This window comes from Lissotriton helveticus, chromosome 12, assembly GCF_964261635.1.
Source record: "Lissotriton helveticus chromosome 12, aLisHel1.1, whole genome shotgun sequence".
Classification (NCBI taxonomy): domain Eukaryota; kingdom Metazoa; phylum Chordata; class Amphibia; order Caudata; family Salamandridae; genus Lissotriton; species Lissotriton helveticus.
Window position 1 is genome coordinate 769,719,632 of NC_136073.1, and position 144,179 is coordinate 769,863,810.

Sequence of the window (144,179 nt, forward strand, 5' to 3'; positions counted from 1 at the left end):
TTAATAGACTCAAAGCCAGGAGGGTTGATGAGTTCAAGTCTCCACATGTCCTGGATGCAAATATCATCAAATCTAGATAGGTAGTCCAAATAAATCCACATAGTAGTTATGCAGTTTTCCAGCCCCTCCTTTTCCATGAGCAGTCCCTCAATGTGGTGATTTTTTGTAATTCGTTTGGTTGCATTACATTTAGGCATGTTGTTTAGTTAGGCTGGTAAGTTTCAAGTTTGAGTCCTTAAGCTGACCTCTCTATTCTTGTGGAGAGTTGTGGAGGGACAAGACCAGAAATTCATCTGACTGAGATAAGGTCTATTGGCAATGGTGGAGTCAGTCAGTCAGTCAGTCAAAAATACTTTATTCGACAGCAAGAGTCATAAAAGCATACAATATAATATAAAATACACATTCCATCAAAATACATTATGTAATAAAATCATCCTGCATTACTATTACAGTACTTGTGTTAAAAAAAACTTTAAAAGCTATATCATGAAGTGCAACTGTGCTAGAATAGTAAACCAAGTCTGTAGGTAATATCACATTTAAAATTGCAAGGTATTATTTAAGAAAACATATTTGAACCAACTAGTAACACAAGATTGCTATTGCAATGATAGTCTAGTCCTATGTCTAATGGCCCGACTAAAAAGCTTGCGATCCCAAAACAAACCAAAGGTGAGGCTAGCATTTGTAGATAGAGCAGGGCCAGCCTCACTTAGACAAGCTGACAATCTATATGTAAAGGAAGAATGTGATGCCTGCGCAAAGAATTATAATAAGCACAGAAAAACATTAGGTGCAGGTTATCATGTTCCGAGAAGTTATCACAGGGGCAGGGTTTTAGTGATTCCGGTTTTGAGTATCCACTCGGAAATGCCAGCAACCAAGGAACCATATTCAGATGAAATCTTGTCAAGACAAAATAATGGTATGGTTTGTTGACATAAGATAAATATGGTTGCAGCTACAGACCTAAGCTCAATGTAACAAACCTTCTAACCGAGGGTTTAGCTAACTCAACTTCCTTACTGAGGCATTTCCGCCTATCCATAAACTGCTAAATCTCTAATGGCTGTCTTGCCCAAGGGCCTCGGGGTCAAAAACAATTCTGGACAACCAAGACATCTTGTCTCTTCCTTTACGTATTTCAGCCAAGGGAAATGTATGGCCCCCTCTAGCGCAATTGAATCCAATGGTGGAGTTCTTTAGATGTGATTATTGATAGATCTTCATTGGCAACAAAGATAAATGGCACAGGACCTGTGGTTGCTCTCAATGGCTCTCAATGCTGCCATGTGGTCCACCAGATTTGCTAATGTCAATGCATGCGGTGGTCTTAAATAAACAGGGTTCAGGTCGGGTTCCAGTTTTGCTATTAATATGCCCCATTCTGATAATTGGTGCTTGTAGTCCCCAAAAAAAATGTGCCTCCTTTTTGGTTGCTGAGATTAATTTTGTGCGGTACTTTTTAGGTCTCGACCTACGCAGCGCGCATGCGCTACTTAGGAAAAAGACCTATAGCCATGGCTTTGGTTTTTGCCCTACAAACGTGCACGCATTGCATTGCCTTCAATGGCAAAGCAAGCACGTTTGGCTATTCCCTTGCGGGAGCGAGCGCCACCATATGTTTAACTTACAAACATATGGTGCCCCTGGCTCGCTTCCGCAAGGGAATCGCGCCGCCCCCCTCCTCTCTCCCCTTCTCCTGCTGGCAGCGCGATGCGCGCGCTTGTTTCATGCTGCGTTGAGATCACTTCTTGGTGCCGCATATCACAGTATCCTCACGAGGGGCTCAAGCGGCAGAGCAAAGGCTGCGTTCGAGCTCTGCTGAGGTGATCCTCTTTTGAACATATGTTGTGCCAGTACGTGGGCTTTTGTTAGCCCGTTTTGCTATACTCTACTGCCTTGATTCACATGTTTGCGGGGACTTCCTGGCCTGTTTCGGTACTGATACAAAAGATGAGGAATCCGTCTATAGCTGTGTCAATAAATACCTTTGGTATCGCTCAGTATTCCGGATAACCAACCCCCACTGCTCTCCCCACCCCCTTCGATGTAGTGGACTCTCTTACATCAATGTTATAGGTACTTAGTATCGCGCGCGACTCACTCCCGAAGGAGTTTCTGGGCGCTGCTCTGTACAGGCGTAAGAAGGACTGTCTCTACAACAGCCATGTTTTCCCAGTATCGATAATAACGTCCCAAGTTAGACTTAGCTCATTTCCAGTTGTCACTTCAGTTAGGTCAGTTATGCTTCGGAGGTCGTGGGAAAAAGGAGGAGAAATTACTCATATTCTGCTTGATTTCGTCATGTGCGTGGCAAAAATGAGTCACAGTAATGCCAATGGCGACGCCTAGTGTTGCTTAGCGGCTATGGAAATTATTTTCAGATGCAGTCAGGTTCCGGAGAGAATTTAAAAGGTGAGAAATCCATAGGTAGGTACAGTATGCATCTCAAAAAATGTTACCAAAAGAAAGAAAACAATTGCTTAATCCGTACATATATTTTTTGTGTGGAAAATGCTATGTTAAACTGCAACTTGTAAAACGTAACATTTGGATATGGTGGCATATTTTATTGTCCACTTAGTGTCGTTCTTTTATTCATGGTTTCTGTTTAGGCGTTGTTCATTACAAACTCTGCACGGAAGACTTTTACTGTCGGTGAGATTGTGAAGTGGATGCTCAGAGATTAATGGATTTAGCCACATACATAAATATGATTTGGTCTGCACCATTTCAAGGTATTTTGGAATTGTACTTACTTTGGCAAGTAAGAGTGTTAAAATGTTCCTGTTTTTGTATTTAAGAAAAACCATATGTTTTTCAATAATGTATGTGAAAACTATATTTTGAACTTCCTCCTCAGCAGATCAGCTGTTGCCATTGATGCAACTTTAACAAAGAGGTCTGTTGCAAGCGGATGCGCCAGACATACATTTACTGGCCTGGACTTTATTTACAGCAATAACGAGATTGAAGTTTGCTGAACTGGCATTTATTGGGACAGTATTTAACTTTTCCACCAATAATAACCATTTTAGATATAGCTTATTTGATGCAGGGATTCATATATGTAAACAATTGTTGTACTAGTAGCAGCAATTTTCTCTGACAAGGACAATTAATATTGAGTTAGTCCATTTTGAAAAAGAAGGGGAAAATTGCAGACTTTTTCTCGGTGGATGGTCCAAAGTAGCTATTGACTGCATTAACTCGCTTTTCTAGTCTGTTACAGCTATCTTTTCTGTAAGTTCCCTGAAATTTTTTCATGGGAATGTGATAGATATATGCACTCACTAGGATTGTGTTGGGGACTTTGGGGGGGACGTTTGATTCCTCTGATTGATTTTAAGGGTTTGTTCCATTTTTCTACTTCATCGTTTGATATTTGTTTCCTTGTTTGACTATCTCTTAAGGCATAAATATGTATTTAACGATTTATTAAAAACATCCAACCTGTAATAACATTTGTATTTAATGTGTATTAAAATTAGTAAACGTTATTTATAAAATGAATTGCGAATAAGAAGTTACATATATTTTTAAATTATACAAAGTTTAAATAAATATATAGTGATATTGTTTACATTTGTTTACATATATGTATATTTACTTTTAATATTACATAAAATCTAATAAGTTAATGTATTTTAATATTATTTTCTATGGAGTTTTAAGTCCCTTTCTCCATTATGTTCAAAGCAAGGGTGTTGCTATTCCAGTGGGTGATCAGATTTGTAAATATCAATGGGTATACTCTTTTGTTGGTGGGTTTCTGTCCCTCCCTAAAAACTCCTTAGCCCCCCTGAGAACCCGTTTAGTCCTCCCTATGCCCCCCCCATTTAGTAGTAGGTATTCCCCATTTTCCTGCAGCTCCCCTATGCTCCTTCCATATGTAGTACTAAAATGTAGGCTCTCCTGTGGGAGATTTCCACAGCCTGAGGGGAGATCTCCTCATGGAAATGATAGGAGAGGTGGAGGCAGAGATCCCTGTATGTAGGTTGATGAATAGCATTTTGTAGAACGCGAGTCGTTCTATTGTCGTACTACTAAATGGACTACAAAGTGCAGTTTGTTAATAGGCCCCATATGTGTTACTATGCTCTGGTCAAAGCCCTATGAAGGGACAATACTCTCTTGTGCCAAACAGAATAGGCCACAGTTGAACAATATTAAAAGACAAATCTATATTAACATTGCACCAACACACCCTCAACACTATCAACAGCAGAAAAGGAATTAAATGTGTCACATTGGATTTCATGTTAACATTTTTTGCTTCTGTAGCCTGCTATTAGAATCTCAAGATGGCTTACAAACCAATGGCTATTTTTAAATAGGCGGAACAATTACTGCCTATGTTTGTTTTCAGGCCCCTGGTATTTGTAATTGCAACTCTGTCTTTTGTTGACATTCAACAAGGTTTTTACAAGTAAATTCTAAACGCTGTGTAGTTCACATATAGCTTTATAAATGAACAAATGTGTGATAAAGCCACCATTGTAAGTGTACCATTTAGAGCTATTTAACAATAACACACTAAGCATTTGTCTTTCTTTTTATTACTTCCTTAAGATGGGAAACAGACGGTGAAAGCATTTTGGGACCTTTCTTCAAAAGATTCACAGTTTACATCACAGTGAAAGAAATAAAAACATTTACAATGGTATAGAGCAGCAGAGCAATGAAAGCTAATTTGTACTTTATTGTTATCTCTAGAACTTGCTTTTAAGCTCAGGATGAGTAGTAATCTGGTCATGGTCAAACACTTTATTTCCGTTTCTGTATAATGCCTTAGCAATAAAGTAAAAAAAAATTAATGTTTTAAAGAAAATATATATATATATTTACTTTAAGAAAATAAAGGTTAAAGGGACATTAAGGTTATGAAATAGAATTTCCTGTTACCTCCAGTAAATCCGACACAGCAGGATTCCTGAGAGCTGGTCGGAGACCCTGCCCCTTTTCTCCATAACTCTGCAAACGTGAGTACTAGTTAAAAAAACATAGAAATCCACTTAAAAAAGCAAAGGTTATAGGGACGTTATAGTTAGGAAATAGAATTTGAAAAACCTTTGAAATTCACTTGAAAAAACCAAAGGTCACACAGGTGTCATAGTTAGGAAATAGAATAAAAAAAACCTTAGAAATTAACTGAAAAAAACAAAGGTTACATAGACGTTATAGTTAGGCTCTGATTTCCCTCGTACAAAACCAGTGAAATCCAGCAGTTATAGGTACCTGAGCTAACTATAACTTAACAACCCCGCCAATGCACTACTTATTACCTCACAGCCAATGAGCTATCAATTAATCTCTTAGCGCTTCAGCTCATCCAGAAAGGATTGACATCTACGCACATCAAAGGTCATCTTCTCGACCCTTTTTTCAGTAACCTGCAAGATCTTGTGGTAGGCACTCCAAATCCACTCCCTCGGACGGATCATTTCACGATCCCTCTAACTTGGGAAATCCGTGGACCTACCTTCTCTTCCAACACAATGCCAGTGTTGGCACAGAATTGGTCCAAGCTCCCTACTGACCAATGGACCTCAGTTCTTGAGGTTACTAGATCAGCCAGTGACTAACCCAAATCTGCCCAATGATAACTTTAAACACTGGATCATAAGCTCTCTTGACTCAGTCCTCCCTAAGAGATCCACCGACAAGCAATGTAGATTAAAGAGGGCTCCCTGGTTCTCCCCTAAACTAAGAGAATTAAAACAAGCATGCAGAAGTTTAGAGATAAGGTGGAGGCAGAATTATTCAGAACCAAGGAAATCACATTATAGAAAAGCAATCAGGCTATATAAGTCAGGAATTAAAACTGCCCAGGTTGCCTTTTATGAGGAGAAAATTAATCTAGCCGCTAATTCACCTAAAGAGATCTTTAAAATTGCTAAACTCTTTCCTCCTTGCCCCAGAAACCACCACTCTTAGATGGGGCACATATTAGCTGTAACAACCTAGCAGAGTTTTTCCATCAAAAAATTGAAAATATCTATTTGTTCTTCCCAGCTTTTCGGAATGAGCCCTGTGCTTTCCATACGGCAGGATTGCAACCTGAATCCCAGTTCTCATTAGGGCAATTCCATCTCTTGGACTCAGATTCACTTGACCTGATTATGCCCAAGGTAATCTTGGGCTCTCCTACTGATCCTGCTCCCCCACAGCCTCTTACTATGGTTGCCAACACCATTCGCCCCGTAATTCTGAAAATCTTAAATGTGTCTATCTCTTCAGGTATGGCCCCTCTTGCCTGGTAATGTGCTCTGGTGAAGGCCCTTTTAAAGAAACCCAACCTTGACCAGTCCAACTTAACCAATTACCGTCCCATCGCTCTCCTTCCCTGGCTGAGTAAGCTGTTTGAGAAACATGTCCATACCACGCTGGTTGAGTATCTGGAGTCTAACAATCTTCTCCACCGCTCCCAAACAGGCTTTTGCCCTCAGCTAGGGACTGAGACTGCCCTTCTGGCAGTAACTGAGGAGGCGAGGAAGATACTGGACTAGGGAGGTATGGCAGCAATCATCCTCCTGGATCTCAGTGCTGCATTCAACACTGTCAATCACAACATCTTGATCTGTCGACTTAAGAATCTTGGAGTGACCGGCACGGCTTTAGCCTGGTTCCAGTCCTTTCTCAGCGACCGTTTTTTCCAGGTGTCTGAAGGAGATGTTGTGTCCAACCGGTTGCCGCTTAGATGTGGGGTTCCCCAGGGTTCTTCCCCGAGCCCCACGCTATTCAATATCTATATGAGACCCTTGGTGGAAATTGTCCATCCTTTTGGCATAAAGATCATCACCTATGCAGATGGCACGCAGCTCGTGGTGGCATTAAACCACCCCGAGAGGTCATCTAGCTACCTAGGTCCTTGCCTAGAGGCGGTGGCCGAGTGGATGGAACTCTCATGCCTCAAGCCCAATGGGGACAAGACCAAGCTTATGCTCCTCTGCAACTCACCCTCCTTCAACCCTGCCCTCCTCTGGCTGGACTGTCTTGGCCCTGCCCCAGACCCAAAAGTCCAGATCAAGAGCCCTGGTATGAGGCTTGATTGTTCTCTTAGCTTCAACTATCAGGCCACCAAGCTCTCAGCTACCTGCTACGGCCTGATGAGGATATTGCATAAGATCTTATCCCTCCTTCCCTTCCAGGCGAGAAGGATCATGGTCGAAGCTCTTATTCTTTCTCACCTGGATTATGGGAAGGCCCTCTATTTGGGATCCCCTCCATTCACTATTCATAAGCTTCAGATGATCCAGAACTGTGCTGCTCACTTGCTCCTTCAGATTCCTCGCAGGCAATCAGCGAAACCAGCATTGAGGAGCCTTCACTGGCTCCCAATCACAACAAGGATGCAATTTAAGGCCATGTCCTTGGCTCACAAGGCCTTCTGGAAGAATGGCCCGGTCATTACCTATTCCTTCATTACCCCCTACCATCCTCCCAGAAAACTTCGCTCCAGCTCCTCTGATCTTGCCGTCTCAGAAAAAATACGAAGAACAAGATGGGGCGGGTGCTCTTTTTCTTTCAACGCCTCTAACCTCTGGAACACCCTTCCTTTAAATCTGCGGAAGGAGCCAAACCTGTTAGCGTTTCAAAAACTCCTGAAACCTGCCTCTTCAAGGACCTGCTCTAAACTATCTGCCTTGTGTCCATCTGTGTTTGTCCTCAGCACTGGGAGGCCTCAGGGTAGCCATGCGCTATACAAATATAAATTATTTCATTCATTCATTCATATTACATCACTCATGACATGGTCAGTTCTATCACTGATGTCATCACTGATGACATCTCAAATGACATCATTGATGACATCATAAAATGAGTGTAAGTGTTTTTAAGAATTTAAGGGTGTTAAACATATATACTAGCATATACAAAAGTAAAATGTGTATACTAGGTGCACTGCTACTGAGTGATACTACCCACATATATTATGTGAGTGGCTGTGTGACTGTATGTATCCTTGTGTGTATGGGTGCGTGAGTGGCTGCATGGGTGTATTAGTGGGTGTGTAAATAGCTGTGTGCATTAGTGAGATGCTGTAGGATGGCTGTATTAGTGAGTGAGTGGGTGTGTCAGTGGCTGTATGAGTGAGTGAGTGGTGATATGAGTGGCTCTATGGGTGGGTAGGTGAGGGTGAGTGAGTGGGTGTCTGAATGGCTGTATGAGTGAGTGACTGGGTGTGTAAGAGGCTGTATGGGTAAGTGAATGGCTGTCTCAGTTGCTGTATTGGAGAGTGTCTGTGTGAGGGGCTGTATGGGTAAGTGAGTGGATGTGTGAGTTCTTGTATGGATGTGTGAATGGCTATGTAAGTGATTGTGTGGGTGTGCAAGTGAGTATGCGAGTGCTTGTATGAGTGAGTGAGTTGGTGTGTTGAGAGGTGGAATGGGCGAGTGAGTGGGTGTGTGAGTGACTGTGTAGGTGAATAAGTGGGTGTGTGAGTAGCTGTATGGCTGAGTGTGTAGCTGTGTGAGTGGTTGTATGGGTGAGTGACTGGTTATATGAGTACCTGTATGCTTGAGTGAATGTTTCTGTGTGTGGCTGAATGAATGAGTGAGTGAGTATGGGTCTGTGAATGGATATATGCATGGTTGTTTAGTTGAGTGAGTAGGCATACAAGAGGTTATATGGGAGGGTGAGTGAGTATGTGAGTGGTTCTGTGGATGATGTCATCAGTGATGTAATTTGAGATGTCATCAGTAATGGCATCAGTGATGTCACTGACCATGTCATGAGTGATGTAATATGTGAGGTCATAAGCAGTGCATTGCGGAGGCATACGTTATAGTTAGGTCAGGTATCTATAACTGATGAATTTCACTGGTTTTGTATGAGTGAAATCTGAGCCTAACTATAATGTCCCTATAACCTTTGTTTTTTGGGGTGAATTTCTAAGGTTTTTTAAAATTCTATTTCCTAACTTTGACGACCCTGTAACCTTTGGGTTTTTAAGTAAATTGCTGAGGTTTTTCAAATTCTATTTCTGAACTAACTGTAGCATCCCTGTAATCTTTGGTTTTTAAGTGTGTTTCTATGGTTTTTGAACCTGTAGTCCCGCTTGCAGAGTGGTGGAGAAAAGGGGCAGGGCTTCCGACCAGTTCTCAGGAATCCTGCTGTGTCAGACTTAATGGAGATAACAGGAGGGCTATGTTCCGAAAGTGGAACCTTCCTGTACATAAACAATCATTGGCCTTTTGCTGTTTTCATGTCGGCTGCACAACACAGCACACATGAAAACAGCAAAAATAAGGAGAAATGAAACATTTCTCCTCATTGCGCCAGGGTAAGACCAGGTTTTCCATGGTCTTAATTTTGGCGCTGCCTCCTGTTTACGCCTCCCTTGTAAATAGGAAGCAGCCTCAGAATCAATAAGTGTTGCGGTGGAATGCCCACAGCAACACCCATTGCCCTTCCCTTTCACACTAAGCATAGAGTGAAAGGGTGTGTTATTTACAATGCAGCATTAAACCACATTAAGTGGTTTAACGCTGCCTTGTAAATTAGGCAAGACCCCTATCGCCATCACAAAGTCACTGAAAGTGACGTTATGATGGCGATAGGGGCTTGTAAATATGCCCCTTAAAGAGCAAATCACCCAAGCCTCATATGAAAGAAACATTGAAAGGTTTTAACACAAGCCTCTCCTCTTTTTATAGCTCTGGATGCTTCTTACATTGAGGAGAAAGCTCCACCGTACTTCAAATATCCCCTTTGTTGTCAATCTTGTGATAAAATCATGTACATGAGGCTGCTAGCCCTTCCAATCTTCAATTTCAATCCTCTATAGGCACGCAGGGATGGCCAATCACATTGCAGGCTGTGTGACTATCACCGTGAGTCTTGGCTACACTTGCTGTGTTGCTGTCCCCACTTTGCCAATGATCATTGCAGTCTTCTAACTCCTCTTTGCTGAAGTAATGATCTCAGAAGCGGCAGGGAAGTATCCGGCTTGTGCTTTCCCAATAACACTGCACAAACTCTTGCAAGGTTAGGGAAATTCACCAACATCTTTTAAGCCGCACTGCACACAGCCCATCCCTCCGAGTAGAAAATGGACTGGGATGGTGACATCCTTGGAAATATGATCCACGTTTTTACCAACCGACCCTGAGAGAGGGCCACTGCAGAGTCAATCCACTAATTCAACTAGCAAAAGTACTGGGATGCACACAGCTCAGATCAGCGAGCAGAAAACGAACAGGAAGCTGACATCTTAGGTGAAGAACACCCAAGCACTAAGAAAGGAAATCTTCACTGAATGAGACTCATGTGAACTCCCGCCAGCCTCATGCAATATGGCTTCATAACAAGATTGCTTCAAAATACCTTTCACCCTTATTCATCTTTTCAGCTGTGGCAAGTCACCGGGTCACTCGAGATCCATATCTTGATGTATTTTTTCTGGTAAACTTCCCAAGACTCATTATTAAAAAGGGGCTGCCCAGTCTGCCCTTTACACTTTCCATCTTTTCCCTCTATTGATCTTAGTTGTTTTTATATCACAAAAATGTAAAAGTTTTATGTTTTTAATTTTTTTATACTATCTTACAAAATTTACTTTTAGCCAAGGGGCGTCGCACTTCCTTAAAAAAAAGACATAAATGATTGTTTGTTATATTTTTAAAGGAAGTTTTTATCATATACATTGGCAATTTGTACCAATGGGTAACCGTCTAACCCGGCCGCCCACATGTAATGATTTTAATTAATTGAACATGAATAAACAACTGCAACTAATCCTGCAGAGTCCCCATTGTTCCGAGCTACCTGTGCGCTGTTACTGAACTGTGCAAGACAGTAGTCTCATATGCACAGCCAGCACACGTGTTCATGTGTAACCAGTCAAGTGCCCCTTCCCTTGCTATCTTAAAAGGCAGACACTTGTGGTAAACACATGCAGTCTGTTTGCCATGAGATTACAATGCGTGAGACACCAGTGGTGTGCCTCACCCTCAGTAAAAGTTTTTAAAAACGGGTTATCAGAAAGGCAAGAAATCTGGGCATACTGAGGAGGCAGAACTCTTTCAAACATCTAAGAACTAAGTTATAGAATTATAGACTGACGCCGATTGCTATACCAGTTATTAAAGACTCTGAATCTGAGTTATATGTCCAAGCCGCAGCAATCACAAGATGCGAACCGGAGACTGTAGGATTTTCTGCTCAAACAAGTATCCTGACGGTATCTTACAAAAGTTTTCCAAGTTTACCAAGTGTGTGCTCCAATAAAGGAGTAAACGAAGTGAAAGGCCGGCACATTTTATTACAAAAGCATCGTTTTTTGCAAATCTTCATGGATTTTCAGCAAATTTCGCAAGAATAAATTAGACAAGTTCACCCAGCCACAGTAATAATTGGGCACAGAGGTGTCCCAACCAGGGATACTGCTCCCCCAAACTTGAAATTGGGGTCTCAGGGCTAAACTTCAGGATCCCAGCCACGGAAAGCCAGGATCTGGCGCCCAAAACAAAAATTATGTAATTAGACAAATGAACTATCCAGAGTGATTCTCTCAGGTCAAAGAGCAGTCACGTCATGTCAGCAGTGTGGATGCATGTTCTGTCCCAAAAATAAATAAAACATGCAGTGGGGGCTTCTATGTTTGCGTTGAGAAAAGCTAATTGATTTCCTTAATGATCCTTATGTGATTGAACATAAGGTAGAAGTTGTAGAAACCAGGGCCCATTGATTCTTTGTATTGAGTAGAGTTGTAACCTTTGCTAAAGTTACATTATGCATGTGACTAGTGACTGTTTCCTACAAGAATGTCAAATGGATCACGGTCTTACCCCGAAACCGTTCCCAGGATGCTTGTTTCCATTCCAGAGAGGACCTGGCCTGACAGTTCTGGCTGGACTGTTCCCATAGAGAGCAGTGTCAAGACTAATTTGCATATGGCTAAGTTTAAAACTGGAATGGCACGGGGAGTAAAAAAACGATACATTTTTGGCCCGAATCTCTGTACTGGGGTGAATTTATGATATTGTTCTGCATTCTGTCCATAAATCGTTCTTTTTGCATTTCTCTTTTTTATTTTTAGAAAGTTGGCATTTTCTTGTTTCACCATTCTGTGTGCCTTTGCCTGCTTGTTGGTTGACAGTCTAGTTTTTGAGTGACAGGGGCTGGGGATGTCCATTCACTGTAGACCACAACTGGGAAAGGGTTAAGGTGTGCATGGCCCTTCCTTGATGAATCAGAGCTGAGCTGAATAGACCTTGGCTGCATTTAGAGTAGTGGGAGGAGTTTTCCCTTCACCGGCATAGGGCCTGTCTACCGTGCACAATGCTGTCTCCACTCCCTGCTGTTGTCATACTGCACAAGTGAGGACAGAACTGGTTTGCACTGGGCTCAGAGACCCTTGCACAAAGAAGAACAAAGACAAAATGGGTTATAAGTAGTGGACCTTAACCCCAGAACTTTAGATTACTTCTGGAATTAAGAGGAATCTTTGCCAAGGAGAAAAGATGGAGAGCTGTGAGGAGCACTGCCCCTTGACTGTGTGCAGTTGGCTTGCAGTTGCTGCTTCTGCCAAGGAAAGGACAAAGGACTGGACTTTGCTGTGTATCCTGCTTGTGAAGTTTTCCAATGGCTTGTGTGTGCTTGCCTCCTGTTAAGAAGTCCCTAGGACACAAAAGACTTCCTGCTAATCTGCTGGTGCTGCTGGACTCTGCCATCTGTGAGTCCTACCCTTGCCTGAGGGGCCTCCTTCCAGTTAAAGGGCTTCAGAGGTAGGTTTTGCAAATTATCCCTGCAAGAACCAGCGAGAAGCTTCGCAAAACCATGCAAAGTCTCTCTGAACCAACGCTGGATGTCGCAAAACTACGCTGATTCCCGACGGACTGCTGCCAGCCTCTCCGAACTGACACCGGACGACGCAAAGCCTCGCCAAGTGCCCCAAACAGCTGCCAACCTCTTGGAACTGACGCCAGTCGAAGCAAAGCCGCACCAAGTCCTGCTGTGCAACGCAAATCTGCGCAGCTCCCAGCACTGACGCCCGACAACGCAAAGCCTCGCAAAGTGACACATCACCTCTGGTGTGTCATGCATCACACCTGTGCGCCAAGTTTCCCTATGTATCACAGCAGACCAGAATCGTCTTGGATTTTGAAGCCTTACTTTCCCCTACAGTCTGGATTTGACGCATCACTTCTCCTGCTGCAGCAGAACTGTCGCCTCGTCTCCCTAAAGACTCAGGAACTGACACATCACTATGTTTTGCAATGCTTCCTTTCTCTGCAGATGTTTTGCCTTGATAACTTAAAGCATCTACCAGTACTTTGGTGTAAGATCACGCATCCATAGTTTTCAATGGAACAAGTAGCTTAAAACCTTTTGAAAGTCAATTTTTACATTATGTATGTTGGATTTTTGTTGTTTTAGTCTTGTTTGGTTTAGATGAAGATACTTTATTTTTCTAAACTGGTATGGTGTTATTTTGTGGTGTTTTCACTGTGTTACTGTGTATTTGGGTACAAATACTTTACACATTGCTTCGGGATAAACCTGTCTGCTTGGGCCAAGCTCCCAAGGGGGTGAGCAAGCGTATCTAAAGTGTAATCTCCTCACCCTGACTAGAGGCAAAGTTCCCGACGTGGACAAAGGTACCTCCCTCTGACAATTAGAGACATCCCAGTTGTAACAGGGCCTATTTCCATTGTTAATTGAGTTGCTAAAAGCAAAGTGAGTATGAGTTTGCAAGACTTTGTTGACAATAGATATACAGAGTTGTCCCCCAGGACCGCTAACAAAAGAATAAGGAGATCCCTTGGGAGTTTCACCTTCTTGATCACCTCTATCTCTTGTATTATCTACTCTAAAAAATTATGGGCCCTGATACACGACCACCATATGTGTATCAGTCCCCTCTTTCCCCGCATCTACTCTACCAGATTTCCGATCCGCCTACAATTACTTTTCATCTAACATGCATGAACTACCACCTAACTAAAAGTTGGTAGGCGCTGTCCCTACATTACACCCACATATAGATGATTTCACTGCCCTGGTCTATACCTTTTCCCATGGTTCTTCAGATATTTCATAATCTAAGTCTCTATTCCACGTGACAGTGTAGGTGGGGAGTTTTGTCACAGAAAGTTGGTTCAATGCCATATGTAGGTCCTTTTTTCTTTTCTTTTTTTATTGTGAAACAACTGTTTGAGCTGGGTCTTCTCTCTAGGAGCTATGTTTTAGACTTACCCAGACCAGCTCCAGTGCAGCACTTGAGTTCATCTATATTCATCATGGGGTTGGAGTTGACATTTTTCCATACACCTGGGCCTATCCATTAATGTCCTATCTATATAAATGTCTTCTAGTCCTGCTGAGTTCCCATTGTTCCATTATAAAAAGCTAGGATCCAGTTGTTGTTGTGGGAAACTTAGGTTTGTGGGTTAATTGAGTCATGGGAGATTGGAAGTAGGTCACCCCTTGACTCCCAATGGTTTAGAAGGATCGTTGTAGAGCAGATGATTGTGCCCTGACTCCCTCTATGTTTACGTGGTAGCCACAGGATGGTGTGTGGGGAACTCAATGAAAGTCCAAAGCTGGGCGCATTTGTGCTGACCACAATCAAGCAGCTATTTGTGTAACCCCAGGCTTCCATAAGCCTTTTTTTTTCTTAAACATATTTTTCAATGGAATTAAGAAGTAAGTTTATGACAACTTTTAGTCCTAAAGCTTGCCCTTTAGTAAATATTTTGCTGTTGTTTGTTCAAAATTATAGAAGCTATTGCTCCTACACCCATTATCTGGAGACGAAAAAACAGAGTTCTGGAAAGAAAGGCAGGGCCTCAGGAAGCCAGTGGAGAGGCAGGTGCATAAATTACAAAAAGAGGGAAAAAGAACAAATTCAGATCATGCGTTAACCTGTTTAATGTGACTTTGCAACAGGTCATACTGCAGCTCATTCAAAAAATACTGCAACGATGCAACAAAAGCCACAGAGCTGAGCTCCAACTTTACAAACTTTGATCATTTTTGCATTTTTGTGTAACATATTCTTCAGTGGTGGCTGCTATTTACCGGGGGTGGCCGGCGGGGGATGGGGAGGGTTCTGAATGAAAACAACAACAACAACAAAACACTTACCTTCAGGCCGGCCACCCAGCACACCACCGCCTCTCGGTCTGCTCACAGCCGCCTCTCTCTACTGGAAGCAGGAACAAGAATCACCCAGGCTCCTGATTTCCCTAGCCAATCACAGAATCTATGACATAATATCAAAAGACACAATATCATAGTACAAAATTATCGACACAAATATATCGACATCAAAAATATCGACATCCTATACTTAATTAAAAACATACACAAATATCGGAAAATAAATATCGCACTACATAAACATTGATATCAATAATATCGACAACATATATCGCATTATTTATTTATCGATTACTAAAAAATATAAACAGTACGTTAAAAATATCGAGAGTAAAAATATCGGCAACAATTATATCGTATTTTGAGAAATATCGAACATATTTATTAATATTCTATGACACTTTTTAACATTAAAAAATACTATAAACACTAACATAAACATTTCACAACAAACTATAAATATAATTATTTCACACTTAAAATGAAATGATTTAGAAATTTATAAAATAATTATTAAACATATTATATAAAATTATATATGCAAAACATTAATTAGCGTAAACCTTATATGGTAAATAATTACACAAACTGTTTTTCAAAAATACAAACGAACCAATAAAAACACTACTAACATAAATTAACCAATAGCTAACTAATTACTAACTCCAAAACACTATATCAACAATTAAATCCGACAAACAAACTACCTGACAAAAATAGAAGACAGGAGAGAATACTGTGGATACATTAGACAACACCTACAAGAAAATCAAGATTCAACCTACAAATCAGAGGATTAAAAGTAAGTAACTAAAATTAACTTAAGTAAAGTAACTGCTAAAATAAAAAAATAACTAAAAAGGACAAATAACTCATACATATGTATTGTATATTATCTCCTCCCACTACAGAAAACTTCACTACTAAAGAACAGAAAAAACAACTAAGAAAACTAAGAAACAGCTAACAAAGTAAGCATGTTCATATATTTCTCGAACTACATTAAATAAGTTAAGCATAAAACCGAAAGCATAAAACATAACTGCAACCTAAAATATTTACATAAATATTTTTATTTTTTTACAGAGAAAGAAACCAAAGAAAATACAGGCCACAACTGAAAATTGGATAGATTGGACTACACCTACAAGAACATTAAAACTCAACATAAAAAGCAACTAATAAAAAGTAAGTCAATAAAATGCTGTGACTAAAACTAACTGCTACAAAAATAAAAATTACAAACATAATTTAATAATTAATGCATATGTCCTTTTTATTTTGTAGCACCACTACAACATACTCTACCAACAAATATCAAAGAACTGAATTCAACAAACGAAGATACAACTAACAAAGTAAGTATATCCAAAGACTTTTCAAAAAGCTAAAATAAGTAAAAGCTAAAACCTATAGCAAAACCTGTAAAAGCAACCCCAAAAAATATAACTGAACAATTAACACAAATAAATGTTTTTTTTTCCAGATAAAGAAAAAACAGAAAATACAGACCACAACTAAAAGAATAAAGAACATCAAAATCACAGACTAAACTTCAACCAAAGGTAAGCATGCACAATATAAATGTTTTTAATTCCAACGTAAAATACATATAACTATAATTAAAATAACTATAACATATATTTCTTATAGATTAAAAAAGAACAAAATGCCAGAAGGAGCAGAATTTGTTACCAGCCAAAAAGGGAAACTATTACTCTGCTACATGGGTTACACTTATACCCAAGAGAAACAATTTGGGATGAAAGTAAATTGGAAATGTTGCAAATATTACTCCAACAAATGTTATGGAAGACCAACAACTAGAGAAGCAACTGTCCTTTACACCAGGGAACACAACCACCCACCAAATGTAACAGAAATAGAAGTCAGAACAGCATTAGAAAACATTAAAGAAGCAAGTACAGGTTCCCAAAAACCAACAAGCCTAATCTTAAAAGAACAAATTCCACAAATCCCTAAAAACAACCACTACCCAAATGCCTAATATAATTTCTCTCAAAAGAACAATATCACGTACCAAAAAAACAACTACTACTACCACTCCATCTCCTAAAACATATAGCGATATAAATGTAACTCCTGACCAAACTATAACTTTAAACAAAATACCTTTTATAATTTACGACAATGAAAACAACGAGAAAGGAATAATAATCTTTGGTACAGCCATAAATCTAATAAAACTCCAACAATGCCAATATTGGATGATGGACGGTACTTTTAACATCTGTCCCAGACCTTTCTACCAACTTTACACAATACATGGTTTATTTCAAAACTGTAATATACCTCTACTGTATGCACTGCTTCCAAATAAAACTAATTCAACATATATGGAATTATTCAACATTATCAAACAAAAAACAAATGACTATTCCCCTGGAAAAATAATACTGGATTTTGAACAAGCAATGCTCTCAGCTATTTTAAAAATACACCCCCATACCTGTATCCAAGGCTGCTATTATCATTTTAATCAGTGTCTTTGGAGGCATTTACAAAAAACAACCCTAAGCATAGAATATGCAACAAGCTCATCTTTTGCGTATCAAATAAAAAAACTGATAGCACTAGTTTACGTTCCTGAAACAGATGTGGCCGAACACTACAACCTTTTAATAGACAGCCCATTTTACAAACAAAATGAAGCAAAATTAAGTCCTCTCTTAGACTACTTTGAGGATACTTGGATAGGTAGACTCTATAGATCTGGCCACAGGAGAAATCCAAAAATCTTAATACCCTGGTGGTATGTTTACAGAAGCACCTTAAATGGAGAATCTAAAACCAACAACGCGGTTGAAGGTTAGCACAATGCCTTCCTCCAATCAACAGGCAGAACTAAACCAACATTGGAAAAATTTATTAAATGCCTCCAGAAAGAGCAAATTTATCAGGAATTCAGAATGGATCAATCCATTACTGAACTAACTCCAAAAACATCCAAACAAACAAAGCAAATGCACAAATACCTAGAGCAACAAGTAAAGCTGTACCCTAGCACAACAGGCATAGAATACCTCAATATAATAGCCAAAACACTACTCTAAACTACTCTAAGCCACAAACAATTACTTTAGAAAAATGTAAAAATACAATATAATGACAATCATACATTTTATCTCGAAAATAATTAATGTATGCAATATATATTATATTATAAAATATATATACACACATTAATAATCTTTGAAATAAATAAAACAAAACAATATTCATTCAAACATTACCCACCCACAATTAGTGACATTTAAAACACTTACCAAAGATATTCCAAATGCTGTAGAATCCATTTCCACCAAAACAATCCAGTTTCGAAAAACAGTTACTCAAAAAAAATGAAAAAATACAACTGTCCCAAAACACATAAATCCATTCCACGAAGGTCGTTCGAAATACCATACAAAACCCGAAAAATGTAAAAATATAGAAAAAACGCTCCAAGAAAACCGGAAAATTTGAAGAAGTGTCTAAAAACCATTAGCTAATAAAACTAACATACACTTCTCAACAAAAAAAAAACGCTTCCTTCCGCCATCACGAACTCCTGCAAGAGAAATACATAAAACAAATATTCCCACCCACATAAAATAACACATAAAGTCCTACTAAAAGTAATACTAACATAATATTTGTATTATTAAACTTTAAACATCGAAACACTAACTCTACACACAAGCCAATCCAACACTAAAAAGTAGGTAAAATCAACATCCGCAAATACAACATATCATAATGGCTAATACAACAAAGTTACTTCTAACAACACTAAATACTACCAAACTACTCTCAAAATTAATTTAAAACACACTTAAAACATATAAAATAAACCTTACCTTCAGAGACGTGAAGTGTTTCCCAACCGCGAGCTGAACTTCTTCCAAATGACACAAAACGACCTAAAGCGGTTACAAAATCAACGACCCAAAACTAAATAAAAAGATAAAAATGACAAACATTATTTAATGTAAACAAATTATTAGTTAAGTAAATAAACCAAGGAATACTATTAAAAAATATTAGATTTTTTGTTATTTGAATTGAATTACTTACCCAAATGTACACAATTTGTAAGATTATACAAATAAATATTATAAAATACATAATATTTATTATTATAATTGTAAAAATCTTGAAATGGTGTTTAAAAATGTTTCAAAAATGTTTTAGAAAATGTATATAAATAAAGCTATAATACAATATTTTCTTCATTTAAAATGTTTGTTTAAAATATTAATATTAATATTTTTATATTAATATTAATAGAACACTATTGTGTACAAACAACATGTATTTCAATATATACATTGTATATTTATTTTTCGAACAGTATTTTTTATTTACTTCTAACAATACTTATGTCTATTAAATACGTTTTCTTTGAAAAAAACAATATGTCAAAACTAATTTGAAATGTAAAATGAAAAATAAAATAGTTATACAAATATATAAATAAATATATTTGTAAAAAATAAAAATTTCATACTAATGTTTAATGTTATTATTTGTGATGTTCATAAAAAAATAAACATTTTCAACAACACACAAACTGTATGGAATGTTTTAATTGACATAAATAATTTTATAATGACATTTCAATCTACATTAATTTACTATTCACACTCAAATCTACATTAATTTGTGGTAGGTGCTGTACACTAATTAAATATAATTTCTTATTCCCACTCCAGTCTACATTATTTTGGGGTAGGTGCTGGACACTAATTAAATATAATTTACTATTCCCACTCCAGTCTACATCATTTTGGGGTATGTGCTGGACAATAATTACATATAAATTACTATTCCCACTCCAGTCTACATTAATTTGGGGTAGTTGCTGGACACTAATTACATATAATTTACTATTCCCACTCCAATCTACATTAATTTGGGGTAGGTGCTGGACACTAATTACATATAAATTACTATTCCCACTCCAATCTACATTATTTGGAGTTGGTGCTGGACACTAATTACATATAATTTACTATTCCCACTCCAGTCAACATTAATTTGGGATAGGTGCTGGACACTAATTAAATGTAATTTAATATTCCCACTCCAATCTACATTAATTAGACTTAGGTGCTGGACACTAATTCCATCTAATTTATTATTCCCACTCCAGTCTATAACATTTTGGGGTAGATGCTGGACACTAATTACATATAAATTACTATTCCCACTCCAATCTACATTAATTTGAGGTAGGTGCTGGACACTAATTACATATTATTTAACATTCCCACTCAAGTCTACATTATTTTGGGGTAGGTGCTGAACACTAATTACATATAAATTACTATTCCCACTCCAGTCTACATTAATTTGGGGTAGGTGCTGGACACTAATTAAATATAATGTACTATTCCCACTCCAGTCTACAATAATTTGTGATAGGTGCTGGACAATCATTACATATAAATTACTATTCCCACTCCAGTCTACATTAATTTGGAGTAGTTGCTGGACACTAATTACATATAATTTACTATTCCCACTCCAGTCTACATTAATTTGGGGTAGGTGCTGGACACTAATCACATATAATTTACTATTCCCACTCCAGTCTACATCAATGTGTGGTAGGTGCTGTACACTAATTACATATAAATTACTATTCCCACTCCAATCTACATTAATTTGGAGTAGGTGCTGGACACTAATTACATATAATTTACTATTCCCACTCCAGTCTACATTATTTTGGGATAGGTGCTGGACACTAATTAAATGTAATTTAATATTCCCACTCCAATCTACATTAATTAGACTTAGGTGCTGGACACTTATTCCATCTAATTTATTATTCCCACTCCAGTCTACATTATTTTGGGGTAGATGCTGGACACGAATTACATATAAATTACTATTCCCACTCCAATCTACATTAATTTGAGGTAGGTGCTGGACACTAATGACATATTATTTAACATTCCCACTCAAGTCTACATCATTTTGGGGTAGGTGCTGGACACTAATTACATATAAATTACTATTCCTAATCCAGTCTACATTAATTTGGGGTAGTTGCTGGACACTAATTACATATAAATTACTATTCCCACTCCAATCTACATTAATTTGAGGTAGGTGCTGGACACTAATTACATATTATTTAACATTCCCACTCAAGTCTACATCATTTCGGGGTAGGTGCTGGACACTAATTACATATAAATTACTATTCCCACTCCGGTCTACATTAATTTGGGGTAGGTTCCTGGACACTAATTAAATATAATGTACTATTCCCACTCCAGTCTACAATAATTTGTGATAGGTGCTGGACACTAATTACATATAAATTACTATTCCCAATCCAGTCTACATTAATTTGGAGTAGTTGCTGGACACTAATTACATATAATTTACTGTTCCCACTCCAGTCTACATTAATTTGGGGTAGGTGCTGGACACTAATTACATATAATTTACTATTCCCACTCCAGTCTACATCAATTTGTGGTAGGTGCTGTACACTAATTACATATAAATTACTATTCCCACTCCAATCTACATTAATTTGGGGTAGGTGCTGAACACTAATTAAATATAATTTACTATTCCCACTCCAGTCTACATTAATTTGGAGTAGTTGCTGGACCATAATTACATATAATTTACTATTCCCACTCCAGTCTACATTAATTTGGGGTAGGTGCTGGACACTAATTACATATAATTTACTATTCCCACTCCAGTCTACATCAATTTGTGGTAGGTGCTTGACACTAATTACATATAAATTACTATTCCCAATCCAATCTACATTAATTTGGAGTAGGTGCTGGACACTAATTACATATAATTTACTATTCCCACTCCAGTCTACATTAATTTGGGATAGGTGCTGGACACTAATTAAATCTAATTTCATATTCCCACTCCAATCTACATTAATTAGACTTAGGTGCTGGATACTATTTACATATAATTTACTATTCCCACTCCAGTCTACATTAATTATAGGTAGGTGCTGGACACTAATTACATATAATTTACTATTCCCACTCCAGTCTACATTAATTATGGGTAGGTGCTGGACACTAATTAAATATAGTTTACTAATCCCACTCCAATCTACATTATTTTGGGGTAGGTGCTGGACACTAATTCCATCTAATTTAATATTCCCACTCCAGTCTACATCATTTTGGGGTAGATGCTGGACACTAATTACATATAAATTACTATTCCCACTCCAATCTACATTAATTTGGGGTCGGTTCTGGACACTAATTACATATTATTTAACATTCCCACTCAAGTCTACATCATTTTGGGGTAGGTGCTGGACACTAATTACATATAAATTAATATTCCCACTCCACTCTACATTAATTTGGGATAGGTGCTGGACACTAATTAAATATAATTTACTATTCCCACTCCCGTCTACATTAATTTGTGATAGGTGCCGGACACTAATTACATATAATTTACTATTCCCACTCCAGTCTACATTAATTATGGGTAGGTGATGGACACTAATTACATATAATTTACTATTCCCACTCCAGTCTACATTAATTATGGGTAGGTGCTGGACACTAATAAAATATAATTTACTACTCCCACTCCAGTCTACATTAATTATGGGTAGGTGCTGGACACTAATTACATATAATTTTCTAATCCCACTCCAATGTACATTAATTTGATATAGGTGCCTATAATATATGTTTTGATAACACAAAAACAACCCTTAAACACTATATACAATACTACTGTATCCAATTGTTATTTTTTAAATTATTACATTTTTATTTTACATTTTAAATTGAGTATAATGTTCAAAATTTACATCATTATAGATTTTTTACAAAATAACTCACTCTTTACACTCTATAAACAATTCAACTTAATCATAATATTTTTTCAATATCGAATACATGTTATAAATATTATTTTAAATCTTTTACAATTTTATAAATTTCTCAACATAATTATAATTTTTACATTATTTTGAATAATTTTTGTAAATTATTTGAAATAAATAGCAATTTTTTTTAAATTTTAATTTTTTTAAAACTTTTTTATTTAAATTTCGAAAATAAAAATATTATTAAATATTCGAATATTTTTTTACAAAATTGTAAAATATTTTCAAATTTATATTACATTTTAAAAAAAAGTAACATTTATTTTTAAAATTTTTGAAAATCAAAATATAATTAAAAATTGGAAATAATTTTATATTTAAATTTATTTTTCAAAAATCAAATCTAAAATTTGAATATTTAAATTTATTTAAAATTAAATATAATTTTTAAAACACTCCCCACCCTTATTCCCTATAAACCCAACATCCTGCTCCAAAAATTTAATATATTCGAATTTTACATTATTTTAAAATAATTTCAAATTTTATTTAAAATGTTCAATTTTTTTAAGTTTTATTTTTAAATTTTGAAATTCTGTATATAATTTAAAATTGGAAACAATTTTACATTTTTATTTAATTTTAAATATTTAAATCTAAATTTTGAATTTTAAAATGTAATCTAAATTAAATATAATTTTTAAAACACTCCCCACCCTTATCCCCTATAAACCCAACATCCCGCTCCTAAAATTATATATGAATTTTTTAAATAATATTTATAAATGTAATAATATAAATTAAATTTTTATAAAAATAATATTGTTTATTATTTTTCCAATATTTTATAATTATAATATATACATTTTTAAAACACTCCCCAACCTTATCCCCTATAAACCCAACATCCCGCTCCTAAAATTATATACGATTTATTTAAAAAATATAAATAAATGTTATTATTGATACACATTAATATTTCTAAATTATAAAAAATATATAAACAATAATACAAAAATAACACATATTACAAAAATTAATTTATCGATATTTTAACACATTATCGATATTTAACCACAACGATATTTTGACTTCGATATTTTTAATTCCGATATTTAAACACACATACTAAATACGATATTTTTTATGTCGATATTTATACTTCCGATATTTTTTACCATCGATATTTAAACATCGATATTATGTCACATCGATATTAAAATTTCGATATTATGTCTACGTACCCCAATCACATCGGGACAATGTAGCTGTGATTGGCCTGACCACCGTGAATTGGCGCTCAGGCAGGGAATGGGAGCCTTGGGCATGTTCTGCACCCAGGCTGTAATGCAGCCTATGTGCATAACATGCAAAGTTGCATGGCAGTTTGGTCAACCCGAGAAGACCGGTCAAAGCGTCATTGCGCACTTCGAAGTTGGCAAACCACTCCTCCCCTGCCCTGCCCTGGCAGCCCAGCCCCACCCCGCACCAGGAAAGGAAAACTGAAATGATAATAAAGCTAGTTATTATCATTTTTAGTTTCCTTTGACTACCGCAATAAATCCGCCGAAATTGTACCAGAGTACTGATTTTACTCATGTCGGTCTCCTCTCCGCAATTGCAAGGGAGTGGATTGTCAGTCACGGAAGAATTATTGACCTGGTCATTGATTTTGCAAATGGTTTGCAATTTTGAGCTCATCATTAAACATTTCTGTGTTAACGCCTTAACCGCGGCGGTTTTTCCGTCCGCGGTGCGGGCGTTCTACTGCGTGGGCGGGGCTCCGTCGGCTGTTGGCCGACGGCAGCACCCGCGAGGTAGTGCTCCCGTCGGCCAATGGGAGAACGGAACGGGTTAATTAACTTGGATCTGTGCATGATGACTTGGTAATGCAAGGTAGCACGATAAGAATAAAGCAGTGTGAGTGCATCTAGATGTTGGCTAAGTGTCATTAAGAAACCCTGCCATGTTATGCTACATGTTATTGCGAAGGAACAGAGAAGAGGCACCCTGACCCTGACATCATTTTTTTACACGCTCCCACCTTTCTCCATTATTTCACGATGGACAAGGAAGTGGTGGTTGCATGCCTTTGGGTAGAGCGTGGATCGCTCCTTTTCATCCCAGTCAGGCTGCATTGATTTAAGTAGTGTTTTTTTTATCTTAGTGACTATGTGAAGAGCTGTATAAATTCAGCTCCAACATGCTTTTGTGTTTTTTTTAATACAATTGGGAAATGATCTGTACATCGAGCGATCTTATATGTCAACAATGTATGCGCTATTACATACCCGACAGGCCATTCAGCGTGGCAGCATCAAATAGTTCGCTTAAATGAAACCAAAGAATTTTCCCAGTACTCATGCTCGTCAATTATAGAAAGGAAATAAATGAATCCATTAGCTGAACCATTACTGTTCCGTGGTTTATTCATGCTTTCAAAAATCACTTTTTTACAGTCAGGTTAAATGGTGACTATTGGTTGCACAATTCCATGTGACAGTCCATCTGTAATGGCTGCCCTTCTGCTTTGGTTCTTCTGTTGTCCACCTCTCCTTTGCCTGATATCTCTTCTTCAACCACTTCCTTCATCAAACTCACCATGCTCAGGAAGGGAGGAGTCATCTATGAAACAGACCAATTGTAATAACTGGCACATGAACATTGCCTTACAATAGACCACATATTTTGTTTACATCAGGACCACACACTAACATTTCACATCTCCTGCAGTGTTACATTTTGGAGGGCGTTAACTGACTATATCCATGGAAGCCAGCATCTTCTCCTGGAAAACCATAAATCCTAAATCAAGAGGGGGTCCCATCAGCAGCAGGGCTTTGTTTATTGCCTTCAACTTTTCTTCTTTAACATTTCTTTAAGGAAAGAGGAACAGAAAATGGTCAGCAAGAAACAGTACAGGGCATGAATCAGTCCTATCAACCGAAAGAGCAGATCGTTTACCAACACTTTAGATATGAAAGCATTGCATAAAATTGGGATGGGAGCTGCACATGAAGGCCCAGTGTAAATAAAATCAGAAAGAAGAAAGCCCTCTTCAATCTTGTAATTGTGATATCAGTTAACACGCCGGTCCTCATTACGGGCCCGATTCACAGTACTAACTTAAGACAAAATCCTAAACTTACTACCATTTTGGTATTCACAGAAGGCACTTACTCATTTTGGTATTCACAGAAGGAACTTACTCATTTCGGTATTCACAGAATTTAGGAGTCCTAACTTTAAGAAATCCTAACTTTAAGATTTTCGGTATTCAGAGAAGGCATTTAGGAGTCCTAACGTTAGGAGCCCTAACTTTACCATGCCTAAACTGAGAAAACCCCTAACTTTAAGACTTTCGGCATTCACAGAAGGCATTTAGGAGTCCTAAAGTTAGTACTCCTAACTTCTGTGAATACCGAAATGAGTGAGTGCCTTCTGTGAATACCGAAATGAGTGAGTGCCTTCTGTGAATACCAAAATGAGTAAGTGCCTTCTGTGAATACCAAAATGGTAGTAGGTTTAGTATTTTGTCTTAAGTTAGTTCTGTGAATCGGGCCCTACATCCTTTAATACTCACTTCGGCATTGGGTTTTACGAAGATCCTGGATCAGATATGATTTTTAACAGGCAAAAAGCAATTTTTGATCTTCTGATTCAAAGAGTGGTGGCATGTTTGGTCTGATTTCATTATTATTTCTATTAAGAAACTTGTAGTGCACGCAGCTAACCCATTGGGGTTTCCTGGCGCAGAGCGGGAGTGGGGGGAAATCAGAAAGGAGATCTGAATAGCAAGTTAGAAGAGCCAGCTCTTTACACCCCTACGGAACCCCAGAAGGGATGTCGAGTCTCTTAAAGAGGCTGGAAGGGAATTCCAAAGTTGGGGTCCTAAATAGAAGAAAGAGCAGCCTTTCATGAGGGACAGCAGGAATTATGGTAAAATGAACCTAGTCTGCAGAGAAGACATTATTATTATTATTAAGAAACTATTTCATTGAGACATATCTCACGCCATGACACAAGAACTTTGACTTCCACTTCTGCCCAGCCAATGTGCAGAGCCAGCATTGGGCAATACCTCAAAAACCACAAGAACCGCTTGCATTCTGGTTGCACGCGTTGCTCCCATGCACTCTTGCTACTTTTATGCTATGATAAGCACATAATTACTCAATGTGGTGTAATTGTGAAATTTGTGGAATTCCACAAAACAAGCGTTATACAAAATTATGCAAGATTATGCTGAAGTAAGAAAAATTTAATTCAGGCCAAGGACAAAAAAGAAATACCCTGAAACATGCTGAGCCACCCCAAGTAAATGAACATCATCACTCTACACATTCTCATTCATGCCAAATCTTTACACTCTGTTTAATGTCTTATGGCTCAAAGATGAAACACAATCGTTTGCCCAACATATATTTGAATTGATAACTCACTTATCTACTTCAACACCAACGTTATATGCTCATGTTATCCTAATTTTTGTAGCATTGCCCACCTATTTTTTCTAAAAACTTCCCAAATAGGTAAGAACAATGTAGCCCATCCTCACACAATTCCTCCAATAAAAGTCCTGTTGTTTATTGTTCCCAATCCTTCATCTAATCACAATAAAACGACAATATTTTTCTTTCCTTTTTCCCCTTCTGTCTGTATCCCTCTTTGGCTGCTTTAATTAGTGAAGGTCAGAATCTCTGTCATAAATATAGTGGGCTATATCAGTGGTGTGTGACATTTGCATAATTTCCTTTTGCGCGCTTGCACAAAATGTTGGCAAAAATGTGCAAAATAATTATGTGGATACGAAATCCAGCATTTACACCTTATGTTACCACAAAATGCCCCCATGCATCTATTTTGGGTGCAACAATGCATTTCCTAGTAAAATAAAAGTTTGGAAAACAAAATTGTCATGAACAACTGCTACTCATGTTATGGTCGTTCGATGTTCCCACACTCCCATGCTAGAATTTTGTACAAACTCAGAGGCTTATTTACAAGCCCCTTGCGCCGCGGGTACGGCACTTCTTCCCATTTTAAAAGTGAGCCAGCAACGGCGCAAGGAGCTTGCACATAAGCACCTCAATGTAATTACATAACCCAGCGTAATGGCCTCATTTTGGGAACTTAACGTAACAAGTGTGGAGGCGAAATTCCGAAATTGATGTGCAATACAGAAATATATACTGTTACTTCGCATGCGTTACATCGCATGCTTTTACAAGCATGCGACATTACATCGCAAGTCATTACAACGACTTGCTGCAGGGGGGCGTGCTGGATTTAGGAATAGGATAATTTACTACTCCTACTCCAGTTTCTATTATTAACGCGTACAATATTTTTCGCAACAATGTTTAGGGCACAATCTTTCTGTCACAGGATACTTAGGCCTTGATATTCTGGTAATTTACCCCATAATTGGCAGTTCCCTGCCGGCCTACTTTGCTCCCCTTTTATTACTCGTGTGCCCTTGTTCCTGGAGTCCTCTTTAACTCTTTGTTTATTTCCTTATCATGTGTTTGCGACTACCACTCTGCTTACTAGTGCCCTTCATGTAACCTCCATAAAATCTTTGCATCCATTACCTTTCACAAAACAAACTCCTGAGCCTCATCATCTTTTCTTGTTATAATGTCTGCATGCCCCCCCTCTTTATTTGCATTCTTTTATTTGCTTCACACATCTCGTCCAGCCTCAGCACACTAACTTGACTACACAGTTATGACTGTGCTTGAGACATTCTGATGTCTTTTATTGCTGTCGTTATAAATTTGGATTTGCACGTTCAATAATCTTAAATAATAGAAAAAAATACATTCTAATGCGCTTTTAAAACTTTGGGGCATATTTAACAAGCCCCTTGCACTGCTGGTGCGGCACTTTTTTTGACGCACTGTTGGTGCAGTGTTGTGGCCCATATTTACAAGGCCGTGCAAAGCGTGGCTTTTTATGGCCTTGTACATGGGGCCTTTTTTTACCCATCACTTTGTGTGAAATTTGCCATGGGAGTTGCTGTGAGTGTTCCCACCAACACCAATTAATTACGCTGCATTCCCAGACTTACAACGTTTGGTAAGCCTGTGAATGCGATAGAATTCTACGCCTCCCCAGGGGAGGCACAAGGAGGCGCAACGAGGAGAAATACTTTTATTTTTCTGAATTTCTTCCACTTCCTATGCATGCTGCATTCTGCAGGACACATATATAGAGAAAAACACCTTCAATGATTGTTTTTGTGCAGGAAGGTGTCCCTTCCTGCACAATAACAATAATCCCTGCAACGCAAGGGAGCCTGTGTTGGTGCATGGCAGTCAATTTTGCGGCAGCACATGGGAAAGCACAGGGAGGCATCATATTGTTGTAAATATGACACATTACGTGCTTTTAAAATGACGCCTCTCACTGCAGCAAAATGTCTGGCGGCGCCGCACTGCGTCATTTTATTGTAAATGAGGCCCTTTGTTTCCTATAGATTTTTCAGTTCAGTTCAAAAACCTTTATTTGATTTTAAATAAAAACCTGCAAAATACATCATCCATAGAGGTATAAAATAGCATTCCAGGGAAGGTAATAAAGTGCATTCATAATGTGCAGCTCAAAAGTGCGGAATACATTGGCATAGACAGCAGCAACACAAAAAAACAGCAGAAACCGCCAACAGCAAACAATTCTGATATCAAACCCGGTAAGGGTCCGCTGTGAACAGAATAAAAAAATAACTTTGGGTAGGAAGTTATCTGACGGGACATAAATAAAACATTAGATAAAAAAAATAATAGCTACTTATCCTTCCATAGATTTACGTGCTTTAACTACTGCTCTCAGAAGGGAACTAACTTTTATAGCACGCCTAACTGCTTTAAAAAAGGTTTTAGAAATTGATCAAAAGACAGCCTAAAAAACGTATTGAAAAAAAAAATTAAATGCAATAAGGACTGGGGAGACGCACGGCCGTGGGGCAATAGTGCTTTTTAAATTTGTCTTCCTGTTTATTTTTTTTTTAAATGCAAATTATGGTTTTACAAGAGATAGACGGTCGGATCTCCATATCTAAGTAAAAAAAATACTTCAGGGAAAAAATACCCAAGACATAGGTTTGCTAAATATCACCATGAAGGCAAATCTGCGAACCAGGGCACTATCTAATACAAACTTCTGCAAACCTCTGTTCTACTCTGACAGGGGGTGGAGCCAGAAAGGATTTTATGCAGGTCAAGCTCCATTTCAGCATGGATGCCACAGTGTGCACTTATCTACACAATGCAGCAACACAAGAACATCTGCCTTCAGGGTGACATGTGTCGTCTAAACAGTTAACATAATAACAGGGTCACATTTCTTTGAGCAGTGTGGAATGGAACTGATGCGGTGGGAGGCGTTGTAGACCGGTAGATTCAGAAATATAACCTGAAGGAAAGAGAAGTGTCTGCTTAGAAGAGTAACATCAACTGCTGACCTATTAGTAAGCTAATGCAAGATCAACAGAGCTTTGAAGAAGAATGCAGGTAGGCAGAGAAGGAAGCCATAGGCAGCTCCCCTAAGCAATGTTTGGAGAGCTAAATTGTCAGATGATTGTTGAATGGAAGTAGACCAAAGTCCAATGAAACAGGTAAGACTTGTCCCTTTTGTGGAAACATGCCACACCCCCTGCCTGCAGTGCCAATGAAAACAGCCTTGTCTTGATCTAGGGTGACAGAATCTGTGCTTTTGGGACTGAAGCTCGATGCTATGAAAAAAACACCTAAACTTGATTCATTACTAGGGATTGGAAGACGGTGGGCATAGTTCACTATTAATTTGAAGGCAACTGATGAATGATAGTACTTACTTAATAATATTAGCATTTTAATTTTGGTTTATACATGTAGCATTAAGACAATATTGTTCACAATGTTTTGTACTTAGCCAATGTAGAGCCCAAAAAAAATACAAAATTAGTCAACCACTGCAACTTATCTAAGATGCAATATAACTTTGTTTAAGAACAATAAAATTAACACTGAAAGAAAAAGGCGTAATTTTGTAATAAGTAGGCCTGTTATAAATATAAAAGATATTAAAGTTTAGTCCAATACAGTAAATATTTTCAACATAACAGCCAAAAACAATGATTTGGGGCCAGATGTAGGTAGGCAAATACCGGTCTGTAACGGCCGAAATCTGGTAATTTCGGTCGTTACTGACCGGTATTTGGAAAATGAGATGTAGGTGGGCATTTTACTGATTCGGTAATTTACCAAATCGGTATTTTAAGGAATCGGTAAATTACCGATTCCTTAAAATACCGAATCGGTAAATTACCGGTTTTCCTATGTAGGGAGCACTCAAATGAGTGCGTTTCCCCTTTTAGGATTCGTTATTTACCACCAACTAAAAGTTGGTGGTAAATAATGAAAACCTTGGAAAAAACATTTTTTTTGCTTTTCCAACAGTGCCATGTTGCAGACATACATGCCCTTTGGGCATGTATGTCTACAACATGTGCACCCATACACAATTGAGGGGTGCAACAGGGTGTCAAAGTGACACCCTGCCACCCTTCAATGTTTCCCCCTTTTACCGAATCGGTAAATACCGATTTGGTAATTGGCATTCATTCCTATGGACCTCCAGGCAGGCATTCGGTAATTACCGAAACTTACCGATTCGGTAATTTTTTCGGTAAAATTACCTACATCCCATTTGCCTGTTCTTAAATACCGAATCGGTATGATTCGGTATTTAAGAATCGGTAATCTGGGATTTCCTACATCGGGCCCTAAATATTTAATATGTACATTACTGAATATTAAGATAGAAAAAATCCCACTGTAATCAACTGGCGATAGTAGCTTGGCACCAGTTGTCAGAGAAGGGTGGAAAACCCCTCAATATTGATCTTTGTATGGACTTATTAAAGCCATAGACCAAGCATTGGGTCAGCAGTTTCAATAACGCGCTCTACTCATGGTCCTTGCATCTTTAAATTGCAGATGTTTTATATATTGATCGGTTCCATATTCAGTTTTTTTGAGTAACTCACTCAACAGACTTGTAGAGGTGTAGTCACCACAGATCCCCCAAATGTGGGTCCAGTTAAGGGTTGTGGATGTCACTGGGACTGTCGGAATCATGAGCCGAGAAGGGCGGTAAACTAGTGTGTCCAGACACTTTTCCCCCAGGACTTCAGCTGCTTAAGCAGTCAAAATCTCAAACTAACAATGTGGCCAAGAATGCGGACTTACTGGAAAACCAAATGGGCTAATTTAGGAGAGGGTTGCATCACATTTCCACTATGCAACATGATACATGGTTGAGGCAAACTTCTAAATCAGATTTTTGAAGCCACACAAAGCCATTTTGTGTGGCTCTGAGTGGATTTAAAGTCTGGAGTAACACAATGCAGTGTAAATCACTTTGTTGCATTACTTTGATCTGGGGAGGCATTCCCAAGCAACTCCTATGGGTTTTGACACATCACCAGATTCACAAGAACTTGTAGACCTGGACATGCACCAAAACCTTACACCTTTCCAGGGAAGGTGTAAGGAGAAGAAATATCTCTATTCCTCCTTATTTCTTCCTCGTTGTATGTGTGCTGCGTTCTGCTAGTCCCATTTCTACTGGTCCCATCAGCGGGACAATCATAACGTGCTCTTGTCTGGTCCATCTGTCTTGTGCTAGAAGTGAGTGACTGTCTGTGCCACCTGTAAGAACAACATAATCAATGCAAACGATGTAAGCAATGTTAGCTTTATATTAGTTCTATATGCAGATTAGAAAATGAGCATTAGTGTGCAATAAAGTTTGTGCAAAACCATCTCATATGTTATCACCCCTTTCAAATGAGGATCAAAATGGTGCAATTTAATTACTACGAACATCTAAGTAATTGTTACCACTTATGTAAGTCCCAGAGATGGACCCTCAAAGAAATCCGGGATGAAGGATCCCAGGGCCGACAAGGGCTACTTAAGAGCGGGTGACCCATGCCCCCCCCTTGCCCCTAATAAATGGATTCTGGTATGTGTAGTAGGGTGCAGAGGCATATAATTGGGCTAGCAGAGTCTGTGGTTGGATTTTCACTAGGATCTGCAGCCCTTATAGCATGTACACGTCTCCATGAAACTTTGCAGTGTTTGCATTCACCTCTTCCCTCTCACACAAATTAGGCTGAGAATAAACAAAGGACTGGATAGCTCTTATGCGGTGCAGAGAAGCCTTTTAAATCTATTACTATTTTCATCTATTTTGCCTTCACAATGGCAGTGATGGTTGATAAATCTCCATTGCACACATCCTAGTCTAACTGACTAAGCTACTACTCTGGGGGCACTGGTCCACAGTTGGAACAACTGTAGGTTTTTCATTACTGGTGTCTTGGGTCTCCCACACTGCAGATACCAAAACTAGGAACTAAGTACTCCTTTTTAGTACTCGATCTTTGGGTAATTAGGTGGAGTAATAAAAGGCTTAATCCAGGGAGGGTCTGTGAGCTAGAGATGCAGAACTCAGCAATGCACCAATCAACATTTAATAAATCACTACTGAGTCAGTGCTTTTTCTTTTCTTGTAAAAAAGAAAAATATTTTATTACACACATTAATAAAAACTACAAAGAAATTCATCTATTTATTTTGGAGTGCGGAGCCAGCCAAAAAGCAATATAGCTGTCCTGTGATGAGCTACGGGATCTTGGAGTGCACATCCTCTTTCAGGGAGGCTGTCTCATTGCAACATGACTCAGGAGGTGCTTACGGTGGTTCCCACCCACCTGAGACAGAAATGGGAGCATTCACCTCCCTCCCCTCATACGGACAGTAATTTGAAGGACCCCCCGGCCAGCATACCAGGTGGTGGGTCGTGACAATTCACAGGGCAAAGTGCCAAAGGACTAACACCTCTCGGAACCGCCTCACGGCAGCTCTCATTGGACTGGCACAGTGCCCAATGCATTCCTGTATAAAATGTGGCAAATTGAAGGTACCGATAACAGCAATACCACCAGCAGGGAGTGCGGTATGAAGGGGAGACCCTTGAAATCCACCAGCACCAGCCAACATTGTACCCCAGATGATAAATAGCCCCGATGGCAAGTCCACTGTGCACCTTCTCCCTGTGAGGGGGTGGCCATGCCTTGATGTATATGAAGTGCTGAAGCAACAAACGATGGACGGAATGTTGAAGAAATCAAACATTCACCCTAAGGTCTAAAGATCTGGGTAAATCCATTGTTCTTTTGCTAACAACATCATCCCAGTTTGAACCTAGCCATAAGCAAATCAGTATTGACCCTGCTTCTAATGAGAACAGTCCAGTCCAAAATGCCAAGCCAGTTCCTCCCTGAACCAGAAACAAGCATCGTGGGATCATTTTTGGGTATCACCCCTCATCAGCCAGGCTAGCTTGAAACCAGTGGCACAGTGAGAAAGGGACCCACGTCTTGGCATACCAATCCCACTTAGGGTGAAAGTTGTTGCTGCAACAAATGATGGATGGGATACTAAAAAAATGCAACATTAACCCCCAGTCAAGAGATCTGGGTTAAATCCATTGTTCATTTGCTCACTACAACACCTCAGTGTGGACCCAGTCATATGCAAATCAGGCTTGACCTTGCTCCTCATGGGAACAGTCCAGCCCGACTGCCAAGCCGGGTCCTCCCTGGGACCACTTTCAGGGTTTTAACCCTCATCAGCCAGGCTAGCTTGAATTTAGTGGCACAGCAAGCAAGGGACCCACATCTGGGCATACCCATACCACTCAGGGTGTAAAGTGCTGTGGCAACAAATGATGGACGGAATGCTGAATAAATCAAACATTCCCCCCCCCCAGTCAAGAGTTCTGAGTTAAATCCATTGTTCTTTTGCTCACTATGCCACCCCAGTTTGCAGCAGCACTTGATATATATGGAAGCATACCACTGGGTGAATGCACATGCCGACTACCACCAACAAACCCCAAGCTCAAAGTAAACCAGATGACTATAGGCTGGAGACCTATGCTACAAGTGCCCTATAGCAAGGAGTCTAGGCCTCCCCGGGAAGAAACCTATTGACTGCATTACTTTTGAAGGCCTATAATAATCCTGTAAGACTTACTGCATCTTGTTTGGCCACCTGGTGGAGACCAGTTACAGTTCATGCTAGTTCACTGGAAATACGTTGTCAACCTCCTTAGGGAAGTTTCCACTCTGCCGTCTCTAGGCCTGCAGAGTCTAGGGGACCTGGAATGCCCCCGTCTCACTTCTCCACCGCACAGCTTTCCAGCAGGGTAGATTCCCTACTGTTGAAGGGCGGGGAAGTAGGCCGCACAAAGCAAGTGGACCCTGATTAGCCTTAACCACAGCACTCAATGCAGTTTAGATCCAGTCATGACAACTGGGTGCATCTCCATCAGCACAGCGTCTTGACTGGAAGGGGCCACAGAACAGTTGAGCTCCAAACCTCCTGATCCTATCAGATAATCTACAACTGGTATATAGGTAGGAGCCACACCAAAGCAAAATGTTGTGTCAGAGATGGTGCTAGACACTATCCTCAAAGAGATCTCTACTCCAAGATGGTGGGCTTCAACTTCACTCTCCCTGGCCTTGCAACAGACATAAAACGTATATGCTCTGACTTTCCATCAATGCACGATTGACTAGACACAGTGGCCTTCAGGATGGAGGATATTAAAAGGCAAGTGACTTATCAACCAGTCTGGGGGCTGAAATCTTGAGCCTAATGTAGAAGGTCAGAGACCTAGAAGACTAGAAGATCAGTGTAAGGGTGGCAGAAGTAAACTAAAACTGTGAGATTCCACGGAATTCCGCCAACAGGAAGAAATATGCACATCGTGCTGCAATTTAGCGCTGGTAGTGCGTTCGGCACTGATAAATAAGTGTGCTGTGTGCAAAAGCGTTCAGTCATTCAAGATGATAAGGCTGTCACTCCAGTAGAAAATCTACTCAAGAAGCAGTCCTCTGACTGCTACCACATGCATTTGAAAATCATGCCAGGAGTCCTCCTAGCTACTGAAAATCGAGCTAGGGGACACCAAATCTTGCTTGCGCTCACCAGCTTGTATTTCTGGAGTGTAGCGAAAGAAACAATTCCATTATGTTGCATTTTGCGGAATTTGGCCAGAACTCTGCATTGCAAGAGCAACACACAGTCGCCAAAATCCGCCGATTCTGCGAGCGGAATAAAAATTTCGACCCATGCCTAATTAATATCTGTATTTGTGGGGTCCTGGAAAATTTAGAGTAAGACAAGCTGACAGTCTTCCTTGAGTCTATGCAGAAAAAACTTCTGGTCATACACTTTTCTGACCCTCTGCAAATACAAAGGGCACATAAGAATATGTCCAAACCACCGGCCACCCTAGGGTGATCAAAGCGTGCTTGCCAAAACACGCACAATTGCGTACGATCCTACAGTCAGCCAGGAAGCTCAATGGGCTGCTCCTACTAGAAGGCCAACAAAAACACATTGTGGCAGACCTCTCAATAGACGCAGCTCTTAAAAGGAAATACAGTCTGGCTTTAAGGTAACAGCACCTACGAAAAAGATTAAATATGGCCTGGGTTGAACCAGTGATCACGATCATCACAATCAATGACCAGGTCACAACTTTCAGGGTTCGGAAGACCTCTCAGATTTCTTGGGCTCAGAAGGCATATCACCTATGGAGATTGAACACCAAAACTCATGGCTGACTTCTGCACTGGTAGCTGATCAATGCAGTGATTGCTTTCCCATAGAATAGAGCCCTGCAGGAGACCTTATCCATCCCACGGCAGGGTATTTGATAGAAAGAGCCTCAATATGGTGGTAGAGGCCTTATCACAGAACAGCGACAAATATCAAGTTCTTCTCTCTCTGAATGACAGAAAGGTGATACCATTGGTGCTACACCTGAAGGCTCCTGAACTCTAACTCTGTGCACTGAGATGTCTTACCAGCACCTTGACAGATTGCTACATCAGCAGCCCAGAATGTTCGCTTCCTAAGTTCCTTGCACAACCTTCTCACCAGCCCCTCTAGAGTAGGATGGCCCTTGCTGCATCCCCATGGGCACTAAACATTGCACCGCAGAATGTTAGTTGTTTGACTAGCTATAGTAAGTGACAAACAATACTGAACCACTTACACCACAAATACACAGACATGCCCTGACTCAGGAAACTCATTTGTACCTTGGTGAGGCAGACAAGCTAAAGAGATGATTGGTTGGGAGGGTAATTCACAGCAGCGCATTGACCCAAAAGGAAATCCCTAATCATAATCCATCAACACCACCAAAAAATGAGGAGTGGAAATTGTCATCAATAAATCTGTCCCTCATAAGATACTATGCACATGAACTGATGGGGAAGGATGGTAAGCATCTGGGGAGATGCGTCACGTTGTAAAGCCCTGCGCCACATTATACCTGTGTCAGGTATAATGTATGCAGGGTGGGCGTTCCTACGCAGGAAAGCCTCGTAAAAGTGACACTGTGAAGTCTACAAGATTTCACTGTGTCACTTCTAGGACGCTACTGCTTCAAAACCGTACACCTGCTTGAAGCAGATGTATGGAGTGACGCAGTGTAGTGGGAATAGCTCTCAAAATGCATTGCTGGAGTTGCGTCATGCTTGCCACACGACACCAGCAATGCTTGACTTTTGCCCCAACAGATGCGTCAGAATTTCTGACGCATCTGTCAATCCATGCGCCATTGTGTGCCGTATTGTAAATACGATGCATCCTTGGTGGCGCAAGGGTTTCTCAGGGTGGCGCAGGGCAAGTGACGCTTCTCTACAGATGTGTCACTTTCTTGTAAATCTGCCCCTCAGTCATTAAATCCTTCACATGAGTGACCAACCATCCACAGTTGAAAATTAACAAACTCTATGCACACACTAAATTGGAGGGGTTCAGACAGCCATATATGGCTTTTTACTATGCAGCACATCACCTGTCACAGTTGGTACACTGGCTTCACACTTACTTCAACCCTGTCGCTTGGGTCACCATGGACAGTGATCTACTTCTATGCAACAGGAATCTTGAAGCCCTCTACAGACCCCATCCTCCAACCAACGAGAGGCAGATAATCCAGAAATTAAAGCCATGCAGACATTGTAAAACCATGCACACAGCCTCCTGGGTTTTAACTCTTGGCTTCATACCAACACTTCTATCTGAGGCAAACAGATAGGACACAAGCCTGTGTCCTTACCAGAATGGCATGCCTGTGGCATTACTCACATAGATCAGCTGGTCACAGCAGACACACTCAAAACCTTTCACTATCTTCAAACTGAGTTTCCTCGGTCCCAATCACAGCAATGGCCATATCACCAACTGTGGCGCTGCGTCTCGATTCGTCTGAGGGGGGATACCTATAACCTCCCACCTACCATACCCGTTATTCTTTAGAGATCTGGGGTGTCTACAAAGTGATGATATCCATCTTATATTACCTACTGGCTGATAATCTCTGTTCAGCCCCCATAAATGAACAAGTAATAGTACACTGGCAGCCTAGGCTTCAATGGGAGCACACACCGGAGGCCTGGGTTGAACTCTTCATAATTGAGATTGCCCCCCCTAGAAAATGTATGGGGCTGCAAAACATCAGTTGGAGAGGCAGGGAGTGGGGTTGCCATCTAACACATGTCCTCTGGCATTACACGCCACTTATTCCTTATTGGACCATAGAGTGGCCTGTATTAGGGCACACACCTGGAACGCAGGTCATCCCCTCAATGCACCTTGCCTTCCTTCATGAAACGGCGGACTATACACTTCACAATGAGCCCTCTCAAAAATGTCTAGTGACAGCCCTGGAGCGGCCAAGTTCTGCATATTACGCCATGAGAAAAAAACAACTCTCCCTGCCCTGTCAGAGTGTCTAAAAAACTTGCTAGGGTTGCTGAGTGTGAGAGTATCATTTACAGAGTTAATTACCATATTACACACTCTGAAGCAATATGGTAACCCATACCAAACCATCAACTTGAGCAGGATGACTACCGCATGTAAGATATCCCTAAGGCCGAGAGGTAAACACCTTCCCGCCCATTGAATGGAATGCCTTCCCATACCTACTTCACACCCCCACTATTCGTCTTCCTCTTGTACCCTGAGGTGTCACAGTAAATACCCGCTAAAACACATTAGAAATGAGAGAAATCACTAGCTCGTATTAAGGATCAATGATTGGCATAGGCAGGATCCTTTTCCCTAGATCCCCTTATCCCCTTGAGATGGCAAACTTACTGTTAACACCTCCTCTTTGACTGGAGCGAAATATACTACTCGCTAGAAGTACCCCTTTTGTGCTTGCCATAGTTAATTGTATCATCCTGGGTGGGGTTGGTTTACATGTTTACATGCTTGTCTGTTCATATGTTTCATTTCTACTGCAGTTGGCATTGCAAATTGGACTGTGAAGATTTGTTAACTGTATCATATCCGAAAATCTTAATAAAGAATTGTATACTAATACAAAATATTTATACTGAACAGCAGGTGGAAATTAGTGGTGGACAAACTATTCTGTTCCATTGGCAGAACTTTGGCCACTCCGCGCTATTCTTATAACTCGGAATTTCAGCCAAAGTCTGCCAATCTCAGGGAGGCAGACTTTGTTCTGTCATTCGTGCCAAAAAGGTAAGTTGGTGAGTGAGATGTGGCATCCCCTAGCACGATATTTGGTCGCTAGGATGACATTTGGTGAGATTTTTCTTATCCATGCTGTTGCAACTGTTTGCGGTCAGAAGGGTGCCGCTCGAGTAGAAAATCTACTCGAGCAGCAGCAAAATCAACTCCAGCAGGTGCGCCGTCTGGCGCACCGAATTCTGTCGTTTGCGCTGATTTTTCAGTGCAGAATGTGTTGAAAGACAAATCATAACATGAGCAACCCGACGTTCCTAATTCTTCTCATTGGCGGAACTCCGCAAAATCTCATTGAGTTTTTTGTAACACTGTGGATTTCTGCTCAGTAAAATTCCGCGAATTCCACCCACCCCTAGTGGAATTGCCTATGGTGACACCCTCTAAAGGGTTCTAACAACAACAGGAGACACACACTAATGACATGTCCCATCTTGTCAGATAACCCCTTAATTGTACCGTGGACTGCCTATGCTGAAGAAATATTTAAGTTTATACCAGTGAGCCTCCCCTAACCTCTGTAGAAGAAAAGTACCACGATGGGCCTATCACAAAATGAGAGACACATTCAATAAAAGTCAGACCTATTGGCTTTGTCATGTTGTGATCGAAATAACTAAAAGCAAAATACTGAGTTAAGCACAGCACAACTCAATGATGAAACACTTCAGGATGAAACCACATTTGTAAGGCACAAGATACTAAACACAGTGATTCCCTAGCAACTATGCATATCTAAATAATGTTGTCAATGTTCAACATAATGTGAGATTATTTAATCTACCTACAAAACAACCACAAAACCTATTCACAACTGTGTATCCACCACAGAACATACAGATGGGCGTAACAGACACAGAAATACTGCAAAACAGAACAAAACTGCTGTAGGTTCACGCTATAAGTGCTACAGGAGACTTAGGAGGATGTCACAACTGGAAAACTGAAAGTGTGCTTCTGTGTGGGCTGCCACTCTCCTAGCAGCCCCCAGAATCTGGGCACCATGCTTTATTTGGCCCCTGCTCGTCTGAGAACCTTGTGATGAAATAATCAAATGGGTACCTCAATGCACTATGGGGCACTCATTTACCTGGTGCTTTTCTATTATTTCCTAGTCGGACTTGCCGGTAAATAGTTCCTTAATGTCCATTTTATTTACTTCTCATAACTGCTCCCATTTTTTTTTTTTTTGCGGAAACAGGCTGTTAGAGATGAAAGCAGATTTTCAGAAGCTTACAGTGAGTAAGAATCAGTGGGACACACTGTAGAACTCCCAAAATCAAGTAGTACAAAATCATAAGATCTAAAGGTTTCATAGGATCAGAACCCACTTGCTCACAGAAAGTCAAAGTCCATTTCCAGGATTCAGATACCTAATTTCACCCACTTTTTCCCAGCCTGTGGGGGACATTTTTCAATGAGTATTGTCCATGACTACAGTAGTTTTAATATGAACATTAGACAAAAAGAATAGTATTACATATAGCACTAGATCCAGCAGAACTGTTGTTAGACTGGGCATCTACGGCGTGGTTTCCCAATAGTTTTGCCTCTACCTCCTGTATTTTTGATGCTGTGCTGGATTTTGTTTTTGCTGGCTTAGATGCTTTGGGCACTTTGCCACTGCTAATCAGTGTCAAAGTGCAAGTCCTCCCCGTGTAAATTGTTATTACAATCGGTTCTCCCTGATTAGAATATTTGACTTACCAGTAAGTCCCTAGTACAGTGAGTGTGCCAGGGCCTATAAATCAAATAATACTAGTGAGCCTGCAGCACATGAGCAGCCCTGAAAAGAGATCTAAGACCTGCCACTGCAGTGTCTGCGTGCAACTTAAACTGCCATGTCGACCTGGCAAGTGCACCACTTGCCAGGCCCAAACCTTCCATTTTCTTACATGTAAGGCACCTCTCTGGTAGGCCCATGGTACCCCCATGGGCATGGTGCGGTCTATGTGAAAGGTAGGGCATGTACTGGTGTGTCTGACATGTCCTAATAATGAAATACTGCCAATTTGTTTTTCAGGCTATCTGTCCCATAGGATAGTATGGGAATTGCTTTGTAACATCTCTGAACTCAGAATTTAATAACACATTGTTAGAAAGGCGATCCCAGGGGAGGCAGAAGGTGTCTGACTGACCACCCGAGACCCACCTCTCCTTCTGGAGTTGGCCGAGCGCCGTCGAGAGGCCTCCTTGGGGAGGCTCCTCTCCTAGAATCATACAGCCGAGCAATCCCACCACTACAAATGGACACCACACCAGATGATGGATACTTAAAGACTTTATCAGCAATCAAGGCAGGTTCTCTCAGCAATATATATACAAACCGATCGAGGGATCCTTAATGTCTTGGTGATTGGGGGAATCGGGTAGCTGGACAGTCTTAGGGTCAGCCGGGCACCGGAATACCCTACGCTCAGCTCTCAATCCTCGAGCTGGGGGGTTCCGCAAGGTCGAGCCGCGACGTCGTCAGCAGGGCTTCGAAGATGGTTTCAGCGAGGTCGGGCCGTGGCAGCGCCAGTAGGGCTCCGAAGATGGTTCCAGCGAGGTCGGGCCGCGGCAGCGCCAGCAGGCCTCCGAAGATGGTTTCAGCGAGGTCGGGCCACGGCAACGCCAGCAGGGCTCCGAAGATGGTTTCAGCGAGGTCGGGCCGCGGCAGCGCCAGCAGGCCTCCGAAGATGGTTTCAGCGAGGTCGGGCCACGGCAACGCCAGCAGGGCTCCGAAGATGGTTTCAGCGAGGTCGGGCCGCGGCAGCGCCAGCAGGACTCCGAAGATGGTTTCAGCGCTCAGAGTAACGAGGTCTTCTCAGGGTCAGCTGCGATTCGATCAGCATGGTGCTCGACTCCAGGATACAACTGCTGACCCATTCCAGAGCTGCCCCAGATATAGGTCTGGAGTCCTCGCGCCTGGGGGTTGGAGGGGCCGGGATGAGAGTGTGCAGACACCCCGCAGGGGGGTGGAGCCAGCGCCCAGGGAGGCCGGAGGGCGATCGAAACCAGGCGTCCAGGGACGGCTGGAGGGCCATCGAAACTCCCCTCCTCCTTGATCCGTCAAGTGGCCGCTTTACCACCTGATCGGATCTTGGTGCCTCGATGTCGGGGCTTCGCTAGGGCCGCGGCCGAGGTCGGGCCGAGGCCACGTGGTCCGGACGTGGAGGGCCCAAGATGGAGTCGTGGCCTGAGATGGCGGCCCGGGGCAGGGCCGGACCAGCAGAGTGGGGCGAGTAGGAGTCGCCGTGTTCCTAAGGGGGAGAGCCGGCGGTCGCCAGGAGTGGCGGCTCTCGTTGAAGGCTGGAGAGGGTAGCTTCAGGGGGGAGGACAGGGGTCGATGTTGTCCAGGGCCCGCCATGCGGGAGGAGGGGGACCACGCCACTAGGCCGGGTCCAACACACATCTTTTAGTAAAGATGGTTTTAAATTGTGTGTTTGAAAATGTCACTCGCAGAAAGTAGGCATTTTCTTGTTTAACCATTCTGTGTGCCTCTGCCTGTTTGTTGACTGACTGTCTGGTTTTGGAGTGACAGTGGCTGGGGATGTGCATTCACTTTAGACAGCCACTGGGGGTTGAGGTGTGCCTGGCCCTTCTGAATGACTCAGAGCTGAGCTCAATGGGGCTTGTCCGCATTTAAAGTTGTTGGAGTCTTCCATGCACCTGAACAGGGCCTGTCTCCCTACACGATGCTGTCTCCACCCCCTGTGGGCATACTGCACTAGTGAGGACAGAACGGGTTTGGACTAGGCTCAGAGACACTTACACGAAGAGAACAAAGACAAAATGGGGTATAAGTAGTGGACCTAAACCCCCCAAACTTAAGATCACTTAATTATTCAAGAGGAACTTTTGCCAAGGAGGAGAGCTGGAGAGCTGTGAGGAGGAGTATTGCCCCTTTGCTGTGTGCTTTGCTGGGTTGGCCTGCAGTTGCTGCTTCTGCAAAGAAAAGGACAAAGACTTGAACTTTGTTGTGAACCTGCTTGAGTAAGAATCTCCAAGGGCTTGTGTGTGCTGGCCTTCTGTTCTGAAGTCTCAGGGACACAAATACTTCACCCCCAGCTCCCCTGAACTTCATCACTGAGAGTTCTGTCCTGCCAGGAGGTGCCTATCCCAGTTTTGGGCCTCTGGAGGTTGTTCCTGGTGTAATGAGCTGTAAGCAACTTAAAAGAAGTAAGAAAACCTGTCTCCAATAGCATCAGCAATGCGCTGTGATGCCCCAATCTGCACCGAGGCCAGGGGCACAGCTCGTGAAGTGCACGCTTTGCTCGATCTGAACCACAGCACCGATGCCCTTCAACGCCTGCAGTGATCGCCATTCCCGATGCCAGCGCTCGCACCGAATTCATCATCACCAGCTTCTGCATCCTGTTATTGCGACGCCGATAACGGCCGAGGGTGCCTTCATGAACTCGCCGACTTTGCACCGACGCCTCACTGCTGAGGCAACCGTCTTCCCCTGTACAGGACTCAGCAAGTCACCTCCTCACGGACATGACGCTTCGCCTCCCCCATGGTAGCCAGCAAGCTGGCCTTGACCTCTGCACCGATGCCTCAGCTCCTCGACTCCAATAATCGTCATGGATTTCATTTCCAAGGTACTGCTTGTTTGGGACCATGTGACTCTGTGCCCCATGCCACACTCTTCGCGGTCGGTGGCGTAATTGGATTTATTGCTGTCACGACATCACAATAGCTCCAGGTGGAGCTATTTGTTTTGTACAAGCTTTATTTTGGAAGTAACTGTTTTTAAGTGCTATTTTACTACCTGTATGTTGGATTTTTGTCGTTTTGGTCTTGTTGAGTGTTGATAAAGATACTTTATTTTTCTAAATTGATGTGGTGTCCATTTGTGGTATTATCACTGTATCACTGTGTGTTTAGAGTAAAAAAACTTTACACATTGCCTTTGGGATAAGCCTGTCTGCTCATTCCACACTACCAAGGGGGTTAGCAGGACTTATCTTATGTGTGTATCCCCTTTACCATGACTAGAAGCAAGGGTCCCTACTTGGATAAAGGTACCTACCTCTGCCAATTAGAGACTCCCATTTTTAACAACTGTGTTTCTGACGATGGAGCTTGCACCATCATCACAAACACCATTAACCACAACCCTAAAAAATTGAGCTTGGTGGGTAGCTCAACTGAGAATGTCTGGTGGATTTCCTGTTACCACCCACTTCAAAATATGTACCCACATGAGTTCCAGCGCCGCTCATTAGCCCACAGCACCAGCGCTAGAGGGAGGCGGAGGAGCGCTAAGGGCATCACAGGCACAGCTGGACACCGAGGACGGGGCCGGGACTGCGAGGCCCAGCATTCCAAGCGGCCAGGCAAGCGCCGCAGCTGGAGCCTCTTCCCCGCCCCGCCTCTTCCTACTTAATACGGCCAATCGCCGCGAACGCGGGACGCGCGCGGGACGAAGACTGGGGCGAAGCCCGGGCAAAGGGCGGGCCGTTTGAGGCCGTTGGAGGACGGAAGAGACCGGACCGGGCCACCCCCCCTAACATTCTCTATCCAGGACATTATACCTCTTCTCTCCTGATTGGTTATCCAGAGGTTCTGTTCGGACAGGATGGCATCGAGGGAAACAAGAAGCAAGGCAACCACCATGGTCTCAGGTACCTTGGACAATTTCCTTGCAAAGGCAAATACCGTGGTAAACAAGGGGCTCACAGTATTAGAAAAACAAATAGCAGAAGGAATTGAAAGCTCGTATATGGGTTCACCGGGGTCATCATCTAATCCCAGATCGTCCCTACTGCTAGATGCCACACATTTATCACTCATGGACAGCATTGATCAGACCATAGTATCCGTGCTTCAGCAGTTAAGGACACCATCTAACTCACACAGGGAAAGAGACCTAGTACACATTACTGATGAGGTGGCATCCTCCCCTGCTATAGAGTTAGCCTTACCCAGGGATTTGGGGAAAGGTCCTACTGTAACGGATGTTATGAGTCACAGAGAGGACGCTGTCTCGAAAAGGAAAAGATCGAGGAAGTCCAAAGGTGCTAAAAGGGCCAGAGTAGACCCTATAACAACCACTGCTGAAGCCAGCACGGACGCCCCCAGTACCTTCTCCATAGAAACGGCGAGTCCTCTACCCCTCGCCCCTAACCCTATACCCACGCACACTGGCCCATTCATTTTTGGAGGGGGGCCTGTTAACACCTCTGAGCATATTATTTGCTCGCTCACTGGTATTATTAAAAGTCTTTTGGACCCTCTCTCCCTTAAATTAGAAAGCATCGAGGCTAGATTACTAGCCTTAGAAAGACTGGGTGGTAGCGGTGGCGATCAGCAAGGGTTACGACCAAGTACAATTGGAGCTAAGGGGGTCATTGCTGGGATCGCTCTCTCCCCTTGCGCTTCTGTTACCGTGGCTTCTACTATGCCAACAGCTCTTTCACGGGAGAACGCCACCACAATCTCCCCACCACAACCTGCCCCTGTACCCCTCCCTAGGCAACTGCCTCCGGTGCCAACTGTCAGGAGGTCGAAGCCACCTGCCCCGGCCAGTTCATCCGGACAGGAGAGACCACCTAATGAAATAGCTAACTGCCCAACCGAAATAGCTAACTGCCCTAACCGGCGAAAAGCAGTTAACCTGCCCCCTGAGGCGGAGGCCTACACTGTGATTCTGATGGGGGTACCGGAGCTATCGACAAACGCGGTGGAATCCTACGATTCCCTTCGTAACAAAGTTATTAGTTGGCTAAATGTCCAAAGGCCCCTACCACCAAACCTAAGAGGAGATGTTCTCATGGTCAGAAGGGTCCCATGGGTTGGGTACACTGTCAAGCAAAATGTGGGAGATTGTATAATCGTAAGCTTTAAGAGTCCACAGGTTGCTACGTATATTTCTAATTGGTTAGGGAGTCCAGGAAACACTTCCATAGAATTGGTCCCACTGTCGTTCTTCTATCCTAATGTACGAGATGTGACTATGAGGAGGGACGACGGCTGGACTAGGGTGGGTTTTGCTGTGGACGGGTCAAGGTATAGGCCAACTCGCTATGATATCCCTGTTCATGGCAATTATGTACACCCCAACAGATTCAGTTGGCTCGATCAGGTTGATTGACTCCAGAAGGGCGCATCTTCTCGGTACACCCAAGGTATTGTTGGCGAAACCGCTGGGCAGGGGACAGGGAGAGACGCAATTGATACCACCCCACGAGACCCTGACCCACCACCCCGGGAGAGCCTATTTGCTAGTATCATGTATGGTCAAACAGATAACTTACTTCTGAGTCCATCTGGCCCTAATTTAGCATCCGAAGCCCCACCTGCCCCGGGAACATTACTGTACAGGCCCGAACTGCCACCATTAGGTGCCGCTCCTGAGATGACCAGGGGGTTGGTAGCAAAGACTCCCGCAGGAACTATGAAGGTGCTTTCCTGGAATGTGGCAGGTATTGCCAACAAACTAGATACTAATGACTGGGCCTCCTAAGTACGCAATAGTGATATTTGTCTCTTCCAGGAGACCTGGGCCAGGGAACCAATACATAGAGTAGGCTATGCAATCTTCTGCATCAATGCCAAGTGGAATGGTAAAGGGAGGCCGTCAGGTGGTCTGGCGGTCTGGGTGGCCACTCATATTGGGTGTGATGCGGAGATTGTACCCACTTTTTCGGAGGACATACAATGTGTTCTACTTAAATGGCCCAATGCCCTCAATCTGGCAATCATTAATGTGTACTCCCGTCCAGTTAGTGCGTCCATGGAATCACCTACCTTGGACGATCTTTCATCGTTCCTGGGACAACTTCCCATGGACTGTAAGATAGTGATGGGTGGAGACTTTAACTGTCACTTCGAACCCCTTGAAGGTTTGAAGGAGGGTGCCCTAACTACTGAAGATGATTATTGGGGATCCCACCTTGCCAATCCCCCCATCCTAAATCATGGTCCCCTCTTGCAGTGCAAATTATGTCTCTGACGCTGAATTTTGCGCTAAGGGCTTGTAATGGGCGCACTCCATCCGACATCCCCTCATCGTGTACCTTTAATAGGAAGGACCAGGAATCGCGTCTGGACTATATTTTTGTAGACACAGGCCTGTGGTCTAAGGTCCAAGATTTTAAGGTCATTGTAAGAACAGACAGTGACCACAATGCCCTATGCTTAGACATGGTTCACCCCGCCCCTGCTGTTGGGTTGCTATCCACCGATCCCAGTGAAGATCTAGGGAACCTGGTCCTTAGCTCCAACAGACGTAGGGTAAGATGGGGGAAATTGGTAAACTCCAAAGAGTTCCAGCGCACTTGGTTTTCAATCCTTGGATAATAGTAGCAGTCCATAGCTGAGGACACGGCCAGCCAAATGATTTTTCTTCTCAATATCTTGTGGTGTTACTATAAAGATAAGAATTTTTAAATGGGTTTAGCTGTCTTATGAGTTGGATTTAGAGATGATTGATGAGAATTTTGTGATTGGGGACTTCTCTAAATGGTTTGAGGTAGGAGGGATGGAAGCCGGTGAGTGTGATGTATGGTTAATGGGAGATTGGCTGTTGATAAGTAGGGAATGAGTAAGTGTTTTAAGTAATCAAAATCAGATGAAGTAAATTACCTTGTAAGTGTGTTATAGAGAATCTGTGAAACTAAGAGAGTGGCCAGAGAGAAACTGAGTGAATGGGTGTCTGTTGATTGTTCGATTGAATGCAAGCTCTCCGAGAACGCAGAGTGGCACAGAGGATGGGATTCGTGAATTAAAACGTCAAGGCCATCAACAGATCCGATGCTTCCTGGTGGGTGGTATGGAACAAGTCAGAGTAGAAGCTGACTCAAGGGAAGAAATCTAGTATTGCGATGGGTGCAGTTGTGAGTGACTATCTCCTGCTATCCTTCTGAATCCAAATAACTGACTAACCTATCCACCACTCAAATTACTTTCATATTTCACTGTACTAATTCAACACTAATTGTTTATGGGTTGCGGAGTAGCGTGCTACTCGCCAAAAAAGCGATTTGATGCCTCGTCAGGGATAGTAAGTGCTATACAAATGCAATTACAATACAATACAATACAAAACTTATAAAGTAGGAGACTAACCCTTCCACTTTCATCATTTATCTGTGGCATGTGAGAGAATGTAGCAATTTTGGTAAATGGCTTTTCCCTGCTTAGATACAGATTTTCCAAATTGCACTTTGGTACTCAAATCTCGTTGTCGGAATATCATCTGGTATGAATTTTGTGTACAACATCTACACTTATTTGGATTATATTTTTGTAAACCATATTTAGGTCACTATGTTTATGTCAAGGGATTTCTGTATGCATATTCTGACAAACAACCCAAATTGTGGACGAGGTAAAACAACAAAGCGGGTAATGGGCACGACCTGCGCAGAACTTTGCTTCTACACATATTAACCATTTGCACAGCACTCTAAACCAGTGCCTAGGTCTCCTGGCAGTTATAAGTCTGGTGCTGTCCAGGAAGTATATGCCCCCACCAGGGTTGTCACTGCTTATCTTTGGACTTCTACAGAATCCATGCAGAATGGACCTGGTCCCAGGGCCTGGGCAGGATCACTCGGCGTGGGGCAGAATTGGGTGGGTTCAGATTTGTTTGGGGCCATCTGTAATTGCCCAGAGGTTTATTTAATGCAGTGATGGACTGAGGCCTTGTACGTGGATTCCCTGGAAGGTTAAATGCATACCATCAAGAATTTTCGTGAACATTTTCGTTTTTTATGCCAAATCATGCCAGTCTCCACTGAAGTGGCCACACATCCTCCAGTAGTTTTTTTTTCGGATGAGAACCCAGACCTCTACGATTTGGAAAATGCTGTAAAGCAGGCAAAAATCCCAACCTCTGCAAAAAAAAATATTACCAAAACTGGGAAAGGTGTGCACACCCTGACCTTTCACCAGGCCCACCGATTAATTTTCAAACCAGATTTTCGACAGACAATTTGAAAGTATAACAATCCTTTTCGAAATGCGCTCATAATCTACAGAAGCATGGTAGACATTTTTGAGCTAGTCCCAGCCCCAACTAGAACGAACCAGAATGGGCCAGCACGACGACTAATCCCATTTGCATACATTCAGTTGTTTGCACTCTCCGCCACACCCGTGCATGCCTTCTACAATTGCAGCAAAACGAGTGTGGTTAATTTCCAGTCAGGTTACATGTTTGCCCTGCGGTTTTCCTTATTTGTGTTACAACCCACAATCTTTACAAACAGCCTAAGGGGGCGCTGATAAGAGGAATCCTATAAAAGGGAGAGCTCTCGTCTGCAGCCCTGCAGTCTCTTTGACGGCTTCCAAGACAGGCTACCGAGTCAGAGGTTGTCTCAGGCTCGAGCAACGTTTCTCGTGAAAGGAGAAGCAGGTAACTGGGAGCTGTCACTTTTTTGCAGGGGCGTAGTTATCAGTGGTGCAGCTGGTGCAGTGGCACCGGGGTCCAGAGGTGAGAGGGGGAGGGCGGCACCTGCCCTCTACAAGCTGCAGATTACAGGGCATCCGCTCTGAATGCTTTGAACACAGAGCCTGGCACCGGGGACCGGCGGGTTGGGTGGATTGGGAGAGGAGAAAAGGGAAAACGGAGAAAAGATTACATTAATAACGGAACTTTGAAAAATGGGAGAAATGGGTAAAGGAAAGTGATTGAAGTGATTGAGAGAAAAGATAAGAGAACGATGCTGAAATGGAGAAAGATGTAGACGCGCAAAAGGTGATGGGGAAGCGGGAGAGAAAGTGGCTTGAAAGGGGACGTTCGTGAAAGAACAGGAGAAAAAAGAGTGAAAAGAGTGAAGCTAAGGCAAGATGTAGGTGTGAGAGGGCAGAAGGAAGGGGATAGAGAGACTGTAGATTAAGGAATGGAAGGGAGGAAGAAGGGTAGAGCACTGCTAAAAGAGAGCCGACAAGGAACAATGATGGAGAAACAAAAGCGGAAGCGAGAGAAGAGGAGAGGAGATGGTTTAAGGGGAGCCGGAGGGAAAAAGTGAGAGAAAGACCTGAAAGTTATGAGTGAGAAGCACGCCTCAGTGGTGCGGGCTATTGAAGCGCGTCACAGGGTTCCAGGTTACTGAAGCACGTCTCAGTGTTCTGAGTTATTGAAGCGCGTCTCAGTGGTCTAGGTTATTGAACCGCGCCTCAATATTTTGGGTTTTTGAAGCTCGCCTCAGTGGTGCGGGCTTTTGAAGCGTGTCTCAGAGGTCCAGATTATTGACTAGGTCATTGAAGCATGCCTCAGTGCTCCCAGTTATGGAAGCACACCTCAGTGGTACAGGTTATTGAAGCACATTTTAGTGTCCTAGGTCATTGAAGCATGTCTCGGTGTTCCAGGTCAATGAAGCACATTTTAGTGTCCTAGGTCATTGAAGCATGCCTCAGTGGTACAGGTTATTGAAGTACATTTTAGGGTCCTAGGTCATTGAAGCATGCCTCAGTGCTCCCAGTTATGGAAGCACACCTCAGTGTTCCAGGTCAATGAAGCACATTTTAGTGTCCTAGGTCATTGAAGCACGCCTCAGTGCTCCCAGTTATTGAAGCACTCCTCAGTGGTGCATTTTCTTGACGCATGTCTCAGCGTGCCAGGTTATTCAAGCACATTTTACTGTCCTAGGTCATTGAAGCATGCCTCTGTGCTCCCAGTTATTGAAGCACGCAGCCTCAGGGATGCAGGTTATTCAAGCACATTTTAGTGTCTTAGGTCATTGAAGCATGCCTCAGTTCTCCAGGTCATTGAAGCATGTCTCAGCGTGCCAGGTTATTGAAGCACATTTTAGGGTCCTAGGTCATTGAAGCATGTCTCAGCGTCCAGGTTATTGAAGCACATTTTAGTGTCCTAGTTCATTGAAGCACGCCTCAGTGGTACAGGTTATTGAAGCACATTTTAGTGTCCTAGGGCATTGAAGCACGCCTCAGTGGTACAGGTTACTGAAGCACATTTTAGTGTCCTAGTTCATTGAAGCACGCCTCAGTGGTACAGGTTATTGAAGCACATTTTAGTGTCCTAGGGCATTGAAGCACGCCTCAGTGGTACAGGTTACTGAAGCACATTTTAGTGTCCTAGTTCATTGAAGCACGCCTCAGTGGTACAGGTTATTGAAGCACATTGTAGTGTCCTAGGTCATTGAAGCATGCCTCAGTGGTACAGGTTATTGAAGCACATTTTAGTGTCCTAGGTCATTGAAGCATGCCTCAGTGCTCCCAGTTATTGAAGCACGCCTCAGTGGTACAGATTATTGAAGCACATTTTAGTGTCCTAGGTCATTGAAGCATGCCTCAGTGGTACACGTTATTGAAGCACATTTTAGTGTCCTAGGTCATTGAAGCATGCCTCAGTGTTCCCAGTTATTGAAGCACGCCTCAGTGGTGCAGTTTATTGAAGCATGCCTCAGTGGTACACGTTATTGAAGCACATTTTAGTGTCCTAGGTCATTGAAGCATGCCTCAGTGCTCCCAGTTATTGAAGCACGCCTCAGTGGTACAGGTTACTGAAGCACATTTTAGTGAACTAGGTCATTGAAGCACGCCTCAGTGGTACAGGTTACTGAAGCACATTTTAGAGAACTAGGTCATTGAAGCACGCCTCAGTGGTACAGGTTACTGAAGCACATTTTAGTGAACTAGGCCATTGAAGCACGCCTCAGTGGTACAGGTTACTGAAGCACATTTTAGTGAACTAGGTCATTGAAGCACGCCTCAGTTCTCCAGGTCATTGAAGCACGCCTCAGTTCTCCAGGTCATTGAAGCACGCCTCAGTTCTCCAGGTCATTGAAGCATGTCTCAGCGTGCCAGGTTATTGAAGCACATTTTAGTGTCCTAGGTCATTGAAGCACGCCTCAGTGTTCCAGGTCAATGAAGCACATTTTAGTGTCCTAGGTCATTGAAGCATGTCTCAGTGGTACAGGTTACTGAAGCACATTTTAGTGAACTAGGTCATTGAAGCACGCCTCAGTTCTCCAGGTCATTGAAGCACGCCTCAGTTCTCCAGATCATTGAAGCACGCCTCAGTTCTCCAGGTCATTGAAGCACGCCTCAGTTCTCCAGATCATTGAAGCACGCCTCAGTTCTCCAGGTCATTGAAGCATGGCTCAGTTCTCCAGGTCATTGAAGCATGTCTCAGCGTGCCAGGTTATTGAAGCACATTTTAGTGTCCTAGGTCATTGAAGCATGCCTCAGTGGTACAGGTTATTGAAGCACATTTTAGTGTCCTAGGTCATTGAAGCATGCCTCAGTGGTACAGGTTATTGAAGCACATTTTAGTGTCCTAGGTCATTGAAGCATGCCTCAGTGGTACAGGTTATTGAAGCACATTTTAGGGTCCTAGGTCATTGAAGCATGCCTCAGTGCTCCCAGTTATTGAAGCATGCCTCAGTGGTACAGGTTATTGAAGCACATTTTAGTGTCCTAGGTCATTGAAGCACGCCTCAGTGGTACAGGTTATTGAAGCACATTTTAGTGTCCTAGGTCATTGAAGCATGTCTCAGTGTTCCAGGTCAATGAAGCTCATTTTAGGGTCCTAGGTCATTGAAGCACGCCTCAGTGGTACAGGTTATTGAAGCACATTTTAGTGTCCTAGGTCATTGAAGCATGCCTCAGTGTTCCCAGTTATTGAAGCACGCCTCAGTGGTGCAGTTTATTGAAGCATGTCTCAGTGGTCCAGGTATTGAAGCGTGTCTCGGTGTTCTGGGTTAATGAAGCATGTCTCAGTGTTCTAGGTAACATAAAATGAAAGTTATAATCCATCCTTAAATAGTGTCATATTTCATAATCAGATTTTGCCTGGAGCAACAGAGAAAAAGACAGAAAAATCAGGGAACCGGAAAAAGATAGGAAAACTGTTAGAAATTGAGACAACAGGGATGAAAGAACAGCAAGAGTGAGATAAAGACAAGAAGCGTGGTCGGTGGAAGATAGAGGAATGGTGTGGAACCAAGACTGCAGAGCTCTGGTATTCACCAATACTGGCATCCATGAACACTGATGAGGGGCTTCTAGGAAAATCATTGAGACCCTGTAATTACGGTTTGTCTTTTACAAAGTCAGCACTCAACATAGTAATCAATTATGCTTATTTTCCTTGATTAAAATACATGGATCCAGAATGGCGGACAGTGAGAGAGACCTAAGAGGACCCCTCGCGATATGTCACATGGCAATACCAGAAGGACAGCTGGAGACCTGTGCCTGGTGCATCTTTCTAGGCATACTTCTCCAAATGTTTGTAACTGGAAAAACACTGGTAGAAGTGCATGCAGGCAGACATGTAATCCCTGCCTATATATTTGCGTGTTATTTGATGAATACGGTTTTTCTCTTCATGCACGATTAGAAATTCCAATGGCAATCTATGCTTCCTCAACAATATCCTTTTTTCTCCCTCACCCCCTCAGGGAGAGCTGTAAAATGAAGATCCTCTGCCTGGTGCTTGTCCTGGTCTCCGTGTCCTGGAGCTCAGCTGCAGGTAGGTGTTTTCAAACAAGGCACATGGGTTTTGTGTGTGGGGGGCAGGCAGGGAAAGGGTCGATGTCCTGAGGTCAAGTTCCATGAGAGGTCTGGGATGGGATGGGTGGGCTCAACTTGAGATCTTCAGAGCTGTATATCACTGGACTGGTTCCATATGAGGGGTCACCCCGGAGAGATGGTGCGGTTCTTTCGACATTGTTGACTCTCTGAGCCATTGTGTTCACTATAAAAGCTTCAGTTCCTTTTTAATGCTGCACCCAATCTTGTGAGATATCTGCAGTCCTCTACTGAGGTCCTCATTCCAAGTGCTCCAGTAACCCTGGTGCCGGTAATGGATCTTATTGGCCCTCTCAGGATTATCATTTTTAGGAAGCAAAATCTCTGTGTGATAAACAGGACTGAAACTTGAGGGAATAAGTGTGGAAATCCAGTACCCTCTAACTAATAGTCCACTCATGCACATGCATCTGCTTCACTACTTTGTATTATGAAAGCTGAGAATATTGCATTTGTTGAGTGATTGCGTCACTATATCATATGCAACATATTGTATGTTGATGATATTGCATCTACTACATCAATTTACAATACAGTTGCAAGATAAGTACATAATATATTTTCTTAACCTCACTTATGTTCAGTAGCGGCTCGCACAGGTAAGAGCGGTGAGGCGAGGCGGGGGCAGGGTGGGGCTCGGTGGAAGTCGACAGATGACGGGATAAGTAATATTAAATAAATAAATAAAACCACTTACCTTGCTCAATGTCGCACCAGCGATGTCACGAGCACAAAGTATGGGTTTTCTTTATTTTTGTAATATTACTTATCCTGCTGTTTGTCGACCTCTACCACCCCCGCCCCACCCTGCCACACCACTCTTACCTTTCCAAGCCGTTACTGCTTATGTTTACCTCCCAAAGTAGGTACAGGTGAATTTAAGAATAGTAATTATGTAGTTACCATGTGATTTATTGGAAGACAGTCTAGCAGATGCAGTATTACTGTAGAATAACATTAACATATACAGTCATACAAGCAATTAGTTGAAAAGGACATATTTATGTGGTTGCAGACTCACAGCACTGCTAGTAGGATGGTGCAAAATTTTCATCCGGATAAAACTTTTGTTTTTTTTATATTTATTTATTTATTTATAAAGTTTGCCAGTCACATATCGCTCAGATTAAAGACTCTTCAATTCATAATATTGAGTGATGAATGTATCAAAATAGGTTGTATGCCAGAATATTGAGGACAAAAATATTATGATTAAAATTATTTTGGCCTAACTATTGACAGACAAAGTATTGTGAAAGCAGGTAAATGTAGGTAAGCATAGTTTCACTTTTTCTACATATTTGAGTACTTGATGATAAATACATCCTATGGATACATATATGCAGAGTTCAGGATAGTAAACATATACTTCTTCATATAGACTTATCTTCACAATATTTAAACTCAATATTTAAGCCACTTTTTTTATATCTCAGTATTTTACCTGGAACATTCTGGTCAAATACCATCATCTACTTTTGTCACACAATGGGTTAACATTTCTTTGGGAATGGTATCAAGAAGTAGAACATTTTCTGAACTTTATCTGTTTCTTTCAGATGAATGTGATGCCAATGATCTTCCTTGTAAGAAGCTGGCCATCCTGGACCTAGTGGCCAAGTGGAACGCAGATGAGTGCGAGCAGAAGTATGACGGCTACCATCCCATGGAGGCAATGAAGCTTATGCGCAGCTGCCAAGAGATCAAGTCGAGCGATAAGACATCCCAGGGTAGGTAGAAAGAAGTGCCCATCACTTTAGAGGGAGGGTTCCCGGTGCTCCCTTTCCATCACACAATGTTCTTTTCAAGACGAGAATGTCTTTTCCATCACCCGAGCTCACAGGTGTGTCGGGTGCATGTGTGAGTAGGTTATACTGCCCAAGTTTTCCATTGTATTCTGGGATTCCTTAGGCTGCAAATCTCAGAATGTAGACAAAAAGGCATCGCTAGATGATCTACTCACACATGGGCCAAGGAAACTTAAGAACTCTGTGTGTCAATCAGATATCCAGGGTATACGCTTCCTGACAACATCACCCCCCCTAATATTTATATGTTTATGCTAAAAGGCACCAAAAGGCACAATAACATCTCCCCTCTCTGAGAGTTCTTAAGTGGCTCCCAAATGAAGCCCGCTGCCACTTCAAAACTGCTTGTCTCACCCACAAAGTCCTTCACACTGGTAAACCAACATACCTGGCAGCCAAAGTCACCAAGGCAGGCCAGGCAAGAAACCTGAGAAGCACCAACTACCTACTTCGCATACCCCCAAAGAAATATAAACAAAAAGCCCCGGCTCTCTCCTTCTCGGGCAAGGCCCCCAAAGTCTGGAACTCCCTACCAGCAGATCTCAGAACCAACGCCTTCTTCATGATGTTTAAGAGAAAACAAAGGCATCTCCTCCTCGCTCTGCACCTTAACCCTCTGGATAGTAAATCATGGCACTTTTTAGCAGCATACAATCCAGAAACTCTTGATTCTGTTATTCACCTTTACTTGTGGCTTTCTGTTGGTTTTGTATTGCCTCTGTAAATGTTGTAAAGGGCTCTGATACCCACAGGTCTTGCCAGCGCTATATAAAACTCTTTAAATATGCCATGGAAGAGAAAATAAATGTGGCTTGACAACACATGTTATTTGGACCATCTTTCCTAATAAATGTACATTCACACTTCTAATACTGGAGTTCAAAGGTCAAATTAGAGTTTATTACCACAGTACAGCAAAAGTCACATTAGAAAAAAATGGATTATTGGCTCACAGATTGCCTGCAACCATTGATTTACATTGGGAAACAACTCTCCAAATAGTCAGGAGGACTCTGCAATGTGACTTTAGCATGTTGCATAAACGTAATGCCTTCCACCCTGGACAGTCAGCCCCCATCTTTTTCAAATCGTGGATTTTATCTCAAAATCTGCTGAGGTGCATGATGTCCGCAATTTCGGTGGCTGCCGCAAAAAACAAACAAAGTGTTGCTTCTTTGATTTATTTATTGTTTTCGTTCAGGCAGCCTGGAGGCTCAGAACCCAGCACGCTTTGCCTGATAGAAAGGCAGCAGAACAACACGTCTTTTTGGCGATTGCCCACCATCCAAGGCGTCCCCTAAATGATGCTACATGGTCTTCCTCTGCTCTTCCTCATCCCCTTTCTCCTTAGTACTGGAGTTGCTTGTCGAGGGGGGAGAGCGGAAACCAGGCCTGCGTCAGTATTTTCTTTCGGTCAGTGCTTTAAATGGGCCGGTACTGTCCGGTGCGGAGTACCGGCACTTTTTTATTTTGAGAGGGGGAGTACTGGCACTTCTCAAGAAAAATGCAATACTTTTAATTAGAGATTACCAGCACTTCTCAGTGACAAGCAGGTGCTCTAGTACAGAGTACCTGCACTTCTATGTTTCCATTTCAAGCACTGCTTTCGTTGATTCCAGAAGGTGAGCAAGGGCTTTTCACCTGGAATGAGCTCTGCTATATTTGAACTTGTCTTTACTAGTCCCGCTTCTCCCATCCCTCTGTCCATTCCTTGACCTGCTTAATTAAGGATTAAGGAAGGAGAACTAGCCAGTGTAGCTAGCGTAGCAAGGGGGGCTCCCCCCGCTCTTACTTGTGGCCGTTGTGGGGTGACAGGAATCGCAAGCACCCTCCCGCTCTGGCCTAGCTGCGCCACTGAAACTAGCCCGGGAGCCTAAGCTCCCGGGCTAGTTCCTCGTTGAGCCAAGTGTCTGCTCTGGCTCAACGAGCCCGTGCATGAACCGATTGCTGAAAATATTTGACATGTAAGTCATGCAACAAAGATATTGTTACAATATGATCAAGTGTCTTCAAATGCAAAAATGTTTCACCAGATTATATCTCTCCTTTGAGAATTATTGATTAAAATTGAGAGTTTTAACTTGCACTGAGAAACACTCCTACCCACGCCATGAGGACAAAGATAACAGTGAACTGGGAGGCAAGTGTCTTGTCCTGCGTCTGCCCCGACCCCAAGGAATACACCAGGACACAAGTAGGGATCGTCGTCTACTTTATTTGGTATCTTTGTCGCGTGCTCGCAGGCACGCCCTGGTCCTTCCATTGTCTCCCCAATACTGCCTGGCCCCCTTCCCTGACCGGAAGTGGTGTCCGGTGACTGGCCCCACCCTACCCCCTGTGCAGGGTCCTAGTGCCATCTACATCTCGGTCCGACAGCAAATTAGTTGTCCTGTGTTCCCTATATGTGGCCTGGATTCTTATATATAGGGCAGCATCATTTGGTCAGTAAGGGAATCTGAAATTGATCCTCCATTTTCAAACCTTACGCTGTGCGAACCAGACAGTAGATGGGTATCTTTCTGACATCAAAGTTTAATGCTTTGACATTAAGTCTTGGAGGATGAGATTAGAGTGTGGGTGGCATCTGGAATTCATATTGTATTCCGGAGGTTTACATTGTGTGACCATTGCCCAAGGACAAAAAGCTCTTCACAACAGACAAAAACATCCTTACACATATCTCTTTTTGGTGCAAGGATAATTGACAGGATTCACATGATGCTGATACAGAGAAAGACCTCTAATCTGACCTATTTCATTTCAGCATTGGCAAAAGGCTCAAACCTGAGACATTTCCACATAAACACAGTCTTATCACATATAATTTCTATTATTAACTTATTATATATCAATTGTATTTTTTCTTTTTATATATATATATATTCTCTTTCTTTTGTGCTCATATGATCATAATTTTTAGTAATGTTATACATAAAAGAACCAAATCTCAAAAATGTGATTACCCCCACACAATAACCATCATACTTACATTCTCACCTTTCGTCTTCTTCAATCATACTAGCAAAGATACAACAAAAAAGTGACAATAAAATACAAAGCATATGAGGGATCCTACAAAGTTTTGAATTCTGACATAAACATTCAAGAGTTGGCTTATTCTTCTTGGCTTATTCTTCACTTGTCTGTATCTTAAGTAAGATTCCTAGGATGTCTGAGCCAAGTCCAGGATGTAAACCTGGTTCTCCATGTTAATGTAAGGTAGCTGTAACCTCTAGGCCGCATCCCCTTCTGCTAAAGCTTGGCTCGTTTTGGGTTTGAGGTTACAGGAGGATATCGAGCAGCCAGGCTTCTGGCTCAAACTTTCAGTGGCTCGCCCACCTCAGTCAGGTGTCCCGTCAACTGCAGCGGCTGTGGGAGCAGGCAGCAAGCATTAGGTGCTGCACAGTTTGGAAGTATTGTCTTTTTTTCTTGTCCATGAATGTATTGACTTTATCTGAAAATTTGCTATCATTGGCAGGTGGTTCTCAGCTGTTTTGTAAAAATGTTATTGGTCTTCCTCAGTTATTGGCCCTGCTGTCTCTTGGACAAGGAGATGCTTTGATGTTTTCTCTCATTTCTCATGGGAAATCAAAAAAACTGAAGGCCTGAAGCAGGGATGCGTTTAGGCCCCATCTTTATTTAATCTGTTTCTCTCTGATCTTACTCCTTTACTAAATAAAGTAAACTCTCACTCTCCCAATTTGGGGGGTTTCCAGCTATTAAACCTATTGTATCCGGATGACGTAGTTCTCTTAAGCAGAACCAAAGTTGGTTTACAGCATCTATTTGAGGAAAATCTCCCCTACTCAGCAAGAAATGGGCTGACCATTAACAGGAAAAAAGCAAAAATAGGAGTAGTGCAAGGAAAAAGGGCACAGAAGCACACCTGGTCTCTTGGACGCGAAAAAAGTGAATTAGTAAAAAGCTTCAAGTACCTTGGAGTTTGCTTGGAGAATAGAGGATGTAGTGATCTACTGGAGTAAATAAGTAAGACAGGTAATGCGTTGGCTTTTGGCCTGAGTTCTCTATACAACAAACTAAATGATCCTACCCTCACGCCAATGCTCCTACGCTCACGCCAATTTTGCAGGTGGCACAACCTAAGATCCTCCCCACCCGGACCTATGGGAGCGAGGTGCTCAGGAGTTGGGATAGTGCCACCTCGGATAAAATGATACTCAAACTATACAGGTCAATGTTCCAACTACCACCAAAGACATTGCCTGCCTTAATTATGCTGGAGGTTGTCATTGCCAAACAGTCTTTGGCTTGCAAGAAGGCCTTCGCGATTTGTTGTCATAGACTAAGAATTTCACTGGCAGGTTCCTTCGGTTGTTACTTTTGGCACGAATTGGAATTTAGGCCAAGGTATCTGGCTGGGGCTACTTAAATCAGGCCTTGTGCTCTCTTGGCCTATCTGGTACCTGGGACTCATTTTTAGTACCAGCTGGCGTTGAAAAAACTAGCCAAATTCAGCACACATTTGCTATCAATGCTTGAGGACGAAGACAGACTGTCCAAGCGCAATCATGGGTGGATGACACTTCAAAATTACATCAGTCTAAAACCACAGGGCTACCTAAGCGAAACATACAGCAACCATGCCAAGGCACACTTCCTGAAATATAGGCAGGGACTATTACCCCCTATTAAGACATCTTCCCCCATGGAGAAGGAGGCCAGAGCAAAACACCAGTCAGCTATGCAAACAAGAGCCAGAGAACATTGTTCACGTCTTATGCCTGTGACGCTCTGTCATGGGCGATCGACGTGAGGTCATGTGCAGGAAGTGGAGAGATCAGGGCATAAGGTCATGTAGGGAGGTGATATTTGCCTATCTTGAACTGACAGACACTGGTCTGAGCTTCGAGGTGGTTACATTGCGACAGAGATTTGCTAAGACGACTGCGATCAAGGATCTAGCTGAAGGCGGGGAGGCGAGAATTTGTTTTGAGAAGATAGCATTGTTCCTGATTTTCTTATGTACATCAGCACCACAAATCTTCTCAAACCTCCTCAATTGCCAGCACTCATGTCTAAATTCCATAATGTCCATTGCGCAGATTCCTAATGAGTAAGCACACTTTAAACTTTAAAAATGCACTGCCTTAGACCTCTTAACTAACACTTTGGACTTCTATAATGGTCGTTGTTCCCAAGCCCAGCGCTCACCCTTGATTTTACAAAAAGCATCTGCACACTAAAATTGATAAAACTAGATTTTATAAATGAACACTTGCACCTTAATGTTTCATAATGCATTGTCCTAGAGTACTCAAATGAGCATTTGCACTTTCACCTCAAAATGGATTCTGATTTTATGGTCCCACTGCTTTCTTAGATTCTATCTTTCTTTTATTTTAAAATAGGAACTTACATTTTTAAACTAAGCAGCGTACTGATTCCTTAAAGCTTACTCTATTTGTCCCCGCACCTGGCCTGGTCTCTAAAATGAGCATCCATAGTTTAACCCCTACTACGCCACAGCATCTTTTGACGCAATAGTACGTGCATAGGGAAAGGAGTTCCCGGGGCCGGAGGAAACGGTTTTAATTGATTTTATTGCCATGAATTTATGATGACGGATCAATGGAGTGTGTTACTGTATAGGTGTTTATTATGTATCAAATTACAATGATTTTTATTAATCAAGCAATAAAGAATTGCTTATTTGATTAATTACTCCTCTCACTTTGATCCAGTAATCTCTGTGTATGGAAGTCAAGGGCTTTTCTCTCCTGTCCACTTTTAAGAGTAGATGTGCCAAACCTGGCTTCATGGGATAAGGTCCTGATCTGCAGCCCTCTGGGAGCTGGACTACTCTACTTGTGCACAGAGTGGTGGGGTGGGGAAGGGCTCTATTGTATATCCTGATCCTCTTCCCGGGGAGAGGCCTGAACAGCTGATAGGCCCTAAGCTTCTTCCTATGTGCTAATCTGAGCTGAGAAGGCAGTTCAGGGTGTAATGCACCTGCCAGTGAGATGAGCATGAAACCTACCTACGGGTCATACATTCCAACCCTACTAAAAGATAACACCAGACTAATGCACATGCTGCATGCACAGAACATGTAATCAAATGGTCCCACTTCCAGTGAGATAGCTTGTTAGTTGTGTGATGGGTCCAGTAGTCATGGTTACCCATAGAGGATCAAACTGTAATTAGTGCATGGATGATTTTCTTTAGAGTACAAGACTATTCCCAAAAACCAACAACCACTGGAATAACGACTAAGATTGGGATCCTGAGTAGTGTGCTACTCATCTTAAAGCACTTCAATTTCTTGTGAGCTGTAGTAAGAAATATATACATGCAATTGTGATACAATACAATTTCAATGGAATCAATTGGATCAGCACTGCTGAAAACAGTGATTTCTAGAAGGTAAGCCCAGCACTGGAGTACAGTGTCCCCAACAGCATGGCATCATTAGGTAAATGTATGTTGGTGCAGATACAAGTAAATCACTTAGGGACTGCTGAAACACTAAGGGGCTTATTTTGATGACAGGCAAAATTCCTTCCGCCCGACACATACTTGGTCCTGGGACCGACCGACACCCGGTCGGCAGTCTCGACCAGCTCATTAGGATGTGACCAAACACTGTTAAGTCGCATTCCTATATTTCAATATGGGAGCATGCCGTACGGACGTAAAACGACCGTAATGCATGCTCCCATAGTGAAATGGGAGTTGCGGTTCATCCCTGCTCACCATGGCAGGCACCTGAAGATGTATGCCACAAGGTGCAGGGATCAACAGGGGGGTACCATAGGTGTCCCCTCGTCCTTAAACCGGAGGCCGTGCACCAAAGGGGTCCCTGCTGGGGCCCCCAAACACGGTTTTCAACATGGTTTCCATGTTGAACAAGCCAGGATGGAACCCATGTCAAAAGCATACATTCTAATCCCCAGGGCAGAAAGACCCGCCCTTGAGATTACTAGCCAGTAAATCGGTAAAGTAAACCGACCGGCCCATTACGATGCGGCCCTGAAGGCTCCGACTGTCATTCAGAGCCTTTACAGGCCGCATCGTAATCAGACCCTAAGTGTTTTGATACAAAATGCATTAATCTATGATATATTGGTTGGTTAAATTTCTGCATTATGCTTAGAGATTTTCATTATTTCCAAAAGTTCGCACTTGGTAATGAGTTTTGCTGAAGGACAGTTGTAGCACTAGCATCTCCACAGCTAACCATCATTTATAAAAATGTAACCACCAACAGTCGCATCTTCCCAGTCCACCAATAAAATGCAAACACCACATGCATCATCTCAAAGGTTCACCATCAAGCCCAAGCTAAAAGTTTGCTCAGCTAGTTAATCGAATTACAAAGAATAATTAAAGTTATCTGCTTCAAACCGAAATGTTAGTCGCAAATGTATGGACCTAATCTGCTTTAAGGACAAAAGTACTCTCCCACCCAAGGGTTGTATGCTTCATCACAGTGCTCTTCTTCACACCAACACTGACTGTGGACACAAGAAAGGTTTGGGATTCATCTAGAGGTAATTTCCGCAGTTGTACACTATTCCTTTACCCTTTTCCTATTCCACTAAATTAGACATTGATACCCACACCACTCTTTTTATAGGATACTCTTCTAAACATTTTACACCTCAAGAGCTCCTCTCCACCAAGGTTGTGACCCATACTGGTACTCCAACATAGTGTCAGTGAAGACGAATCATATGTTGTTGTGATTAGGGGAATTAACACTATGTTCTTTTCCTCCAGATTCTATTTTTATTAGGACATAACTAATAGAAGTAAAATAAGGTGCCACAAAATGCTGCAGATAACACAAAAGTGTTCCACAAAATTTCAATTTTTGTGCTGAAAAATTTAAATTTATATGGTGCAAAATTCCAGTAAGCATTACACATAAGTGGGTATACTGGAGATATTATATTTGATATCGCTAGTGTCCAATAACCACTTTCTCCCCCTATATTGTATTATTCCATTGGTGTACTCGGAAGGGCTTTAGGTATCAATGTAACTTGGTTCACCGTATTTACAAAACAAACCAGTGTATTTATTGCCGACGTTGTATTGTGAAAATTTTTTATATTGACTATGAATTTTTGTGGTAATGTAATTACCTTTTATCTTATGAATTTAATTGTTTATTTTAGAGTTGTTTACATCTATGCACCTGGTACTTTAAACAAGGTATACTGTGCACACTTCCCGAATAATGGCATTTTGCTAATTTTATTGTTAATTGTTAATTAAGTATTTTGAAATTTTAGTGTATCATGTTGATTTTCTTTTAAATTGTTATGGTTTTAATTAACTATACAATAAACATATTACTTACTTAAACAAAACGAAAGTACAGGACACAAAGAATAAAACCGAGACCGAATGAGCCGTTCATATCCGTCATGCAAGAGCTCAGAAGGTCTGGAGCCTACTGTTGCGTGCATTATTTCATTCAGGCTCTGGGCAAATAATACAAGCAGCTGTGGGCTGGTACTGTAGAAGTCATTAGGGCAATTCATGTGCAACATTTGTTTTTAGCCCCCCTTTATGTGATCCTGATATTTTTCACTGGCAAGGACAGGAACAGAGCTGGAAACATCACAATTCCTGAGTTATTAAGTATAATACACCCAACATTCATCTAGTCCTATTTTAACAAGTGGAGCGCAAACAACTTGTGGACATGTAAAGTTAAGAGGGAAGCTCTACTGCCTCATCAACATGCACTAAGCTGCCAGAAAGCCTCTCAGTAGGTTTCACCCCTTTGGTCTCTGAGTATTAGTTATATTGGCAACACATGCACATAGCTGGTTGTTAATTTGATCGCCCACAAGATACATTCAGTTCCTTGATGTTCTTACTCCACCCACATTGCTAGCATACATTACATTGAGCGTGCTGGAAACAAGTACATAAGTAGTAGATGTAAAAATGTAGGGCAAAGTTGGGCTGAGAAACAGGTTGGGGCATATGCTGGAATCCTGGGTAAAGGGCGTGGGGGGCTTACACAAGGGGATCTTGCCAGAGGTAAATTCAGTGTGAGAAGTTACAAGAGTTGTGGGTGGGACAGAGGATGTCATGTTTCTCTGACAGGTGATGCTGGCCAAGCCGTGCCAGTCCACCCACCATCCTGGGCGCTTGCAGCATTGACAATAGTGGCACATCTTTAGCTCTTGAGAACCAAAGCTTAAAACCTCTGGAATAAATGATTCCCTGTATTGTTGAATGTGTTTTAGGACAGACTAATAAAGGAAGCAATTTTTTAAACTAGCGATAGAATAGATTGGTAGCATCAGAACAGGTATGGACAACTCCTTGCTGAGATGACTGCTGTTGTCACTGGGCACTCTATCAGCTTTGCTTTTTTTCTTGATTCATTCAGGTGATCAAGAAGAAAACCCAGCAGGATAGACTTTGGGGGCGGTGCCACATGGTCTTCAGTGACAACAGCTGATCATCTTCCTCATCCCCGTAAATCATGTGACATTGAGTACAAAGCATGACCTTCAGACCAGAGCCAGATGAAGACACTCATCTGCAACTCAGCTATTTTCCTGTTTCTAAAAAGGAAGTCTGCGGCTTCATGATGAACCCGGATATCCGAAATGACTTCATCTGGAAATGAACTTTACTGTCCGCATTCACGCAAGCCTCCAACGCCAGCTCCTGGTCAGATTACCTCTCCATATACCCATAAAGACTTGTACAAATATCAGAGATAGTCTTTTTGTAAAAATACTATGACCATGATCACTAAATTCTTTCAAGTGGCTCATTCTTGAATAGGAGTTGAGGCTGCCCCGCTTCTAGATAAGATTGATTGGTGCATCCAGTATTTTGACTTCAATATTGCAGTGATGAAGCGAGTACATGTAGATATTGAATTCAACAGTAGATAGAGTAGCAAGTCCACCAGCCACCCCATTCCTACTTATTGCTTGTGGTGTACCATCTGTTCATTTAATTAACCTGCTTTACTGCCTACCGTATGTTCCAGACCTTTAATATGTTAACACATTGTTTTTACTCTAGCAACTCTGATCCTGTAATGTTGATCTTTTCGTAACAATACTTTGAATAAAGAAATGAGCCTAACACTGGAGTGCCCATAAGTGGACCTTTAGATCTGACAGTACTACTGCTGTAAAAAGAACCAGTTATTTTGCTATTTTGTTAGGCCTTCTTCTCCATTTAGAAATTTGATGGTATGATGTCACAATATGGAATACAGAATATCATGAAGCCAAATTATTGAGGCAAAAATATATAGGGCCAAATATTGTGAAGGTAAGTATATCTAGGTAAGTATAGGTTTACTTTTCTTAACTTCGCTTATAAGCACTTTGACAATATACAAATCTTTAAGGTATGTAGATGTGGAGTTAAGAATAGTAAATCCATACTTGCATGCATTTAATTTCACAATATTTAAAGTCTTCAATATAAAGGTATTGAGATTTTGGCCTGATTATATTTTATGTCTGTTATATTTCCCTTTTTATTTCCTTCCATTATAAATGTGATTCAATAGTTTAACCTTTTCTTCAAGGACATGCCATGCACTATATTGGTAGTTCTCTCTAATTTCTGTCCAATCTCTCTTAGTTTTTCCTCTTCTGAGAATCTGTATTCTGGGGTTGAGTATACTCCACATGAGTCACTGCTATTTGTAAGTACAGCAGTAACACAAACCTCTCTGATTCTCAGAGATCCCCTAAAGCATGCCAACATACTGCAAGATGATTTGTGCACAGTCTCCCTTTGAGGAGTGAACTTGACTTTCTTCTTCTACCTGCCACCTCCTTGCAAATGATTCTCGCATTTTATTCTCCTTGCCATAGCCTTTTCACTCACTCACTGCTCATGTAACTGGCTGCCTTACTGCTGTCTGATACTACGCATGTAGTTTCCCCCACTACGCCAAATGTCACCTACCAGATTTATGCCGCAGGCTAGTTTCACTCCTTACTGTTTTTCTTTAATTTCAAATCCATTTTATTTTATTACTCCTTTGTTTTTTATTGATTTTTCAATAGTGAAAATAAAAAAGCAGTGTAAAAAAATATCACCTCTAGTAAGAAACACATTTCCAACATATATCTGGTAGTACCCTTTATATGGTTTCTGGATCAGCATTGTCATCTTTAAAATCAAACAATTTATGATTTGTTCAAGGTGTGAATAAATTCATTGCTGAGTCAAAAAATGCCTGTGTCTGTGCCACATTGACTAATACAATAGATTGACTTTGTATGTCACAAACAATTAGGCGTAACTTGAAAAGACCATCACTAAACTCCCCGACTTTAACCCCTCAGATCAGCAATTGTTAAAATGTCGACTTCTGAGGACCCCAAGTTCATCATTTCTAGAATTCAGGGAGTCATTACTGGAAGCTGGAGACCTGTGTCTAATCAATTTCTATCAGTTGAACCCCAAAACAATGTAAAACATACAGAAACAAGTACACATGAAACAAATTTAGAAATCAAAAAATATTTTATTTATTCACAAACAAGTATTGTAAAATAGAAACTTTAACTTTAATGGGAAATTTGGACCTTTTTTAAATTTGAATTTGAATTATGAAAGGATGCTTAAATGTTAGACTCAAGCATATCACTTTGTCTTTTTTGCTTCTAATGCATGATTTCTTTTTGTTGCCTCTTCATTGCCACCAACCATCGTCCTTACCATAATCTGTTTGGTGTACTTGTGCTGCTACCTTGAATCAAGCAAGGGAGTCCAGCTTAGAGCTTGACTTAGAGTTTGTCAGATGTGCTACTCTGTCACAGACATGATGGATAGCTTGTCCACCTTCTTACAAGTGCAATAGGATAAAATGAAATTGTAATATGGTGGATGGTATTTCCATGACATTTGTGACGGAGTAAACCGTCCTCCAAACTCTTAATCGAGCTCTTAGTTTTTAGTCTTCAATTTCAAATCTAATGTTTTAACTGTTACATTTTACCTTTTGCTTCCTAATGTTTATACACTTTGTTAATCTGCTAATGTTATTTAAATTTCAAAACAATTGCCGACCTCCTGGCAGTTCTTGACTTGAGTCGGTGATTTCCGGTGCTTGCACCGGCACTTAATTGCCGGAACCTGCACTTATGACAGCTGCAACATGGTGGCACTGTTTGTGTAACTTAAAGATAAGCAGAGAAACTGTCGTTTGTTTATTCAATAGACATTAAAAACAACTAAGCATGAGCGCAAAATCCGCTCCGATCGCGGATTTTGCGGATTTTCGGTAAATCCGCGATCCGCGAACTCTCGCGAATTTACCGAGAATCCGCAATCCGCGATCGGAGCGGATTTTGCGGTCAAAAGTTCAAGCCTAACATAATTTACGATGGCGCCGGCAAGCTGCCAGCGCCATCCTCAAATGGTTACTTAATTAGCTTCGACAGGAAGCTCTAACAGATAAGATAAAGCAGGGGCTCGAGCGCCTGCTTTATTTTATCAGTTGGAGCTTCCTGTTGAAGCTAATTAAGTAACTTTTGCAGGATGGCGCTGGCAGCTTGCCGGCGCCATCGTAAATTATTTAAATGGTGGTGTCTTCTTGAATAAATATGAAGGGCAGGGTTCATTCGGGCACGACGGTCCTGGGACAAAAAATAAACCTCAACAGGAAACACTTGCAGATATCAATAAGGCATGTGCCCTAGTTGAAGCGCAAATGCAGTGACTCATTCATCAGCCCAAAAATAAATAATCGTGAGCGTTGTGGAGGCTGGGCAGGTGTGCCTTGTTCCCAAATATACCATCAAAAATCCGCTGTGATGCTGGCCAGAGGCATTTGCATCTTTGATTTTGACGAGCGGAATCCCCCTGCTGTTCCTGTGACCAGGGGCTTCTGTCTCTTAATCTGCTGCTCTGATCGGTCTCTGACCTTTTATACACACAAGCGGCATGTGCGCTCGCATGGAAGTCCCGTCCGTTTGGCCCCGCCCGAGCTTCTGTCTCTTAATCTGCTGCTCTGATCGGTCTCTGACCTGTTATACACACAAGCGGCATGTGCGCTCGCATGGAAGCCCCGTCCGTTTGGCCCCGCCCACACACTCGAGGAAGCCCCGCCCCCAAATCCGCCGATCCGCATAATCCGCGGATTTTGCGGATCCACGATCCGTGAATCCGCAAATCCGTGAATCGTGGATCCGCAAAATCCGCCCATGCTTAAAAACAACCAATACCTGCCACCCAAGCCATTCCTAAAGCTTTGGTGGCATTGAAAAGTCTGAATTGTCTCACTTTAGTGTGGTGGTTAGTAGTTGTGTAAGTACAGTGGCAATGTGTGGTGCAAACTGTGGTGGCCCCCTTATGAGGGCCCGGCACTTCTTTTTTTTTACAAATTAAGCACTGTCCCCTGGATAATCATCGCGGATGGACAGTGGTCAACAAATCATATGTTAGAGGCCAAACACTTGATGAGGGACATGGGGAGTAAACAAGTCTCCACACTTTATCATTCTGTGGTGATTCGCACTACATGCTATTGAAGCTCAGGAGAGGGACACTGGTTGATCTACAGGAGAAGGTGTGGGAATAGTCACTCAGTAAAGGGGCATCCACTTCAAATATCATCACTGCGCATATATCACATGCTATCAACTCTGGTGATTCGACAGGGCAGATTCTTCCAGCTGCCTGAGACACCTACGATGACCCGGGGACTTTATGCATACTACATGGGAATGCCCTTAGATCAGACTGTTCTGGTAGGGGTGGATGGGAATATCTGGAGAAGTGACAGAATGGCAGTAGGAAAAGGACCCCCAACCGCGCCTTGCGTCACTTACTCGCTGACCAAGATACAAATAGATACAAATTGGCGGTGCTACATCTGGGCCTGGTGGTCGCAAAGTTCAACATAGCCAAAGCATGGAGAAATGAAAACCTGCCAGATCTAAAGAACAGGGATATGCTTAACAGTTTGATTCTAGAAGTACCAATATAGAAAGTAGGGCCTATGCAAACATTTTATTACATCTGGGGAAGTGGGTGTATTTTAGGGATATAGAGAAAGATTTATAAGAGGAAACTGCAGTAGTCTAATTATAAAAAGGGATGATAAATGCACTTTGTAATCTTATGATATGGTTGGTGAGTAATCAGGTCAGCTTGCAGAGTTAATCATTGTGATGTCATGTCATTAAGAGCATGCTATGTCACATTGCGTTTATGTTTACGAAAAGTTAACACACTATTTTAATGGTTTTAAAATCAAGTATGATTTTATGTATTTGCTTTTAGGATCATATTTAATATTCGAATAAAGGTATCCTATTGATTGATTGATTGATTGATTGATTGGGTTTACTAAAAGCCAATAAACGAATTCAATGAAAAAGCTATCATTACAGATTAAAAAAACTGTCAGTCTGTTACTTTCAGGTTGGTTCTAAGGGCCAGATTCATCAAACCAAAATCCGCTCGCAAAGGGCCAGATTCTGAGAATCTGGCCCTTTGCGAGCGGTATTTTTGCATTTGGGATGCATCATCCCAAATGCAAAAATCGCAATTATAGAATTCGCAAAATTGCGATTAATTGCATTTAAGGAATCTCAATTTGAGATTCCTTAAATGCAATGCATGAAAGTTTATAAAATAGCGAATTCGGTAATAGGGCACGCAAATTACCACGAAGTACAACTTCGTGGTAATTTGCAAAAACTGAAAAATGCACTAAAGTGCATTTTTCAAAGTTCCATGTTGCGCACACACATGCCCTAATGGCATGTGTGTGCGCAACATATGTGCACATATCAATTCCAGGGGTGCAACAGGGTGTCCTTTGGACACCCCTGCACCCTTAAAATCGCAATCTTAATTTGCGAATCGCTAATTGCGATTAGCAAATTGAGATTGTCTTCCCATTCATTCCTATGGGCCTCTAGGTCCATAGGAATGAAGGGGAAGATATTCCTTAATTGCGAGTCGCAATTTGCGAGTCGTAATTAAGGAATTATTAGAAATCGCTATTTTATTAGTGATTTCTTGATGAATAGCATTTTGCTATTCCTTAATAGCGAATCGGTATTTTTCGCTATTAAGGAATAGCAAAATGTGTTCTTGGTGAATCTGGGGGCTAGCCCGGCCAAAATGTTTTTCATGTAGATGCAATCTCGTGAAATGTGGATACTTCACAGTTTTGGTTTTCATTTCGCATCCTGCTATTTGACAATTGTTTTTGCCCGTGCGATACTTTGTGAGCACACAATATCTCACAGCAATGGAAACACAGATATCTGCCAGGGTTGAGAAACATTTTCTTCTCAACCACTTTCCACTTGTGATTGAAATTTGCCTTCATTAGAAATTAATCTTGATTAGGACATATTTAGCGACTTATGCCTCAAGAAAGAGACATGTAACATTGGGGAACACATGTTGGCCTGTTGACAACGAGCACTTACAGTGACAGTTCCTTTGTTGTGCTTCTCTGTTTATGTTGGAAGTAAATGCAGCAGTACAGTTAGTTTGCATTTCAGCTCTGTACAAATACAACCGGTTACCCATTCGGTCAAATTGAAGGCTCTCTTTTCACGCTGCTCCCACTATCCTGGAAAAACAATATGTCCCACTCTCCTGCGATTTATACCGAGTATAACCAATGCCACATTATACTCTTACACCATTTACATCAAGCATAGAAGATGCCACAATATCCTCTCACACCATTGACCTCAATTACAACATATGCCGCATTATATAACATTTTGTCTTGTCTGGTACAGTTCAGATTTTTACATTTTGTTTCTAGCAAGCATTGGCAAAGAACACAGGTCTGGGTTTAATTTGTTAATATATGCCAACAGCATTAGTTTTTACCTTTCTTTTCATCCATTAACATATTAAAGCCAGAACAACTGGTCAAATTTAGACCTTGATTCAGAATTATCACAAATCTTTTTATAAAAGTTTCTTCCTTTAACTGCATTTTTTGTAAGCCAACTATGAGAAATTAAGCAATATATTTTTCTTTCCTAAATCACTTCTTTTTTCATCATCTCTGTTGATAGACTTTTACTAGGCCGCCAAACACCTACCCTCTGCCTCCCTCTCCCTCTCAAACGCACACACTCCCCACATCCGCAAAAAAAAATAGCAGGCGATCACTTTTTCTTCGACATCGCACCCAAAACATGGAACAACCTCCCTCAGCACATCAGAGCCTCGTCATCACTTCTTGAGGTCTGCAAGAAGCTGAAGACCTATCTTTCCGATTAAACACAGAAGGAACCACACACCTACACACCTTCCCAAGCGCCCGGACACTCTCACAGGTGATTAGTGCAGTATACATATCAACTTAACATTTTTTTTTTTTTTTTTTTTTCCGTAAGACCTTTATTAGCAAAAAGATATTTACACAGCATGAGCCTACAACCCTGGGGCCGGCTCGCTACGTTGATGGTATCCTCAGTTATACTTTGCTTGTGCACAGCAGAATAGTACAGTATTACAAAGTCGAGCCCCCCCACACATCCTCCGTAGGTCCATAAGCCAACGCATTACTTGAGTCTCACCATTTAACATTTTCATAGAAAGGAAAACAGAAGTCAACATACCCCAACTAAGACCTCACAGCTCCATCGTACACATTCTAAACATCAATTATGATAATAGTTCTCATGCCCACCAAGAGTTGCCATCCACAGACACGGGTCTGCGCTTCATACATCCTCCCAGTTAGATTGAAAGTAACGGAGAGTTAGTCCTCCTCACTGTCCTGCAGAGAGGTGAGGTAATCTGTTAGAAAACACCAAATGTCCTTTGGTCTGGACTTAGCCGGCAATTGCTCCTCATATGTTTGCAGTTTGTCACGGCATGTGGTCATATCATAGAGCCACGTTTTCTTCGTTGGCACTTTGCGGCTGTTCCAACATTGCGCCACTTGTCTCTTCGCCATTAGCAAAGCAATTGCACAGAATTTACGCTTTAAGGCCCTGAATTGTGGCACAATACCCAGCAGACAGATCTTGGGTGTGCACTGCACCACTTCTCCCAGTATCAACGCTAGTGTGTCTGTAACCTCCCCCCAGTATGTCGCCACTCCTGCGCAGTCCCAGGCCAGATGCCCAAAGTCCGCCCCCTCCCTGCCACACCTTTTGCATTTGTCTTCCTCGTACAACCCAAACCTGAGCAATTTCGACGGTGTATAATATATTTGATGAAGAAATTTAAAATGAATAATCCTCAAATTGCCGTTAGGTGTCAGTATCTGTGTTAAAGCGCAGGTGCTACTCCATTCCTCATCTGTCAATGGTGTGTCCATCAAGGCATCCCACCGCCCTTTAGCCTTTTGAGTATTACCCGCTATCTCGGATTGCGCTGCCGTATATAATCTGGACACCAAATGTGAAAGATCATTAGAGGTAATCATCAGTTGTAATGGTGCAAGGCATTCTGGTTCCTGTGGGAACGTCGGGTAGTGTTCCCTCAATGCTCTGGTCAATCTGTAGTATGTGAAACTAAACATAGGAGTCTGATTTTGAATATAGTGCAGTTGTTCTAGACCTACGAACGTGCCTTCCTTAAACACATCACCCAGTCTGTCAATCCCAGCTTTACTCAGCAAAGACATCCCAACCTTTTCCCCAGTTACAGACAGGGCCTGATGATGTTGCAGCGGCATGGCAGGTGCATAGAGCGGGGTCTTATGAGCCAATTGTCCCAGCCTGTGCCATGCTCTAACCGTCGTATCCACAGTATTGATATCGTTTGCATGTAGTGGCGGTCTCTTGTGCGTGACTATTGCAGAGAGAGGAACCGGATACGCATCATCCCTCTCTATAGCTGTGTGTGTTAGATACGGGACCGCATGGTACCAATACGCTGCATACTGTGCCTGTGCACATAGGTAATAGAGAAGGAAGTCCGGCACCCCGAACCCACCTTGCGCGAATGGTAATGTAAGCGTTTGCAAGTCAATACGAGCCTGTTTGCCCGCCCATATTAGCGTCCTCACCAAGGAATACACTCGGCGGAATATTGCCTGTGGTGGCGTGATCGGTATGTTGTTGAACATATAGAGCAACTTGGGTAGCACGTTCATCTTGACTATAGCTATTCTATCAGCTAGCGATAGCGGCAGATGAATCCAGCGTTGAATTTTGTCTTCCAGTTTGGAGAGCACCACCCCATAGTTCGCTCGTAGAACCTCATCCGGATCCCTGTGATACATAACTCCTAGGTATCTAATCGGCTCTCTCTGCCATTCCAACGGAAAGTCTACTGCAAAGGACAACGTAGTGTCGGTGAGGGGTATTATTGAGGACTTAGCCCAGTTGATCGCTAACCCTGAATGCCCGCCAAACCTAATGTATTCCCTAAGCAGCGGGTTCAGGTGTGTCTCCGGGTCACGGACGTATAGTAACATGTCGTCCGCATATAATGAAATGTGGAGAGGCCTGTCAACAAATCTCAGCGCTGACTCCTTGTAGTTCTGTCGCACTATGCACGCCAGTGGCTCCAGAGCCAGCGCAAATAGCAGTGGCGACAGCGGACAGCCCTGCCTGGTACCACGCCCTACATCAAACTGTTCCGAGACATAACCATTTATTCTGACCCTGGCGCGCGGTTGTGTGTACAGCAAAGAGACCCATTGCACAAACCTCTTAGGAAACCCCATTCTATGCAGGACCGTAATCATGTAACGCCATTCAATTGAATCGAATGCCTTGGCGGCGTCTAGCATGACAGCCACCGCCTTAACCGTGGGCTGCAGGTAGTGTGAGAGTGCAAATAAGGACCTAGTATTGTGGGCAGTCGATCTGGTGGGTACAAACCCAGACTGGTCCGGCAGCACCAGTCGGGTCATCAAGGGGGATAGTCGGCCTGCCAAGAGTTTGGCGAGAATTTTCGAATCTACATTGATCAGGGAGAGAGGTCTATAGGAGTCACACTCCTCCGGGTCCTTGGACGGCTTTAACAGGGCGATAATCATCGCTTCTCGCAGTGATGGGGGAAGGAGCGATCTCTCCAGGGAGGCACCATACATCGCCACCAAGTGTGGAGCTATCTTGTCCGCGAAGTGTTTGTAGAATTCCGCGGTGTACCCGTCGGGGCCCGGTGCCTTTCCATTTGGCAAGGAGCATATCACTTCAGTGACCTCCTCCACTGTTATGGGTCTGGCCAGGAGCTCCCGTTGTCCGTCCGACAGCCATCCAATCGCTACGTCATGTAAGTAGTCGTTTGTTTCCTCCTCCGGTGCCGTGGGTTGTGACCTATACAGTGAGCCGAACGAGTCCACAAAACAACGCAGTATGTCCGCTGAGTGTGTTTGCAATACACCCTCCCCGGTTTTAATTCTAAGTATTGCTGATTGCCCCTTTCCCTCACAGATTTTCCGAGCCAGCAGCGCCCCTGGCCTTCCCCCTTCTCCAAAGGTTCTAGCCACATGTGGGCGGTCTAAGTACTTCATTTCAGATTCCAGGAATTCTGCATGCTCAGTATGCATCTCGCGTAGCCTAGGCAGCAATGAAACGTCTCTAGTCGTCTCATATTGCACTTCTAGATCTCTCATCTGCTGTTCGCAACGGCGGATCTGATTCCTGACGTCTTTTAGCACCCCTATGGTGGTGCCAATGCATACACCCCTAAGAGTGGCTTTGAACGCTTCCCAAAGCAGGCACGGGTCGTCCGTCGACTGTGCGTTAAATTCAAAATAGTCATTTATTGCTGTCATAATGGTGTCTACATATACCGTGTCTATAAGAGCCCGGGAATTGAATCGCCACTGGAAGGGGGGAGGGGTGTACTGCGGGACGTCCACTTGCAACATGACCGGATTGTGGTCCGATAGTGTACGTGGCAATACCTGTATCTGTCGTACCCACAAGGCCCAGTCTCTCGATCCCAACCAGTAATCCAATCTAGACCAACTATTGTGATATGTTGTGACGTGTGTGGCGCCCGGCGTGTCAGTGTGCTGCAGTCTCCAGAGATCCGCTAACCTTAAATCCTGCATCATGTGGTCTACCATTTGTCTCGATTGCTTATGTGGCTCCAATGAATTAGAGGAACGGTCTATCCCGTCCTGCAGTGTCACATTCCAGTCCCCCCCGCATAGTATGTGCGTGTCAGTATGTTTTTGCAAGTGATCCCATACTTCCCTAAAAAAGTCCGGTGCCTCAGTGTTAGGTCCATACACGTTAAGCAGCGTAACACGCTGGCCCCGCAAAGTACCCGTTACTATCACGTATCTGCCATATGGATCCTGTGTGACCTGTTGCGCTTCAAATTCCACCCCTTTCCTTATCAATACTATCACTCCACGAGAGTAGGAAGAATAGGAAGCCCTGTACACAGACCCAGCCCACCTCGCTCCCAGATGTGCGTGAGTGTTGGGTGCTAGGTGTGATTCCTGCAGAAATGCCACATCCACTTTCCATCTAGTAAGACTGGCAAAGATCTGTCTGATTTTCTGCGGCCTTGAAAATCCCCGGATGTTCCAGGTGAGCACGTTTAAATTACCCCCGCCCGTACTTCCAGAACCCTTGAATAGCATCCAATGCAAAATATGACATTTTCATACAGTTACATGACGCACACAATATGATTTTTTCCTTCGCATGATATCCCTCCATATCTACGGTAGGCAGTCCCGGCGGAGAACCAAAGAACACTTTCAGAGACAGTGCTGTCGGTCTATGCAAACATACAAATAACCCCCCCACCCGTATCCCACCCACTCCAGCATCCCCAACCTGCCGAAGCCATATCCCTTCTGGGCACCCTCCCCAAACATAGAGAACTTTCAACTCAATGCCCATATTCAGAACTTGTGTTGGGTATTACCCTCTGGGAGGACCGCCAGGTGCACACTACATCACCCAGAATATGGGTGCGGCAACACTATATAAACTGTGTATATGCGTGAGTATTGTGATCCTCCGCCGCCCTCCCCTCCCCCCTCCAAGCAGCGCCTAGTCTTTTCCAAGCAGCGGCAATGGCACAGGGTAACATAACAATTCTACAACTCCTGCCGATGGCGGTTCCCGCACTATTCTCCTCATGTACAACGTTCAGTGTGCGCCCTGAGCCAGTCTCTACCTTGTCCATAGGCTGCACATTCGAGTCTTCCAGGAGTGAGTACGCAATTGTCGGGTGACACACCCCTAAGTCGAGCTGCGCATGGTGCATCTCATTCCTTCACCGGTGACTCTCCTGTACTCACTATCACATGCGCCTTCAAATCACCATCACATTGCTGTTTTTCCAGCGTACACGCGCTGCCATGCGCGCCTATTGGTAACGTGGTCTGACAAAAACACAAATAGAAACAGCCAGCGAGAAAACATTATGAGTTGTAGCAAATCTTCATACTACAAGAAGTGTCAGTCCCTGAAATATATAAGCAGTGCATCACCATCTAACTGATCCGCCCTTCGGATCCGGCAGCCATCTTTGCATAGTTCAGTCGTAGGTGAACACGTGGCATAACACATCCGTCAACAGTATATTATAACTCACCGCCTTCAGATGTGAGACATTACCAGCGGCCTCAGTCTGAGTCTCTCTGTTGCTCATTTTGCGATTCCGCCCTCGCTTCCCGCTGTGCCTTTTTAACAAACTCCAGGGCCGCTTTAGGTGTGGGTAGCACCAGTGCCTTCTCCTTCCACACCACTCTCAGCCGCGCTGGGTACAACATGGAGTACGCAATGTTCAAATCCCGCAGCTTAGCCTTCACTGAAGCATACTCCCTTCGGGCCTGTTGTACTGCAACAGTGTGGTCCGGGTAGAACTCCAGGGAGTTTCCTTGATGTTGTATTTTACCCTTCTCTCGTGCGAGCCGTAGGATGGTATCTCTATCCCGATAGTTTAGGATCCTCGCCACTATCGGTCTAGGTGCGGCACCAGGTGGCGGCTTGGGGGCCAGTGATCGATGCGCCCGCTCCACTATGAAGATCGGTGAGAGGGCCTCCGCCCCAAAAAGATCCTTGCACAGGCCTTCGATGTAGTTTTCCATCTTCCCCGTGTTCGTCGTCTCCGGCAGGCCCGTGATGCGCACATTGTTGCGCCTCGAGCGCGCTTCCAAATCCTCCTCCTTCGCTCTTATCACTTCCAGTATTTTTTCCATACCCGTGCATTTGGAGGTGGAGGCACGTGCTTCGTCCTCAACGGCTGAAATCCTAGTTTCGGCTTCATCCAACCTCTCTCCATGTTTTTCTTGCCTTGCGGCCATGCCATCCATCCTGCAAGTCAGGTTGTCTAGCTTACCGTTGATATCCTGCAGATTAGATTGTATCGCCAACAGGATCTTCTCCATGTTGCTGTTAGACCCATGCTCAGCCGCGCCACCATTATCTGACACATCCTCCGTGGATTTGGTCGTTTTCCTGTTGTCGAAGGAGATCCTGGGCTGCTGCTTATCCGGTTTCCCCATGTTCGTGGATGGGGATGTCACTTTCCTGCAAACGGGCCGAGACGCCCTCGTGGTTCTTACCGCAGTCGCCGTGATGTACCTCCCTGGGCACTCCACTGCTACAAGCACCACTGTCTCCGCTAGTAAGGGTCAGCGTTGGGTAAACCGCCCCTCAGATTCTGCAGGTGAAGGGGCTCGAGGCCAGGATCCCACTGTAACAACACAGCGCAATAAAGCAGGGTAGTGCTCTTCTGTACACGCTGCACGAAGGACGGGTAGTACCTGTCCTGGGCTCTTCACCCCACCATATAGCGCAGAGCACCGAGGCGCATACGTCCTGCCAAGCTCCCCGCCTTCTGTGCTGTGTAAGCTTCCGGTGCCGACTTTACCGGTCTGTGGCAATTGAAAGTTGCAGGAAGTGGCAGTGCGCTCTCCGGGAGTTGGGAGCAAGCGCTAGCACCCAGTAGCGATGGTCTTCATTCGACAGCCAGCCAGGGAGAGCCGACCCGCGCAGTCCGTGCCCCAAGGCGCGAAGGCAGCAATGTCCGCACATCGCGCGGCCATCTTGTCAGGCACTTGTCCGGCGATCTTGGTGCGACAACCGGCCGTGTAAGGTAGGCTGAGGCTGCTGGGTCCAGCGATTCTGGTGGCTACGGCTACAGCTTACCCTGTGTGGCAATCCGCTGTTGTAACGCGCTGGGCTCCCGCCGCTAACCCTTCATCAGTCCGATGGTCGTTCAGTGCCGCCGGCCATTTTGTCAGGCATTCAACCAAACGCCGCAGTCCCTCCGGCTTTAAACATCTTCTGCCGCAGAAAGTGGGAACATCACCTCACCGAACGGAGCAGCCCTCGTTCCCCCACATTTACAGCCGCTTGGAGGGTGGGTTCGAAGGGGCTAGAGCGGTAGATTCTCACATTGCCTGCGGTCGCCCGGCGGAGCTGCGGTTCAGGCAGCCATCCCGCTGTGCGCCCCCTAGCGCCTCCCACATATCAACTTAACATAACATACCATAACTAGGGCTCCCGGTCTTATGGTATTTCTTTTTTTGCCATTTCCGTCTGCATTTATCCCTATTTATTTTTTGCTAATTTTTCCTGTATTTATCCATATTTAATTGGGGTTTTGTGGAAAAATTAAGCTAAAATTGGTGTTTCCAAATCTATTTAACCGATAAATATGCACTCTTGCTTGCATGTCTGCCAGGTTTCAGTGCTGTGAAGATAAATCAGTGCACTTATATGAAAATATGCAAATTTCAGTATCAACTGTGTGCATATCTAATGCTGTTAACGCCTCTTTCCTAAAATTCATTCTTTTAACCCCCTAATCTATCAATCCACACATCTATTGGCCTAGCAGTCATGGCAAACAGTATTTAGAATTACTCAAAACGCAACTCAATTTCCGTTTTTATCCATATTTAGAAATAAATAAAGACAAGAAAATGAATGTTTTCTGTCTGTATTTTTCTGTAAAAACGGAAAACCGGGAGCCTTAAACATAACCTTCAGTAGACATGTTCTAAGATCCAATATATTCTTGAAAGATAGTATGTGAAAGACCTATTGATTGGGGTAGTAACATGTCTCCCGCTTCCTCCTTTGGAGTGCCCTGGTAGCCTTTAGCTTTATCTGTGGAGTTATCAATACCTGTGGTGCCGGTTATTATGTGGAGAGAGTCACAGTTAATGGGTATTGTAAGTGGGACCCTGAAGAAACTCTTAGAAATGAGGAATTGACATGAATCATAAAATTCTGTTAATCTGAATCATGCAAAGGATACCAGCTTACAGCCTGATTTAGAGTTTGGCAGATGGGTTACTCTATCACAAACGTGATGGATATCTTGTCCACCCTATTACAAGTGCCATAGGATATAATGCTCTTGTAGTAAGTGCAGTAAGGTGAATGGGATTTCCATGTCATTTGTGGTGGAATAACCTACCCGCCAAACTCTAAATCATGAGTTCAATAGGTATTCCTCCCAGCATGCCAGCTATTTCACCTGGAATTTTGTCTGCTTTCAGCAACCACAATCTGTTGACGAAAGTCACCAGGTCTGTGTTGTTCCTGCAAATCCTGTAATTTCACTGCGACCAGTACCTCATGTTACCGACCATATTCCAATTTCCACCGCACTGATAAACAAAACCTGAGTGGATTAACAACTCTTGCTAACTTGTCTCTTCATTTGTTGATTCGGTGTCTAATTAAATCAATATTCTTATCAAAGTGTCAATATACTTTACACTTGAATCAATACATTTGTGTGTTCCATATTTCTGTAATATGAGAAGAAAAGTGTTAAGACTATTTCACATTATTTCCTGTGTTCCCTACAGATGGACTTTACACTCTTGAAACTGAGGATGGTGTTCCATATCAGACCTACTGTGACATGACCACCAATGGAGGTGGCTGGACTTTGGTAGCAAGTGTCCATGAAAATAATATGTATGGGAAGTGCACTACAGGAGACCGCTGGTCCAGCCAGCAAGGAAGCAACCCAAATCTACCTGACGGAGATGATAACTGGGCAAACTACAACACATTTGGGAGTGCAAGTGGAGCTACAAGTGATGACTATAAGGTACAATATGTTCTTGAATTTCATACAGTGTGCATTGGACACTGATTTGGTCAGTCACGTATGTTTCTTAAAATGCATTGGTGCTTTTTCATTAAGGTCAGCTCTGGTGTACGATACATGCCTTCACTTCTGCATGGCATACTAAAGTGCTAAGGGGGCAGATCCTTTATTCAGTCTTATGTACATTTATGGCCAAGCTTTCTCAGAGCAATCAATTCGTAGAATGGGTTCAGCAACAATGAATGCCAAGAGCTGCATGGAAACAAATCTGCCTTGAATACAAGAAGATTTAATGTATTCTGTTGTTGAAAAATGGTACTTAGTCCTACATTCAACTTTTTAGGAGAGTCAGCTATAAAATTCTAATAGTGAAATGTTGGAAATTATTTCAGTTTTTTAGAGAGTAAGCCATAAGATTCTACAATTAAAATATTGGAAGCTATTCAACTTTTGGAAGTGCAAATATTTTCATGTCTATAATTTCAAAAGTTAATAATGCCCACAATTAGAATACTTTCAATCCCTAATACTCAGTTGTCAGAGCAAAATGGAAGGCAGACAAAATGATTTGTGGGAGACCCATTATTTTGCCACAGAGAACAGATAGAGGAGCTCAGGGAGGCCTTGAAGGGAACTAGTTCTGCATATCCACCAACATAAGAATTCTTCCAAGATTCCAAATCAGGAAGGTATAGTTTAAGCAAAATACAATAAATGGAAGATTGCCTACTTCATATTATTGTTGATCTTTTGATTTCTTATGGACTCGAAAACATGCAAAAAAAGAAATAAATGAAGCAGTGAAGGTGCTTCTTTAGAAAATTACCAAGATTATTGTGGTTTAAAGAAAGGGCATATAATGAGTCTAGTTTCGATCTAAGCAAGTCATGAAGGGCAATAACTGAACATCAATGATGGTTATATATTGTTCTACAGAAATTCTATTTGTTTCCCCAAAATGTCTTAAGCGATATAAGCGATTGATTAGGAGCAGTTTGGTCACAAGTGAAACTTTATTGTATGTAATTTGATAAATGTGCAAATGTATTTTTGTTGACAGAATCCTGGCTACTATGATATCAAAGCAAAGGACCTGGCTGTGTGGCACGTGCCAAATGTCACACCGATGAAAGACTGGAGAAACGACGCTTTACTGAGATACCACACAGAGACTGGCTTTCTTCCAGCTGAAGGAGGGAACCTGTTCCATCTTTATGAGGTAAAGTCAGAGGGGAATGTTCTGTGTGGATTTTCTGGTGCCTTCATTTACAATAAAGTTGTAGCTTCTACCAAGATACAGAAATGCACTTTACTTTATTGTTTAAAAAAAAAAATCTTTTTATTGAATTTGCAGATGTATTACATACATTATTAATCAACTGTGGCAGTTATAAATTGTATAAATTAAAAATGAATTATCTTACCTTCATCCCCTGAGTTCTCATGGTTCGGTAGCTAACTCGCCTGGCTCTTAGTATGTAGTGCATCGAGATATCCTTTTTGACCCTTCGAGTAGTGACCCATTCAGTATTCTGGCCCCTCCCTGCCCGCAAACACCCAATCATTAAGGGTTACAAGTTGTGCAGCCCAGTAGTATTTACGGGTGTCCGGGACTGCCAGCTCCCCTTCATAGATCCCTCTCTGTAGCTTATGCAGCACGATTCTAGAATTTCCCCCATTTCATAGCAGTAGTCTCACTTGTGTGTCTATTTTACGAAAAAACTCTGCATGGATTTTGTACGGGGTATTTTGTAGGATATAGAGAAGGCGAGGCAGCGCCATCATTTTAAAGAGGGCTACTCTGTCCATAAGTAAGAGCGGCAGCATTCTCCAGTGTGCCACATCCTTCCAAAATGTATGCATCCTTCCACAATCCATGCAGTTGGGGGAAGAGGTTGTCCTCCAGAAAGTCTGCTTGTGTGCAGGAGATCACAATGCCCAAGTATTTAAAAGTATCCCTCACCTCTATTACAATCCCACTGGGGGGCATTGTCGGTATTTCCCTTGTCATCGTGAAAGCTAGGGATTTATCCTAAATAATCTGGTAGCCCGAGTAGCTCTCAACCAACTAAAATATATAAGGGGTACGGTGAATAGTTGATCTAGGTTCGGTGGTGTATAATAATATATCGTCTGCATACAGTGAGATGTTTTCCTCCCACTCTCTCCCCATCGGTATTCCTCTCACCATCGGGTTCCTTCTTATCTATTCCACAAGGGGTATTTGCGAGAGTGGGCATCCCTGCTTCGTAATCTTTTTCAGCGCAATCTGCCCAGAAACCACTCCATTCACCTTCACTCTGGCCAATGGTCTTGTGTATAGTAACTTGACCCAGGCGCAAAATCCGGGACCAAAGCCAAACCACTCCAACGTCGCAAAAACGTAGTTCCACGTTATGCTATCGAACAACCATACGGGTGTCCAGAGATAGCAACTGGGCATTGAGGTTTGGTTCATCCCTGGACGCCTGCAGGGCTCCGTAGAGTCGCTGCAAGTTCAGTCGCGTACATCGATGTTGCATAAAGCCAGATTGGTTGTGGTTGACCAAGTTAGTTATTACTCTGGTGAGTCTGGTTGCCAGGACCTTGGCCAGGACCCTTTGCCCCCACATTGGCCTATAGGAGGAACAATCCTTGAGCGGTTTGACTTGTTTCAGGATCACCACTATCGTGGCCTGTCTTTGGTCTTCTGAGAGTTCTCCCTGATCCAGTGAATCCCTAAACATATCTACACTATAGGGGGCCACCAGGGTTGTGATCCCTCAATAGAGTTCGGCCAGTGTGCCATTGGGGCCAGACGCCTTGCCCAACTACAGGGCTCTAATTGCACTACTTATTTCTTCTGCAGTGAGCTCGTCATCTAGGTCGTTTCTATCTTCCTGTGACAGCACTGGGAGGTTGGAGTCTCTAAGGAATTTGGAGCAAACCAGCTTAGTTCTTACCGAGGAGGGCTCATATAACTGCTCGTAATACCGTGCAAAAGCTGCAGCTATGTTATCACCTGTTTGGCGACTCCATTCGGGTCATTTATCTTTTGCACCCAATTTATTTCTTTGTCCCTTTTTTCCAGCCATTCCAAAGGCTTGATGGCCTTATCCCCTATTTCACATAGTCTCCTTGCTATGGCATAATCCCTAGTCTTTCCTTCTGCTATATTGCGCAGCTCCTGTTGCTTTAGTCGGAGTAAGTCACTGGTGTGTGGATGCACCTCCCCAGTGTCCCAATCGCTGCTTCTAGGTTGGCAAGCTTTCTTCCGAGCGCTTCATATTGAAGTTGCCGCTCTTTCCTCTGTCCCCCTGCAAGTGCCTGCACGTGTCCCCTTATAACAGTTTTATACGCTTCCCATAGTACACTGGGTGATTCTACGGTCCCCTGGTTTTCACGGAAGTAATGTTCTGCCATTCTCTTATGTTATCCATGATCTTTTTGTCCCTAAGCAACCCGGGGTCTATACGTGGCAGTAGGACATTAGTTTTAAGTGATCCTATCATTCGCACCTTAACTGGTGAGTGGTCCAATATACCTCTCGCCCTGTGTATTTGCTCCCTAAATTTGTTGGTCGTACCAGAGTGTGTTAGAATTTAATCCAGCCATGAATACCCTCCATGTGAGGCAGAGAAAATAGTGTATTGTTGGGCTAGGGGGTTATGTTCTCGCCACAAGTCTACCAGCCCTAGGGATGTTATGAATGATTTAAGGACATCATTCCCTGAGTCCTTTCCCCGTATTTGACAATCTATCTCTAGAGGGATCTATACTGCGTTGAAATCGCCACCCAGTACCAACACTGCATAGGGAAGTTCCAGGAGTGGTGCGTTTAAGTCGGGTAATGTATTTGAGTGCAGCTTGCGTGGCACATATACTGAGCACAGATTGACAGCCTGGCCCTCCCAAGTCCCCGTAATGGCCATATATCTTCCCAGACAGTCCTGCCAAGTTTTCTGGGGTGTGAATGGTAGCGTGGTTCTAATAAGTATACCCACTCCCCGAGAGCCAGTGGTAAATCCAGCATGCACTGATAACTTGTACGCAAATCTGTCTAGTGCTTTACGTGTATTTTCCAGCAGGTGTGTTCCTTGGAGTAGGACTATGTCTGGGGATTGCCTTCATATATATTGCATTACCATTGTGCGTTTAACTGTATTTCCCAGGCCATTAACATTCCATGTCATGATCGCAAGGGTATTCCGCATTCTGCGGGGTCTAATGGGTGACCCCAGCGAGGCCATATCGATGGTCCAAGTGTATATAGGTTTCCTGTAGTGCGATTCTTGGATACTCTACTGGTGCTGCCCAGTTAGCGGTGCGAGGAGTGGTATTCTTTCCCCTTCCCCCGACTTCCTTTCTCAACTTGTCTTAATGTGGTACATCTGCTATGTGTGAAATTAAACTTAACAATTTCTAACCCTCTAATTTGTAACTTTCCCCTCCCTGCTACCCTGCATAGTGAATCCGGCGCTTCCCAGCCCCCCAACTTGCAGTGCGCCTGTCGACCCTAAACTGAACTAACAAGCATTGGTTGGGCTTAAGCCATAAATGTACCCGCCCTTGAGCCCCTAGTCCCCCATGATATTGCTTGTGAGGCTCAGTCTGTATCACCCTGGAAAATAGTCACATGTCTGTATTTTAGGTCTACAATAGGTGTACTGGTGACAAATACAAATGTTATGCTTATCAGTGTCTCTAGAGTCCATCTTCTGTGCCGGATTCCTGAATTAGCGGTGCTCATCAGTATCACAGAATCCAAGGAGTTGCTCTGTGTCTCCCAAATGCTGGTCTCAGTCCTCCCATAATCATTGGTTGTCTAGGCTTGCCTGAGAGGCTCCGGGCAGCGGCCACCACCATCCAGGTTCAGCCTGTGTTCCCCACCCCTCCATTCCTCTATCGCCTCAGTTCATACTTCGTTGTCGTACCCAGTTCGCCATCCATCAAGCCACTCCCAGGCCTCCTCTGAGGTGGGGAACCTCCATACTTTACCCTCTGCCGATACTCAAAGGGTTGAAGGAAACAGCATGGAGTACTTGATCTCTTTGGCTCTCAATGCTTTCCTAACATTGAGAAATGTTTGTTGCGCCTGCTGCACTTTTATTGTAAAATCCTGGAATAGAGTGATAGTTGCATTATCTATTTTGATTGGTGGTGCCCCGCGGGCCATCTGCAGGATTGCGTCTCTGTCCCGGTAGTTGAGAATCCGGACAATGATGGGGCACGACATTGCCCCCAGTCTTGGCTATGTGCCCGGGACTTTGTGGGTTCTCCCCATGGAGAAGTATTTGGACAACCCTTGGGTTTCAGTGTCTTTAATATGAGATGCTCTACAAAAAGGACCCCCGCCGGTCCCTCCGCCCTCTCTGGGACACCAATATTATGAACATTATTGCAATGGGAGTGGCCCTCCTGATCCTCCAGCATCGCTTCCAGGGCTTTGGTTGTGGCGATGAGATCCTGTACTTTCCCTTGAAGTATTTTCGTGTCAGTCACTAATACAGTTCTGACTTCCTCTACCTCTGTCACTCTGGCACTCATGTTTCTCAGGTCTGCACTAATGTGCTTTACTTCAGAGGTGACACTTGTCAATTTTCCCAGCCAGGTCCGACCGCATTCCCTGCAGCGCAGTCATGATATCGGATAGAGTAGGCTCTGTTGCGGGTGGTGACGAAGAGAGGGCACTGTCCTCCTCCTCCACCGCCAGTCACCCATTAACTCCTTGGGCAATGTGTTTATATCCAATTTTATCTACTGGCCACTGCGGAGTCCCTTTCCTCCTGTCATTGTTCTTCCTCTTGCCGCGCAAGCACCTTCTGTCTGTATTCACAGGGGTGGGGGGCCCAGGCCTCCGGCAGTACTCTCTGCCACCTGCCCAGACCACTCCACATGTCTGACGGCCTGTCCGGATTCTTGCTGTGGCCTCCCTGGAAGCCCCCTCCACAATTGGCACATCGGGTGTGTCTATCAGGCTTTGGTCCTTGTCTCTCAGCATTCTCAGTGCTGAGTTCTCTGTTCCACACTTACTGTGGGTCGATACATTTATTCAGGGCCCTATGCCTCCAATAGGCCTGGACTAGGCGGTTCTCTCAGGGTCTATCAGTCCCAGGGTTGGGCCAGAAAACAGGCCACCAACCTCAGCCCCCCTTCCGGGGCGTGCTAGCTCACTCCCTGTCCATCGTGCACTCAACGTGCCTCCTCAGGGGGCAATTCTCTCTGTCCGCTCACCACCAAAAGCCTCCGAGCCGTTTAGTGCTTAGTGGTGCCTGATAGGTGCTGCTCCCTCTGTGCAGGCCTCAGTCTACGACCAGTGTCTGATCCAGCAAGACTGAGGGAGAATGGATGCCCCCGATCAGTCTCTCCATGGGCAGTCTTTGATGCACAGAGTTAAGTGCAAGCACGCCCCCAGCGGGCCAGACACACCCGGGCCTACTGCGCCACTCCTCCCGGCTGCATTCCACTCACAGAGACCGCTCTCCAGCATCCGGGTATTTTGGTGCCAATCATGCCCCACGTTCTGAGCGTCACCCTCTCGCCTGGTTGAGACCTTCGGACCCAGCCCCTGGGTATTCGCCGCCGTGTAGACGTGTAGGTCACAGTGTTGTGGCAGCGTCTCCTCAATTTAGCCCGCGGCTTTGGGCCTGCACGTAGCTCCGCTTGCCAGTCCAATCTTTTTGGACAACCAGGATCTTTTACCCGGACTCTCCAAACACCGCAGGCTCCCCAGTCTTCCTGTGCGTAGATCAAGGCCTTGTGACGGATGATTTACGGATTTACGGGCAGAAACTCAGGATCGGCTTGGTGGAGCTGACTAAGTTGTGCCCATCTTACTCCGTGGCTAGCCACGCCCCCCCCTTTGGTTTATTGTTAAGTTGTCCTGTTAATGTTATACATAGGCTTTCATTTCATCTGTCTCTTTACAAATAGGAAGTGAAATCTGAAAGAGACACAAATCACCAAAATAGCCGGATTCAGGAAGAAGGTGGGCTGGGATGTTAGCTCCCAAATCCACCAAATATTTACATACTTTATTGGTTTTACTTTACCGAACACTCCAAAGCAAGGTAGTTATTCAGGTAAATTGATTAAGACAAGAGTAAATAGGAACACCTTTGAATGTGATCTTATGGATAGGGTTGGACTCCACGGAATTTGACGTAGTTACATAATTACTCTGCGAGATTCTGCGGAGTTCTGCCAATGGATGGAAATATGCACATCACACTGGTTGTACTACGATTCAGTGCTGGTAGCGGCACTACGCGGTTTGCAAGAGTCTGCGGCCATTCTACTTGTTTTTGCTGCCACTTGAGTAGAAAATCTACTCAGGAAGCCGTGCTCTGATTGCAAACACACGCGATCGCCCAAGTTTAAAATCGTGCTTGAAGTCTTCCTAGTGACCGGAAACCACTCTAGGGGAGGCCAAATCTTGCCTACGCTCAACAGCTGGCATTTCTGGAGCCTTACGTTAGTAAAAGTTCAGCTATGTGCCGATTGGCGGCATTTAGCCAGAATTCCGCATTACAAGAATAACGCAGGGTTGCCAAGTTCTACCAATTCTGCAATTGGAATGACATTTTGCACTTGGGAGAATTAATGGACAGCAAAGTTTCTCTGACTGACTTTTGGCGCCAAAAAGAGGTGTGTGATAGGGAATCCCCCTGACCCTCACTCCCTTTTCAGTGTTTATCTGTGATATATTTGTATGGATTAGGTAGCTCAAGTAATTCTACAAGAAACACTGCACAATCATCAACAAGCTGTTCACAAAAGTCTGAAACAGATCGACTGTAATGGAGTTGCAGGGTGCAGTGATACATGATTAAAGGTAAAATACACCATTGCTTATTTACAAAGAAAATATACATAAATAATTTCAGTGTGATCAAAAACTTGAATGAGTTTATCTGGAGTTAAATTGGTTATCAGGATGCTCAAGAGCCCTTGAGTGCAGATTTATGGACTGCTTTGCTGGGGACTGTGCTCCACTTTCTCCTGAGGAGCCAGTACTGTGATGAGTTCTCACACTGTCAAACAGGATGAGATGAGTTCAAGTCAGAATCCTCTTGGAGAAAGAGGTGGTTTTTGGGAATGACTCTGAATGTAAGCCAGGAGGTGATAATGCCTTAAATCCAAGGGAGGGTGTCCTAGTGTAAGAACTTTATGAGAGTAAAGTTTTGAAATCTGGAGAAAAATAAGGAGCCTCATACACTAAGGCTTTGTGAATGGAAGGGCACTGGGAGTGCAGACAGATTTTCAGACTGAGATAGAACATGCAAGCTAAAATGTGATTTGAACTCTTTGTAATTTAATTGAAAGACAGGTTGTCTGGAGGTGAAAACAGGAGTTGGTGGTTGCATGTGATCAATTAAACAGAGTAAAGGTGAAATAGTTAAGGTCAATCTCAACTTGTAAGAATTTAGTGTGTGAGAGGTCATTGCCGAGACTCTTCCAATCATCCAGGATTTAGTCACAGTCGCGTTCAGATAGATACATGGTGGGTAGGACCATGCAGATTGTGAGGAGGTGAAAGATGAGAGACAAGACTACTGTGTTCCAAGAAAGAAAGGAGTTAAAATACTTTTGTAGGTGAAGTAAAGGAAAATAAATGAAGCTTCTTGTTTAATAGGATGGGCTGGAAGAATGATACATTCACCAATCAATAATGAGTAACAGTGAGCTGAGTGTGCTTAACCCATTTGCTGCATGCATCGGCCAACGGCCGTCGTGAGCACTACCTCCGTAGTGCTGCGCACGTCCGTTGGTGGACACAGCCCCGCCTGCGCAAGGAAACGCCCGCACCGCAGCGGATTGTACACCGCGGTTAACGGGTTAAGAATCAGAATTAAAATGATTCAGATGCCAACACCAAGCAGAAGGTAGACCAATTCAAATGAGGATGTAAAATCACACAGGAAGGCAGTATACAGATGAAGAGGCCAGAGTCATCAGGACCAAACCTTTGAGAAGGCCCATATGATGAGGAGTAGATATAGAGTTTAAGGCTCACCAAGGCACAAAGGATTTATTTTAGTTATTGTTCTTTTTGTATAGCACTGTTTGCCAATGATTTTGCCACTTCATAGTTCTTTAAGGGTATGAGCGAAATGTGAGTAGATGATGAAGCATTAGAATATGTTGGCCTCAGTGGTGGCTCCTCTGCAATGGCGGAGGAGCGTCGCCCAACTGCCTGCTGCAGAGCCAGCAAACGAAAAATAAAAAGATGCTCTAGCATCATTTTATTTTTCGTTTGCTGGCTCTTCACCAGCTTGTGCATGGAGGGGCATGGCATGGGAGGGTGGAGGAGAAGTGCTTGTGCACTCCCTAAGTGCTCATGTATATTTGGCTTGCCGTCTCAGGCCGACCAAAACACACATGTGCACTTGAGTTTCTCCAGCCCGGCAGCATTCGGCAGCCGGGCTGGAGAAGCTCCACAACTCCATGACCTGAGTAGGTTGTCTTTCTTGCCCTCTCAGGCCAATCCCTGTGCTGCTCTGCAGCACAGGGATTAGCTAGGAGTCTGTCCGAGGGGATGCTGGGTCCCTGGAAGAGGCCAGCAGGAACGAAGTGATGCGGGAGGCGGCCAACAGCATCAGGTAAATATTTTATATATTATTATTAACATGCCCCCACACACTCTCCTTCCCTCCTATGCTCCCCTCACCCTCCCCACTTATCTTTGTTAATGGCGACACCCGCGGGTTGACCTGCTCTCTATCCCTAGACATCTTTTCCATACCAGAGGTCAAGACAGGCCAAATGTGCATGGCCAGGCGAGCGTCTTGTAGACAAGAAATGTAGATCCTCTCACAATCATAAGCACAATGGAAGAGGTAGACCTATACTGTTCTCTGGAATTGATAAAGCTGACACTTGGTGCTCATGTGTGCAGGCACAGAATTTCAGAAATTAATCACTTAGACATGCAGGGATCTCTATTAGATAACCTACATCTATTTGGCTAAGGGAAACATTTTGTGATCCAAAGTGAGGTTCTTTGTCATCGCAACATAACATGTCTTCCCATTATGGCACATTAGTCAATGGCGCAGATATGAAATAAGTGTGGTAGGAATATTTGGAACATGGCAAACATATTATACCTTGGAGCTTTTGCACAAAGATCAAATGTTTGATGCTGCTCTATGGTGCATGTCTTGATTTCCAAAGCCTGTGACTCTTTTGGAATTACTTTTCAGGAGCCCTTCTCACCCTGGTTCCAAGAAGCATTTCCCCATTGGTCAGGGATTTGAGTTGATCCATACTGGACTGAGAACATTCAAGGACAATTGTTTGCACACTAAGGTTCCTTCACAAAGAACTATCATCAATTGCTCAGAATTACGCCAGAGAAACACTGGAAAGCCTACCCAAAGTTCGATTTGCAAAATGCTTTCTGTCCAATATATGTTAAGAAGGCTGTCGCAAGTACAACTCCACTATCTACTACAAGAGCACGAATCCTTAAAACCTGATTCCACTCAGTAGCAAAATCATGACCTATGAAACAGGCCTTGCAAACCTGCCAGTCATGTCTTACCAAAGGCACTGGTGCATGCTGGTTTGCCCAGTAAGATGTCTGGCTATCAGGATGCTTCCCAAGATGCCACTGTGTGTAAGAAAGCATCAAATTGAGCTTGATGATGTCATTGGTGGCTGGCTATGGGGTGATGCAATCCATGTCATCAACGAAAGACCTTCGACCATGCAGATCCTTTGAAATCTCCCACCTGCGCTCTCCTAACTTGCCCCTCTACAATTGAGACTGAAAGACTTGCAATAGGCAAATCAAATGAAGCTCTGGAATCTACACCTGGAGTCAAGAAATGCAAATCATCCTAAACCAGGAGAACCACAAAATCTCCATAGTCATCAATTTTCATTCTGAGAGCCTTCGGGGCAATAGAGATGCATCCTGCACGTGACATACTAGTACCCCTCTTTAATATTACTTTGTCCCCCGTGCCCCAACACAAGTGATCTTAAGTGTGAGAACAGATTTGATTTTTGATGATTTTGGAAAGAAGTAGTGTCACAGGACCATTGACTGACAAATTCACCAGAAATTACATCACTGAAACTAAAAAAATGCTCAAAAGAAATACAAGATTAATAAAGTAACCCTAAACCCTGCCTGAAGTGGCCGCACATAAAGAAAAACATACTGAATGGAAAATATGAACTGGTGGCCTGGTTAAATGTGGGGAATGTAGTAGAGAAGTGTGGCTCAGTGGTTAGAGCGGCAGACCCTGATGCAGTAGTCTGGCTGGGACCAGGGTTCAATTCCTGCCTCGGCGGGTCTTGGGCTCAATTTCATCGGACCTGATAATTCTCGCCTCGGTGCCTATTCTAATCATGAGTTCCACTCTGCACCTCTGGGCAATAGCTTGCTTAATCTCTACAACGGCCCCAACAATGCTGAGGATGCCTGAATTTACCATGGGGGTGCCCAGGAGTGGGCTCCTCACAGGGAAAGGCCAGGAAGGGTTCCTCGTTGGTATTCGTACAAGCGCCGAGATGCCTGCGGGTAGTCGTGCGCTATACAAGTGCGTAATCATTTCATCATTTCATTATCCCCAAAATGTGGAGCATAGGTTTGCAATGTGTAGACAAACTGTTTTAGGTTGGTTCACACTATATTGGGGGTGATTATTGATTCGTCTTAAGTTGTCAGCAGCTGCCCTGCACACAACAGAGGGCTGAGAAAAGCTACATTTGGAGTTCTGCTTCCGGTTCTCCTCAGCAGGTGTCTCCTCAGTGAAATAGTATCCCAGCGGCTAAACACTCGATCAGGCCCTGCATATTCAATTGAGCGACTCATAGTCATAGTCATAGTCAAAACCTTTACTCGAACAAATACAAACTGTTCATAAAGGTACCACATAAAAAACCTATTTTCAATAGTCATTATCAATTAAAGTAATAACATAGTTAATTTCATCCGTAATTAAAATTTTTAAACAATCAAGCTTTTTTTCATATATTATAAAACCAGTCATTACCCTATCAGGTCCCAGATGGTCTAAAACAATTATCAAGTTGCAAACCCATTGATTATTGATCATTGACTCATATATGGCAGGAAGGCATTTCTGAAAATGCTCAAATTTAAGAGTAGCCGCACTTTTGTAATTGGCTTTGAAAATAGGAGCATTATATGTTGAACCTTTAAAGTGCAGGTTACAAGCGCTGGTTCTCACTCATTACCTCACATCTCAAATGTTGCAGCATTTCAGGGGCAAAATATTATTTGCAAATGTTCATAGAGAAAGAATTGTCCTGTGATGGCTATGTTTATTTTTCTCATTTTACTCCTGTCTTGGTTTCCAGAAATACCCGGTAAGATATGGCATTGCAAGCTGCCCAACTGGCAATGGCCCAGCTGTGCCAATTGTTTTCGACAAAGGCAATGCCCAGAAGGTCACAGATTTGTACTCACCAAATGGGCGAGGTATGATACATCTTTATTCCTTTTTATGTTCTGTGGCATGGTCTGTAATGCAATAAAACGGGGGTGGTTATTGTAATAAAGGCAAGTCGGTTGCTAAAGTTACAGTCTCAGACACTTAATGCCCTCTTTCTCAAGTTTCCCTTCCTGAACTAGGGCTGTCCTTAGAAATCCGAAGAGAGAGACAAAATTAACAAGCATTTGCAATGCAGTCGATCTCGCGTTTGTGAAAGTTAGAGCTATTGGCGTTGTAAATGACAATTTTTTTACTCATGTTTTTAGGTTTCGCCTATTATCATTCGCTTGCGAATGTAATAGGCAAAAATTCAAGGGCTTGATCGACTCGTCAAACTACTGCGGTTTTCTCAAAGTGCATGTGATCACGTGACCACAAAAGCGGGTCACGTGACCACACAAGCACGCGCATCTCCCTGCCACACTTCTCCTCCCCTCGCTCGCATTCCCGCCCCCCCACCAGGCTCTCACGCCCCCATCTGGCTTCCCTCTGCGCATCTGCCTGCCACACTTCTCCTCCCCTCGCTCGCACTCCGCTTCTCCCTCCCTCGTTGTCTCTTTCTCTCTATCCCAAAATAGTGTCCCTCTCCCCCTCTGGTCTCTACAAGTGTTTCAGCGCGGGGATGCCTCCGGGTCACCAGGCGCTCTAGAAATCGCTAAATAAATAAATAAATAAATGCCTCGCTTTTTCTGTCCTGTGTCTCTTCCATTTGCTCTCCCGCTTTTTTTCACTCTTTCTTTCTCTCTCTACTCTCAGCGCGACCGTCTATGCTTCCCTTGTCGCAATGTGTCTTTCTCTCTACTTATCTCTCTCTCTATTTTCCCACCACACACTTCTCCTCCCCTCGCTCGCATTCCCGCCCCCCCCCACCAGGCTCTCCCGCCCCCATCCGGCTTCCCTCCGCGCATCTGCCTGCCACACTTCTCCTACCCTCGCTCACACTCCGCTTCTCCCTCCCTCGTCGTCTCTTTCTCTCTAAGCCTCGCTTTTTCTGTCCTGTGTCTCTTCCATTTGCTCTCCCTCTTTTTTTCACTCTTTCTTTCTCTCTACTCTCAGCGCGACTGTCTAGCTCGATTTGTTTCTCGATCTTATTCTTCCCTTGTCGCAATGTGTCTTTCTCTCTACTTCTCTCTCTCTCTATTTTCCCACCACTGTCCTTCCTCTCTCTGTCTCTAATTGTCTTTCGTGTTCTCCCCTCGCTCGCATTCTTCTTATCCAGTGGTTTAGTGTATTTCTACCCCCAAAATTCTGCCTCCTCATTGTTCCATCTCGTGTCCTAGACTGCCCGTGGCCCCTGCTGCCACCTTTCATCAGCTGTATCATTATCTGCAGACTGCATTTGGTACGAGCGGGGTCTGATGTCTCTTTCAGTTCTCCAAGGGCCAGTGGTCACATTGCGGGTTTCGAAGCCGATAAAACTCCCCCACCCACCCCCACCACTGGCCTCCCTCTAGGGGTAGTAGCGCGGCGTAACAACTCACAGAACCCTGGTTACTAGCACGCTACGGTGAGACCCCCAAACCGACGATAATAAAGATAGCGCCATTGCTCGCTGTTGTCTTCACACTTCTCGAACGTACAGCTTCTGCAGTCGAGGTCGCCACCAACGTAAATCTGGCATCTAAATGCCATTGTTCAAGAGCTTTGAGAGGTATTACACACCCAAACTCGCATTGATTGCAATTCATTTTAATAGAGGTTTATGCAGATTACTTGCTTGGAGCCTGATTGTCATTCGTTAGTGGACGTGACAGGTTTGTATTCTTGGAATTTTTTTTATCCTTATGCAGGGTGGGCGAGAAGATGCATGTCTGAATGAAAACAGCTCTGGTGCTCCAGTACGGGGAACCCCCATGTCATCGTATTTCACATATTTCTGGGACTGTGTCCCATGTGGAACGCTTATTTTACATCACCCTATTGTCACATGCATGACTGACGCTGACGTCATTGGGCAGTCACCCTGAAGCATTAAAGGAATTAGCGAAAACGATCCTAATTAAGTCAGATTTGTGCATGTGAAAATCCTCCAGCAGACGCTTCACATGTATCACTTGGGAAAAAAGAAACCTCCGTTTATAAAATCTGAGTCAGTGTGTAAAAATCATTAAATTACATTCACTAAGAAACGTCCCACTGATGCACTAATTTAAGTAGCACGCTTCCTCTGCTCCACCATTAAATCTTAATGGCACTGTTTTAACCTACGCTGCACTTTTTCATAAACACGGCATGCTCGGATTCTAGACCTCTAGACAGGGAGAGAAAAAAAAGCAAGGGCTTAGCAGTGAACACGGAGAATTAGGAACGGATTTTGGCGCTGGTGTTATTCACAAAAGATGTTTCATCCGTGCACAGCACCGCAATTGTCTCTCCCTTTCTCCTAGATCCCTTCAACAACCCCTCCCCCCGCCCACCATCCCCATCACCAATCCCAAAAAAAAGCGAACGCGCACAAAACAAAACATTTGCTTGACATCTGGGTAGAAGTACTGAGTCAGGGAGCCTTTCAAAACAAAACGGGAGCACGTGACTCCGGGGGAGGCATCCACTTCTAGGGAAAGTCCATCCCTGCCTTCCCATGTATTGTAATATCCAGGCTGGAAGACAGCGCGAAGTCAAGTTATGTCCCTCTGTCCAAAACACACATGACGGGACTAACAGAGCTGCCCGATGTCTTATTACAAACGCGTTTGTTGCATGAGTGCACCAGTCTTCTTGCGAGAAAAAGCGCGCGCAGATATTTGTTGCAAAGAGATATTGACTGACCAGCCAAAGCGGCACTGGTCGATATGGAGAATCATTAGGGTAAAAGGGGGGTGTAGACGTAATTAAAGGAATATAGCTGTCATCGCCAGCAATGTGTATCAGATACAGGCTAAACACGAGGCGTCAAAGACAGGCATTCAGGTAACAGGCAGACCATCTGCTTGTCCCCAGCCACGAAGGCAGTGACCGCCCCTGTGCGAGGGGAGCTGTTTGATGTCACCGCATAAATACAATGTTTGATGTTACCGCATAAATGCAATATTTGATGTTACCGCATGAATACAAACTGTGACTCAATGGCGCGTGACTCGTTTTAAACAAGCACTGGCGTTGCCAATAGGTTTCGCATTTGGAAAGTTGGAGCTATTGGTTTTGTAAATTACATTTTATATTTATATATCGTTTTTGGCATTGTCAATAACAATATATAAATATAAAATGTCATTTACAAAACCAATAGCTCCAACTTTCCAAATGCGAAACCTATTGGCAACGCCAGTGCTTGTTTTGTTTGCAGTGGAGTGATCATGTAGGGAAAAAAGTGCATGCTATACCATATTATAAGCTTTCAAAGCAACTGTACCATAAAGTAGCTTTGCTTTCTACTTGCTTGTATTATGGAATATGTACAATGGCAACAGGCTTTAAGCAGTGGAGGCACGCATAGGGCGTGCTGCGGGGCGGTGAGGTGGGGCAGGTTGGGGGGGAGTAAACTTGGACATACGACGGAACGGAGGAGAGTAATTATTAGTTCCGCCGTTCCGTCGTATGTCCGAGTTTACTACTCCCCCACCCTGACTCTTCCCGCCCGCATCACCATCCCGCAGCACGCCCTATGCGAGCCGCCACTGACTTTAAGACGTTTCCAGAAAATAAACCTACAAAGTGCTTCGTGTGACAGTAAGACACTCACCACACAGTGTAAAGCTTCACTCCTACAAGGGAGTCAGCCTTATGTGCACACGCACAGAAGCGGGAAAAAAACATTAAGCGTATGTTCGAAAAGAAAGTTAATTCTGCTGGAATCACAGGGGGAAAACGTAATGTAAACACATGGTTGTGCACATAATAATCCAACAAATCTTGTTCAATAAACTGCCACACAATGGTGTTTTGCCTCCGGAAAACTACGAAAGAGGCGTATACGCACCAAACAAAAAAAATACATATTTTTTGTGCGCAATTTTTTCTTCAGTTGGTGATAGACAATAGTTGACATTTTCTCTATTACATGAAGTGGTGCTGAATGTATTTAATCCACCTTGTCCATGTTGTAACCTAGCCTGACCCCCTACCAATTTGGTCCTAAATGTGGCAAAATATTTATATCTAAAGTTTTTTGAATAAAACACTGCATAGCGAACAAAAGAAGGATTCGCTATAGTTTTTAATGTGGAAGGCTACAGAACACAGTCCAGCAATTGGACAACATTATCAGAAATGTCATCGAGTCACCACCGCTTTGTGTCACTATAATAACCAGAATGAGGAATAACCAGGGCCGGACTGGCTATAGCGGGCAACGGGCAATCCCCCGGTGCGCCGCACAGGTGGGGGCCGGTTTTGGGCCCACTGGGAATAATAGTACACAGATTTTAGAAGGGGTGGTCCAACCCTGCCCCGAGGAGAGCAGGGACGGTTTAAAACGTGACACTAAGAGACAGCGTGGTGTGGGGATAACACGCTCTTCATTCCCAGCGCACGCTAAAATGCTAGATGCAGGTGAAAAAGCTACTGCAACATGCACAGGTGCAGTGTTTGTACCTGTGTTCCACTTTAGATGCCATGTGCAAAGGTAATTGACCATAAAGACCCGGCAAACAGTTGCTTTCTGTTTATATCAACATTTTAAAATCTGTAGTCAAAGTCAAAAATGTATCAACGTTGTCTACTTACAGATTAACATATTTTTGTCTTTTTTTCCCATCAGGTCAATTTACTGCTGGGTATGTCCAGTTTAGAGTGATAAACAACGAGCGAGCTGCCCTTGCCATGTGTTCTGGAGTGAAGGTCAACGGTTGTGATAGTGAACATGTGAGTTGTGGCAATCATCAGCCAGATATTCATTCGAAATGGACTGAGGTTCCTCTTAGGTTTGCCTCAATGTCACACTTGGTATTCTTACTAAATATACTGGAGATGAAAAATCAAGGAACTGGGGTGTGTAATGTGGATTTGTGAATTGGTACAGCAAGGGGAGAGGGCCAAGTAGTGTCATGCAGGATGAAAGGGGTTTAGCTGCTGAAACATGTTAATATAGAATCCGTTTTTTTCCATTAGTTATGGTATTAAAACAAAGAACCCCTTCCTTCAAAGAATACATTGTGGTGCCAGGCATGTTTACTAATGCCACATGCAAGTCATACTGAAATAAGGTATCCATATCAAAGTGCTTTGTTAGGTTTTAAAGTCCTCAACATCTCAGTTATTGTATGGGCTATTCATGTCTGCAGGGAAATGTAAACTGGTGTAATGAAAATGGGAGCCAGGCAGATTCAATCAATATATATCTTTATTCTGCAAATAAAATCACAAAAAAGAATACAGATCAAAGACAAAAGTATCAAACTAATAGATGATAAAAACAAACAGTGTGGTTACTCTTAAAAACTGTGAACATGAAAACAGTTAATCATGTCTCGTCCTCCTAGACACCCAGAATAAGGTCTCGTCCTCCTAGACAGCTAGACAGCTCGTAAGAAAGATAAAACAGTAAAAATTGCGTACTCAGTGGGGAGCTTCTGAAGATACATCTGGGCAGGTCACACTTGTTCCAAATTAAAAGATTTCATCAAAGGAATTAACAAGCATTTACAATGCAATGGTCTCGGCATTCTTAAAGTTAGAGCTATTGGCATTGCTCATGACATTATTTTTATTTATGTTTTTGTTTTTACAACATAAATAAATGGCATTGTCATTTACAATTCCAATAGCAGGGCAGGAGAGCAAGCATAACGAACGAGGGGGCAGGGCAGCAAGCACAACCAACTAGGGGGCAGGAGAGCAAGCACAAGCAACGAGGGGGGGCAGGAGAGCAAGCACAACCAACGAGGGGGGGGCAGGAGAGCAAGCACAACCAACGAGGGGGGGGCAGGAGAGCGAGCAAGCACAACCAACGAAGGGGGGCAGGAGAGCAAGCACAACCAACGAGGGGGGGCAGGAGAGCGAGCAAGCACAACCAACGAAGGGGGGCAGGAGAGCAAGCACAACCAACGAGGGGGGGGGGGCAGGAGAGCAAGCACAACCAACGAGGGGGGGGGGGCAGGAGAGCAAGCACAACCAACGAGGGGGGGCAGGAGAGCAAGCACAACCCACAAGGGGGGGTAGGAGAGCAAGCACAACCAGCGATGAGGGGGGGGGGCAGGAGAGCAAGCACAACCAGCGAGGGAGGGGGCAGGAGAGCAAGCACGACCAATGTGGGGGGGTAGGAGAGCCAGCACAACATGCGAGGGGGGCAGGAGAGCAAGCACAACCAACGAAGGGGGGGGCAGGAGAGCCAGCACAAGCAACCGGGGGGGGGCAGGACAGCAAGCACAAGCAACGAGGGGGCAGGACAGCAAGCATGAGGTGGCAGGAGAGCAAGCACAACCAACGAGGGGGGGGGCAGGAGAGCAAGCACAACTAACGAGGGGGGGCAGGAGAGCAAGCACAGGCAACGAGGGGGGCAGGAGAGCAAGCACAAGCAATGAGGGGGGCGAAGGAGAGAAAGCACAAGCAACGATGGGGAAGCAGGAGAGCAAGCACAAGCAACGAGGGGGCAGGACAGCAAGCACAAGCAACGAGGGGGGGCAGGATAGCACGCACAAGCAACGATGGGGGGCAGGAGAGCAAGCACAACCAACGAGGGGGCAGGGGCAGGATAGCAAGCACAAGCAACGATGGGGGGCAGGAGAGCAAGCACAACCAACAGGGGGGCAGGAGAGCAAGCACAACCAACAAGGGGGGGCAGGAGAGCAAGCACAACCAGCGAGGGGGGGCAGGAGAGCAAGCACAACTAATGAGGGGGGGCAGGAGAGCAAGCACAAGCATTGAGGGGGGCAGGAGAGCAAGCACAAGCAACGAGGGGACGCAGGAGAGCAAGCACAAGCAACGAGGGGGCAGGTCAGCAAGCACAAGCAATGAGGGGGCAGGACAGCAAGCACAAGGTGGCAGGAGAGCAAGTACAACCAACGAGGGGGCAGGGGCAGGAGTGCAAGCACAAGCTACGATGGGGGGACAGGAGAGCAAGCACAAGCAACGAGGGGGGGCAGGAGAGCAAGCACAACCAGCGAGGGGGGGGCCAGGAGAGCAAGCACAACCAACAAGGGGGGGCAGGAGAGCAAGCACAACCAGCAAGGGGGGACAGGAGAGCAAGCACAACCAGCGAGGGGGGCAGGAGAGCAAGCACAACCAACGAGGGGGGGCAGGAGAGCAAGCACAACCAACGAGGGGGCAGGGGAGCAAGCACAACCAACGAGGGTGGGGGCAGGAGAGCAAGCACAACCAACGAGGGGGGGCAGGAGAGTATGCACAACAAATGAGGGGGGATAGGAGAGCAAGCACAACCAACGAGGGGGGCAGGAGAGCAAGCACAAGCAACGAGGGGGGGCAGGAGAGCAAGCACAAAAAACGAGGGGGGCAGGAGAGCAAGCACAACCAACGAGGGGGGGCAGGAGAGCAAGCACAACCAAAGAGGGGGGCAGGAGAGCAAACACAAGCAATGAGGGGGGGCCGGAGAGCAAGCACAAGCAACGAGGGGGGGCTGGAGAGCAAGCACGAGCAACGAGGGGGCAGGACAGCAAGCACAAGCAACAAGGGGGCAGGACAGCAAGCATGAGGTGGCAGGAGAGCAAGCACAAACCACGAGGGGGCAGGGGCAGGAGAGCAAGCACAAGCAACGGTGGGGGGGCAGGAGATTAAGGACAACCAACGAGGGGGGGCAGGAGAGCAAGCACAACCAATGAGGGGGACAGGAGAGCAAGCACAACCAGCGAGGGGGGCAGGAGAGCAAGCACAACCAGCAAGGGGGGGCAGGAGGGTAAGCAAAACCAGTGAGGGGGCGCAGGAGAGCAAGCACAACCAGCGAGGGGGGCAGGAGAGCAAGCACAAGCAACGAGGGGGGGCAGGAGAGCAATCACAAGCAACGAGGGGGCAGGGCAGCATGCACAAGTAACGAGGGGGCAGGACAGCAAGGACCAGCAATGAGGGGGCAGGACAGCAAGCACGAGGTGGCAGGACAGCAAGCACGAGGTGGCAGGAGAGCAATACAAGCAACGAGGGGGGGCAGGAGAGCAAGCACAACTAGCAAGGGGGGGCAGGAGTGCAAGCACAACCAAAGGGGGGGCAGGCCAAACTCAGAGGTGAAACCACTAACGGAATTGTGGGAATAGTTCAGGCAAAATTCAGCGCGATTATGTCAAATGTGGGTGGGTTTAATGCTGGTAACAGTATGTGAGGGGCGTGGCCCAAAATCAGGTGCTCTTGGCAACTGATTTCAGATTTGTTGCCAGAAGTGACGAGAGGCAGAGAAACATGGATGATGTTCAAGAACTGCAGGGGGAAAGGGAAACCCGCAGATCGGTAAGAATGATCTGAGGACAGTGAGGGTTACAGAGGCGGGTGCACGTTGTTACAGATGAGAGGGACAATGTGAGGATTACAGAGGCGGGTGCACGTTGTTACAGATCAGAGGGACAACGAGGGAAATTAGGAAGGGGACGCTAGGCCGAGACCTAAAAAGGGCATCCTCGGTCAACTGAAATAAGACAAAAGATTATAAAATGCAGCATATCCTGTGGAGACACATTGTCACAGCAGCAGGGTGCCCTTGCCTCAGGCCGTACCCACCCACATGAGGTTGCCAAGAAGTGGTGCATTGATTAAACCTACACCTGGCCGGTAAAAACCTGCCAAGTTGTGAGCGAACCCAAACCAGATATGGCTCCAACCCCTGCACAGTTTTTAAGGGCATGTGGCCTCAAACTGATGTCTTCTGAAGTTCTAAGTCTTCCAACTCTAAACAAGAGTATTCCAAAAACAGCCTTTTAACATGCCCTAGCTCGTGAACGAGGAGAGAGACAGGCAGATTAAAATAATTTATATTACAGCAGGTTTGCTATTTTCATGTATGTTGTCAGAAAATGTTAACTCACAATACACATCAAATTCCTCTGAAGAGAAGAAAACAAATATGTGAAATTCTCACTAGAATTAAAAAAAGGTGTATCCTTTGTAGAAAATATACCGAGTGATTTTAATGCATACAGACAGCCTTTAACTAGTGTTGCCAGATCAGGTCAGGCCAGATAGTCCTATAGCAAATGAGCACATTGCTTCAATGCAAATGATTCGATTAGCAAACCTGGTTCCCTAGAATTGTAAAAGGGAGTGCCAGAACAGTATATTACATACTGGGCATCCATGGCACAATCATTTGGAGTGGAGAAGTGTGGCTCAATGGTTAGAGCGGCAGACCCTGATGCAGAGGTCTAGCCCGGGACCAAGGTTCAATTCCCCGCCTCGGCGGGTCTTGGGCTCAAAATTCCACGGACCTGATAATTCTCGCCTCGGTGCCTATTCCAATCATGGAGTCCCACTCTGCAACTCTGGGCAATAGCTTGCTTAATCTCCACAGCGGCCCCCACAACGCTAAGGATGCCTAGCCTCCACCTTGGGGGTGCCCAGGAGTGGACACCTCACAGGGAAAGCCAGGATGGGTTCCACAGCGGTATTCGTACAAGTGCCTTGAGACCCTTGCGGGTGAGTAGTGCGTTATACAAGTATCAATTTACAATTTGTTAGTGCTATAAATACAGGAGGTAAATTGCAGTGCTTGATTGCGGTGCAGGTGCACAGCTTTATCCAAGAGGCCAAGGATGGAATGGGCATGCAAAGTGCACTGCACTGTTGCTATTTGAACTAGAACAAGATTTGGAGGAGCATGAGCAGTGAAGTTTATTTTCGAAAGTATTTCTCTGAGTCAGGCCAAGGACCAAATTGGAGGTGACATTCAGTCCTTTTCTCTACTCGACAATGTTCTCTCTAGTTAGTTTTCTGTGTGCATGGTAGCAGAATGTTTACCTAGGTGCACAGGCCAGGGGAGTGATGAGCTAATTAATCAGGCGAGAGTTCGGGATTAGAAACCTTTGCATTGACTCAATAATGTTAGTTATTACCATGGTGACCATTGGGGATAGGGCAAACTACATCATCAGAGAGGGTGGGGAAGACCTACTGGTATTCGGGTCGTCCCAGAGAATTTAGCGGATGGTAGACCATAGATGCACAGGTGAGCCCATATGGGATAAAGCAATCATGGCCCCAGAGTGTATGGACAAGTGAATGTGAGCAAATAATACCACTGCTTTTTTATTTTTTATTTTATATAGCGCAAACTAGACCTGAAGATATGAGGTATCAGAGCGCTTTACATGAGCACTAGTTTCGTTACACAAGAACACATCCATTTCTTGTTAGGCACAGGAGATTAAGGGCCATATGTAGGTAATCTACATTTACCAATTCTAAAATACTGAATTTTACCGATTCGGTAAATGGTATGTAGATAAAAATTCTGTAAATTGTACCGAATCGGTAATATTCTGTATTACCGATTCCGTAATTCCCATTCATTCCTATGGGCTTGGAGGCCCATAGGAATGAATGGGAAGCCATTCACTATTACCGATTCGGTAAATACCGAATCGGTAATAGGGGGAACATTTTCAAGGGTGGCAGGGTGTCACATTGACACCCTGTTGCACCCCTGAATAGTGCATGGGTGCACATGTGGCACACATACATGCCCCATGTCTGCAACATGGCACTTTTAAAAAAACAAATAATTGCTTTTTTAAAGGTATTCAGTGTTTACCACCAACTTGTAGTTGGTGGTAAATACCGAATCCTTAAAGGAAAAATGAACTCACTTGAGTGCTCCCTACATTAAGGATTCAGTAATTTACTGAATTGGTATTTTAAGAATTCAGTAATTTACCGATTCCTTAAATTACCGTTCGGTAAATTACCGAATCCTTAAACCTGCCTCCTACATCTGAAACCCTAAATACCAGTTGGTAATGGCCGAAATTCGGTAATTTCGGACGTTACCGACCGGAATCGGGCTACCTACATATGGCCCTAAGTGATTTGCCCAGAATCACAGGATGTTGAGCGTTGTTGCCGAGCCCGAGACTCGAACCCAGTTCCCCAGCTTTGAGGTCGACCGCTCTAGCCTTAAGGCTACATCCTCTCCCTTTCTGCGGTCACTGCAGTGGGCTCCATAAAGACCCTTATCGATGCAAACATGCAAATCTTACCAAGACTGGTGGCATATCTCATCTTAGAAGCAAGCTGAGTAGCCTCAGTTGCCCCACAGTTGGATCCAATGCATTGTTTTGGCCTTTTTCCATGTTGAGAGAAGTGGTTGCATGATGAGGATGTGTGTAGTGAGCTGAGCCATGGGTTTGCTTAGCCCTTGTAATAGTCAGGGCCCAGGGCGCGTGCACCCGACCTCCTTTATTAGCAGGGTCACATGTCATGTGACACTTGGGATGGATGGGTGTGGGGTGAGTGTAGAAGCCAGCTCTGAAAGAGTGGCTGATGACATTATAGTAGAAACACTACATAGCGACCAGCCGGGCACTACAGCCCTAAGAGCCATAGCATAAAATAACCCATCAAAACATTTAGCATCCAAACACCCATCCGACGTTCATCCATTCATCCATCGGTCCCTCATCCCATCCCTCTCTATCCGTTCTTCCAATCCACCAATAATTTGCAACAGTATATGTGTTGTCTTTTACTCTATGTAGGCCAGAACAGTGGCTGCGGATGAGTATATGTTCATCGCTTTATATGGGTAACTGTAGGTGTGCTGTTTGCCTGTGCATAGGTGCCTGCAAGGGCATGGGTAATGGATGTCTATTGTTCTATGGTATTGAAGCCTTCTTGTATGTATGTTGGTCTGCATGAATGGCTAAGATCATGTTTATACTCTACAAGCTCCTTCACATGCTTGTCTGTCCTTGTGCCTGGACATCTGCATGTCTTTTGATGGGTATGAAGAGGTGACAGTACCGTTGGTCAGTGTGTATTGGTATCTGTCTGACTGTTGACCTAGGCACATTAGTACCTGCATGCTTGCAGGTTTATGATCATGGGAGTCTATCAGCTTGTCGGTCTGTGTTTGAATTTGTGTAGTTTGCTGTGGGGTGTTATCTGTCCCTCTAATACTGCATCTATTCATCCAAGTCATGAAGATAGCTGAATTTGTTAACCCTGAAGCTGACAGCTGTTGTAGCCTGGAGATCATGAATTTAAATCATGACATGGCCAACTCAGCCTTCCATGATTTTAAGGGCAGTAATTTGAGTACCTTCAAATTACATAACAGTAGCATGGGGCATTTACAGTACACATAAACACCCAAAGTGCAGTATGGCGTGCTACTGCTGCAAGAAAAAAAATATTATCCCTCTGCCATTATTTTTACCCCTTTTGATGACTGTTCAACTGTGCGTTTGACATTGGTGAAGCCAAAAAACATTTTATGTTTGAATGGATGTGTGATTACACTATGAGTGAATCTGTATGTCTGCTTTTAGTGTGCATTTGTGTGCTTCTAAGTCTGTTTTTATGCATGTGGATGGTTGTATGCAAGTTAACCTGTTGAAGGGTCCCTTGGTCATGTGCATGGGTTTATTAATTTCTAATTATCTGTGCTCTTAGGTGCATATTCTCTATTCTCGTTGGCCTGTGTGCACAAGTGACTGTATGTCTATTAGGCTGTGAGTTTCAGTTCCTGTATGTCTGTTATTATCTACAGGTGCCTAAATGTCTGCTGATCCGCATGCATAGGTGCGTTGGCCAATGTAATTCTGAGTGTCTTCTATTCATTAGTGCATGTTGTGTAACAGTGTGCGCATGTGCCAGATAAAAGCTAAACCTGTCTTCTTTTTGTTAATAAAGCCCTAAAGAGAATTATTGAGAGGTTCAATCCTCAAGTATATCCTCCAGGAAATAAAACACATGAAAAGGTACTCACCTAGTTTTTTGATTTATTCTAATAGTAGGGCATCAAAATATTTTTGAGGAGTCGTCTCATTCTCACCCTCAACTTATCGAGGCATGCTTCATCATTTGACGATCTCTCACACCCAGGTGAGGATAATACTACCCAGGCGTACTCAACCAAGGGAAGCTAGTCTATCCCTGGGAGTTCTTATAAATCTGAATTCAGGACAATTACTCCCTGTTTTGTTTTTTCGGGAGACAGTTTTAGATATAAAATATATCTAGTGGTATACTCAAGACAATCCTTTATTCAGTGAGTACCACTGATATGTTTAAAAGGATATTTAAAAAAGTAGGGGTCGTATAGTGATTTGCAATGGATCACTAGACTTAGAAATCCTAATTACCAACATGTTTCGACCATTCTAAGAGCCTATACAGGTCTGAGGTCTTCGTCAGGTTATTGCGTTATGCAACCAGTCTATTGTTGTAAACAAATAAACAGGTACGTTTTTATTATCCTACCGGTCCCTCTTCTGAATCTGTAAAACCCCAGTCATACTAGACTAGGGGCTTCATGGCAAGGTGTGGGGGATGCCTCCACAATTGTCACAGATTTGTCAGGAGGTCGGCATTGTATTTACACCTGCTCCTCCTTTCTCTGCTGCCATAATGTGGGTCCCACAATCAATGAAATGTGAGTTCAACAGAGCAGGAAAGCATGAGCAGTCCTAGATTTCTCTGCGCACAAAACCTGGAGCCAAATCACGATGGGCTCCACTGATTCAGCACAGAGATCCTGGGCCAGGTTTATCATTCTTTCATGCAGCGAAGCAAGCCACCTTACTGTGCATCACTGTGCTGGTTGAAAGGGAAAGGGTAGGAATGCGCCACGTTTACAATTATAAGTTGCATTGAAGAACCGGGTCTTATTCAGAACCGGCGGTGCCAGGGACACACCCATGTCTTCGGATTCTCCTGTCTTGACAAACAGAGACACGGAATAATTCTAGGTGGCGTCAGAGATCAAATTTATTAGCTGCAGCTAGTAACAGTGAACCAAGCAATACAACACGGTGTACAACTCAGGAACCTGCTCAATTTGTGTAGAGCAAAACATCTCTTTTTATGCTACTTTCGACCAATTACAAATGCACACCCATTGCGGCAAATTCTGACCAATAGAAACACATTTTTATACATTATCACATTCCAAATAGCTCACTTTACATTGTACCACCCCACAAGTTAATTATTAGGATTGTCCCAAATTCGATTACCAAAAGCCGGACAAACCCATAATTGAAAGCACTACCCATGTAATGGAAAGACATAAAGGAAAGAGCAATTCAGATGTAGAGTAGGATAAGATATGTGCAAGAAACTAGAAACTAACGATATCCTGAACAATGATTGCATTTCCAGATGACTATCAGCCAACGAAATTAGTTTCGTGGACAGGTCAATTCCAGGTGTAGGGGTCAGCATCTTGCAGTTCACTCGCAAGTCGAAAAAGCCCACGTTAAACTTTACATGGACAACGAGGCCCATGCAACTTCGTTTGTTCATTTACTACCACGGCCTACGTGAGGGCAACACAAAATGGCGCCTCGAACAGCGTAAAACACAATGGAGTCCAGTCCCGAAAACCACGGAACCTCAGCATTTGTGTCCTTTCTGTGGACTGGCTCACTTTTGGATGCTTAGCGCCAATGCAGCCCCCCTTATATCATTGTGCAAGGGTGCCTGCGTTGTAGGCAGGATTGTTTTTGTGCGGGAAGGGAGGCCTCCCTGCACCTAAACAGTCCTGAAAAGCATTTTCCTCTTTTTACTTGTGCTGCATACTGCAGCACACATAGAAAGAGGAAAAAACAAGGAGAACCAAAGATAATTATCCTTGTTACGCCTCACCTGGGGAGCAGCAGCATTTTAAAACATTCCTAAGTCTACCACTGATGGAAAATCTGGAAATCCGCCAAAATATATGGGTGGATGCGTGGAAACACCAATGCTCCAGCCATGGAACGCCTCCCTACAGCAGAGTAATGCAATGCAGCAATTTACGCTTCCTTGTGTTACTCTAGATTTATCAAGGCACACAGACCCACCCAAGGTAAAGCTCGCTCAGGTTCGCATCGCCCTTGCACCTCATTGCGTGGTGCAAGGGCGGCGCAAAACCTTGATAAATCTGGCCCATTTTAAAGTGCCTTAAGTGAACAAAGTCAATTCATTTAACCCGATATGGCTGCATGTTAGTCTGTGGTTTTAGACCGCAAAGCTCAGAAACAGGCAAATTCTACTGATTGTTTCCGAGCTGTACTGTCTGAAAATTGAGCTCTAAATTTGGAGACATATGGAGTTATGTGAATTGGCTTTGCATACATTACAGTTACTCAGCTCTACCCAGAGTCCGTCGTGAAACAGCCCTAGATGTACATCAGGAAAGCAACTGACTGCGCATGGAATTCTTGTGCTGAACTCCAAACTAACAAAAGGCCAACAATGGGCAAAATAAATATCACAATTATGGACCAATTCATACAACAAGTAGTAATCCTAAAGTTCACCTACAACAAGTGCAGATTTGCCACTTTTTGGAATTCACAAACATGACAATACTCGGGGTGGAAGGCTGCGCCTGGCACAAGTTTCCAGGCCCATTACTGGGAACAATTTGTGGTAATTTGCTGCTAACTCCTATTCCCGCTGCGCAGAGTTTGACATGTAGAAGAGTTTTGAAGCCTCCTGTGCAAGTTGTGTTCTTTGTTTTGTCAGCTGGAATCAAATGAAAGCTCTTCCCCTAAATCTTTAGCAAATCTTGTGGTGGTCTGTTCCCCTTCCCTTGCAAACAGGAAAGTAACTTAAGTCTCTGAAGATTTTCGACTATGAAAGGGCTGGGGCGGAGTTTGGAATACCTACAAGCATACGTTTGTGGGAGTTTTCTAACTTCCAAAGTAAACCAGATTTTGGAATGCCCACTTCACACCCATTGACTGGATTTCACAGTTCTCATAGAAATTAAGGGGCAGAATTACAAGCCCCTTGCGACACTTTTGCGCCACCGTGGTGTCCCTTTTGTGACGCAGCGGCGGCGGAAACAATGCACCGCGTTGCAACACATTTACAACGTGACGCAACTAGGGAGATGCATCACGTTTTAAAGCCCTTCACCACAGTATACCTGCGTCAGTTATAATGTATGCAGGGCGGGCATTCCGACGCAAGAAAGCCTCATAAAAGTGATGCAGGGAAATCTACAAGATTTCACTGTGCCACTTCTAATATGCCGCTGCCTCAAAACTTTACACCTGCCTGAAGCAGGTGTAAGGAGTGATGCAGCATAATAGGAATAGGCATTCCTGAGCATTGCTGGAGTTGCGTTGTGCTTGCAATATGACTCCAGTAATGTGTTACTTATACGCCAACAGATGCGTGACGCATCTGTCAATCCTTGCACCATGGTGTGCCGCATTGCAAATGCGACGACGCGTCCATGTTGGCGCAAGGGTTTGTTTGCGTGTCACAAGTAAACTGATGCATCTCTGTTATAATGCAGAGATGCGTCAGTTTCTTGTAAATCTGCCCCGAAATATGTAGCAGTAAATAGTTTTCCGCCTTTCAGATGTCCTTTTGTGAATTTTTGGCAGGCATAAAAGAGGTATATTCAGCCGTAAACCTACGTTTCCACAAAATGGCACCCATTACGCTTTTTTGAATGGAGCAGCTGTAAGTATAAAAATCTGTACTTGAGGTTGTTCCTTAAGTATACTTCACACACTAGACACCTCTCACTCACCTATGTGCTATAGTGCAATGTTTTGTCTGATGAAAAAATTGCGTATTTAGTTTGAGCGCTTCTGGTGAAGTTAGCATGCAGAACTTAAAAATGTGGTAGTGCATAATTTTTTCTATTCACGCAGAGCTAAAATATTTCATAGGGTGTTAAGTAGGCACCTACATCTTTGAATCGTTTTTGTTATCGGAGTTGTTTACTGTATAGCTACTACATTCCCTTTATTAGGTTGCCTATCTATATTCAGATATCAAAATGATGAAAAATAGCGCAAAAACTCCCCAAAAACAGTGGCAACCCATTGCAGACCTATTGGAAGGCGGTACAAGAAGGTCACTATAACATTCATTAAAATATTTCAAAGTCAGCCTTTCCTATTTCCTAATGAAGAGACCGCTAAGATGTCTAATATCACTAAATGACGCCTCACACTGACTTTGCTGTTTTTTAGGTCTCGCCTTTTCCATTCCGAAGGAATGGGAAATGGCGAGAATTCAAGTGCTCAAAATCCTCGTGAAACCACCGCTTTTTTCGTGCGGTTTTCTTCGAGTTCACGTGGCCACAGGAACGCGCTTTTGGCCCATAAACTTTCATGGCCATCTGTTCCCCAATGTCCCTCCCACCCTTCCATTGATCTTGCCGCGAGTTCTTACAGGCTAATGGCCCTCCCCCTCCCCCAGCACAGAGCGCGCATCGCTTGTTTTTTTTAGAGCGCTGTGCTCTCACAAGCACTACTTCCTACTTGTTTCCCATTGTAGTGGGCAATGTTATTGGGCCGTTAGCAGTCTGCAGAGTGTGACATTTAATAAAACAAAAGCACACTGTATACTTCGGGCACAGAGTATTTATACTAGGAAACAGCGCTCAGCCAAAAGTCACGCACGTTAAACGCTTCTCTCCATTTCATAGGCTTCATAAGAGGCGCGTGTTTCAGTAATGACACCTCCAGAGACTGAGTGACGCTGAAGTCCCGAAAGACATCTTACACCTCCGCCATTCGGAACAACCCCGCTCGCCGCTGCAGCTAGTACTGAGGAGCCAAGCTGCAGTGAGTGTGCGCGACGCCATCTTACTTTCACCCAAGCTTCCTGGTGATCGGATGTTCCCTCAGAGGCTGACTCCAGCGTCATATCCCCTTTCAATGTTACACTGAGAAACATAGTCCAGCCGCGGGTCTCGCCTTTTACCTGAAGCTTTGACTCCGGGCCTTGGTTCCGAGAGGTCAGCTGCACATGCCAGCCCAGCACAGAGCGCGCATCGCTTGTTTTGTTTAGAGCGCTGTGCTCTCACAAGCACTACTTCCTACTTGTCTTTTTTTTAACATTAAATAATGGCGGCCGCGCATCTTGTTGTTGCTTGTTAAGATGTAAACTTGCTGCAGGGATGTAACCTCTTGAGCTCAGGTCAAAGCCAATCGCTCAAACTTTCCTAATGCGAAAAGTTAAAAGTATGGGCATTGTAAATCACAAAACAAAAAAATAAAATGTCATTTAGAAAACCAATAGCTCAAACTTTCCTACTGCGAGACCTATTGGCAACGCCAGTGCTTGTTTTATTTTTTACTATAGATTTTTTTTTTTTATTACTTTGAAGCTCCATTTGAGTTAGTTAGTTGTCCCAGGCCCCACAATAGCTTCTGACATGCAGTAGAATGTCCATCAGGTTAGAAGGAAGGAAAAAGGAACACAACATGCGATTGGGTCTACAGAAGATACCTTCGTTGAGGGAGGAGCTGATGTATTTTGGCGCAGGGGCACATAACAAACCACAGGATACCCTGCTCAGAGATAATTGTTTTATCATATTCAGTCACTTTGGGAATGTAGTTTTACAAACCTTGTACACTGCACTTATTTCTACAAAATGCCAATTAATCATATGGAAGTGGCCATTGTTTTAGTTTTTTAATTTGATGAACATCAGTTTTTATGTTTTATCTACCCCTGCTTTCTTCCAGCATTGCATCGGTGGTGGAGGACACTTCCCTGAAGCTGCTCCCAGGCAGTGTGGTGACTTTGCCGGCTTCGATTGGGATGGTTATGGAGCTGGTGCAGGCTGGAGTGCAAGCAAAGCGATCACAGAGGCCGCGGTGCTGCTGTGGTATCGCTGAGTGGAAAACTGGAAACACCATTGCCCATCTATTGGGAAATATTGAAATCCCTTTATTTGCAATTTAACTCAATCCACATCGTTATGTGAGCTTGAAAATTAGGTAGGAAGTTCTGTTTTGGACAAAGGCGTCACTGCACCTTACAACAACCTGGATTTCTGGAATAATTTACTGTGGTTCTATATATATATATATACAGAAGTCAAATATTATCACATGAAAATAAAATAAAAATCAAGGTAGCAAAATGTGGACTGCTAGAACTGAATGCTTTATTTCTATGCATATAAAATAAAACGTTTTTATCACATGAAAAATAAAGAAATCACCTGAAAATGTCCAGTTTCTAATAATCATTTTGTCAATTACATTCAAATGCCTCAATCATGTTTATTCTGTACTAGTCTTCATTTAAATTGATTGCATTTTTTGGATTTCTTTTTAGGGCTTCATTTAAATTTGAAATACTTTATCAAAGAAGTACGAAACTTGCACTACTAGGAGTACTACAAAACTGAAACGATCTTCACTAAACTACTGTAAATAAAAAAGTCATTAGAACACAACGAGAATCAATGTTTATTAACCACTATATACTAAATCAACCAACAATCATTCCAGTAACAACTAATTGGTATAACGTAGTATTTCCTCATTTATATAATAGGAAGAAGTGAAGGAAGGGGAAAAGGAGGGGGGGAGAAGCCCATTAAGAGGAACAGAAGGGTGTAAGCTACAACTGTATCATATTGACGGTCAATGACAATGGAAGGAAGAAATAGTTAAGGGGGGTTGAACAGATGAGTAGTAGCAGGGGAGGTAGGCACATTTTGAGAAAGAAAGGAGGAAAGAGGCATCCCCAGAATGTCTCACTTAATTGATATCTTAGTGGAAGCGATTGCGTCCCAGTCTAGTCTATGGTGATTTCAGAGCATATTCTACCATTTAAGGAATGTAACCTCCTGAGCGTTCCTCCAGCTGGACATTATAACCTGTAAAGCAATTGCAATTCACAAATCTGCAAAGTTCCCCAGCATAACAGAGGGGCATATTATCAAGGAGGGCGATAAGAGATTATCGCCGCTTTAGCGGCCGTTTTCAGCCGCTAAGCGGCGATAATTCTATTGCCCTATTAGCAAGCTGTCGCTAACAGCAGTTAGCGACAGCTTGTAGGCAATAGCGAGCGGTTTGGGGCCCGCTTTGCATGTCAGCGATATTTATTGCTAATGACATGCAAAGTGGGCGTACCCAACCTGTTAGAGACTAAAAACAGTCGCTAACATCGCTATCGCCTATTATCAACGCAGGCGTAGCGATGGAAATATTCGCGCTGAGCGCGAATATCTCCAAAACCTAACGCCTGCTCAGACCAGTTCTTAGCCATTATATCCAATGGGAGGTGGACATTATGACTAAGACCCTATTGGCGTTAATGCGTGAATATCGCTGTATTCTCAGTGATATTCACGCATTTCGCCGCTATCGCCGGATATTTTATCGCTTTAGAGATAAACGTTGCTAATAGCACATTATCTCTGCGTTAATATCCGGCGATGCTTGCCGATAAAAAAAAAACTTGCAACGCCCATTTAGCGATAAATGTCGCTAGTTGTTGGTAATATGCCCCAGAGTTATTCCATTTAGGAGAAGTCCTACCCAAAAAAGAATGCATTTTATCAAATGGAGAAGAAATCATGGAAATATCCGTAATGGTAACCCAAACTTGTATCCAGGATCGACTGATTGGAGGACAGTCAAAATACATATGAACAAGATTACTCCCCTTTTTTTGGCAAGTCCAACATTTATTGTCTGTGGATAATTTGTATTTATATAAACATAAAGGGGTGAGGTATAACCTGTTATAAAGATAAAATAGCGTCTGAGTGTGGGGTTGCCAAGCGAGTAGTGGCGTGGATTTTATACAAAATTTTTTGCCATGACTGACAGGAATGGATTGTTAAAGATCATTTTTTTACTGAGTTTCATTTTTGATCTGTCTATGGAAGTGTGGAAGTAATTGTCCATGTTTTTATCGATAAAGTAGGCCTTCATGGGGACTGTGAAATTGAATGTAGGGAAACTGTTGTTTTAAGCCAGTGATGTGGTGGCAGTGAATGGGGGTAGTTGGGGTAATTCACATGCTGGAACGTTCTACTGAACTTGCTTGTGGATGTTTTAATACTTTTAACGCAAAGTAGAATACAACCTAGGGGCTTATTATCAAGGACCGGTGTTAAAATTATCGCCATTTTATCGGCAGGAAACTTCCGCTAAAGCAGCTGTTGGACTTGGCCCTTCTGGCAGGTTCACCCCTAAACTTTTTGCTTATGAAGGTGAATTGGTGGTAGTGATTTTTAGTTTCTGCGCACTTTACCACTGTGTCCCAGGGTAAAGTGCGTGCGTGTGGTAAGGTTGGCCTGCCCTCCCATAGGAATGCATGGGGAATGTATGTGTCCATGTTAGTTCCTGATGCGTGGGGAGTGCAGGTGCGAGTTTGGTATGTGCGGACTCGTGTGATTAAATGCTGCGCGATGATGTGTGCGGCATGATTGTGTCTAGTGTGGAAGTGCCACTTCTAGAAGTTGGTGTGCCTGTGCAGTGAAGGTGCTGGCGTATGATTGGCTGGAGCTGGCTAGTGTGCTAGGCTCCAGGAGTCAGGATGGGTCTGCCCCAGTGGTGAATGGGAGGTCTGCATGTGTGATGGCTGGGGAGGAGTGCACCTGGGACCTGAATAGGGCTGGGCTTTCCCCACACAATGCTGGCTCCGCCCCCTGTTTTGCGACTGATGACCCTAGCCTAACTAGTGAATAGGAAGGGTGGCTGAGTACATCACAGTGCTCCAAAACCAGCTGCGACTGGTTTTTCCCCCACCCTGCATACAGACAAAGGATGTGCCTGTATAAAAAGGGGATGTGTCCCCAGAAAGGTTGTTCTCTTCTTGGATCCTTTCTTGAGGGGGCTGCTGCTGCTGGGCGCCAGGAGGACCGCCACTGGGGACTGCCTCCCTGCCTGGAGGGCCCTGTGAGCTGGCCCCTAGGCCCAGCCTTGCCCCCCCCCTGCCTTCCTAAGAGGACTTTTTGCTGGACTGTGCTCACCTCAGGCGCCTGGGAGTGTTTTACCTTGCTTTCCTCCAGGGAAGCGCTTTTTGTTGCTAGTTGCAGCGACGAAGCTGCAAGCATTTGAGAGAGGGGGACCCCACCCTTGGCGGTAGGAAGAGCGGGTGCCCACCCCGCGTTTTGTCGCCTTGTCGCGGCTGCCCCACGCTGCAATTTTGCCGGTTTTATAACCCTGATGGGTGCCCACCCCGCCAGGGACCTTGCCACTTTGTATTTACCCCTGACGGGTGCCCACCCCGTTTCTGTCCTTGGTTTGCCGGGGGCTTGCCCCGGATTGTGGACGTAAATTGCTGTTCCCCTCCTCGGGCCGCCGTGCTGCCTCCGACGACCCAGAAGCAGTAGCCAGAATCCGGAAGCGGAAGGAAGAAGCAGGAAGCGGCGGGAGCCTACCCCGCGCTCCTGCACACCAGCTAAGAATCACCGGTGAGCCCCGCAACCTGCAGCAGCCATCCCGTCCTCAGCGAGGCTCTCACGAGTGAGAGAGCCCCACCCGCTGCCCGTGAGGAAACCCGGCCCCCAGGAGAGGGACCAGGTGAGAGGGCGACCGGAGCAGGAGGAGAGCGATGTGTCCGCCCCAGAGACCGGTGAGTGGGGCCCCGGGGCTTATTTTCAAAGAGGAGGGCATCGGGGCACATTGCCGGTGCCCGCCCCTCCCCTCCTGATGGTACTTGCCCCCCCTGCCCTTTGCCGGTGCTGGAATAAAGCCTGCGAGGCTCGGGGGCATTTTGGTTATTTGGAGCCTGCGAGGCTCGGGGGCATTTTGTTATTTAGAGCCCACGAGAGGCTCAGGGCACATTTGTTTATTTTGAGTCCCCCACGAGGGACTCCAACGACCTGGGGCATTCTTCTGAAGAGCCCACGAGAGGCTCAGGGGACATTTATTGATTTCGAGTCCCCAGAGGGGGGGACTCCAACGTTGGGGCCACATTTGCTGCAGAGCCCACGAGGCTCCAATGGGGCCATATTGGTTACAAGAGCCCACGAGAGGCTCCAGGTTCCCACGTTGTTTTGGGCCCCTTGTCCCTGTGGAAGCCCAGAGGAGTTCTACAGCTGCCCAGCACTTAGTGGGCAGCTGCTACGGTTAGGTTGAGAACTCTTGCTCAGTTCTCCTTTGGCTGCCTGCGCAGCCTGCCCTGACTTTGCTGGACAGAGGGCATGTGAGGCCCCGAGAGGCCAGGTTGGCCTGGGGTCAGTTTTATAATGCTTTGGCGCAGATGGTGTACCTGCCTAATGTGATTGATGCAATGCTTTTGCCCATGCCTCTAAATATGTGTTTTTATGCCTTGGAGGTTGTTTGCCCTAGAAGAGTGATGCTAGTGAGGTCATGGTGCCCTGCGTGATATTTACCTAAGGTGTTTTAGGATTACGTAGGTGGTGTTTACCTGTTACCAGTGAGTACTGGTTGTGTGCTACATGTGCTAATTTTGGTACTACAGTTATGATACGTTCTACGTGCTAGTTCTAAAAGTGATAACTTCTGACAGCGGTCCAGGTGGCCCTGTCCCATGTAAATAATCCCCTCTACATTCTGCCCGTGCCCATGGCACCTTGTAAAGTATATGTTTATTATCTGATGTTTGTGGTATAATACAAAGACTATTTTTTATATATACCCTTGTGTGGAGTTTCCTTTGTGGTGGGCCTTGGGTGTTGTTGCTGGGAGTGCGCGCAAAACGCTTTACACATCGCCTCTGAGATAAGCCTGACTGCTCGTGCCAAGCTACCAAGGGGGTGAGCAGGGGTTATCTTGGCGGGTAACTTCCTTGCCCTGAATAGAGTGGTGGTTTCTGCCTGGCTTTGGTGCAAACCTCAGCCAACCAGAAATTCCCATTTTTAACAGTGGCGATAATGGGCTAGATAATACGCCCTTGTTAATTCCCATAGTAGCCCATGTTAACATCAGAACATGGGCTTCTATGGGAATTAACAAGGGCATATTATCAAGCCCATTATCGCCGTTTTATCTGGAGTTTCCTGTCGATAAAACGGTGATAATTTTAACACCGGTCCTTGATAATATGCCCCGTAGTTCGTTGATAAAATTCTGATTATTTTTTGGTAGTCATTGCAGCAGCAACACCTTTTCATCAGAGAAATGTGTGATATTTACACGCACTACCAAACACCATCAAAGTTAAGAACAAAGCACAATAGCCTCCACATTAAAACAAACATTCCTAAAAGTGGCTGAAGTAAACTCAAGTTCTGACTGTTTAAAGAAAAAGTCAACAAATGCCCATATAAACAAAGGAGGGTGTATAAGTCACAGTTAGCAAAGCCAGAAGAGGGCACTTTTGCACCAATATTAAGTTATAGGCACACTATTCTGCTGTGCAGACAAGAATCCACAAGTGGAATCAGCTTTTTTCCTGGCTGGTATACCATAATGCTCTCCATCTTCTTGATGAGTGTCTGTGAGAATCCTGCAGGAGCTCCAAGGAGGAGATAGACCTCTCTGCCACAGATGAGAACAACATTTACTTGAAGATGCTGCAAAAGGTATTCTCTCTCTACCAGGGCGAACACTTGGACTGTGCAATCCACACCCAACTGTGCAGTTGATTCTCCCACACAGGATCAACCAATTCTTCAGAATTCTTCAGTGCCCCTAAGGCAGTTTCACAGGATCAGTCAACTGATCCTTGAAGAGTCGTTCCAGTCCTTGGGTTCAGGGGAAAAGTAGAAGTTACCACAGGCTTCTTCATTGCAAAGTTAGGTAGAAGTCTTCCATCTTCTGACGTTTTCCAAGAAACGTTCTGAGGGCTGATGGGGGAGTGCTATTTTGATCAAGCGCTCTAGTCAGTGATTAAAGACATTACCAACCCAATTACTGCAGAATTCTCGTCAATATTCCGTCTCTTTTTCAGCACTTTCTGTCTTGCTTAATGGAAACTTTCTCAGTTACATTTATCCTAAAGAGCAGTAGCCAGATTACTCTTTAGGGAGTTCTATCAGATCTAACCCAAGGGAATAAGGTACCACCCTCTCTTCCCGATCTCAGAACAACTTCCCTTCCTGCTGGAGAGGAGTGTCCAAGGGACCCTTCCGGCTAAACGCTTCTGTCACTTGGGCATCCTTATGGGATATTCATTTTAAAATAAATAGGACTGCTCTGGTAATTTGTATTGTCTGGTTTCTGTTCCTTCCTAAATTACTTTTTACAGCTAAATGTTTCACTTTTTGCACCACAACAGTCTTGGTACCTTTGAAGGTGACTGTATTGTTACCTGACAAAGTACTACTTCATACCTTCTGCATGCCACTAAAGAGAGGAAGGCGAGCAAAACTGGTGAACCTTTGTCAGACCTTTAGTAATCCCAAAATAAGTTCCCTTGCCACAGCAGATATCAAACTTCTTTCATCACTTATCTACAGGCTTTTATTTATATATATAGCCTGGGGAAAGTACATCGTCCAAGAAAATTAGACCTCTCTGTGTGTTTGTTTTAACATCCAAAAAGTTGTAGGCAACCTGTTTAAATACATCATCACAACAGCTTGCACTATTTTGTGTTTTACAAGCAAGCAAGAAGAAGACTGAACGACGAAACGTGTCCTTGTAATAAAACATATTTAATCTAAGGGGTCCCGTAAGTTTAGACTTGTTCTTTGTTGGACCTGGGGCGTTAAAAAAAAAAAAAAATATATATATATATATTACAAGCAGAAACTCCAGACTGACAGAAAACGGAAAACTGTGCAGTTTATTTGGTGATATATATATATATTTTGATGCACGCAATTATCTTGCACATGGTGTGTGAATAAAAAACTATTTATGAAAAATCTTACCTGCTGCTGTGCCGTGACTTCTGCCAATGGATGTAAGGCGAGGAGAGTCTGAGAAATATATATATATATATATATATATATATACACATACATACATACATATATATTGTTCACCAAAAAACAAAAGATAGAGCAGCACTCTCCTGGGGATTTCGTGATTTGATTTCATTGATTTGCGAGCCATCTCTTTCCACCTACGTGTTTCGACCGTCAAGGTCTTGGTCACGGTACATAGGGTTAGTCCATCTTCACTTTTACCTTTTTATACCTCTTTCCCACAATTCCCATTAGGAGGAACTGTGGAATTGGTAGTCATAATTAATAAACCTTAAATTAAAGCATCATTCTTAGATAATCAAGGGGATCTTACATGTGTGTGCACATTTCATGATATGTAATATGTAATACATATTTGTCATTACTAGTATGGATTGAGATTACACTCATGAAAATCAGTTTCATATACTCCACAGCATTCCTCTATTTGGTCATACCCCTATTATTGTGTTTAAGTAACACTTATGCATCGTCTCAGAGTCTGACATTTATTAGTTATGTGCAATTCATAACATGTCATAGAGATATCACAACTTGTAGACTAAGTGTCCTTTTTTCTACTGTGAACGTACTGGCTGAGTGCCACAATTACCATATATGGAATGTCTAGGTGGTATTTTGTCAACGGATCTAGTATGTGCAAACCATAGTTCTCAATCTATTCCCCACCGTCTATATCTCACTTTCTTCAGTTATATCACTGATACTTGGATCTTGGATATGTTTCTTGAGCAAATACAAGGAATGATGAAAATAGATGATGAGAAAGTAGATGATAAAGAAGACAGGGAAGAAGAGAGAGAGAGAGAGAGAGAGAGAGAGAACATGAGAGAGTTCATAAATGAATGTACATCTCATCATCCCCATTTAACCCTAAAGGGGTCTTAGTTTTAAATCTTATAATGAGTCTCGATTTCAAAAGTCTTAGATTGAGGGTCCTATTGCCACCCCTCCCATGTATTGGCACCGTGGCTATGCCGGAATATGTCATATTCAGCTAGCTCTTTCCTTCGTATGTCATCATGTGCTTGACAACCGCATATGTTGTTTTTTTCTTTTGGGTAACTCTAATATGTTCTAAGATGCATTTTTTTAGATGACATATTGTCCTGCCTATATAGCGTTTCCCACAGAAACACTCAATCAGATACACTAGGTATGTGGATTCACAGGTGATTGTTTCATCAATGTTGAATACTTTTCCTCGTGAGTCAGTGATGTTTTTCCTGTTCCTTCCGATTTTACATATATATATATATACACATATATGTCTGAAAGGGTCCCCACAGATATTCAGGGAAACACAAAAGACTCGCACTCCAGAGTCCGTTTAGGAAACGTTTATTGGCGACGCGTTTCGACCAAGCGGTCTTCTTCGATAGCCAACCAAATAAACATTACAATCACCATTTTAAAGTGCACCAGGAGAATAGTGAAAAGAGACATAGGACCACATCCCAAGATTCGAACTACAGATCCTGTATGAACTACAAAAGAATAGAAGAAAGACTCTTTAGTGCAATCATATCCTGAGATTGTTCTTAAATAAAATGATAATTGCATTTCATTATTCATATTGCATAGTATATAGTACTAGTAAATTAATTCATTTAAATTAAATTAGATAAATAAATTGACTTAACAGATTAGCCAAGTGGCCGATCTTCTCAAAATCAAAGCACTGGATGTATTTGTCCATAAATTTGCACACAAATCGAGTCAAAACCACATAGGTTTAGGCCAAGTATATAGTATATATATATATATATATATATATATATATATATATATATATATATATATATATATATATATATATATATATATATATATAAATATATAAATATATATATATATATATATATATATATATATATATATATATATATATATATATATATATATATATATATATATATATATATATACACACACACAGTTGGGACTATCCAGGTCCCAAACGAAAGACGGCACCAACAGGAATTCTTACAAAAAATGATTTTATCGTCCAAGTGCAAGTGCAGGAAACCCTCTCCCCTGCCAACAGACGCGTTTTGGCATTACCGCCTTCGTCGGTATATATATATATTATATATATATATATATATCCAAACACTTTGACGAAATCAGCCTGCGCCACTTGTAATGGCGGGCCTCAGCGGGGTTTCGTCTCACCACAGTAAATCCACAGAAAAGTCGTCCTGATATTTTCCTCAAAGACTTGTTGTCTTTGGGGAAGATATCAGGACGACTTTTCTGTGGATATATATATATATATATATATATATATATATATATATATATATATATATATATATATATATCACTGAAAAAACCATAGGGTTGACACCAGTTATAGTTAGCTGGAAATTTTACTGACATAAAACCATTGAAATTCCCACGTTATAGTTAGTTGGACTCACTATAACTTGCGCGTGCAATGCACTGCTGATGACGTCACATATTACATCACTCATGACATGGTCAGTGACATCACTCATGACATCACTGATGACATCTCAAATGACATCACTGATGACAACATCCTTGTGACAAAGTGGCAGACCTCCTATCAGCATAAAATAACCTTTTACACACACATTCAAAAATAGAAACTAACATTTTCTCAAAAAAGGAGCAACCAATACCAATTACAACAACTAGTCACTCATGCATGTACTTACTCATCATTTGTACTCATACACCTATACATCCTGTTACACACTAATACTCATCCATATAGTTACTCACACACAAATTCACACATGCAAATAAACTATCAAAAAAACATTTACTTGATTATACTGCTATATACACACCACTACACATACTTCTACAGAAACGGAAACATATTTACTCTCTTAAACAATCAATTATAAAAACACATACTCACTAACCCACCCATACACACAATCATCCACCCATACAGTCTTGCACACATGCTGTCTTCAAAATACATACAAATAGTGAGTTACTCATTCATGCATCTGTGCTCTAAGTAATATCCCCCACCGAACCATACAGACACTGATACTGATACTCAAAAAAACAACTAATAACCCATATACACACTCATGTAGCTACTCACCAACCCATGCAGCCACTTATACACAAAGTGAGACACAGATACAGATATTTAAATATTTAAACATTACTCGCTAATATATGTATTCACTAAGATACATTTAATAAGTCAGTTAGCCAATCAATTTTACACAAAAAAAACATCCATTTAGACATTTATTTACCCATTTATTCTTCCATCAACCTTTAGATATACATATATAAAAAATATTTATTTTTCAGAAAGATACACATTCACTGGATGATGTCATCAGTGATGTCATTTGAGATGTCATCAGTGATGTCATGAGTGATGTCACTGACCATGTCATGAGTGATGTAATATGTGACGTCATCAGCAGTGCATTGCACGCGCAAGTTATAGTGAGTCCAACTAACTATAACATGGGAATTTCAATGGTTTTATGTCAGTAAAATTTCCAGCTAACTATAACTGGTGTCAAACCTATGGTTTTTTCAGTGAATTTAATAGGTTTTTTAAATGCTAATTCCTAACTATAACTGGTGTGAAACCTATGGTTTTTTCAGTGAATTTCATAGGTTTTTTAAATGCTAATTCCTAACTATATATAGGGCCTCAAACCTATGTTTTTTTCAGTGAATTTTAAAGGTTTTTTGCAATTTTGCAAATTAAATGTTTTAAGTGTTAACACTTTATTCCAATCAAGATGACTTCAGGTGTGCCATACTGTTGTCATAAGTAAGACTGTTAGCGCTCTAGTTGTTCTTTTGAACACTCTGGGACATTCTGTCATTGGGCTATAGTTGGGCTACATCTGGCTGCTATTTGGGCTACATTTGGTTTTTTTTGTCTCTGGTGGCCATCTTTGGGCTACATTGGGCTACATTGGGCTACATTGGGCTACATTTGGGCTCTAACATATATATAGCCCAATGTAGCCCAATATATATTTTTTCAAAGTTAATTTTCGTAAAAACCACTGGAGCATATATCTTGAGACATAGCAAAGGCACATCGGGGTACCAGTCCCTACAATTTTGCCAAGTTTGGTAGAAATCCATTCAGCCGTTCGGGCTAAAAGTGAGTCCAACCGCCCTATGGAAATTAACATGGGAAAACACGTTTTGGGACCCCCCTTTTATCTCGGCCCCCGCTTGACGGATCCCCCCAAAACTTCCAGGGAAGGAGCAGAGCGCAGCGAGGCAAAGTTAAGAGAAATTACAGGCAGATCCCTCATTCGGCGCCAAAGTTATTCCCAATAGAATGTTGCGGATTTCCTATGGAAAACGATCCTAACTATAACTACCTACTGGCGACCGCCAGTAGGTAATATATATATATATATATATATATGTATATTCACGAGCAAATGTCCCAAGAGGGGGGAGCTGCTTGAAGCCGGTGCTGGCGGCGAGGATTGAGACACACTCGTAATATTATGCAAAAGCAAGATTTCCTTGTAAGAAACACGCCGCACACCACTGTTTAGATTATGCTGTTCGTTTTATTTCTTGTAGGTCTCCCACCTACGCGTTTCGGACTGCACAGAGTCCCTGTTCACGGTGTCAAACGTTAGTCCTTTGTTTGTTTTACGCATTTATACTGTTACAACCATTAGGCACATTATGATGCATTATGGGCACAATAGGCAAAACATTATTTCATTTTTTTTGTGTATGTTGCTAACATTTATTAGCCCAATTCACATTGTAGGGTTGCTGATGTATCACACTGTGCATTCTTAATTGACATTTAAGATTGAGAGCATAGTGCTCTGTTATGCTAAAATCAGCGTCAAGTGCGTTGATGTGCTATAGTCCTATAATTTAGGACTATCATGGTTGCGTGTTGAACTGTCATGAAATATAAAGAGTTCAAAAATTTATATGCGATCATATAGGTATGTTTGAAGGCTAAGTGCCTTAATTTATGCATATGTGATACTAGTCAGCTAACCCACAAATGTGACAAATTAAATTAAAAACCCATTTTTTGTTGATCAATATATCATCTGTGTCTTGTCAATTATATTAGCAAGTTGTTCAGTAAACAGTATATTATTATATTTGTCCTTTGAGAATGTTCAGTTTTTTACCTTTATCACATTCGGATAGTCTAAGAAAGATAAGGAATATTTTACAATATTGTTCTTCATAAGTGGACATACATTTCCTCATCCCCGTTAAGACCCTTCGGGGTTCTGGTTTTAAATCTAATTATCAATTTTGATTCGAGGCGTCTAAGTTTTATCAGTTTATCACCACCTCTTTCATTCTCTTTTATCATTGCGATGCCTGAATATTTAATGTCCATCCATGTTTTTCCAGGATGTGTCCTGAGATGTTTGGCAATTGCATAGCTATAATCACAATTGGAGATAGATCTAATATGTTCCAAAATTCTTTTCTTAAGGGGGCAAGATGTTGAGCCAATGTATTTCATCCCACAGAAACATTGGAGTTGATAGACCACAAATGGTGATTCACATGTTATTTTTTCTTTTATTTCAAATATTCGTCCTTTGGGATCTCTTAGTGTTTTTACATTCTGCCCTATTTTGCATGCTTTGCATGTTTGGCATTTGGTGAAGCCATGTTGTCTTTTTTCCAACCAAGTAATTGGTTTGTTGATTTTGAAATGGCTGTTGACTATGGTGTCTTGTATCGATGGTGCCTTTCGAAACGTTATCAAAGGTCTCTCTCCAATCAATGTCCCAATTTCTGTGTCTTTTTTTAGTACACTCCAGTATTTTGTTAGTATGTTACGAATTTTGAAACTCTCCTTTGAGTAAGTTAGAATCATTCTTGGTTTGTCATCTTCAGTTTTAAATTTAGTGTCTTTGGCAATTAATGTTTCTGCTCTTGTTTTTTGCCTGGCTCGTTTCTCCCCTTTGATGATATCAGAATGTTTATATCCACGATTGGTGAAGCGATCCTTAGTTTCTTTAAATTTTATTTCCATTTCTTCTTTTTCTGAACAATTTCTTCGCATACGTAGAAATTCTCCATATGGTATGCTTTGTTTTAATGATGCAGGATGAAAGCTGGTGCCGTAAAAAACACTGTTTGTTGACGTTTTCTTTCTGAATACAGATGTTTCCAATCTGTTATTTTTTATGTAGATTTTTGTGTCTAAGAAGTCTATTGCTTTTTCTGAATATTAGATGTAAATTGTAGACCTACTTGGTTTTCATTCAGAACCCCAATGTATTCAGTTAGTTGCTGTTTGGTCCCTTTCCACAAGAGGAACAGGTCATCAATGAACCTGAGCCAAAGAACCACGTTCTTAGTGTACATTTCATTTTCTTCTCCCCAAGCTATATTTTTCTCCCACCATCCCATGGTGAGATTAGCATAGCTTGGGGAGAAAGACACCCCCATGGCACAACCACATGTTTGAGCATACATTTTTTGATTAAATAAGAATACATTATTGTTTAAGCAAAAAGTTACCATTTCAATCAACATGTTGGAATGTCTTATTTCTGAAATCGGTCTTTGATTCAAGAAATATTTGATGGCATTTAGTCCCACCTCATGTTGTATCGAGGTGTAAAGAGACACCACATCTATCGTTGCTAGCCAATACTCTGAATGCCACTCAATGTTCATGATGTTTCTAAGGAAGTCCCCAGTGTCTTTGATGTATGAGTTTAACGAGGGGACAATGGGTGCCAGGAAATAATCTACATATGAGGCTACTGTTTCACATAGGGAACCACAGCTGGATATAATTGGTCGAGCTGGTGGGTTAATCAGAGTCTTGTGAATTTTTGGCAAAAAATAAATTGTCGGTATGATTGGATGGAGTATTATAAGGAAATCCTTTTCATCTTTACTGATCACTCCTTTCATGTGCCATTCATTGATTTTTCCATGTAGCTCTTGCATCATTATTTCTGTTGGATTATCAGGTAGTAGTTTGTAATTTGTTGTGTCATTAAGTTGTCTATTGGCCTCTTTTACATAGTCTGTTTTGTTCTGAATGACTATGTTGCCTCCTTTGTCCGCTGGTTTTACTTCAACTATAGGATTTGATTGGAGGGCGTTTAGTGCTGCTCTTTCCTCTTTGGTTGTATTCTCATTATTACTACATACATTGCTCATGGTTTCCAGTTCTGCTGTTACCAGATCGTATATATTTACAACAAGGGGTGGTGAGGGACAGAGTCTCTGAATTAAGCAGAATACTCTCACCCAGTCAAGAGATCAGGGCTAGATCCAACACCGTTTTTTAGCTCATTGCACCATCCCAGTTTCAGAACCTGGCTGTATGCAAATTAGTCTGTCCCTGGCCCAGTGCATCATGGGAACAGGGCAGACCAGACTACAAAAGCCAATTCTTACACTGGGAAGGAAACAAGCTTCCGGGGACCGGTTTCTGGCATTACAGCCGTCTTCGGCCCGGCTTGTTTGAATCCTGATGGTGCAATGAGCAAGGGACTCATGTCTGAGTATACCCTTCCACGCTTAGGGTGGACAAAAATATTTACAACAAGGGGTGGTGAGGGACAGAGTCTCTGAATTAAGCAGAATACTCTCACCCAGTCAAGAGATCAGGGCTAGATCCAACACCGTTTTTTAGCTCATTGCACCATCCCAGTTTCAGAACCTGGCTGTATGCAAATTAGTCTGTCCCTGGCCCAGTGCATCATGGGAACAGGGCAGACCAGACTACAAAAGCCAATTCTTACACTGGGAAGGAAACAAGCTTCCGGGGACCGGTTTCTGGCATTACAGCCGTCTTCGGCCCGGCTTGCTTGAATCCTGATGGTGCAATGAGCAAGGGACTCATGTCTGAGTATACCCTTCCACGCTTAGGGTGGACAAAAATATTTACAACAAGGGGTGGTGAGGGGCAGAGTCTCTGAATTAAGCAGAATACTCTCACCCAGTCAAGAGATCAGGGCTAGATCCAACACCGTGTTTTACCAGATCGTGGTAAGTGTCTATACGATTGCCGGGATATATCGTTGGGCAAAATTTCGATTTCTTTTTGAAGTCAGTTTTAGAAGTAGATGTAATTTGGACCCCCATATCACTTATCATTTGGGTGTTTGTTAGATCTGTTTCGTCCGTTTCATGTACTAGTAGATAGGCAGTTTCTAAACCTGTAGCATCTGCTACTGTAAACGGTTCTTTTGTTTGTACAAGTGATGTTTCTTCATTGCTAAAATTGGAAGTTTCTCCTTTATTCCTTTTCGCAAAGTACTTTTTTAGTATTAGTTTGCATATATATATATATTTGTCAATTTTTGTCTCTACTTCGTCATGATGGTTATCAGGACAGAAAGTTAGTCCTTTTCTTAGGACAGTTGTTTCATGTTCAGTAAGTTGGTAATCAGATAAGTTACCAATCACCTTGGGGTCTGTCATGATTTGTTTGGATGTTCTTATTTCTTTGATGCTTCTCTGTTGCGCAGCGGATATCTTTGATTTGTGACTTCGCCTGGTTTTCCTCCTTGGTTTTGGTTCATCGCTTGTCCTCTTCCTCTTCCTCTCGTTCTCAAGTTTCCTCTGCCTCTTCCGCCATTTTTTGGTTTTTGTTGATCCTTGTATAGGACTTGCATTTCTTCTAAAAAATTTAACTTTTTTGATCCAGCTGCCACTTGTTCTCCATCGCTCACTTCAGATTCTGGCTCACTTTGAGATGTTCCGCTCTCAACATTAAGCGACTGAGTGTGTTCTTGCCTCCTCAGTACTTCAAATCTTTTGGCAAATGTGAAAATTGTGCCATTTTCAAAATCTGCTTGGTCACGTCTGTATTTTCTTTGTTTCCTCTCTTGAATTTCATTATCATGTTTATCAAGATTTTTTTCCATAAGCGCTCTTAGATTTTTAAGTGTTTCTTCATTTTCTCCTGATGATGAGATTTGGTCTTCTATTTCCTGGATTTTCTTATATAGTTCATCAACACCTATTTTGTCGTGTTTGATGATGATCCGAATCATCCTTCGAGAGCATTCCATATTGTTTTGCCCCCATTCCTCCAGCATTTCAGCGATTTGGCAGTGTGAATATTCTTAAGCCTCTTGGAACTAATCCCAATTCAGTGTATTTTTCTAGCGTGATTATCTCCCAACTTTTGGAGATTTCTTTCCGCAGTAATTTCTCCAATTGTTGAAATAATTGTTTTATTGTGGGATTTTTAACTTTGCTTGTGCTTGTTTGATTCTGTTGTCCCACTGGGTTTGGGGCGGTTAGTGTGAACATATTTTCGGCTTTCTGGATACGCTCAGCTGCTCGTTTTTCCATGGCAGTTTTATGGTGAGTAAGATTGCAGCAGGAATTGCACAGGGGCGGTGCCAACTTTAGTTCGAAAAGACAAAACACAATTGATTGCAGTTAGTAGTGTGACTTGTTTGATCTAATTGTGGGAGGCGTTCCTTGATATTCCAGCTCGTGGAGTCAAAGTACGATTATTCAAGAATCAGCGTTTAAACAGTGAATGTCCTCTCTATTTTTTAATCAAATATAGAGTAAACTCGGTTTCTTCTCGTGAAAAAACAAAGTCAGTGAACATATGCTGCAGCATTAAGCGTCGAAATGTGCTTGACGTCGAGTTCGACTTACCGGGAGTCTCCCGTTACTGTCCGCACCCTCCGGTGCTTTTCAGTCGGCGCTCAACCAGTATCTCCAGAAGTCACTCGCACTTTCAGCGCTGTTTGGCGTCTTGCAGTTTGTCAAATGCCCGGGTATTTCAAAGTAGCGATTGTTATTTATTGAAGCTGTTCACGGATGTCGCTTCCTTCGGGGCTTTGATGCTTGTCTGGCTGTTTATCACTGTTGACGCGTTATAATGCTGGGCTCTCCCCCGTGTAACTTAATTCACGAGCAAATGTCCCAAGAGGGGGGAGCTGCTTGAAGCCGGTGCTGGCGGCGAGGATTGAGACACACTCGCAATATTATGCAAAAGCAAGATTTCCTTGTAAGAAACACGCCGCACACCACTGTTTAGATTACGCTGTTCGTTTTATTTCTTGTAGGTCTCCCACCTACGCGTTTCGGACTGCACAGAGTCCCTGTTCACGGTGTCAAACGTTAGTCCTTTGTTTGTTTTACGCATTTATACTGTTACAACCATTAGGCACATTATGATGCATTATGGGCACAATAGGCAAAACATTATTTCATTTTTTTTTGTGTATGTTGCTAACATTTATTAGCCCAATTCACATTGTAGGGTTGCTGATGTATCACACTGTGATACATTTTTGAACTCTTTATATTTCATGACAGTTCAACACGCAACCATGATAGTCCTAAATTATAGGACTATAGCACATCAACGCACTTGACGCTGATTTTAGCATAACAGAGCACCATGCTCTCAATCTTAAATGTCAATTAAGAATGCACAGTGTGATACATCATTAACCCTACAATGTGAATTGGGCTAATAAATGTTAGCAACATACACAAAAAAAAATGAAATAATGTTTTGCCTATTGTGCCCATAATGCATCATAATGTGCCTAATGGTTGTAACAGTATAAATGCGTAAAACAAACAAAGGACTAACGTTTGACACCACGAACAGGGACTCTGTGCAGTCCGAAACGCGTAGGTGGGAGACCTACAAGAAATAAAACGAACAGCGTAATCTAAACAGTGGTGTGCGGCGTGTTTCTTACAAGGAAATCTTGCTTTTGCATATATATATATATATATATATATATATATATATATATATATATATATATATATTACCTACTGGCGGTCGCCAGTAGGTAGTTATAGTTAGGATTGATTTCCGTAGGGAAATCGCAACATGCTATTTGGAATAACGTTGGCGCCGGTTGAGCAATCGGCCTGAATTTTTCAGCAACTTTGCCTCGCGGTGCTCCGCTCCTTCCCTGAAAGTTTGGGGGGGATTCGTCAAGCGGGGGCCGAGATAAAATTGGGGTCCCAAAACGTGTTTTCCCCATGTTAATTTCCATATGGCGGTCTGTCGCACTTTTAGCTCGAACGGCTGAATGGATTTTCACCAAACTTGGCAAAATTGTAGGGACTGGTAGCCCGATGTGCCTTTGCTATGTCTCAAGATATGTGCTCCAGAGGATTTTGATTAATTTAGGTTAAAAAAAAGTATATATCTAGAGCCGCGCCCCGGTACGCGTACCGGGGAGCGCTCCGGGCGCGCCACGCCACTTGCGCACGGCAAGCTGATTGGCTCTCGGGTGTCTGTAAACATTCGAAACAGTCCGCAGCGGCCACCATCTTGTGTCTCGGTAGGATCGAGACACAAGAGGTGGCAAAAATCAAAGGGGGAAATGAGCAAAATGGGGCAGGGTACATCCCCCCCGAGCCCCTAGGTTTGATGTGGGGGCCATAAAAGGGTCCCGCGGGGCGAAAAAAAATATTTTTTTTTTTGATTTTCGCGGGAGGGAGCGCCCGGTACGCGCACCGGGGAGCGTACCAGGGAGCGTACCATGGAGATAAAAGAATGACAGACTTTTTTTTTTTAAATAGCATTTTTTTTATAAATTGGAGGTAGTTCTGAAAATAACTTTTTTTTTGTTTTTGTTGTTTTATATTTTTTTATACTTTTTAAAATGATTTTATATTTTTTGGGATTTTTTTCAGGGGAAACACAAAAACAGGGATTCAAAAACTGCTCAACAGGAGCAAAAAAATGTGAAAATTTAGGGACGGGGAGGGCAGCGGTGATCCTGTTTCTTTATAGCAATGAGTTCAACACTCTGCTCCCCATAGCAGAGGAGTTCGTCACACTGCGTGCACAGAAATTTGATGCCTGCAAACACCGGCTGTATGTTAGGGACCATTCTTCCACGTGGTGGTCCCGAAGGTGTTGCTCCACCAGTGGAGGTGCTGCCGCCATCTGTTGGCAAATTCCGTGCCAGCTCCCTGACACTCTCCCTGGCAAAGTTGATTGGGTGTCTTCTCTTGACATGCCTAATTAAATTGGCATTTCCAAAGCTATATTTTTTTAGAGGATTGCCTCTGGATAAAATACTGCCACATATTTTGCAGGTTACTTTTGCAGCATTAACTTTTTTTTGTCCTTCAGGGATGTCATAAAATTTCCAGATGAAGTGGTTCTTTTGTTTCTGGTGAGGAGGGTCCTCATGCAAAAATTCATCTGAATCACTGCTGGATGACTCCCTTGCAGCCATTGCTGTAGATCAGGAAAATTAGGAAAAGAAGACAATACACAGAACAGCTCTTGCTCTCTCCAAGTACAAAGCAATAGTGAGAGAAATGGGTGGGTTTCTCAAAATTTTAAAAAAAAAAAGTTCTGAACCAATGAAAAGTGTTATTTTGAAGTCACATGGCTTGATGCGCTTACACTACGGGCCCTGGGGCGCGTCCCAGGGCGCGTAGCATAAGCGCGTCTGGGCGCTTACGTTGCGCGATCGTATGCGCTTCTGGGTGCGCTTACGCGATGCGTCATAAGACGCATCTCGCGGCTACGCGATACGTGTCTCATGACGCAAGGCGTGGCGGCTACGCAATACGTCACGATGTTGTTTTCGTTCGCGGCAATAGCGCTATCGGGACGCTCACCAGTATGCGCCCCGGGACGCGCCGTAACATTGCGCTTACCCGTGCCTTTACCGGTACGCGCCCCGGGAGCGCCCCGGGGTGAAAAATTAAAAAAATAAAATAAAAATTGACATAATTATACAATATAAAATTCGCTTTAAAATTTATTATTTTTTATAACTATAAAGATTTGCTATTAAAAAACCATTAAAATTCACTGAAAAAACCATAGGTTTCACACCAGTTATAGTTAGGAATTAGCATTTGAAAAACCTATTAAATTCACTGAAAAAACCATAGGTTTCACACCAGTTATAGTTAGCTGAACATTTTACTCGCATAAAACCATTGAAATTCCCACGTTATAGTTAGTTGGACTCACTATAACTTGCGCGTGCAATGCACTGCTGATGACGTCACATATTACATCACTCATGACATGGTCAGTGACATCACTGATGACACCATCCTTGTGACAGAGTGACAGACCTCCTTTCACTGTAATGTAACGCTTGAAACACATATTCAAAAATAGAAACTAACATTTTCCAAAAAATGGAGATACCCATATCAGTTACAACAACCAATTAAATAATTCCACCATCTATATACACATCCACTCATTCACAAACAGTTTTATATAGTCACTCATACATATACTCACTCATCATATGTAGTGATACACCTATACATCCTGTTACACACCGACAGTCATCCAAAAGTTACTCACACACATACTCACACATGCAAATAAACTATTGAACATCCATTTATTTGCATATACAGATATACACACACTACCACCTTACTTCTAAGGAAACTTACACATACTTACTCTCTTAAATAATCACTTATAGAAACACATACTTATTTAAACAGGAACTCTTACAATCTCTTACTGTCACATATACTCACTTATATACATCAATATTCACATATACTACATTAAAACATATGTAGTTACTGATAAAGACACTAGTGAGACAGTCATTCACTCACTAACACACACATATACACACTCATCCACCCATACAGTCCTGCACATATGCTGTCTTCAAAACACATACAAACAGAGAGTCAGTCATTCATGCATCTATGTGCTAAGTAATACCCCCACCAAACCATACAAACAGTCATACTGATACTAAGAAAAACATCTAATAATCCATATACATACACATGTATCTACTCACCAACCCATGCAGCCACTTATACACAAAGTGAAACACTAATACATATATTTAAATATTTAAACATTAGTCTCTAATATATGTATTCACTAAGATACACTTAATAAACCAGTTAACCAATCAATTTTTTTTTTAAAACCCCCATGTAAACACTTATTTAAACATTTATTCTTCCATCAAATGTTATATATACATATATAACACATATTTATTTTTTAAAAAGAGACACATTCATTGGATGGTGTCATCAGTGATGTCATGAGTGATGTCACTGACCATGTCATGAGTGATGTAATATGTGACGTCAACAGCAGTGCATTGCACGCGCAAGTTATAGTGAGTCCAACTAACTATAACGTGGGAATTTCAATGGTTTTATGCGAGTAAAATGTTCAGCTAACTATAACTGTGAAACCTATGGTTTTTTCAGTGTATATATATATATATATATATATATATATATATATATATATATATATATATATATATAAACGCTCCAAGGTTGTCCCAAACTTTGAAAATGCACTCCAACTCTCACCGATTACGGGTGTAAGCAGTGACAGCACACCACAGGTAGCAGCAGCATATGGATCTTCCTTCTGCTCAATTCGTGACGCCTGACGCGTTTCAGTGCCTCCGCACTTCTTCAGAGGCGTGGTCTCCACATGCCCAACCATTTCAATACCGATCATCCAATGAGCGGCTCGGTTGAGCCCAGATGGCATTCTGGGACATGTGGTTTAGTTGTGGCATGTTGTCCCGCTCACAATCCCTTTGTTTGTGAAAGTTATCCATGTGAGACTCAGTAACATCTGGAGCCTCATGGTCCCCACTTTAGCGGGGCGGTGCATTTTCTGCGGCAGGACGGCCGCAATATATAAACGCTCCAAGGTTGTCCCAAACTTTGAAAATGCACTCCAACTCTCACCGATTACGGGTGTAAGCAGTGACAGCACACCACAGGTAGCAGCAGCATATGGATCTTCCTTCTGCTCAATTCGTGACGCCTGACGCGTTTCAGTGCCTCCGCACTTCTTCAGAGGCGTGGTCTCCACATGCCCAACCATTTCAATACCGATCATCCAATGAGCGGCTCGGTTGAGCCCAGATGGCATTCTGGGACATGTGGTTTAGTTGTGGCATGTTGTCCCGCTCACAATCCCTTTGTTTGTGAAAGTTATCCATGTGAGACTCAGTAACATCTGGAGCCTCATGGTCCCCACTTTAGCGGGGCGGTGCATTTTCTGCGGCAGGACGGCCGCAATATATAAACGCTCCAAGGTTGTCCCAAACTTTGAAAATGCACTCCAACTCTCACCGATTACGGGTGTAAGCAGTGACAGCACACCACAGGTAGCAGCAGCATATGGATCTTCCTTCTGCTCAATTCGTGACGCCTGACGCGTTTCAGTGCCTCCGCACTTCTTCAGAGGCGTGGTCTCCACATGCCCAACCATTTCAATACCGATCATCCAATGAGCGGCTCGGTTGAGCCCAGATGGCATTCTGGGACATGTGGTTTAGTTGTGGCATGTTGTCCCGCTCACAATCCCTTTGTTTGTGAAAGTTATCCATGTGAGACTCAGTAACATCTGGAGCCTCATGGTCCCCACTTTAGCGGGGCGGTGCATTTTCTGCGGCAGGACGGCCGCAATATATAAACGCTCCAAGGTTGTCCCAAACTTTGAAAATGCACTCCAACTCTCACCGATTACGGGTGTAAGCAGTGACAGCACACCACAGGTAGCAGCAGCATATGGATCTTCCTTCTGCTCAATTCGTGACGCCTGACGCGTTTCAGTGCCTCCGCACTTCTTCAGAGGCGTGGTCTCCACATGCCCAGCCATTTCAATACCGATCATCCAATGAGCGGCTCGGTTGAGCCCAGATGGCATTCTGGGACATGTGGTTTAGTTGTGGCATGTTGTCCCGCTCACAATCCCTTTGTTTGTGAAAGTTATCCATGTGAGACTCAGTAACATCTGGAGCCTCATGGTCCCCACTTTAGCGGGGCGGTGCATTTTCTGCGGCAGGACGGCCGCAATATATAAACGCTCCAAGGTTGTCCCAAACTTTGAAAATGCACTCCAACTCTCACCGATTACGGGTGTAAGCAGTGACAGCACACCACAGGTAGCAGCAGCATATGGATCTTCCTTCTGCTCAATTCGTGACGCCTGACGCGTTTCAGTGCCTCCGCACTTCTTCAGAGGCGTGGTCTCCACATGCCCAACCATTTCAATACCGATCATCCAATGAGCGGCTCGGTTGAGCCCAGATGGCATTCTGGGACATGTGGTTTAGTTGTGGCATGTTGTCCCGCTCACAATCCCTTTGTTTGTGAAAGTTATCCATGTGAGACTCAGTAACATCTGGAGCCTCATGGTCCCCACTTTAGCGGGGCGGTGCATTTTCTGCGGCAGGACGGCCGCAATATATAAACGCTCCAAGGTTGTCCCAAACTTTGAAAATGCACTCCAACTCTCACCGATTACGGGTGTAAGCAGTGACAGCACACCACAGGTAGCAGCAGCATATGGATCTTCCTTCTGCTCAATTCGTGACGCCTGACGCGTTTCAGTGCCTCCGCACTTCTTCAGAGGCGTGGTCTCCACATGCCCAACCATTTCAATACCGATCATCCAATGAGCGGCTCGGTTGAGCCCAGATGGCATTCTGGGACATGTGGTTTAGTTGTGGCATGTTGTCCCGCTCACAATCCCTTTGTTTGTGAAAGTTATCCATGTGAGACTCAGTAACATCTGGAGCCTCATGGTCCCCACTTTAGCGGGGCGGTGCATTTTCTGCGGCAGGACGGCCGCAATATATAAACGCTCCAAGGTTGTCCCAAACTTTGAAAATGCACTCCAACTCTCACCGATTACGGGTGTAAGCAGTGACAGCACACCACAGGTAGCAGCAGCATATGGATCTTCCTTCTGCTCAATTCGTGACGCCTGACGCGTTTCAGTGCCTCCGCACTTCTTCAGAGGCGTGGTCTCCACATGCCCAACCATTTCAATACCGATCATCCAATGAGCGGCTCGGTTGAGCCCAGATGGCATTCTGGGACATGTGGTTTAGTTGTGGCATGTTGTCCCGCTCACAATCCCTTTGTTTGTGAAAGTTATCCATGTGAGACTCAGTAACATCTGGAGCCTCATGGTCCCCACTTTAGCGGGGCGGTGCATTTTCTGCGGCAGGACGGCCGCAATATATAAACGCTCCAAGGTTGTCCCAAACTTTGAAAATGCACTCCAACTCTCACCGATTACGGGTGTAAGCAGTGACAGCACACCACAGGTAGCAGCAGCATATGGATCTTCCTTCTGCTCAATTCGTGACGCCTGACGCGTTTCAGTGCCTCCGCACTTCTTCAGAGGCGTGGTCTCCACATGCCCAACCATTTCAATACCGATCATCCAATGAGCGGCTCGGTTGAGCCCAGATGGCATTCTGGGACATGTGGTTTAGTTGTGGCATGTTGTCCCGCTCACAATCCCTTTGTTTGTGAAAGTTATCCATGTGAGACTCAGTAACATCTGGAGCCTCATGGTCCCCACTTTAGCGGGGCGGTGCATTTTCTGCGGCAGGACGGCCGCAATATATAAACGCTCCAAGGTTGTCCCAAGCTTTGAAAATGCACTCCAACTCTCACCGATTACGGGTGTAAGCAGTGACAGCACACCACAGGTAGCAGCAGCATATGGATCTTCCTTCTGCTCAATTCGTGACGCCTGACGCGTTTCAGTGCCTCCGCACTTCTTCAGAGGCGTGGTCTCCACATGCCCAACCATTTCAATACCGATCATCCAATGAGCGGCTCGGTTGAGCCCAGATGGCATTCTGGGACATGTGGTTTAGTTGTGGCATGTTGTCCCGCTCACAATCCCTTTGTTTGTGAAAGTTATCCATGTGAGACTCAGTAACATCTGGAGCCTCATGGTCCCCACTTTAGCGGGGCGGTGCATTTTCTGCGGCAGGACGGCCGCAATATATAAACGCTCCAAGGTTGTCCCAAACTTTGAAAATGCACTCCAACTCTCACCGATTACGGGTGTAAGCAGTGACAGCACACCACAGGTAGCAGCAGCATATGGATCTTCCTTCTGCTCAATTCGTGACGCCTGACGCGTTTCAGTGCCTCCGCACTTCTTCAGAGGCGTGGTCTCCACATGCCCAACCATTTCAATACCGATCATCCAATGAGCGGCTCGGTTGAGCCCAGATGGCATTCTGGGACATGTGGTTTAGTTGTGGCATGTTGTCCCGCTCACAATCCCTTTGTTTGTGAAAGTTATCCATGTGAGACTCAGTAACATCTGGAGCCTCATGGTCCCCACTTTAGCGGGGCGGTGCATTTTCTGCGGCAGGACGGCCGCAATATATAAACGCTCCAAGGTTGTCCCAAACTTTGAAAATGCACTCCAACTCTCACCGATTACGGGTGTAAGCAGTGACAGCACACCACAGGTAGCAGCAGCATATGGATCTTCCTTCTGCTCAATTCGTGACGCCTGACGCGTTTCAGTGCCTCCGCACTTCTTCAGAGGCGTGGTCTCCACATGCCCAACCATTTCAATACCGATCATCCAATGAGCGGCTCGGTTGAGCCCAGATGGCATTCTGGGACATGTGGTTTAGTTGTGGCATGTTGTCCCGCTCACAATCCCTTTGTTTGTGAAAGTTATCCATGTGAGACTCAGTAACATCTGGAGCCTCATGGTCCCCACTTTAGCGGGGCGGTGCATTTTCTGCGGCAGGACGGCCGCAATATATAAACGCTCCAAGGTTGTCCCAAACTTTGAAAATGCACTCCAACTCTCACCGATTACGGGTGTAAGCAGTGACAGCACACCACAGGTAGCAGCAGCATATGGATCTTCCTTCTGCTCAATTCGTGACGCCTGACGCGTTTCAGTGCCTCCGCACTTCTTCAGAGGCGTGGTCCCGTAATCGGTGAGAGTTGGAGTGCATTTTCAAAGTTTGGGACAACTTTGGAGCGTTTATATATTGCGGCCGTCCTGCCGCAGAAAATGCACCGCCCCGCTAAAGTGGGGACCATGAGGCTCCAGATGTTACTGAGTCTCACATGGATAACTTTCACAAACAAAGGGATTGTGAGCGGGACAACATGCCACAACTAAACCACATGTCCCAGAATGCCATCTGGGCTCAACCGAGCCGCTCATTGGATGATCGGTATTGAAATGGTTGGGCATGTGGAGACCACGCCTCTGAAGAAGTGCGGAGGCACTGAAACGCGTCAGGCGTCACGAATTGAGCAGAAGGAAGATCCATATGCTGCTGCTACCTGTGGTGTGCTGTCACTGCTTACACCCGTAATCGGTGAGAGTTGGAGTGCATTTTCAAAGTTTGGGACAACTTTGGAGCGTTTATATATATATATATATATATATATATATATAGAGAGAGAGAGAGAGAGAGAAATTCAGCAAAGAAAGGTATGCAGCACTCCTGGAGTTTTATTCACTAAGTGGTTTTTTTCACCACTAACACCAACGCGTTTCGACTTTGCAGTCTTGGTCATGGTATAAATTTATAGTTAGCATGACTGACAACACTTTAGCAGTTTTCACATTAGTGACATACTTTTCTTTAATATTTGGAATAACCCACATTTATACATTCCACACCCAACATTAAGAGCTTAAAAGACCTACAGAATACTTTTCTCTGACACGTTTTACTGCAGTGATTTTGAACTGCAATCAACCATGACAATGTGGTGTCTCTTGAGCTAGGCCTTCTCTAGTCATACATGTGTGTGGTATAAATACACTCATAGCAATGTAATTTACATGCTACCGGTGTCATTTGTTCACCGAATGACCATAGCAGTATTAAAAGCAGTGTTGCAAGATATGAAGTTCTAATTCAAACACAATCCAATCCACAACAAGAAGAGAAATCTTGGAAGAACCACCAGAAAATGTTATATTGTTAAGTGCACTTTTTGTATGAAGCAAAGCAACATATTTTTTGGTGACAGAGTTTTTTTGTATCCTCTTTTGGCTAAGTCCTGATAATGTGCATGCTTGGTTCACTGTTTATCAGGGGCCATACGACTTGCTCTGTTCACCTCTGTCCTTATGCAGAATACCCATTAGAATATATAAGACTATATCCTTTAACTACAAACCAGAGTTGAGCATGATCAGTGGGTCAGAGGAGAGGACACGGTGCACTACAGCTGCATGGAAAATGACTACTCCAAGACAGCAGTCCCTCTTCAACTAATGGTGTTCATGTTTGCTCTGCCTCTTTGAAATCCTTCAGAAGGATGTGGTAGATCTCACGAGCTTGGTTAGGACCTTGGTGTAGGCTGACGTATCATGCTCGTCTGGCTTATTTATTCACATATTGAGTCATGAAGAAAAGAAACTGAAGATTGATCACTCGGGCAGTATCCTCAGGTACCATTCTCTGCAAATCCAGCCCTTCTGTGTGCAATCCCCCTTCAAAATGTTATGTCTTTAACATGGCACATTTGTAGCAGGGTTTAATGTGGATCACTCATTATCTCCTACTGCTCCATCATACCACCCTACTTCGGTCAACCAACTTGTCTATAGCGTTTAGTCCTTCCGGTTACAGGTTTGGAACTCCCCTATCTCCTCCCACGGCCCTCCAGCAGAGGAGGTGTATCCCTCAGCCTAAGGCAAAGACTGACAAAATGTTGACTCTGTCATGCGGAGAACATCTGTCAATGACGTGGGCAGACAATGTGCTGTGTCTGCCTGCAGTATGTGTTTTGTTGTGCTTGAAGGTCTTCCTCAATCCCTGCCTAATGTATGATTCATTTATTTTCTACTTTAGAAACTGCATGTTTGTTTGTTTGTACTATTGGAGCATGGAAGTGCTTATCGGACTTCTGCTGAGTCAATGCTTTTTTCATGGATTTAGGTTATTAATCAGGCCGTTGTAAATATACCTTAATCAAAGCGAAGGTGGTAGGAGTCCTGTCATCATTTTAGGGATTGCACAGAGGAGCAATTTTATGTGTACAGAATCATAGAATTCTGGGTTATTACCTCACAGACATCTGTTTCGTTGGGGGTTTGACATAATCTCTTTTGTTTTTTGAAGAACACTTCCTACCAGTAACGATTCTGTGTGTAATTTGCCTTGCATGTCAATTCATGCAACCCAGTGCACTTGCAACGCCAAAGAGTCTATCTTTTGTGTAGTGCCCTCACAAATGGATTTCTGAAAGATTGTCAGAAGTATTCCTGGAAATCCATAAGCACTGAAATGTATGTCTATTTCACGGAAGAACATGTAAAGAGTACTCATTTCTGCATTTCAGCATGCAGAGAAGTGATTCAAAATGCAAATGTAGCATGCATAGATGTGATCCAAAAGGTAGTTTTTAATAATTCTATTGTGTTGAAATATTTTTCTTCTGGCGAAACACCTTCGTCATAGTCTCATTAAATTTGAAAAGTGTTTGATTTACTTTTCTACCATGGCACTTCCTCCTGTCCTTCAATGGAGTAAATTTGCAGTAAATTTGAAAAGTGTTTGATTTACTTTTCTACCATGGAATTTCCTACTGCCCTTCAATGGAGTACATTTACAGTTAATTTGGTAAGTGTTTGCTTAACTTTTCTACAAGGCACTATCTACTGCTCTTCAATGGAGAAAGTGTGCAGTTGTTTCCTCAGTGGAAATGTCCGAGCAAAATATTGGTGGATACCCTCAAAATCCTAGTATGTGAATATTTGCCACCTTTAGAGGTGTATCTACAAAAAACAGCCACACTTCTGCTCTCACTAGTAAATTTGTGAACAGGGCAATTCCACTATACTGGCAGAACTTCTTTATGCAAGAAGTGCAATGTTTAGGATAAAATAAGCACCATCAGTTCTATGGATCTGAAATATAGTTTGGCAGTGGATTATACTTTTTTCGCCTTCTAAGTTGTCCTTAGTTGCACAAAATGTTTACGTTAATGGTGCATAGAAATCACACAAAACATTCTCAATATATATTTTTTAGAAATTTGCTTTTGCAAACATATCAGTTGCTTTCAGCGGCATAAAATCGAAAGTGCCTCAGCTCAGGTTCAAAGAAGAACAGACCAGCACTACAGTTAATTTTACACTGATTTATTTGTAGCTTGTAACACACTTCATTGCACTGCCTTCATCAAACCCTAAACATGATATGTGCTCAATCGCCTTTAAAAACATTTCTGAAGTGAACATAGACAACAGACTCGCCAACCACAATCTGCAATGCAGGAAAAGCATGTCCTGTACAAAATAATTCACATTTTGCATATTATTTAATCCTACTATAAATACTACAGAGAGAGGTACAATTTCACGATTCCATTCCTAACATTGTTCATGATTTAATGTTGATAAAAACAAATAAACAGAGACAGAGCACTATCAACCCACTTTGCCAGTTCATTGCACCTACTTTTTGTATGTAACCTTGCTAGGTGAAGAGAAAATGTGCGTATGTGCTCCTCATATTAGTCACTATAATGTATATGTGCCTGATATGTCACTGAATCACAAAAATTGTGTCAACGCACATGCCATTAATAGGTTATGGATAGTTTGCTTATATTAGCCACGTTGCGAAAAAAGTTACCAAGGACACAGTAAGCATACTGTAACCAAATACCATCTGGAACACACATCCTATTTTCATGCAAACAGTACTCCCTTACTCATTGACTAACAGGGGAGCTATCTCAATGTAGCGCTTAACTTGCAAAAAAAAAGCGTCAGGGCTCTCGTCAGGAGGCCGCTGCAGCTTCCACCACACATTGCCCCTGCCATAGTGCCAATGACAGTGGCAACACAAATACTAACCATCACACTCCTACAATGTAAAAATTCAGCGTATTCCAGGAGCCCTATGAGAATTGCTTTGGAGGCAGGTGATAGTCATTTTTTATGTGTATTGAAATAATAATGAACTGTTATTGCGGTCATCTCTAAATTAGCCAGACAGAGCCATCTTGTGGCAGACAGTCATAAGCGTCAGTGTTGGCAATTAAGTGCCAGTGCCGGAAACCATTGGCTCAAATTATAATTGTAATTGCATTCATATAACGCTTACTACCCCTGACGAGGTGTTGAAGTGTTTTTTCGGCAAATGGCATGCTATTCCGGATCCCAAGAAGCATTAGTGTTGAATTAGTGTAGTGAAATATGAAAGTAATTTGAGTGGTGGATAGGTTAGTCATTTATTTGGATTCAGAAGGATAGTGGAGGGATAGAAGAGGGGAAAAGGTTTGCATTTATATAGATCTTGTTACCCCTGATGGGGTGTTGAAGCGTTTTTTTTGGTGAGTAGCACGCTACTCCGGAACACATAAAGGATTAGTTTTTGAATTAGTACAGTGAAATATGAAAGTAATTTGTGTGGTGGATATTAGTCAGTTATTTGGATTGAGAAGGATAGCGGAGGTTTGAAGGAGGAAAAAAGGTTTGCATTTATATAGCACTTGATACCCCTGTTAGGGTGTTGATGTGCTTTTTTGGCGAGTAGCACGCTACTCCGGAACCCATTAAAGGATTAATGTTGAATTAGTATAGTGAAATATGAAAGTAATTTGAGTGATGGATGATATGTTACTCGGTTATTTGAATTAAGAATGGTAGCAGAGGGATAGAAGAAGAACAGAGGTTTATGCATATATATATTTTCCAACACTCGGTTCAGTTTTTCCGGTTCTGCAGCGCTCCTCGTTGGTGCATTCTCCTGCGGCTGAACCACGCCGCTTAAAATCAAGTCACTTTCCCTCCTCACAAGGAAAAAATGGGCCGCACTCCAGAAGTGGAAATTGAATGCTTTCTTTTAATAATTACATAAATTTAAGGGCTGACAGCGCTCTAGATCAACGCGTTTCGGTGTTCCTCCACACCTTGGTCACGATCAACAAGCCCCCCCATTGGCTTACAATTTTAAATTTTATTAATGTTGAATTAGTATAGTGAAATATGAAAGTAATTTGAGTGATGGATGATATGTTAGTCGGTTATTTGAATTAAGAATGGTAGCAGAGGGATAGAAGAAGAACAGACATATATATATATATATATATATATATATATATATATATATATATATATATATATATATATATATATATATATATATATATATATATATATATATATATATATATATATATATATAAATATAAGAACAAGTTGCCCCTGTCTGGGATGCACTTACAGGTAGGAATTAATGCCAACGCAAGGGCGCGAGCCTTGAACAAAGTCCTTTTCCTGCTAGACGCGTTTCGGGCCAACGCCCTCTTCAGTGGCAGACCATGTGACATGACGGCAGGCTGCAAGCACCAGTAAATACCCACAGTAATTATACACAGGTGTAACACCTGAAGCAATGCTTTCTGGGACTGGTGGTTTAGTAGAACCCAAGTGGTTCGCCGCCGCCATTCACATGCAAAAAAGTATTAAAAGGATTGCCAATGTCCCCGCAAGCACCCTGCAAGTAAAAGGCACCTCCCGTACCACAGTAAGCTGCCCAAATGAGGTAGCTGTGGACCCGCAGTTTTTCCGCGGTAGTGCAAACCGCGACCGGGCTGGCCGCAAAAAATTGGAAGAAAGAGTTGCCCCTGGGTGGGATGCACTTACAGGTAGGAATTAATGCCAATGCAAGGGCGCGAGCCGCGAACAAAGTCCTTTTCCTGCCAAACGCGTTTCGGGTCAACGCCCTCTTCAGTGGCAGACCATGTGACATGACGGCAGGCTGCAAGCACCAGTAAATACCCACAGTAATTATACACAGGTGAAACACCTGAAGCAATGCTTTCTGGGACTGGTGGTTTAGTAGAACCCAAGTGGGTCGCCGCCGCCATTCACATGCAAAAAAGTATTAAAAGGATTGCCAATGTCCCCGCAAGCACCACGCAAGTAAAAGGCTTCAAACACAAGTGAATAGGCATGTGGGGCAATTGAATGCGCGCACTGCAGTTCCGACTCGCCATTCCAGGACACTGCGTCAGAGCGACTCGTGAGCTGCGCGTGCTTTTTTCCCCGCTTTATCCTGTCGGCTTAGATTTGCTGCATACAGTGGCAATGTTTTTTTCCTACCTGTGCTCTTTGAAGTCAATGATAGAGCTCAGTGGCATTAGTACCGGCTAGGGCGGGGGTCGGGGCGGGCGGGGGCCTAGGCGGGTGGTTGGGCCAGAAGCCTCATTGCCCCCGGACAACGTGACTTGGGGGTGGAACATTCCCTCCTATGAGGGCACAGCAGGACACCTAAAAGGCGGGGATTGGCTTTAATTCAGGTAACAGCGGTGTCTCAAGAAGGCTACAATGCCGAAATGCATCATGCCTGTGCTGTTTTCCAATAAAGGTTCCCGTGGTTTCCCCTATGTGGCCTCGTATCTTTTCTGCACTGGAGAGGATTTGTTTATTGATTTCTACACGCCGGCCAGTGGCGTGCAAGAGGCCCCGCTCTATTAAGTGGCAGG

At 43.2% G+C, this 144,179-nt stretch overlaps 1 protein-coding gene across 1 annotated transcript; it reads left to right on the forward strand.

Annotated features, from left to right (window-relative positions):
• The first annotated feature begins 49,877 nt into the window (after positions 1–49,877).
• Positions 49,878–112,317, forward strand: LOC144797727 (intelectin-1-like). The gene is made up of 8 exons (XM_078668467.1): positions 49,878–49,951; positions 53,964–54,034; positions 55,653–55,823; positions 80,614–80,861; positions 81,922–82,080; positions 93,177–93,297; positions 98,010–98,113; positions 111,829–112,317. The coding sequence occupies exons 2-8, from the start codon at positions 53,977–53,979 to the stop codon at positions 111,979–111,981; spliced, it is 1,014 nt and encodes a 337-aa protein (XP_078524593.1). The 5' UTR covers positions 49,878–49,951; positions 53,964–53,976; the 3' UTR covers positions 111,982–112,317.
• The last annotated feature ends 31,862 nt before the right edge of the window (positions 112,318–144,179 follow it).

What these genes read in the sequence shown, in the direction of transcription:
- LOC144797727 (XM_078668467.1), top strand. Translation starts at nt 53,977, where the DNA reads ATGAAGATCCTCTGCCTGGTGCTTGTCCTGGTCTCCGTGTCCTGGAGC. An exon ending in GTCCTGGAGCTCAGCTGCAG is followed by an intron (nt 54,035 to 55,652) that starts GTAGGTGTTTTC and finishes TGTTTCTTTCAG; the next exon opens with ATGAATGTGATGCCAATGAT. An exon ending in GAGCGATAAGACATCCCAGG is followed by an intron (nt 55,824 to 80,613) that starts GTAGGTAGAAAG and finishes TGTTCCCTACAG; the next exon opens with ATGGACTTTACACTCTTGAA.